General features: G+C 47.7%; 1 protein-coding gene across 1 annotated transcript; it reads left to right on the top strand.

Annotated features, from left to right (window-relative positions):
- The first annotated feature begins 80,917 nt into the window (after positions 1 to 80,917).
- On the top strand, positions 80,918 to 122,692 carry LOC120921832 (aldo-keto reductase family 1 member C3-like). Its single transcript, XM_040334321.1, is given in 8 exon segments — positions 80,918 to 81,022; positions 101,135 to 101,233; positions 101,235 to 101,303; positions 110,509 to 110,625; positions 112,323 to 112,400; positions 115,294 to 115,416; positions 120,539 to 120,648; positions 122,518 to 122,692. Coding segments are annotated over 8 exon segments (858 nt in total). The 5' UTR covers positions 80,918 to 80,935.
- Positions 122,693 to 144,179: the final 21,487 nt, after the last annotated feature.

The raw sequence follows: 144,179 nt of genomic DNA, 5'->3' as shown, positions 1-144,179 counted from the left end.
CCTCTCACCACACCAGGTCTGGAAAGTTGTGAACCTCTGCTCCGGCTGTCTCAGTCCTGCTGCCAGTCAGCACTGTCAAGCTACTCGGCTCCGCAAGCAAACCGGACATCCACTTGTCTCTGTCAAGGGTCCTGGATCTTCAGACCCGATCACACTGCCTCTCCAGCACACTGTGGTAAGGCAGAGTCAATGGATGTTGTTCTGCTCTGCACGATGTAGGCCCTCTCTGAACACTCCTTCACAGATCCTCACAGGCAGACCATGCATCCAGAAGAGACAGAAAATGGCTGCACTCTGCCTTTTATTTCCCACCCAGCATGCAGTTCAGCCATTTAGTGTTCATGGGTAAGTGAGTGAGCATTATGGGTAAGTGAGTCTCTTCACAGTCATAAACATTTTCTGCTCTGCATGTGTAAGTTAATTATCTCTCACATTGGCATTTGGCTCCCTCTAGTGGTATGCAATCTTTAGCATTACATGACAAAAATACTAGTGCTACACATATATGTGCGAATGTTTGCTGTGTTCATTTTATCTACCTGGCACTTTATCTATGTACTTGCAAATGTATACTATTTCACCTCATGTATAATGTACCACACTGTCTTATTATCTACTACTGTATAACTTTAAAATTATTAATAAAAATCTATTGAATTAAGAAAAAAGATCAGCCATGGAGTATATCTGAGGTGTATATCAGGGTGTGCTTCTTCCCCACATGAGAGCTGTGATGTCCAGCAACATTCATATACAAGACATTTCCCGCACTCACTAATAGACCTCGAGGGTTGTGTGGGATCCCTGATGTACAGGAAGACAGGACTTCAGTGAGGAACATTTCCCTCACTCAGGACAGGAATACGGCTTCTCCCCCGTGTGAGATCTCTGATGTCTATAAAGATGGGACTTCCGTGAGAAACATTTCCCGCACTCAGGACAGGAATGCGGCTTCTCCCCGTGTGAGATCTCTGATGTGTGTAAAGATGGGACTTCCGTGAGAAACATTTCCCGCACTCAGGACAGGAATGCGGCTTCTCCCCCGTGTGAGATCTCTGATGTGTGGAAAGAGTGGACCTATCTGAAAACATTTCCCACACTCAGGACAGGAAAACGGCTTCTCCCCCGTGTGTGATCTCTGATGTGTGGAAAGAATAACCTTCTGTGAAAAAACATTTCCCGCACTCAGGACAGCAATACGGCTTCTGCCCCGTGTGAGATCTTTCATGTGTGTAAAGATGGGACTTATCTGAAAAACATTTCCCGCACTCAGGACAGGAATGCGGCTTCTCCCCCGTGTGAGATCTTTGATGTATGGAAAGACTGGACTTCACTGAAAAACATTTACCACACTCAGGACAGGAATACGGCTTCTCCCCCGTGTGAGATCGCTGATGTATGGAAAGATAGGACTTCTGTGAAAAACATTTGCCACACTCAGGACAGGAATATGGCTTCTCCCCAGTGTGAGATCTCTGATGTGTGGAAAGATAGGACTTCTGTGAAAAACATTTCCCGCACTCAGGACAGGAATACGCATTCTGCTCTGTGTGAGATCTCTGATGTCTGTAAAGATGGAACTTCCTTGAGAAACATTTACCGCACTCAGGACAGGAAAACGGCTTCTCCCCTGTGTGAGATCTCTGATGTCTGTAAAGATGGGACTTCTGTGAAAAAAATTTCCCGCACTCAGGACAGGAATACGGCTTCTCTCCTGTGTGAGATATTTTATGCTTATTAAGATTGGATTTAGAAGGGAAACACTTTCCGCACTCAGTACAGAAAAAGCCCTTCTCTGTTGGAAGGACGGCACCGTCCCGCACAGTCTGAGGTTCCTCAGGATAAGGGGAATACGATGGTCCGGCACCGTCCCGCACAGTCTGAGGTTTCTCAGGATTAGATGGTCCGGCACCGTCCCGCACAGTCTGAGGTTCCTCAGGATAAGAGGAATACGATGATCCGGCACCGTCCCGCACAGTCTGAGGTTCCTCAGGATAAGAGGAATACGATGGTCCGGCACCATCCCGCACAGTCTGAGGTTCCTCAGGATAAGAGGAATACGATGGTCCATCTATACTGTGTGGTGCCGGATGGACATTTGAGGTAGTCGGGTTTTCTCCTGGACTATACTGTGTGATGTCCTCATCTTCTACTTTACAGTCTGGAGACAAAGTGAGACAATTCTCTGAGGCCTTGTACTCACGGCAGGACATGTCCGATGAAAACGGTCTGCAGACCGTTTCCATCGGACATGTCTGGCCGGGGACTGCCCGGGGACTTCTGTTCGATGGCTATACACACCATCGAACAGAAGCCCGCGCGTAAACATTACGCGGGGCGTGTCCGCGGTGTCGCCGCGTCGATGACGCGGTGTCGCCGCGACAATGACGCGGCGACGTGGGCGGGCCGCCTTAAATATGCATCCCTCGCATGCGTCGAAGTCATTCGACGCATGCGAGGGATGCGGGCGGCAGGACATGTACGGTAGGTCTGTACAGACGACCGTACATGTCCGGGCGGACAGGTTTCCAGCGGACTGTTTTTAAAACAAGTCCGGGAAACAGTTGTCCGCTGGAAACCTGTCCGATCCGTCCCAAAATGGTCCGCTCGGGCCAACACACGGCCAAACATGTCTGCTGAAACTGGTCTGCGGACCAGTTTCAGCAGACATGTTTGGTCGTGAGTACGGGGCCTCAAGTTTTCCTCATCTCCCGTCCATCTACTAAAATAGAAATAAAAAGATTATTACTAGACATGAGCTGATTGGTTCCCCTAAACCAGGACTCCGCCCACATCAGGCAGCTTTGTCTCTGAGGATCTTACAATTCCTCCCTCAGGTAACTAGTAAATGGTCCTCTGATCTCCTACCAGATCATTTCTTTATTCATGGACCTTAGTCAGAGAGTGAGGAAACAAGGAGAACTGTCTTTTATAGGAGTGACAGTGATGAGGGGATTATAGGATGAGTGTCCCCACCCCCTCTATCACTCATTTCCATCTTCCCAACACAAGAAGTCCTGCACTTCCTTATTTAGTCCACGATTTAGTCATGAATAACAGCGAGGCTGAGCCCCTCCAGAGGTCAGAGAGTGAGGATGGGGGAGAACAACCAAGATGAAGACTGGACTGATCCTGAAGACCTCCATCATTGGGTTATTGACTCCTCCCCCCTATTATCACTTTCTGTTTAAGGTTCCAAAGTCTGAGGATGTTATCACATTATTATCACCATGTAAAAGTCTGTGCTCCAATCTCATCATCAGATATATCATTTTCAGCTGGTAGGAAATGGGTGCAAAAGATTCAGGATTATGTAATGTACAATTTATTATGTAGGATACAACAGTTAGGATTTTATAGTATCAGAATGATGTAATGTACAACATATAGTGTAGGGGTCAAGAGTATGTAATGTACAATATAAATTATATAGTGCAGGGATTAGGACTCATAATATTGGTATTCAGTAATCAGTGGTAGATACATTTTTTACATGAGACAAGTTCCAGAGATCCCACACCGCTGCCTCCATCTCCTGAGACTGCACTCAGTGACTTGGGTCTGAGACTATACAGACATATCCCTCCACCCAGCACAGCCAGCAGACACAGAGCAGGTAACCCCGGGAGAATTGTTCTGTCAGACATCTTGCCATACCCGGGTATGGGGCAGAAGACCTAAAACACATACCCCAGATCGAGTAACGCCTATGGTGAAAATGAACAATTTGCTGCAGCTGAACCCAAGAATCTCCATAAATCCAGTCTAGAGACATAAATTGTGTCTGCAGCACAGAGAAGGAAGATTATCCGAGAGAAATACAGGAATACAGGACGGGGAACACAGCTCAGGAAAGTGACCAGGGGGATTACAGGCTGATATCACCCAGTCCCCGCCCCTACTCTGGACCAATCAGTGAGCAGTATGGGTGGAGGAATGGATTTAGTGTTAATGACCCACCTGTGCTGATCTCTGTAGGAGTGTCCTCCTCTATAAATGTCCCCGTTATTCCATCCTCCTCCATAGACTGCTGATCATCCCTCACATACGTCTCTTCTTCTTCTGATTTCACCTCAAATTCTATATCGATTGGATCTCCACTCTAAACCAAGAGAATGAGAGAGAATATCATCTGTAAGATATAAGCTTTATTATTGTGACATCACATAAAAAATCCAAACATTGTTTCCACAAGTCCATGTTCTAGATGCTCCGTCCTACCAACCTTGCAAAAGGGAGGGATGGTGTGACCTTCCTGTGTGGAATCCCGGGAAAACAGAGGACAGGGACATCTCTCTGGGGGGTTCCTGGTATTAGGTGGCTCCATCATATCCTTGTGTCCTTCTGAAAACTCCTCCATCACTCCATACTTCTCATCCTCCTCTTTATACTCTTCTTTAACATCAATATTATCATCCCTGAGGTTTCCACTCTGAAATATATAATAAAACATTCATTGTAACAAACATGCTGTGTATAGGGGCGTGTCAAGCTGCAGACCAAGATGGCCGCTCGTCTCTAGAACTCCCTGCCACAACCGGGTCTATATCTCGGCTCACAGCGCACTAGACAGCCACTTTTAACATTGGGGAACTACCAGGCTATGTCCCACAGAAGAAATCAGATACCAGGACCGTGCCGCATAACAGATTTCTTCATGCAGACGACCAGCAAGCATGCACAAGATGGCACCCGGGAGAAAGGCCACTCTCCTCTTCTTCCTCACACAGAGCCTTTACCTCCTACAGCCTCAAACGATCTCTCTGACATGGAGGACTCCTCACAGCAGCAATACAACCCCACAGCTTCTAATAGAGGTAAGAAAGCTGTAGAATCACCTGCACACTCTCCACAGAAACTTCCCAAAGCTAAGAAGCATCACTGGGAAGACACCCCTGAGTCAGCAGCAGACACTCCAGCAGAGCACACAGCACCCCCAGCTGCCTTCCCTGCTTAAATGGGTTGTTCCGGGCAAAAATAATTAAAAGCCAGCAGCTAAACATACATTCCTGAAAGTGGGAAAGGATACCTGTCTTTGACATCCTGTCCCCCCTCCCCTGAAAGGTGCCAATTGTGACACCGGAGGGGGGGAGGAATCCGATGAGCGGAAGTTCCACTTTAGGGTGGAGCTTCGCTTTAAGATGCCCCTGCCTCTGAAAACACCATTACAGCTATGTTATTATCCCTCCAGGCTGGTCTGCATTATGAGCTACGCTCCTCAGTGTCCAACCTTACTCACAAAATAGATGGCATTGAAGACCGCACAGATCACCTATAATCAGTTAGGAGTGATCATAAAAAGCACATGATGAAATGGTGGATGCTCATGTGGAACAGACGACGGGCATGAACTACAAATTGAAAGTTGCAGATTTAGAGGATCGCTCCCGCCGCAATAATTTAAAAATAAGAGGGATCCCTGAAGCTGTTAAACCACAAGATTTCATACCTTACTTGCAGCAGATTTTCCTAAAGCTTATCCCAGATCTCACACCTAAAGATTTACTAATGGTGGGCGTGGCCAGGCAGCGGATGTAGCCGGACGTGTCTGAAGTGAGCTCCGCCGAAAATCCTTCTAATCATCCTGCGGAAGAAATCTGTACTCACCCACAGCCACACCGGAGGATTCCTTGTTGCTCGGGGAACACGTACGTACCTTTCCTGGTGTCCTGGTCCCGCGATGTCGTCCGGCAAACGGCAGCTGATGAACAAGCCAGCAGAGCTCATGGTCCAAAATGGCGCGTATGCAGGCCGCACAGCGAGGGAGAAGCACCGCGAGGCAGCCGAAAAGCTGTTCTCTAAGCCACTATTGAAAGAGTCTACAGCTTCCTCCAGCACACCGGAGGACTCACCGAGCGGAGGATCCGAAGCGGATGACACAGTACCCCTGGAAGACTCGGTGCAGGCCGGTTTACTATGGGACACAGTGAGTACTCCAGAGCAGGCCCCAGCTAAGACGCAGGGCCCAGGGAGTCCTACCATAGAGGGAGAACCCACGCTGAGGGACATATTTACTGCAGTCACTTCATGTAATGTATCCCTGGCAGTACTGACCACGGAAGTAAAAGGGATGAAGTCAGAATTTTCATTTCTCAGACAGGATGCCCAAAAAATGAGAGAAAGAACCTCTGCATTAGAGGAAAGGGTGAGCACCATTGAGGATGATATGGGGCCTATGCAGAGGGACCTTGCTTACAATAACCATTTAATAGACCAACACTCTTCTCGTTTGGAGGAATTAGAGAACAGGATGAGAAGAAATAACGTAAGGGCTATAGGCCTGCCTGAGAAAATGGAAGGAAAGAATCCTGTGGAGTTCATTGAGAAGTGGCTGATCGCAACTTTTGGAAGGGAAGCATTCTCCCCTATGTTTTCTGTTGAACGGGCACACAGGGTGCCATCTAGACCCCCACAGCCTGGAGCACCGCCAAGACCATTCCTGTTTAAATTCCTACATTACCGGGACAGGGATGCCACGTTATACAATGCCAGAATTAATCCGACAGCACTGAAGATTGATAATACTAAAGTCTCTCTATTCCCGGACTTTTCTGCTGAGCTACAGAAGAAAAGAAGCAAGTTCCTGGATGTGAAACGCCGCCTAAGGGACCTTGACCTGAAGTACGCCATGTTATATCCGGCCCGCCTTCGGGTAGAGGTTTTTGGAGCTGTCCAATTTTTTGATTCCCCTGCCACTGCAGCACATTGGCTGGATCGTGAAGAGCAATCAATCAAAGAGGCGAGGGGTAGACGACCGGCAGACTGAAAAAGTTTAATCTGATGACCCAGCATATTATATGCTCACTCTCCAAGTTGCCTTTGTAAGGCGGTTCTTGTTCACTTTGGTTACTAAGGCCCAGAGTTTTGCTGTTGAGAAGCTTTAAGACACTGTGGTGCGCTTCCACTGTTGCCCCCAATAGGGTTGTTTCCGGCCCTAACATGCCCCTTGGCAGAAATTCGTTAGCCATGTTGGCTACATTACATATGGTACTAAAGAGTGATGATCCCACCACGCTCTGCTCTCAGGAAACTGTTCTATATACTTTTTTGTTGTTTTTTCTGTTTTTTTTACTATTTTTTTCTATGCTCTCCCTAGCCTATAGCCCACATGATTATGAAACAGGGATCCCTTACTGCAGTAGACATGGGTCCCAGAACGGTGTTATGCTTATTGCCTGTGATATGCCTCTAACCTCCAAGATGGTTAAAAATGATGCTCCAGATAATTTTTACTTATACGTGATAAGATTGTATTCTCCTGCTGATATTAAGATTCCGGTAGTATGTCTAATATAACTAGGTGTCTGTCGTGGAATGTCCGAGGCCTGAATAGCCCGGTGAAGCGCCTTGAGGTACTGCGCACTATTAAGAGACTGGGCGCTGAGGTGATTTGTTTACAGGAGACTCATCTCCCCCCAGGTTCTACCCCAAAACTGGCGACTAGGCAATTTTGCCACCAATACCATTCTACCCACACGGTTTACTCGAGGGGAGTGAGTGTCCTGATCCGTAGTGGCACCCAGTACACACTTATGAATGCTAAGATAGATCCCGAGGGCAGGTATATCTTTTTATATTGCTCCCTTTATGGGGTTAAATGTGTGTATGTGTGTATATCCCCCCACCGTTCTCATCTAACGTATTGAAAATACTGGCTGAATTTGTGTCCTGTCTTCCTGGTATTCCAGTCCTAGCACTAGGGGACTTCAATAACCTAATGGATCACGAGAAGGACAAACTTAAGACTGGTGCGGGACAGGGGGGGCAGGATAGGAAGGGTCCCACACCTTTTGCCCGGTTAATTGAGGAACTGGGCCTGTTTGATGTCTGGAGAATGCATAACCCTGATACTAGAGTTTATTCCTGCAGGTCAGCTTCCGGGGGGGGACTGTCAAGGATAGACATGGGTTTCGGTAATGGCCTATTATTACCATTGGTACGGACCTCTGTATATCACCCGAGACACACCTCCGATCATTCCCCGTTTACGGTAGATCTGGGCCTGGGTGAAAGGAGAGGTAAAACACTGTGGAAACTCAACCCGTTTTGGTTGTCTCTCATTCCAGAACCAGACCCAATCCCGGCGCTACTTAGGGAGTTCTTTGGGGATAACTTAGGTACGGCGGAAATTCAGGTGGTGTGGGATGCGGCTAAAGCCTTTATGAGAGGCCAATTTATCAGAACTATTAACCAAGTCAAATCGGGCACTAAGGAATGGGAGACACGTGTGTTAGAGGAAGCTCGCAGTTCTGAGGCAGCCTATGTGGCAGACCCATCTAATGATAGCATAAAAAAAAAGTGGATGGCCTCCCATACCATGCTTAAAGACCTATTGTTTCAACTTGCAGAAAACAAAAGGTTCTTTTTACAACAGAGACACTTTGAGGAGGGAGAAAATACAGGTCATATGCTGGCGATCCTGGCTAGATCACAGCAGCCCCCTTCTCATATCGCAGTGGTGGCGGACGCAGGGGGGACACTATGCCACTCCACACGTTCCATTATAACTTGCTTTCAAGAATTTTTCCAAAACGTATACTCATCTAAGGTCAGTCCCACTAGCGAACAGTTGCACTCTTTTTTGGATAAATATCAGCTACCAAAACTTCCTGGGTCGGACGTAGCCATGCTTAATGCTCCCTTTACTAGTGAGGAACTTCTGGAGGCACTGGCGCAGGCACATAATGGGCGAGCGCCAGGAGCTGACGGTCTTCCCTCTGAGGTTTATTGCAGATACTCTGAGCAACTCATCCCCATTTTATTAAAAGTTTATAATACAGCTTTCGAAACTGGAGTACTACCCCCATCTATGAATGAGGCCCTGGTTGTGGTTCTGTTGAAGCCTGGTAAGGATCCTCTCTCACCAGACTCCTATAGACCGATCTCTCTCTTGACATTTGACATTAAATTGCTGGCCAGAGTTCTAGCCACCAGACTCTCCAAATGTATTCATCAAGTAATACATAGGGATCAGTCGGGTTTCATCCCTACGAGGTCCACAGCACAAAATCTGCGTAGGCTATTCCTAAACATACAGGTGCCGGTGGACAATCCAGGCAATAGAGCTATATTCTCTCTAGATACGGCCAAGGCATTTGATAGTGTTGAATGGCCGTATCTTTGGGAGACTCTGCATAGATTTGGGGTGGGACCATCCTTCCTAAAATGGGTGCAACTACTGTATAGCTCCCCGACTGCAAGAATGAGAATTAATGGGGAGGTCTCTGACTCTTTCAGGCTCTTCCGGGGTACGCGGCAGGGGTGCCCCTTGTCACCCCTGCTGTTTGCCCTAGCCCTAGAGCCCTTGGCAATACATATGAGAGCTTCACCCGACATTACAGGCTTCATCAGGGGTGCAGGGCGGGATGTCATCTCTCTATTTGCAGATGATACACTGCTGTATTTGGGAGACACCCAGAAGTCGCTGAGGAATGCGATGACCTTGATCGCAGACTTCGGCGAACTATCAGGCTTCAGCATTAACTGGAACAAATCAGTGCTTATGCCCCTAGACCCCCTAACAGACAGTCTGCCTGAATGTGCCAGGGATATAGTGGTAGTAAATGAGTTTAAGTACTTGGGAATTCTGGTTACGCCTGACCCTTCCCAATATCTCTCTTTGAATCTGGCACCATTGCTGCAAAAATTCAGACAGAAATGTGTGTCCTGGAAAAAACTTCCGCTATCAGTTACAGGCAGAGCGAACCTTATTAAAATGGTGTGGGCCCCTCAGCTTCTGTATGTTTTTCATAATACCCCAATTTGGATTCCTCACAGGTGGTTTGCTCAGATAGATGCCCAGTTCAGAGATTTAATTTGGGGTGGCAAGGTGGCACGTATAAAACTTACCACACTACAACTAGCCAAGGACCAAGGTGGTTTAGCTGTCCCTCATGCCCGCTACTACTTCATAGCATCACAAATCCAGCATCTAGGAGACTGGGGGAGGTAGACCTCGGAGACCCAATACGAGCCATACTACTCCCGTCGGGGTCAATGCTTCCGGCGGTGTCTTACTTGGAAGCAGGGCTCACACACTTGGACCAGACTTTACCTACAGTGGTGCTATTGAATACGCTGTGGAAATATGTTCGTTCCAGTCTCAATGTCAGGGGGGTATGCCCCTTTACTCCCATTTGGAAAAACTCCTATTACAGGGAACTTTTTAAACTAGAAGGCTTCAGGTCCTGGGTAAATGCAGGTATACACTATATCACACAATTGTTTAGTGGCCCAACCCTCAAATCTTTTGTTAACCTGCAGGAAGAGTATGGCCTGGACAGAACCCAGTTCTATAAATACTTACAACTAAGACATGCAGTTCAGAGAGAAATCAGGCTATCCCCAATTTCGTTAGTGAGACACCCCCTTCATAATGATGTGCTTTTCAATAAAGACAAAAAGGGCATGATTTCTCTAGTATACTCTAGACTGCTTAATGTCACTCATGATGCATCAGTATTACCATGTAGGAAGGGGTGGGTATCGGACCTAGGTCCCATTGACGGGGATACATGGGAGCTGTGTTTGACCTCTGCCCCACTGGTTTCGGTATCGGCGCAACACAGACTTTCTCATCTATTTCTCCTCCATAGAGTATATAGAACACCCACTCGTCTACATAAATGGGGCGTACGGGACTCCCCAATATGCCCAAAATGTAATGTGCAGGGGGGAGACCTACTGCACATGATGTGGAAGTGTCCAAAACTCTTCCGATACTGGAACTATGTTATTGATACTATATCCCAGGCGTATGGCTTTCCGTTGCCCCATGACCCGGTGGTGTGTCTGCTGGGAGGCCTCGAGATACCCTCGCTGTCTCCCAGTGGTCATACGGCCGTACTTAGACTGCTGTATGTTGCGCGCAAGGCCATCGCCAGATATTGGATCACTCCCCGAGTGCCTTCAGAGAGTCAATGGGTAAAGCTGGTAAATAACCTACTGATAAGGGAAAAAGTCACATACCAACATAGAAATGCTCTTAAGAAATTCTACTCACTATGGCAACCCTGGTTGGATATACCAGGCCTGGGACCAACGCAATTGATCATGGAAAGGCTATTACAGGGATAAAGAGGCAGGAGATGAGTGGAGATGGGCTGGCAAAATGTGGGATGAATACCGTTAAAATAGTTTTTGATTTTTGGAGCAGAGTGTGGGGCGAGTGAATCAGAATCAGGAGGTGGTTTATGAATCAATGTGCTTGTTACAAATGTAAATGTAATTCCTTGTGCTATGGTTGGGTAGGTTAAACAATTAGTGTAATCAGAGCATAGGGTATTACAGGATAGCCGGCCTGGATGCAAATTGAATAATATTATATCCGAAGTATAGGTAGAATTTGGCTTATCTTGGCTGCTGTTCAGGGGGGGTAAGCTCCTCCCATGTTTGATATAGCTCAAGTAATCATAATTGCACGAAGATTACCTATCTTCCCTTAAATCGGCACATGACTATCCTGAATGTAATGATACTGTATGTGTATGTATCCTAAAGTATTGTTTGACTATTTTTGCTTCAATAAACCTTTTTCTTGATTTAAAAAAAAAAAAGATTTACTAATGGATAGAGCACACAGGATCCCCAAACCAACACATCTGCCTGACACAGTCCCTAGAGACATGCTAACGAGGATCCATTTTTATCATATCAAAGAACGCCATACATGGGGATAGCCCTGTACCAGGACCTGTCTGCAGCAACCTCAAAATTGAGAAAAGGATATACCCCCAGCACTGCGATTTTGAGAGACCACAATATAGTTTACCGCTGGGGCTTCCACACCAAATTGCTGGTCACATATCAGAGCCAACAAATCACCATCACGTCCCCTAAAGATGGCTACAAGATGCTCCATAACTGGGGCCAAACAACTTCATCATCTACAAGTCACCCAAGTAACAACGCAATCCATAAATCCTGAGAAATATGCTGCATAGCCATCTAAAACCTACCTGATTCTCTCATGATCACAAAGTCTACCTACCCCCCCTCAGACACAATGTCTAGTTCCTCATTACCCACTTGATCGGAGGCCCAGAATGTGGATGAAAATGTTATAACTTGTTCATCTGTTTAATGTTTTTCTGGTTATCACGCACCCTGGCACGAAGTATGCTACATTCACTGCAATTGTTTCTATTATATTTTGTGCTAATTATGACCGTTTAATCATAACCTACTGCTTATGATAATACTAACCTGAGTCCAGGTAACGTTCCTTACTCTCCCATGCACCTACAACTCGGTGGTACTTCTACCTGTCAATATGTCCATCCGTATTACCACTATCAATGCAAATGGCCATAATAGCCCCTACAAAAAGGTCTAGAATGTGGCGAGAAGCCATTACTCAAAAAACAGACATACTTTGCGTTCGAAAAACGCACAAAAAAACTCCCTCATGTCAACACCACCTCATACTTAGTTTCCACATGCTAACAAAAAAATTAGGGGTGTCATGATTGCTATACATAAATCCCTAGCTTTCCAGCTCCGTCACCTGGAGGCTGATCCCTATGGCAGATACCTAATCCTAGATGCCCTCTTTGACAATATACCATATGTTATAGCCAACATATATGCTTCTACTTCTCATAAAAAACAATAATGCATAATCCCATTACCTCATTACCCAAAGGAACGCATCATTTTATGCATTAAAAAAGTCAGCAGCTCCAGTGTTTGTAGTGGCTGACTTAAAAAAATAAAAAATTCCGGCTGGAGCACCGATTTAAGAAACTACAGGATATCGGCACCTCCCTCCGAACCACCCGGGCTTCCTGGGCTGGGAAGATGGCACTATCCAAAATGTTCCTCTTGCCTCACCTGCTATATATGTTCCGAACTCTCCCAGTACGATACTCTCTTCTCAACAGGACACGCTACAACGCACCATCAACAACTATATCTGGGATGGCAGACGCCCCAGAGTTAAACACTCCACCATATGCACTGCAACAGCCAAAGCAGGAATGGGAGCTCCTAACCTCAAGAACTACGACTAAGCAGTTCTCCAAAACCAAACCCAACATTGGTGGTCACAATCATCTCGCCCTCTGTGGGTGCAAATAGAAGAGTACCCCACCAAATCTCTGCTAGCAGCCATATGGCTACAACATCGACTAACGCCATCTTTCTTAAGCACAGTAAACGCAACCCTCAAAGTCTGGAGTTCAATTCATCGCCAAAATAACGGTCTCTCGGAAAAAGCAATGGAATCTCTCCCTCTGGCTGCGCTGGAAATAATATGCTCCGATGTGTCCCTAGCCTCCTGGATAACAGCGGGCATTACCACAATTGGAAACATTCTACATGAAGGGAAGCTTCCAACACCTACATGAAGATTACAACATTCCCAATAAGGACTTCTTCAAGTACCTAAGAGTGCGACATGCTCTGTCCTCTCTCACAAAATAAGATCAACCCATCATGATGGGTCCATGGTACGTGTCTGGTGGTCCTGCCCTCTGCTCCTTCCCTTCTGGCAATCTGTTCAAACACTCATCACCAACATCACCGGCAACTCTACAGAAATCACACCCAACTGGCATTGCTAGGCTTGGGAATGGGAACATGGGATTCTTCTCATCATGTCATCCTTACTCACATCCTAATTGCAGCTAGACTTTCCATAACAAGTGGAATATCATATTGTCACCTTCTTCTCAACTAGCCTCCCAGCTCCTATCTACAGGAACTTATGTTTGCCAAAGCAAACCCGACCCTACCTGAATTCCAGAGAGAATGGGCCCCACGGCTCATTAACTTCAATATTGACCCCGTCGCCTTACTTTGTTGATTACACAGTACTGCTCTATGTTGTACCTGATGATGTCTATCCTATTTGCTGAACACAACTTTCTCTCTCTGCCTAATTGCCTACTTATAAAGTTGTCCACTACCTCATCATAACACAGCACCCCCCCCCCCATTTACCTGGATCTGAAATCTGGACTCCATAACATATTGTCATAAGAATTCTGCTTTGATATATTTGTATTCACACACGTTTTCTTGATTGTCATATTGTATATTGTATCACCTATGCCTTACGATGCACTCATAAGTGAAAGTTTGTAAAATTTGCAAAATTTGCAAAATAAAAAACATGCTGTGTATAAATCAGATCTACCAATAATTGTCACTCATCTACCTGATGATGGTGGGGGATGGTGTGACCTTCCTGTGTGGAATCCCGGGAATACAGAGGACGGGGAACATCTCTCTGGTGGGTTTCTGTAGCTGGATGACTCCACCATGGTGTCCTGGTACAGATCTTTGTGTTCTTTTAGAGACTCTGACTCCTCCATCACCCCATCCTCATCATCCTCCTCTTTTATCTCTTCTTTAACCTCAACTTTAGAATCTCTCCGGTCTCCACTCTGAATATAGAATAAAAATGACATCAATGGTAACAATGCAGATAATGTACAGATCCTAATGATACTATCAGTGATTGTTCCTCATCTACCTGATGATGGTGGGGGATGGTGTGACCTTCCTGTGTGGAATCCCGGGAATACAGAGGACGGGGACATCTCTCTGGTGGGTTCCTGGTATTAGGTGGCTCCATCATATCCTTGTGTCCTTCTGATAACTCCTCCATCACTCCATACTCCTCATCCTCCTCTTTATACTCTTCTTTAACATCAATATTATCATCCCCGAGGTTTCCACTCTGAATATATAATAAAAATGACATCAATGGTAACAATGCAGATAATGTACAGATCCTAATGATACTATCAGTGATTGTTCCTCATCTACCTGATGATGGTGGGGGATGGTGTGACCTTCCTGTGTGGAATCCCGGGAATACAGAGGACAGGGACATCTCTCTGGTGGGTTCCCATTACTGGATCCATCTGTAGGAAACACACACACACTGACTGAATACATTGTTTCTATGTGTTTATCAGATGATGGGGGATCTAGGTGGAGCCTCCGTACTGCTCTCTCCTTTACAATAAAGTCTCCTCTTACCCGGTGATGTGAGGGGCGGCTGATTCTCCATCATGACGTCCTTGTAGAGATCCTTGTGTCCTTCTAAATACTCCCACTCCTCCATGGAGAAATAGACAGGGACATCCTGACACCTTATAGGAACCTGACACACACAATGATACAGTCACCATCCAGACACACCCCTTGTCTGTTACTGGAAAATGTCCCAGAATTCCCGGCACCGCTCACCTCTCCTCCATCATCTCTCTGGTGACTTCTAGAATCTTCTTTGTATTTCTCTATTCTATCAGGGAGGGAGGTGGAGGCAATGTGATGGTCATATGATCTCCAGTAAATGTGTATATAGACCGCGCTGACAAAAATATAAATAAAGATTATTAAACAGTTTGTCACATGTAAAGAATAAAGAAATGAATGACACCAGAAAACACAACTAATGTTCAATGTATCAAAAAGTCCCCTTCAAATATTAGTTGCTTGAAAAACAAGAGGTAGGTGATCAGGTGCTCTGCCATTAGTAACAGATAAACACGTGACCACTTCCAGGTGACCCCACATGGATGACACTCACCACAATGGATGGACCTTCTATTACTAGATAGGTCTCACTGTGCATTTTGGTTGGACCCGCTGTGTATCTTGTCACCAACTTGTCCATTCACATGTACCTGGATGTGATTTCTTCCAATGCCATACACTGCCGATTCCCCCCACTAATAAAAGTGGTATCATCTGTTTAGTATAGACCAGTGGTCTCCAAACTGTGGCCTGGGGGCCGATGCGGCCCTTTGCTTGCCTTTATCTGGCCCTTGGGGTACTATTCCATCCACTGACACCAACTATGGGGAATTAAATATCCCACTGACATTAACGATAGGGCACCATTCCTTCTATTGATATAAACAATGGGACACTATTCATTTTATTGATATGAACTATGAGGCACAGTTCCTCCTACTGACACCAATGAGGGGACACAGTTCCTCCTACTGACACCAACAATGGGGCATTGTTTACTTCCACTGGACATTTTCTACTCCCACTGGCCCCTCTAAAGTCTAAACTGGCCCTTTGTTTATAAAGTTTGGAGACCCCTGATATAGACTGATGAGGTGAGAAGGTGATTGGTGGGAAAGGTGACACATCTCCAAAATGGAGAGTGTTCGGCCCTGTAAGTGGGGAAATGTTCTGATTCTGACGGGGTTAATGAAGGTCTCCACACTATATATGTGTGTATCATCATCTGCTGGAGATAAAAGACGTCACAGTGACTATGGAGGAAGAGGACGGACATGACGGGGTTACTGGGTGTAAATAGAAAATAAGATCTTATTACCTCCTCTCCTGCGGATTCCAGCAATGTCTTCTCACTACTTCTTCCCGACTCACCTCTCACCCGGAACTTCCTGTGTGTACCTGACATCACTTCCTGTCTGTCTTCCTGATAGAAGTGAGATCACCATCTTGTGGAGCTCAGAGGAACTGCAGTTCTGAGAAATATATTGAAGTGGCCTTGTGCTGTGTGTATATGTACTGTATATCCTTATAGATGGGTCATCTCCACTCCCACCAAGGGGGAGAGAAATATATTACTGCCTAGTCCGGCCTTTCTCAGCCAGGGATCCTCCAAAGGGTTCTAGGGGTTCCCTGTGAATTGATCAATTTCTGTCTTTCAGTAACAACAATTTCACGATAATGTAAAAATGTCCTTCTTTCACTGATCACTGATATGAGGGGATCCTTCTCCCATCGGTCACCAATAAGGGACCAATAAACAGATCACTTGTTTGGTTGTGTTTGGGTTTGGAATGAATTTGCCCTGTTTGGGGTGAGATAACGGCTGCACTGATTGGCTATTCAGCCAAGATGAACCTTCAGTTGCAGTATGACTACCAATGCTAAATGTGGCAGCTTCCCACCTCAGTGAGTGCAGATTTTATTTTTTTATTTTATTAAAAGGCGTTACATGATGTGGGATTCCCCTTTCTCTTCTCCCTGAGTGTGTATGAAGAGGCGGAGCTCCTGAGTGTGTATGAAGAGGTGGAGCTTCTGAGTGTGTATGAAGAGGCGGAGCCCTGAGTGTGTATGAAGAGGTGGAGCTTCTGAGTGTGTATGAAGAGGCGGAGCCCTGAGTGTGTATGAAGAGGCGGAGCCCCTGAGTGTGTATGAAGAGGCAGAGCTCCTGAGTGTGTATGAAGAGGCGGAGCCCTGAGTGTGTATGAAGAGGCGGAGCCCTGAGTGTGTATGAAGAGGGCGGAGCCCTGAGTGTGTATGAAGAGGCGGAGCCCTGAGTGTGTATGAAGAGGCGGAGCTCCTGAGTGTGTATGAAGAGGCGGAGCCCTGAGTGTGTATGAAGAGGCAGAGCTCCTGAGTGTGTATGAAGAGGCGGAGCTCCTGAGTGTGTATGAAGAGGTGGAGCCCTGAGTGTGTATGAAGAGGCAGAGCCCTGAGTGTGTATGAAGAGGCGGAGCTCCTGAGTGTGTATGAAGAGGCGGAGCCTGAGTGTGTATGAAGAGGTGGAGCCCTGAGTGTGTATGAAGAGGCGGAGCTCCTGAGTGTGTATGAAGAGGCGGAGCTCCTGAGTGTGTATGAAGAGGCGGAGCTCCTGAGTGTGTATGAAGAGGCGGAGCTCCTGAGTGTGTATGAAGAGGCGGAGCCCTGAGTGTGTATGAAGAGGTGGAGCTCCTGAGTGTGTATGAAGAGGCGGAGCTCCTGAGTGTGTATGAAGAGGTGGAGCCCTGAGTGTGTATGAAGAGGCGGAGCTCTGAGTGTGTATGAAGAGGCGGAGCTCTGAGTGTGTATGAAGAGTGAAAGGAATGTGAAATGATGGAATATTATGTCTGACATTAGCTACTCCATTTTGAGATCTAGGATTCCATTTTATATAATATAGGTCTCTGTAGAGACATTTCAATATGTACTTTTGTTTTTTGCTTTTAATCTAACATTTAAGTTTTGCGGTTTTCATAAATAGATTATGTGCTAGATGGCTAGTTCCGGAGCAGGCATTCTGTATGCAAGTAACGTGTTCTTCTGTCTTTAAAGTTTAACAATTGTTCCTTAAAATCCTCTGAAATCTGTAAGATTGAAACTGTGAACTTGTTCCCCTTTTTCTACATGTTAGGAGGAGGAGATTTCTTTAACTCTCTGTATGTGTGTATAAATGCTCTGTCGAAAAATATAGCAATTTGCAATTATCGATACAACATAAGTGTATGTGTCATCATTGTCTCGCTAGCGAGGGAATCTCACCTGTCCAAGGTCCAGCCTAGGCAACAGGATCAGAACCGAACCTAACAGAACTGGTACCAGGAAGCGAGGTGCTGATTGACCAGGTAAGGCCACACTTATTCTCAAATTTTACATTTGGGTGTTTTTGTGTTCTTTGCCTGGCTCAGTAGAACCTCGGATAATTTTAAGTTTTTTAGTTTTAAAATTCTGTTGTGCGTATTGCAGAGGTTGCGGTTATAAAGGATAGGGAGAGTCCGGCGGAGTGTCTGACTATAAACTAAGAATATTTCAGGGTAGCAGCAGATTGCTCCCTGAAGAAGGACGGACAGAGTGGAGCCCCAAGTACAAAAGAGCTCATTTCTTGTTTTGTATTGTCTGAAATTGATGTGATTTAATCTGTTGCAACCTTTTGAATAATATAGAACATACTGTATTGTGTAATATAAGATTGATTGTTGTTGTTAAAAAAAGAAAACAGTGATTGCATGTCATACTCTGTGCCAAAGACCTCCTGTATAGAGTGCAAAACAGGTTTAACTTTCTTGGCAGACGGGTCAAAGTTATCCCTAATCTCTGTATGGCCAAGAGAACATAGAAGTCCAACTCAATTAGGCAACAGGAGATTTTACCCGTTTAATCCAAAAAAACAGTCTCCCTGCACTAGAGTGCATCGAGTGAATATACACAATCAGATACCGTTCACCCCACAGGAAGGTCTTAGAGAAGGCCTGTCCCCGGACGAAGTGAAGGAGATTGTACAAAGGACAGGACAAACTTTAGCTGTCTGTCCCTTTTCTTTACCAGTGTCCCAAATATTTTAAGGAGGACTTGAAATACAGAGTATCGACATGGGTAATAAATTTGGGAAGGAAGATTCAGAAGGTAAGCTGAAGCAACCCTCCCCTATAGAGTTTGTTAAGAGTGAAATACCAATTGTATATTGTGATCCTTTTTGGGACTTGATAGTGAAACGAAGCCACCAGTTGCATATGTCAGGATATAGTCCTGTGGGCCCCACTAACCGACAGCAATGGTATGAGGTAGAGAAAATGTGTGGAATAGGAAAGAACATATATCCACCAGGGGACTGGGATACGGAGTATATGAAAAAATGTTGTAAGAAGTGGAGGCCTTTAGTGGAAAAATATGAAAAGAAATATGCGGAGTTGGACCAAGGTGCTGCCCTTACTAGGGAAGTTCCTCCACCTTATACCAGGCGCCCACCCCCAGTGCCAACCGCGCCAACCCCACCGTCTTATGTTTTTGTTAAAGAGGAAGCTCCTCGCAGAAAATTATACCCCGTTCTTTCAAATCCTCAAGTTGCAATCATGGCTTATGGCTCAGCAACTGACCAGCAAAAACAACAATGGGAAGATAGAGCCAAGGAGGAGGCAGATAAAAGGGCATCTGAAGAGGGCAGGAGAATAAGAGAAGCTCAGAGAAGAGCGGATATAAAAAGGGAGTTTGAGGAGTTGCAAAGGGACTTAGACTCAGTTAATACTCAAACGAGAATAGCAGACATGAGAAATAAGAGAGATGAAATAGAAGAAGACGCGAGACGCCTTCGGGAACAGCAGAGGGAAATAAACTTAAGACATGAACAAATGAATGAACATAAACAAAGTCTAGATGCACAGGCCCAAGAGGTGAGGGACTATGGGGAGCAACTTAACAGGGAAAAGGAGGAGATTTTAGCACGAAAAAGTGACCTCGACCAAAGAAAACTTGAGTTGGAGAAAATTGCTAGGGAACAACAGGAGCAGTTGCGTTTAATAGAAGAGCAGCGGGTGCTTACTGCCCCTCGGACTAGGTTAGAAGCCTCTAAGGCTGCCAAGGCTTCAGCTCAACAGGCTGAAACTATACGAGAACAGCAACCTGACAGAGAGAGTGGTGATAAGGAAGAGATTACTGCCCCAAGTTTGGAGGGAGAAATGAAACATATTGCCATTACACAAGTAAAAGTCCAAACAGAACCCCAAGTTTCTCCACAACTTCCAGGGACGGGGGTATTCCCAATGATGACCATAGGCACCATGGAAGTGTATGTCCCCTTTACCATGGGTCAGTTAAAGGATCTTAGAGATACCTGTCCTACTCCAAAAAAGGACCCTAGAGGCGCAGCTACTTTCTTGGGTAGATTCTGTGCTGGTGCGGGAATGACAAAGGAAGACTTACTGTTAATCATACAGATGATCGACCCTGACCCTGGCCAGGATTTTCCTTTTGATAACACCTACAAATCTGCTCTTACAACTGAAGGACCGATAAACCTCCAGGAGTTCTGGAGACTGACTGGCCATCATTGGATGACCATATACAAGGGTACTAGTGCACTCACATCCTTCATAACAAGCTCTCAAAAGACAGGGGAAGAGTATTTTGCATATGTTAAACGTATGCATTTAGCTTGGAAGGATGCGGGTCTAACAGACCATACCCTTTTTGTAACCACCACACTTAACGGGGGAAGCCAGAAGATAGCACAAATGTTAAAAATATTAGACCCTAAAATTATGAACATGACTCCGGAGGCCTTTGTAGAACATGTAAAGGTTAGGCATCAAACAGGTCTCTTTGAAGCGAAATGAGGACTTTTCCCAGCTTTAACGGGAGAGCCCATGCTGGAGGAAACACCCCTGTTGGCGGCGCAAATGCCTTACCAACAACAGAGTCAGTACCCTGTTGGCAATCAGTATCCTCCACGCTCTGTGCCATACCCTCGCCAGGGCCCACAAAATGATCAAGCATGTTTCCATTGTGGTGGCTTTGGCCACTGGAAGGCTAACTGCCCACAAAGGAGAGGAAATTATAGAGGTAAAAAGGGAAACAGGGGAGCTTATAGAGGTCAAAACCCTAACTGGAATGACAATAGACAGATAGCCCAGTACCCACAGTGGAACCAACAGGCACAATCTCAAAACCAACCACAGCAGCTACAAGCTGGTGCCGGGCCTCTTCCCTCTCCCCAAATACCGGTACAATGGCCAAACAGACAAAACCCATAGGGAGGCCCGGAGCGTATCCCGTCCTTAGTTCTTTGCTCTTATTCTGGCACTTGGCAGGCTTTACCTACTATAAACCTTGTTGTAGAGGGGGTAGACACCGCATTCCTGGTAGACTCCGGAGCCACGACCAGTGGTTTAAACAACAGGGCTTTTGCCAGTAGGGCTATTACACAAGGACGCTCTGTGGGAATTAATGGGATACCAACATCACACGACATAACATCAGATTTAGAAATCTGTAACCAAGATGGCAAGTTCCTATGTAAATGTAGTTTTGCTCTGTTATTTACTTGCCCAGTCTCTCTAGCTGGTAGAGACTTACTATCCAAACTACGAATCAAAATAATTTTTGAGCCCAATGGCACCGTGTCAGTTAAATCACCAGACTGTGATGTGTCAGTGCAGAAACGGGTGGACATCAGATCTTTCTTTGTGGCTCTACCCCCACCAGTAGGTCAGCATAAAATATGGGCAGAGTCCAAAGATTCTGTGGGTTTCCTAAATTGCACACCCTACCGGCCGACAATCAGACAGGGATGTCTCCCCATTTTTCAGAAACAATATCCCCTGTCTGAGGAGAAGTTGAATGGTATAGACCCACAGATAGAATTATTTTTACAAAAGGGCATACTGACTCCAGTCATCAGTCCTTGGAACACACCCATTAAGCCCGTAAGAAAGGCAAACGGAACATGGCGCTTGGTACAAGATTTAAGACCCTTGAACAAATGCATTACACCTCTACCTCCCCTCGTTGCAGATATTAGCACCATCTTTGCTCCTCTGACACCAGAACACAAATGGTATACGGTGATAGACCTTGCCAATGCATTTTTTAGTGTGCCCGTTGATGCTGCTAGTCAGCCCCTCTTCAGCTTCTCATGGAAACGTGGCCAGCTAACATGGACCAGGTTACCGCAAGGCTTTGTGGATAGTCCAGCCGCCTTCAGCATGGTGTTAAATCAATCCCTGACTGACTGGGTGCCTGAACATGGTTCAGTTCTGATCCAATACGTGGACGATCTTCTAATAGGAAATGGGACAGAAATTGGCTGTAGTAATGACTCTGTGCATCTGTTAGACCACCTCGCTGACAAGGGTCACTTAGCATCTTTCAAGAAGGTGCAGTGGTGCTCGTCTCGGGTGGAATACTTGGGAGCGGTCATCTCGGAAGGTGCCAGGCTGGTATCCCCTGCCAGAGTAGAGGCCATATCGGCACTGAGCAGACCGAGCGACAAGCGCTCACTGCTGTCTTTCCTAGGCTCAATAGTGTACTGTAGGCAATGGATTCCAGACTGTTCATTTCATGACTCAGTCCTTAGGAAGGCTACACTCGCCACAGCCCCCAAACAAATTACCTGGACCCCTGAGATGGTCACTGCCTATGACATGCTGGTGCGTTCACTTCGTAATGCACCCGCTTTGGGGCTGATACAACATGGTAGGCCTTTTTCACTGTATTGTCTCGTTATGGGGAATACCATGGCTGCTGTTCTGACTCAGGAGCATGGTGGTAAGCAAAGACCTGTAACGTATATTTCAAAAAAACTACCTGTTCAGGTTCAGGGTATGCCCGCTTGTCTTCAGGCACTGGCCGCCTGTGCCTTGGCAGTACAGGCGGCAGAGAAACTTGTTCTAGCATCACCCATGACCCTTTTTACAACTCACACTGTCACACAACTGATGCAAAACATGAACACGCAACATATGACAGCACAGAGGTTAAGTGGGTACGAGATAATTCTCTTAAACACACAAAATTTAGAGATTAAAACTTGTCCATCCACTACTCCTATAGTACGATTTCTGCACTCCCTTCTTAAATTAATGCCTGAATCAGAACCAGTGCCAGAGCATAATTGCGAAGACCTAATTTCCCAAACAACCTCCCCAAGAGCTGATTTAAGGGAGAACCCCCTAGAAGGGGGCATTGACATATATGTGGACGGGAGTTGTACGCGCCCCGATGATAAAACCTACCGTACTGGTTATGCAGTTGTCCAGCTTCCTAACATTATTCATGAAGCAAAACCCTTAGTCGCAAAATCTGCACAGGAGGCTGAACTTACTGCATTAATACGTGCCTGTCAGCTGTTTGCAAACCAAATTGTAAATATATATACCGACAGTCGGTACGCTCATGGAATCGTATTCGATTTTGGGAAGATTTGGCAGAGACGCGGCTATCTAACCGCAGAAGGAAAACCGATAGCACACCAAACCCTTATTGAAACATTACTAGATGCCATACACCTGCCTAAAGCGATTGCAGTGATTAAAGTGAAAGCTCATACTACGAGTAGGACCACGGAAGCACTTGGCAATGCATTTGCTGATAAAGTAGCCAAACAAGCAGCGGATACTATCCCTGCACAAGACACCCCTGTGACCTCTATGTTTTACATGAATGATTTTAGTGCACCAGACTTCAAAACTACGGTTATGCTTTTACAGTCCATGGCTTTGCCCATTGATATCTCTGACTGGATGCAGCATAATTTGGCCAAAGATCCCGCGGGTCTTTGGACAAATAAGGAGGGAATCATGGGTATTCCTAAGTCTGTGGCACCATTGATCATCTCATACATTCATGGTCCAGGTCACATAGGCCGTAAGCCCATCTTAAAACAGTACAGAGACCATTTTCAAACAGAAGGACTCATAAAAATAATACAAGACTTTGTAAGCTCATGCGTTACATGCGCACAAAATAATGTACAGGGAAAGGCAATGGGAAGACACGGAAATTTGCCCCCTCCATTAGGACCTCTTACAGACTTACAAATAGACTTTACGCATATGCCAAAACAGAAAGGAAATGTAAAATATCTTTTGGTAATTGTGGATAAATTTTCCGGGTGGGTAGAAGCAGTGCCCACTACTGGGGAAACGGCAGGAATAGCGGTACGAGCTATTATAAATAATTGGGTGAGTCGATTCGGACTCCCAGTGAATATCTGGTCTGACCAGGGACCAGCTTTTGCCTCTAGACTCACACAGGAATTCTCTAAGATTTTGGGGATACAATGGAAATTGCACATCCCTTATCACCCTCAGAGTGCGGGAATTGTCGAACGGATGAATAGAAATATTAAGGATAAACTGAATAAAGCTAATCAAGGTACTATGAAAAATTGGTCCTTATATCTCCCAGGTGTACTTTACCAGATAAGGGTCACTCCTAATTCTAGAGGGTATTCCCCTTTTGAGGTACTCATGGGACACCCTCCAGCTGAGAATAGTGTAGGAAAGGATAATGATTTGTTTTCTCAACAGGAAACTTGGATGAAACATCTGGTAAGTACTATTCAACATACCCAAGAAGGAGTTGCTGTCACCTTTTCTCCTCTTTCCACAGATCCAACTCACCCTTTTATACCTGGAGATGAGGTATTGGTTAAGCAGTTGGCCGTAAGAAGAAAGACGGGCCCCATTTACCAAGGCCCATATACGGTGGAAAAGGTCTCCCGGACAGCCGTAAAGGTTGAAGGCCTAGGACCATGGATTCATGCGAGCAGATTGAAAAAGGGTCCCTTGAAGATAAAGACCCCAGAAGCCCCGATGGCTCCCCCCTTGGAGCGAGGGCTCAAGAACAAGGAGGACGCAAAGCCAGAGACCCTGATGGCTCCCTCCATAGAGCAAGGGTCCGGGAAAACCAGCACTTAACTGCCAATCAGGTGTACAATAGAATGATAAGAGGAGGGAAATACTGTGGACTATTGCTTATATTGTTTGTGGTGACTGCTACGGGGGTTTGCTACTTCACCCCAGGTTGCCATGGGATACATGGAATGCATGAGGTGGGAAAAGGCCAAGACCCAAAATTAGTCATGGTAGGGAAGAGATTCATTAGATGGCGAGCCAGAGATCAATATTGGGATTCAAAGGGTAATATCTGGAAGCTTTGCTGTGTCAAATTTGACTGGGTGAGGAGGATTCCCAAAGGCCACCTAACGGGTTATACAGAGACGGACCTAGCCTGTAAAATTAAAGCAACCATGTTTTTTTATAATGACACAGTAGGGAAACCGCTTAAGTTCTGTATTCCCAGGGAACATACGGTAACTAAAACACTGGTGTCACGTTTGAAAAAGGTAAAGGAGGTGGTGGATGATCCTCTGTTCTTTCAAAGAATAGATGAATCTCTTAATATCAATCAAAGAGATAACAAACCTATAAAGAACAATGTTGACAAAGCGAAAGTGTATGGAACAAAGGTGTTTAAGTCCATGGGACCTGTGGGGAACCCAAAGAAATATGAGGAGGTCCCCACTGTTCCCCACCACTGGGCATTAATGTATAAATATGGACAATTAACAGGGCAGAAAGAGAACTGCTGGGTATGTTCCAAAATACATTCTAATGAGGGTAAAATCCCGGTTATAGGCTTACCAGTAACATTGCCTCAATTTGTGGCCGCTGCAGGTAAGACCCCCATGAGAAGGGTTACCAGGACTGATAGACCAGTGTACTTTAGAAAATTTTCTAAACACCCCAACCTCTGTTTTTTGAATGGTGTGGTAACACATGAAGGTCAGATAGCAAATGGAGAATGGTGTCGAGAATCTGTGATGAATATGACTATTAGGAATGTTGTGGCATGGGAGGAGGACAAGACCCTAGAAATTGAAGGATTGGGAATTAAACTTACTGAGATGAATGATGGAGATGAGAGAGTGGGAAATATGAGTTTGTATAACATAAGCCATTGTTTTAGGATGAGGAAGCCCAATGACACTGTTAACCAGGTTCTCTCCTCCCTACATAATGTAAGTACTCCGTGGATATCCCCCCAATCTGAGTTTGTGCCTCTTGTAGACTGGATGTGCCTAACGGGTCTACGAACTCCTATGCATGGGGAGGAGGTGGTGGAAGCACCACACCTTCCCCAGGGATTTATGGTCTGTTGTGGACTGGCTTGTCATACCACCATCCCATATCCCACCGATAGAAACACAGGGGGATGGTGTTCCCTTATGTACATGGTTCCTTATATGGGAGTAGCAAGTGGAGAAACCATGATGGAAATGAACAAACTGTCAGGGAGTTTGAAAATAAGATCCAAACGAGATGTAACAAGTCTCTGGGAAAAGTTACTGACTTTGCTCCCAGGAGGAAGTATTAATGCCCTAACCAGAGTAGATGAATTTTCAAGTCTGGTAATGTCTTGGATGAATAAAACTGACAAGGACATTACTGATTTGAATGAGGAAACTTATAAAATAAGACTGTTGCAAGAAATGACAAACCTACAGTTGGAAAAGATGGGAGATATTGTTGTAGGGCTATGTATATTACATGAACAAGCAGATATGTGTTGCACATTCATGAAAAATCTTACTAAGGCCATTGGAGAAATTACTGTTCCTGATTACCATGACCAAATAGAAGCCCACCACAATGAGAGAATGTCCCTGGTGAATCAAATGCAACACATGGGAGATGCTTGGGATCCTTTTTCTGGATCTCTGGGAGGATTGTGGCCTAGTATTGTGGGTTTCTTTAAAAAGGCAGGAATATTCATTATAATGATCTTGCTCCTGGCCTTGTGTGCATTCCTTTCAGTAAAAATGATATTCTGTATAATTGGGAAAACAACAGGATTAAAAATAAAGCAGAATCCCGAATCCAGCCAGGATTCCCAGGAGTCATTCACGCTGAAAAGGCAAAATTGGTATAGTGAGTGATCCCAGGAAAGTAAATATCCTTGGCATCAGAGGAGGGAATTGAAAGGAATGTGAAATGATGGAATATTATGTCTGACATTAGCTACTCCATTTTGAGATCTAGGATTCCATTTTATATAATATAGGTCTCTGTAGAGACATTTCAATATGTACTTTTGTTTTTTGCTTTTAATCTAACATTTAAGTTTTGCGGTTTTCATAAATAGAATATGTGCTAGATGGCTAGTTCCGGAGCAGGCATTCTGTATGCAAGTAACGTGTTCTTCTGTCTTTAAAGTTTAACAATTGTTCCTTAAAATCCTCTGAAATCTGTAAGATTGAAACTTGTGAACTTGTTCCCCTTTTTCTAAACATGTAAGGAGGAGGAGATTTCTTTAACTCTCTGTATGTGTGTATAAATGCTCTGTCGAAAAATATAGCAATTTGCAATTATCGATACAACATAAGTGTATGTGTCATCATTGTCTCGCTAGCGAGGGAATCTCACCTGTCCAAGGTCCAGCCTAGGCAACAGGATCAGAACCGAACCTAACAAAGAGGAGGAGCTCCTGAGTGTGTATGAAGAAGCGGAGCCCTGAGTGTGTATGAAGAGGGGGAGCCCTGAGTGTGTATGAAGAGGCGGAGCTCCTGAGTGTATGAAGAGGCGGAGCTCCTGAGTGTGTATGAAGAGGTGGAGCTCCTGAGTGTGTATGAAGAGGCGGAGCTCTTGAGTATGTATGAAGAGGCGGAGCTCTTGAGTATGTATGAAGAGGCGGAGCTCTGAGTGTGTATGAAGAGGCGGAGCCCTGAGTGTGTATGAAGAGGCGGACCCCTGAGTGTGTATGAAGAGGCGGAGCCCTGAGTGTGTATGAAGAGGGGGAGCCCTGAGTGTCTATGAAGAGGCGGAGCCCCTGAGTGTGTATGAAGAGGCGGAGCTCTGAATGTGTATGAAGAGGCAGAGCCCTGAGTGTGTATGAAGAGGCGGACCCCTGAGTGTGTATGAAGAGGCGGAGCCCTGAGTGTGTATGAAGAGGGGGAGCCCTGAGTGTCTATGAAGAGGCGGAGCTCCTGACTGTGTATGAAGAGGCGGAGCCCTGAATGTGTATGAAGAGGCAGAGCCCTGAGTGTGTATGAAGAGGCGGACCCCTGAGTGTGTATGAAGAGGCGGAGCCCTGAGTGTGTATGAAGAGGGGGAGCCCTGAGTGTCTATGAAGAGGCGGAGCCCCTGAGTGTGTATGAAGAGGTGGAGCTCTGAATGTGTATGAAGAGGCAGAGCCCTGAGTGTGTATGAAGAGGCGGACCCCTGAGTGTGTATGAAGAGGCGGAGCCCTGAGTGTGTATGAAGAGGGGGAGCCCTGAGTGTCTATGAAGAGGCGGAGCCCCTGAGTGTGTATGAAGAGGCGGAGCTCTGAATGTGTATGAAGAGGCAGAGCCCTGAGTGTGTATGAAGAGGCGGACCCCTGAGTGTGTATGAAGAGGCGGAGCCCTGAGTGTGTATGAAGAGGCGGAGCTCTGAGTGTCTATGAAGAGGCGGAGCCCCTGAGTGTGTATGAAGAGGCGGAGCTCCTGAGTGTGTATGAAGAGGGGGAGCCCTGAGTGTGTATGAAGAGGCGGAGCTCCTGAGTGTGTATGAAGAGGCAGAGCCCTGAGTGTGTATGAAGAGGCGGAGCTCTGAGTGTGTATGAAGAGGCGGAGCTCCTGAGTGTATGAAGAGGCGGAGCTCCTGAGTGTGTATGAAGAGGTGGAGCTCCTGAGTGTGTATGAAGAGGCGGAGCTCTTGAGTATGTATGAAGAGGCGGAGCTCTGAGTGTGTATGAAGAGGCGGAGCTCTGAGTGTGTATGAAGAGGCGGAGCTCTGAGTGTGTATGAAGAGGTGGAGCTCTGAGTGTGTATGAAGAGGCGGAGCTCCTGAGTGTGTATGAAGAGGCGGAGCCCTGAGTGTGTATGAAGAGGCGGAGCTCTGAATGTGTATGAAGAGGCAGAGCCCTGAGTGTGTATGAAGAGGCGGACCCCTGAGTGTGTATGAAGAGGCGGAGCCCTGAGTGTGTATGAAGAGGTGGAGCTCCTAAGTGTGTATGAAGAGGCGGAGCCCTGAGTGTCTATGAAGAGGCGGAGCCCCTGAGTGTGTATGAAGAGGCAGAGCCCTGAGTGTGTATGAAGAGGCGGAGCTCATGAGTGTGTATGAAGAGGCAGAGCCCTGAGTGTGTATGAAGAGGCGGAGCTCTGAGTGTGTATGAAGAGGCGGAGCTCCTGAGTGTGTATGAAGAGGCGGAGCTCCTGAGTGTGTATGAAGAGGCGGAGCTCCTGAGTGTGTATGAAGAGGCGGAGCTCTGAGTGTGTATGAAGAGGCGGAGCTCTGAGTGTGTATGAAGAGGCGGAGCTCCTGAGTGTATGAAGAGGCGGAGCTCCTGAGTGTGTATGAAGAGGTGGAGCTCCTGAGTGTGTATGAAGAGGCGGAGCTCTTGAGTATGTATGAAGAGGCGGAGCTCTGAGTGTGTATGAAGAGGCGGAGCTCTGAGTGTGTATGAAGAGGTGGAGCTCTGAGTGTGTATGAAGAGGCGGAGCTCCTGAGTGTGTATGAAGAGGCGGACCTCCTGAGTGTGTATGAAGAGGCGGAGCTCCTGAGTGTGTATGAAGAGGCGGAGCTCCTGAGTGTGTATGAAGAGGCGGAGCTCCTGAGTGTGTATGAAGCGGCGGAGCTCCTGAGTGTGTATGAAGAGGCGGAGCTCCTGAGTGTGTATGAAGAGGCGGAGCCCTGAGTATGTATGAAGAGGCAGAGCTCTGAGTGTGTATGAAGAGGCGGAGCCCTGAATGTGTATGAAGAGGCGGAGCTCTGAGGGTGTATGAAGAGGGGGAGCTCCTGAGTATGTATGAAGAGGCGGAGCCCTGAGTGTGTATGAAGAGGCGGAGCCCTGAGTGTGTATGAAGAGGCGGAGCTCCTGAGTGTGTATGAAGAGGAGGAGCTCCTGAGTGTGTATGAAGAGGCGGAGCTCTGAGTGTGTATGAAGAGGCGGAGCTCTGAGTGTGTATATAGAGGCGGAGTTTCTGAGTGTGTATGAAGAGGCAGAGCTCCTGAGTGTGTATGAAGAGGCGGAGCCCTGAGTGTGTATGAAGAGGCGGAGCCCTGAGTGTGTATGAAGAGGCGGAGCCCTGAGTGTGTATGAAGAGGCGGAGCTCCTGAGTGTGTATAAAGAGGCGGAGCTCCTGAGTGTGTATGAAGAGGCGGAGCTCCTGAGTGTGTATGAAGAGGCGGAGCTCTGAGTGTGTATGAAGAGGCGGAGCTCCTGAGTGTGTATGAAGAGGTGGAGCTCCTGAGTGTGTATGAAGAGGCGGAGCTCCTGAGTGTGTATGAAGAGGCGGAGCTCCTGAGTGTGTATGAAGAGGCGGAGCCCTGAGTATGTATGAAGAGGCGGAGCTCCTGAGTGTGTATGAAAAGGCGGAGCTCTGAGTGTGTATGAAGAGGCGAAGCTCCTGCTGGAACAGCGGTCGGAGGAGGAAGCCGAGTCTAGGAGGGAGACTGACAGAACACACAGCAGACTTGCAGGAGTGAGCGAGGAGGATCCATCGGAGGTGAGGAGAGTGGGAAGGATGTTGGTGACTCTGGTAGATGAAAAGCTGGGAGTCATATTGCTCTGGTGAGTGGGGAAGCACTACTAAGGGGGCGCCCTCACCATCACGTGTGTAAGAGGAGGAAGAAGGCGTGGCTACACTACAGCTGCCACAGATTGGAGCACCGAGAACTTTCACACCTTATCAACTTTTCATTGATTGGTGAATATATTTTTTTATTTAATAAGTTCATTGAAGTAGGTGCAAAGTGGAAGCAGTGGACTTGCAGATAACTCTATATTGAGAACAAAATATTGTATGATTACATGAATTTACACCGATTTATAGTTTATTTATTATAGCAGCAATGCAATAAGAATAAAGAAGTAGGTGTAAAGTGGAAGCAGTGGATCTGCAGAGAACATCATCTTGAGTACAAAGCTCTTTATGTTGTATATGAATTTGCACATGGATCAGATTACTTCATTTATTGATAAACACCATAAGATGAATGAAGTAGGTGTAAAGTGGAGGCAGTAGATCTGCAGAGAATATTATTGGGGCCCCTAGCACTTTATATATGAATGTCTCCACATATTTTAGTGTATGTGTGATAATTGATGGGCGGCACACACAATAGGACAGCGCTGTGACACATAATGCTCTTCTAGGTGATAAAGGGAAGACTTACCTTTGTTACAGCAGCAGTCCGGTAGAAGTTATTTCTGGAGGTATTTGAGTTGTTACACATAGCGCAGGTTTTTTTCTATTTATATTGGTGACATAATTGCCCAAATCTGGGGATCAGGAGCCATTTCCACCCTTTACTCTCGGCTGGGGTTCTTTGTATCCCCATATAACAGATGTTCTACATGACTAAATCTCACATCAATTTTACTGCAAAATCAAAGGGGCCAAAATGTCTCCCCCCCTCCCCCGAGCAGTAATATATTTCTATCCCCCTTGGTGGGAGTGGAGATGACCCATCTGTGACGGTATCGGTATGATATCCCCGTCAACGTTCCCTTCTTCCCATAACGACAATCACCCCAATATTCCACGAGGAGGGATATCCCTGGAATCGCCCAGAAAGCCACACATGAGACCAGCTTACTGCTTGAACAACACAGACTTTAATGTTATATCACACAGCTTATATGTCATTTCCAAAACTGTTACAATGACAAATCTCCGCCCCCCTCACACTGGGGCTTCCATACAGATTATAGGCAGACACGACGGGGCCGATGCTGAAAACACATTTTCTTTAGACAATGACATCAATGACGCTGAGCACTAGCTGTACTGAATACATCAACCAGACCGCTCGACCCCGCATATAGAGACATAATTACCACAATGAAGCAATCAGAATAATTAACACAAGCCACTTAAACCCAGCTCTCCTTCACACAACACAATAGATCAATTAACCTTTAGAAATAGTGAGGGGACATTAGCACGTCAATAACCTGTCAGAGGAATGAATCACATGAAATTCCTTTCTACCTCTACCCATGGCTAGCAGGGAGCAGTAAACTGAGACATATAGGCAAATGTATCACAATGGCCCCCCTTTTGCTCCCTGCTCCGGCAAATCCGGTTGGACCTTCCCTGGTCCAGTAGGGTTGACGGGTTCAGAGCTTTTAGTCCGAGGTTAACTCCGTTTGGCATGACTGACCTCCCTTGGCAACTGCTTCAGACTCAGGTATGTCACCGGGTCGTCAGATCACACGCCGGTCAGTCCCCAAGTCTTTGTGCGATCTGCAAAGTCACCAGAAGTCAGTGTGAAGACAGCGAATGGGTCTGTGCGCCGCCGTCTAGGTGTCCCGCTATGGGAGGGGGCAGGTTATGGCTCTGAAGTGACAATCCCAGGAGATTCGTAAAAAGAAAAAGTTATATTTGTTGAAATGCTGTAGCACTGGTGCTCAGAGTCGGGGGGGGGAGGGGAATCAGAGCCCCATAAGGTCAGCCACCCCCTGCTCCCTCCGCAGCCGCCGGTTCTCCTCTTTGAGCTTCTCCAGCTCCATCTCCAGTTCATGGAGCCTGGGGGGGTCAGCCCGCTGTGACCTCAGGTGGTTGTTCTCCTCCTCCATGCGGCTTATGCACTCCTCCAGCTCTATGTACTCACGGATCAGATCCTGCTTGCTCATGTCCTGCAGGTTCTCCACGTGGTCCTTCATCATCAGGAACTGGGTGGTGGTGTAAGGGGCCACCGGTGGGCCCTTGGCGAATATCTCGGCCCGGAAGAAGAAGAAGAAGAAGAGCGTAGGGGAGTAGACTGGATGAAGATTTTTAATAAACTTTTCAAAACGTCTCCTGTCATTATTTACATACACTGCCTTTTATGGGGTGAATGGGTAGGGGTACAATGTACCCCATACCCATAGGGAGGGGGGTCCGGGATCTGGGGGGCCCCCTTGTTAAAGGGGGCTTCCAGATTCTGATGAGCCCCCTGCCCGCGGATACCCACAACCACCGGCCAGGGTTGTCGGGAAGAGGCCCTTGTCCTCATCAACATGGGGGCAAGGTGCCTTGGGGTGGGGGGGTGCAGAGCCCCCCCCTGCCCCAAAGCACCCACACCCCCCATGTTGAGGGGGTGTGGCCTGTTATGGTCTAGGGGGATGGGGCCGCTCGCTCGTCCCCTCCCTTTTCCTCGCCTGCCGGGCTGCATGCTCGGATAAGGGTTTGGTATGGATTTTGGGGGGAACCCCCACGCCTTTTCACGCCCTCGGCATGGGGCTACCCTCAAATTCCATTCCAGACCCCAAGGGCCTGGGGGGGACCCCCACACCGTTTTTTTTTTCCCATTTTGGCGTGGATCCTGATCCGACTTGCAGTGCGCCTTCTATTCAAATCAATAGGCTCCCATAGCGAACCATTGATTTTGAATGGAGGCAGAAAAAACGCTGCTAAAAGCGACGTGACCAAACATGCAATAATGCAAATGGAAAAAGCTACTAAAAACACTTTTTTACAGCTGCTTTTTCCTGGCATTAGAAGTGGCTCTGCAGCTCATTTTTTCTGACGCCCCGTGTGCATGAGGCCTTACAGGTGGAGGCTATTGACATTTGTTTCCCTACTCATCTTTTCTGACTGTTTGTCACTAGTTTTGCATTTGGCTGGGGTCAGTGTCACTACTGGTAGCATGAGGCCATACCTGGACTCTATAGAGGTTGCACAGGCAGTCCAACTCCTCCAGGATGGCACATCAACACGTCCCATTGACTTGACAGAAGGTTTGCAGTGTCTCTCAGCACAGACTCAAGAGCAAGGAGGAGATTCTAGGAGAGCTGGACAGGGCTGCAGAAAGTCCTTTTGTTCTAGACCTCTACAGGCTAGACAATGGCACCCTGACTGACATTGGGTATCAGTCAGGGTGGGACATTGGGTATCAGGATGAAATCCTTGGACCCATTGTCAGACCCTACGCTGGTGCAGTGGGTCCTGGGTTCCTCCTGATGCATGACAATGCCCGGCCACATGTGGCGAGAGTATGCGGCCAGTTCCTGGAGGATGAAGGAATTGATACCATTGAATGGCCCCCCACACTTGCTTGTCCTAAATCCAATAGAACACCTCTAGGACATTCTTAAATCCTAGATGGTGGTTTACCAGTTAATAAGCTTTGTTTTCCTGTTTATGGGAGGTGGATCCACCAAAACTGTGGACCCTCTCTCTAGTACTTTTGTAGGCGATTCTGCCGTATTTCAATTCTTGGGTAGTATTTCTTGGTGTCAAGAATGCGGGCGCATGTCCAATGGGACATTTGCGCCACCTTTGCCCTTACATGCAATCTCCTTGTCTGGGAGGCAACCAGGGAATTTTTATCAGGTCCGCGTCACGACACAGCATCATACGCAGGGTGGGAGGAATATATCAGGAAGTCGTCCCATTGGCATTTCTGATAGGTGGGGAAGCCGTGTAAGTCATGTTGATGTTGTCTCAATGTAAAAGTACACGGAGCAGTCACACACACAATACCTCCTGCACTTGGGAAAATGGCCCCTCCAGATGGATATGCTTAGCTCTTCATTACTTTTGAAAATGGGTAACCATGCTGTGCGGTGTATACAAGCTGATTATGCCTTGCAGGTTTGAAAAAAAAAAGTTTATGCGGTTTACAACCGCTTTAAATCAATGTGATTGGTTGCTAATCAATTTTTCCCTACAAACAATGGAAATCTGGATGATTATCCTGTGCTCTAATGCACAGCGATGAGACCCATTATCAACCTTAAAAATTATTATTTTTCTGTATATTTGTTACACATGTTACATATATATATTTATTTATTTAAAAAAAATGTTATTGGGTATTTCATACATCTTTATAATTTGTCATTGCTTATTTGGACTGCTTGAAATGATCCTTAATAGTGTATTGTTCATGCTCCATCTATTAACCCCTGAAAAAGCTAAATTTACCAGCGAAACATGTTGAGATTATCACCCCCAAAGTGTTGTAAACCTTGGACTATGTTCATTTTAACATCGTTGTTTGTTTTGTCTTCACGTTTTAAATGAATTAAAATAAAATATGTAATTTTACTTTTTTCTCTCAACACTTTTATTTGCACCTAAAAAATCCCAGCTCCCACGGGAGCATCTCTTCTTGTGTCCTATATCTTCATACAGGGATGTGGTGCAGGTGAATTGGATAGATCCTTTTCCTGTCTATTCCATTATGATTCAGTCCATCCGACACTGCCAGGTTGCTCAGTGATACCCTGGTCCAGATCTGGGAGGAAATACCCCAGGACACCATCCGTCATCTCATTGGGAGCATGCCCTGACGACGTCAGGCATGCATACAAGAACGTGGGGGCCATACACACTACTGAGTACCATTTGGAGTTGCTGCAATAAAACTAGCTCTTTCACTGTGAACCGCCTGGTTCCTATCCCTATCAAGAACCATTCTTGAGCTGGAGGGATAACGGTCCTTTTGAGTGCATAGGAACTAGCTCTCTCACTGAGAAAAATGTCCTTTCGCAGGATAGAAAGTAGCTCCCTCACTGTAAACCATCTAGTTCCTATCCCTGTAAAGGGCTGGAGGGATAAAGGTCCTTTGGCTGGATGGGAACTAGCTACCTCACTGTGAGCTGGCTTGTTCCTATCCTTTAATAGGACCTGACCACTATGGAGAAAAAGGTCCTTTCGCAAGATAGAAACTAGCTCCCTCACTGTGATCCATCTGGTTCCTATCTCTGTAAAGGACCATTCTTGGCTGGAGGTATAAAGGTCCTTTTGAGTGGATGGGAAGTAGCCCTCTCACTGTGAGCTGGCTAGTTTCTATCCTTTGTATGGACCTGACCACTATGGAGAAAAATGTCCTTTCGCAGGATAGAAAGTAGCTCCCTCACTGTGAACCATCTAGTTCCTATCCCTGTAAAGGGCTGAAGGGAAAAAGGTCCTTTGGCTGGATGGGAACTAGCTACCTCACTGCGAGTTGGATAGTTCCTATACTTTAACAGGACCTGACCACTATGGAGAAAAAGGTCCTTTCGCTGGATGGGAACTAGCTCTCTCACTTTGAACCCTCCTAGTTCCTATCCCTATCAGGGACAATTGTTAGCTGAACGGATAAAGGTCCTTTGAGTGGATGAGAATGAGCGCTCTCAGTGTGAGTTGGATAGTTCCTATCCCTATACAGGACCTGACCACTATAGAGAAAAAGGTCCTTTCACAGGATAGAAACTAGCTCCCTCACTGTGAACCGTCTAGTTTCTATCCCTGTAAAGGACCATTCTTGGCTGGAGGGATAAAGGTCCTTTGGCTAGATGGGAACTAGATTTCTCACTGTGAGCTGGCTACTAGTTCCTATCCTTTAAAAAGACCTAAACACTTTGGAGAAAAGGGTCCTTTCACAGGATAGGAACTAGCTCTCTCACTGTGAGTTGGATAGTTTCTATCCCTATACAGGACCTGACCACTAGGGGGCCAAAAGGTCCTTTAGCTGGATAGGAACTAGCTCTTTCACTGTGAGTTGGTTAGTTTCTATCCCTATACAGGACCTGACCACTAGGGGGCTAAAAGGTCCTTTCACTGGATAGGAACTAGCTCTCTCACTGTGAGTTGGTTAGTTTCTATCCCTATACAGGACCTGACAACTAGGGGGCTAAAAGGTCCCTTCGCTGGATAGGAACTAGCTCTCTCAGTGTGAGTTGGATAGTTCCTATCCCTATACAGGACCTGACCACTAGGGGGCTAAAAGGTCCTTTCGCTGGATAGGAACTAGCTCTCTCACTGTGAGTTGGCTAGTTCCTATACCTATACAGGACCTGACCACTATGGAGAAAAATGTCCGCAGGATAGAAAGTAGCTCCCTCAATGTGAACCATCTAGTTCCTATCCCTGTAAAGGGCTGGAGGGATAACGGTCCTTTGGCTGGATGGGAACTAGCTACCTCACTGTGAGCTGGCTTGTTCCTATCCTTTAACAGGACCTGACCACTATGGAGAAAAAGGTCCTTTCGCAGGATAGAAAGTAGCTCCCTCACTGTGAACCATTTGGTTCCTATCCCTGTAAAGGACCATTCTTGGCTGGAGGGATAATAGGCCTTTTGGCTGGATGGGAACTAGCTCTCTCACTTTGAACTCTCTAGTTCCTATCCCTATCAAGGACAATTGTTAGCTGAATGGATAAAGGTCCTTTGAGTGGATGAGAATGAGCGCTCTCAGTGTGAGTTGGATAGTTCCTATCCCTATACAGGACCTGACCACTATGGAGAAAAAGGTCCTTTCACAGGATAGAAACTAGCTCCATCACTGTGAACCGTCTAGTTTCTATCCCTGTAAAGGACCATTCTTGGCTGGTGGGATAAAGGTCCTTTAGCTGAATGGGAACTAGCTCTCTCACTGTGAGTTGGCTAGTTCCTATCCTTTAACAGGACCTGACCACTAGGGGGCTAAAAGGTCCTTTCGCTGGATAGGAACTAGCTCTCTCAATGTGAGTTGGATAGTTCCTATCCCTATACAGGACCTGACCACTATGGATAGGATTCACAGGATAGGAACTAGCTCTTTCACTGTGAACCGTTTAGTTCCTATCCTTGTAAAGGACCATTCTTAGCTGGATGGATAAAGGTCCTTTGGCTGGATGGGAACTAGATTTCTCACTGTGAGTTGGCTAGTTCCTATCCTTTACCAGGACCCGACCACTATGGAGAAAAAGGTCCTTTCGCTGGATAGGAACTAGCTCCCTCACTGTGAGTTGGATAGTTCCTATCCCTATAAAGGACCTGACCACTATGGAGAAAAGGGTCCTTTTGCTGGATAGGAACTAGCTCACTCAGTGTGAGTTGGATAGTTCCTATCCCTATAAAGGACCTGACCACTATGGAGAAAAAGGTCCTTTCACAGGATAGAAACTAGCTCCCTCACTTTGAGCTGTCTAGTTTCTATACCTGTAAAGGACCATTCTTGGCTGGAGGGATAAAGGTCCTTTAGCTGGATGGGAACTAGATTTCTCACTGTGAACCATCTAGTTCCTATCCCTGTAAAGGGCTGGAGGGATAAAGGTCCTTTGGCTGGATGGGAACTAGCTACCTCACTGTGAGCTGGCTTGTTCCTATCCTTTAAAATGACCTAAACACTATGGAGAAAATGGTCCTTTCCCAGGATAGGAACTAGCTCTCTCACTGTGAGTTGGATAGTTTCTATCCCTATACAGGACCTGACCACTAGGGGGCTAAAAGGTCCTTTAGCTGGATGGGAACTAGCTCTCTCACTGTGAGTTGGCTAGTTCCTATCCTTTAACAGGACCTGACCACTATGGAGAAAAAGGTCCTTTAGCTGGATAGGAACTAGAATTCTCACTGTGAGTTGGCTAGTTCCTATCCTTTAACAGGACCTGACCACTATGGAGAAAAAGGTCCTTTAGCTGGATAGGAACTAGAATTCTCACTGTGAGTTGGCTAGTTCCTATCCTTTAACAGGACCTGACCACTATGGAGAAAAAGGTCCTTTAGCTGGATAGGAACTAGCTCTCTCACTGTGAGTTGGATAGTTCCTATACCTATACAGGACCTGACCACTAGGGGGCTAAAAGGTCCTTTAGCTGGATAGGAAATAGCTCATTCACACTGAGCAAGCTATATCCTACCCTGAGAAAGGACAGGGTCCTTCTATGACATCACTCCCTGTCTGCATTCCATAGAATCTTCCTGTCTGGATATGAGTGAGATCACCACCTTGTGGAGATGAGAGGAACTGCAGCCCCAAGAAATGTCTCATAGTAACCACGCCTGTAAAATACCTTACAGAGCTACCACAGAAGATCAAATATAATACAAAAAAAGTAAGAAAAAATAGATACGAAAGTTCTTATATAACCAATTGTTTAACAAAGATATTTTTATTACATATAGAAAAGTCTTAAAGACACAGAACACAAGGTCACAACAAATGTATAGCTAATAAAAGAGATAGAAAATGGGTATGAGCTGTGTATACCTAGAGCTACACCCCGGCATGCCTCCATCCCGGCATATATATGTAAGAAGGAAGGGAGAGGTAGATTGGGACTTTGATGGAGGCATGTGGGTGTATCTGATAATGTGTATGGAATGTAAATAACTTGAATGTCACAATCCCCTGGGGGGGCTTCATGATAGTGATATTAGTAAACATCATTCAATAATATAATAGAAGAACGCATTTATGATGTAAAAATACAATCATAAAAAATCTACATAAGTTGATATAATAATAATAATTAATTTATTAATACAGAGTGGATCACTAAACATGATGTGTGACAGACATTACATTTCATAGCAAAGAACAAATAAATACAGATAAAACATAGAAGAAATATAATATATATATAAGTCACATAATAAATACCGATAGAAAACACGATTGGTTAGAATTATTGGAGCTAGCGTGGCTTGGCATCCCTGGATGAACACTCAACGCGTTTCATGGCCTTTTGCCACTCGTCAGGAGTTGGCTGCATGGGTTAAACTATAAAGTAATGGAATAATGGATACATTTAGTAGCTAGCTATGCATTCTATCCTAGAGATGAAAAAAAGGACAATTCCTTTCCTACTTACAAAGTAGCCCAAAGAATAAGGTCAGCACCAAGGGTGGGATTGAACGGTGGTCTGGCATGAGTGGTCTCCCCCGGGACTGAGGCAGGGAGTAGCCATAAAGAAAACCAAGGCAGAAAGTCAACTGGGCCGGGCCGACGGTCACAAAAAATGATAAAAATGTCATTTGGGTGCAGTGTTGTATGACTGAGTAATTGTCATTCAAAGTGTGGCAGCGCTGAAATCTGAAAATTGGCCTGGGCAGGAAGGGGGTGAAAGTGTCGGGTACTGAGGTGGTTAATAATGCACAAATGTCCATATATAAGGATTTCTACAGGGACCACCGAGACCATCTATACATGGCTTGGATGTCTCCATATTACTAGGAGACCATAAATCAGATGACCATAGAAAGATATAAAAGTCCACTCACTGTCATGGAACTTCAGATTGAAGGAACCTCATTCCAGTCACACCATTCATTTCTTGCACATAAGGACCAAGTTGGTGTTGGTGGATCACTAGGAACCACACAAGCACAGAATGGGTGGGGAGGACCCAAGAGACGGGGGATAGAACAAGATATGTACAGGATGGATAAACAATAGATGGAAGGGACGCCCTCAGATGAAGTCAACCAATGACGAAATGCGTCAGGGCGTGACGCTTATCCATTGACCTGAGACACTGTACAGCCTCCAGGAACAGGGGAGAAATAAAGCACCAGCGGCTTCAATGTTATGGCAAGGAAAGGCATACAGGCACAGTACTAATACCTTTTTTGCTTGAAACTTTTATATTGTGGTACGCACATTTTAAAAGGGGATGTTTGGGGCTCAATAAACATGCATAAAACGATATCACACTATATGAGTTTTTTCTATTATATGTGATTGCGGTTTGATTGAACAAAGCTTACCTGTTGGTGGAGAGTGCATCTTCCAGGATAAACACAGATATACATTCCATACATTAAATGCCCTTTATTTTCATACTTGTGGTGAGTGCATCCCCAAAAGGGGAGTTAATATCCCCCCCCACGTGGTGACCCCCCCCCCCCCCTTGGTGAAAGGAGCACTGATTAAGGATTTCTTCAGTGTATTTTTCCATCTGCACTATCATCGATTTCCTATATTTTGATATATAGAAGTGTTTCAAATGTCAGTTTGGAAGTAGCGCTGCTACAGTTTTGCATTGGACTTTGGGACTTTATGTTTCAATTTTTTGTTTTACTGTTTACTTTAGATGTTTTTTTAAGCAGCTGCTGCAATTTACATTTATCTGACAGTCTGTGGCCAATTCTCTTGATTGTGCAGTCCTAAGCGCTGAGATGTGCTAAATTGAAGGAGGGGCGATACTAGCACTCATTAAAGCTAGTACCTGTGTATTGTCTTGTTGAGTACCTGTGTATTGTCTTGTTGAGTACCTGTGTATTGTCTTGTTGAGTAGTAGTGTCAGGAAGCTAGTTGTTAGGAAATTTGGACAGGGTATAATCTCTAATCCTCATTAAATTAATAGGTAAGATGCCCGGCGGGTGTGGCGAGGCGACTCGGTGTACATCTTGCGGCATGTATGCATTCCTTGATCATCAGATCACACATGGACCTCCACAGAGGCCACGAGACTACAGGTCTGTTGGTCTGCGGGTGCACACAGGTCTGTTGGTCTGCGGGTGCACGTAGGTCTGTTGGTCTGTGGGTGCACGTAGGTCTGCGAGTACCTGTGTATTGTCTTGTTGAGTACCTGTGTATTGTCTTGTTGAGTAGTAGTGTCATGAAGCTAGTTGTTAGGAAATTTGGACAGGGTATAATCTCTAATCCTCATTAAATTAATAGGTACGATGCCCGGCGGGTGTGGCGAGGCGACTCGGTGTACATCTTGCGGCATGTATGCGTTCCTTGATCATCTGATGGAGGGAAATTACTGCTGTGCAAAATGTAAGCACATTGTTTCCCTGGAAGCCCAGGTTCTGAATCTGGGGAAGCAGCTGTCGGCACTGGGAAGACCCTCCACACTAAAGGAGAGCCGGAAATGTACCCAGCAGGTGATGGCTGGGGCCAGCACAGAGGTGGGTGTAGACAAAGAGGTGGAGGTACTAGAAAATAGTAGATGGGTGACAGTCAAGAAGGGTAGAGGGGCAAGGGCCAGGGAAGCCGATCCAGGGCTGGAGCATCCCAATAAGTATGCTCCATTGAGTGACATTGGTGAAACCAGTCAGGGACCGGCACTGCTGGAGCTTAGGGACTCTCCTAGCTGCCAGGGGAAGAACTCCTCCAGTGAGAGTGGGGAGGAAGCGAAGGGAAAGGAAAGGCAGATTCTGGTGGTAGGGGACTCAATTCTTAGAAGGACAAAGACCTGCAGTGCCGAACTGTATGTTGTCTACCGGGCGCTCGGGTTCAGCACATCACGGATCTGGTGGACAGATTGCTGGGAGGGGCTGGGGAAGACCCAGCTGTAATGGTGCATGTTGGAGGCAGATGGAGTGTCCTAAAGAACGATTTTAGGGACTTGGGAGCTAAATTGAGGAGAAGGACCTCGAAGGTAGTATTCTCAGAAATACTACTGGTACATCAAGCCACACCAGAAAGGTAGAGGGAGATTAGGGAAGTAAACAAGTGGCTGAAGAGCTGGTGTAGTAAAGAGGGGTTTGGGTTCCTGGAGGACTGGGCCGACTTCTCAGTTGATAACCAGTACTATAGAAGGGACGGACTGCACCTAAATGAGGAAGGTGCAGATCAGCTGTGAATAAGGATGGCCAAAAAGTTAGAGGGGTTTTTAAACTAGGCGACGGGGGGAGGGTCCAGAGATGGAGATAGTCAGTGTGGAACATTTTCAAGAGGGTAGTATTAGGGGCATTAGAGGTAGGGTAACCAATGCACATAAACCCAAGGTAAGTAGAGTAGCAGGTCCTAGTTGCAATCTCGGAACACCCAAGAGGATAGTATGTGACCGGTCAAAATATATTAATGCAGTAAAGTGTTTGTTCACCAATGCCAGAAGTCTGCCAAGCAAAACAGGTGAGTTGGAAGCTCTGGTGCATGAGGAGAGATATGATGTAATCGGTATTGCTGAAACTTGGCTTCAATCCTCACATGACTGGGCTATTAATATTCCTGGCTAGGCTCTGTTTCGGAAAGACAGGGTAAAAAGGAAAGGTGGAGGGGTCTGTCTCTATGTGAGAAGTGACCTCAAAGCAAGCATGAAAGAGAACCTGGTTGATGGAGAGTGTGATGAGGCTGAAGCATTATGGGTGGAACTGCATACAGATGTGCGTAGTTCAAAGTTAATCATTGGAGTTTGTTATAGACCACCCAATGTTAACAAGGAGGTGGAGACTCGGCTCCTTGCACAGATGCAAAGGCTGGGATGGTGATAATAATGGGGGATTTTAACTACCCAGAAATTGACTGGATCAATGGCACTGCTGGGACAGTTAAAGGGCAACAATTTAAAAACCTATTGCAGGACAATTTTATGGTGCAGTTTATTAAGGCCACAACTAGGAATGATGCCCTGTTGGACCTGGTCATCTCAAACCATGCAGAGCTTATTACTAATGTTCAGATAAAGGAACACCTGGGTAGCAGTGATCATAACATGATTTCATTTGATGTTAGCTGTAAGCAAGAAATACATACAGGAAAGATAAAAACACTTAATTTCAAGAGAGCAAAGTTTCCAAGGATGAGGACTGCTCTCTAGGAGTTATGCCCCCCCCCCCCCCAAAAAAATTTTGAGCACCAGCCGCCACTGGCTGGGACCCTTACTTTTTAATATCTTTATAAATGATATTGGGTCTGAGATCAAAAGTAACATTTCTGTCTTTGCAGATGACACCAAGCTATGCGGTGGAATAACGTCCTTGCAGGATGTCTCCAATTTACAAGCCGACCTCAATGCTCTGTCTGATTGGGCGACTAAGTGGCAGATGAGGTTTAATGTTGATAAATGTAAAGTTATGCACTTGAGGGCTAAGAATATGCATGCATCATACATACTAGGGGGAGTACAACTGGGGGGGGTCTGTAGTGGAGAAGGATCTGGGGGTTTTAGTTGATCATAAGCTCAATAATAACATGCAATGCCAAGCTGCGGTTTCCAAAGCGAGCAAAGTCCTTTCTTGTATAAGAGAGGTATGGACTCCAGAGACAGAGATATAATTTTGCCCCTGTACAAATCATTAGTAAGACCTCATCTGGAATATGCAGTTCAGTTTTGGGCCCCAGTTCTCAAAAAGGATATCGGAGAACTGGAGAAAGTGCAGAGAAGAGCAACCAAATTGATAAGAGGCATGGAGGAGCTCAGCTATGAGGAAAGATTAGAGGAACTAGATTTATTCACTCTTGAGAAGAGGAGAATAAGGGGGGATATGATCAACATGTACAAATATATAAGAGGTCCATACAGTGAACTTGGTGTTGAGTTATTCACTTTACGGTCATCACTGAGGAAAAGAGATTTCACCTCCAAATACGGAAAGGTTTTTTCACAGTAAGAGCTGTGAAAATGTGGAACAGACTCCCTCCAGAGGTGGTTCTGGCCAGCTCAGTAGATTGCTTTAAGAAAGGCCTGGATACTTTCCTAAATGTACAGAATATAACTGAGTACTAAGATTTGTAGGTAAAGTTGATCCGGGGTAAATCCGATGGCCTCTCGAGGGATCAGGACGGAATTTTTTCCCCTGCTGTAGCAAATTGGATCATGCTCTCCTGTTTTTTTTTTGCCTTCCTCTGGATCAACTGTGGGTATGGAGTTGGGTGTATGGGATTGTACTGTGTTTTTTATTTTGTTTGTTTATTTTTTTTGTGGTTGGACTGGATGGACTTGTGTCTTTTTTCAACCTGACTAACTATGTAACTGTTCAATCTTGTCATTCTACATAAAATGGTAGATATATTTCTCTCTTCAGTATCTGTACTCTCACTTTAAATTATTTAAACACTTTATGATCTCTCTGAGGCTTAATCAATAGTTTTACTCGCTCGTTATTGCTGTTTGCCGTTTGATAGCACATTTGAACATTTGCTATAATGTTTGAACGTTTGGTGGAACTACAAGTGAACACATAACTAGTCAGTATACAGTTCTAATCACATTATTAACAATAGGAACATATATAACTGTAGTAAATACCTATTTTAGCCACTTGCTTCCATAAAACAGAACTCTGACTGGTGTGTGTCTGTTCAGATCTTCTCTCTCTGGTGTAATGAGCTCTAGCAGCTCTGCTAGGGAACTTTCCAGACAGAATGGGTGTAAGGCTGGCTGTGATTGGCCAAGACTCCTGCTCAATGTGAGATTAGCCAAGACTCCTGATGAGTCACAAAAGCTTATAGAACAAATCTTAAAAAGGCATATTTTCTCTTCTGCTTCTGTGAACACAATACACAACTGTTACATGACATCCATATATAAAGTCACATAGCCAGATTCAGGTAGCTTTACGCCGGCGTATCCGTAGATACGCCGACGTAACTCTGAATCTACGCTGTCGTAAGTTTAAGTGTATGCTCAAACTGAGATACACTTAAACCTATCTAAGATACGACGGCCTGTAGCTTGCGCTACTATGCCTAATTTTATGCTAGAGGAAAAAAAAAAAAGTTTTTTATTAATAGGGTGAACCCCCGCTTTAAACGCCATCCGGACCATATCTGTTAAGGTCTGAATCAACAAACTCTCCGCCTGAGAGGCAGAAAACGGTTCCTCTATGGTAGATTCCTCAGAATCAGACTCCTTTAGGTTATCCGTTTGGTCTTCTGCAAAATCCAATTCCTCAGGGGAAAGGATCTCTACATCTGAGAATACAAGTTTAGGGGACGGGGACCTAGCCCGTTTCCTAACTGGCAGTGAGGCTGCAATCAATGTTGTCAACCTCTGTTCCAAACCCCCCAGGGTGGAAGCCAGCATCTCCTGTGTGACATAGACAGGAGCTGGTTGGATAGGGCCAGCAGTAACACCTAACAACCCTGATGGCTCACCTAGGGCGATGACCTCTGGTCGTTCCGGTGAGGATGGGACCGCCGAAACCTGGCCAAGATCCTCCGAGCCCGAAGGGGAACCCTTTTGTTTTTAATTTTTTTTTGCATTTTTAGCTGTCCCCGAACCCTTGGGAGCCATGACACAACCTTGAGGTACTCCGCTGCAACAACCAACTGTTACAGCAAGAAGTCACACAAAAAATAAGGCTAGGATATTGCTAGGAATTCCGAGCTTTCCTGCCCAAAAATTAAGGGAAACGCTTATTCCAGGAATACTCCTACTTAATGCCCCCTTAATTTGCTGGACTGGTACTGAGCACTCCGGATAATATGCACAAAAAACTCAGCCTGAGAAAAGAATAAAGCTCAGGCTCGCTGCAAGAGAACTCTGGCTGAATTACACATAGAAAAAAAGGTCAGAGTATGAGCATAAGCTCCAGACACCGGGTGCCACTGTCTTCAGCTAGGAGCCTATGTCCAGGATACATGCCACCATGGTAAAATGAGCTGTTTTTGTCTCCTTTGTTTTGTTCAGACGATCTCATGTTAAAAAAGGGCCTGATGGAGCACACGGGATTACTATAACAACCCCACGCCTACCACAGGAATTTAGTGGTAATCTATATATATAAAACTCAACGTGTGTGTGTATGTATGTATGTATGTATGTATGTTCCAGCATCACGTCCAAACGGCTAAAGATATTTAGATGAAACTTGGCACACAGGTTACTTATATGTCAGCCACAAACATAGGATAGGTGGTTTAACCCTTACCCACCCCCATTTGCCATGGTCGGGGTTTTTCTTTAAAGTCCCATTCAACTCTATGGGAAATACATGTTACTTCATAACAGCTGTAGATATTTCGATAACACTTGGTCACATGTTACTTATACGTCCACTTAAAGTATAGGATCATTAATTTATCCCTTAACTACCCCCATTTGTGAGGGTCGGGGTTTTTGTTTAAAGTCCCATGCAAAGCAATGGGAAAAGTATGTTCCCACATAACTTCTGTGTTCCTGTCTGCTGTCACATGTCTTTTTTCAACAGTACTATGAATACCTTGGCTGGTGGTGATATATGTTACCACAACATGGCGTCTGGGTTAACAACATCTGCCCTTACATTAATTACATATGACCTTACATAACTGTCACCAATAACTTACCTGGATGATATTCATCCCGTATACGTTTGACCTGGTCCATGTGGCGCCTCTTCAGGTCCGACCATTTTTTTAAAATGGCCATGCGGTCGTGTGTGCTGCCATGTTGGTCGAGTAACTCCCGCATTATGGAGCTTACGACTTTTTTTTTTTCCGGCTGCCTCCGCAGCTGATCGTAGCCTTTTTGCAGGAACCTCTGCAAGATGAAGAACAAAGTATATTATAATACTTTTGTTTAAACCCTTATGGATATATGACGTAAATGTATGGTATTCAACAATTGGAAGCATTCTCGCCTTATTAATCAATGACAGGGGTAACATGACAGATTTTATATCTTGCCATTTTGGTCGCCACCTTTTTTGCATAAATATAGCAGCCATTATGATTTGCATAATTATGTATATATGAGTAACAACACAGGATACACGTATAGGGGAGAAATGCGTTGCTATTCATCTGACAGCTATAATTATTTTTGGACACTTATAATGGGCCTGTACAATAGATTATTTTTTTTCATCCCTATCTTTATATAGGAACAATAATATGTTTGTTTCTTTTGACTTTTTGATGAATTAATTTTGAATAAATAATGGAGTTGATGTTATTTAAAAACTACAACTACCAGCATGCTCTGATACACCATGTAGCTCACCGTCACCAGCTGTACAACAATTATACTTTAACTCCCAGCATGCCTGGACAGTTAATGGCTGTCCGGTAATAACGGGGAGTTGTTTTGCAACAGCTGTACTCTCCGTTTAGGAAACAGTGCCATACCAGACGTTTTTTTTTTATTGTGGAGGGGAGGGTGGCTATGTAGGGGTATGTGCCCTCCGCCTCTCTCCCCTGTGCCCTCCGCCTCTCTCCGCCTCTCTCCCCTGTGCCCTCCGCCTCTCTCCCCTGTGCGCTGGGGACACCTGAGATGTAAGAAAGCACTCCACTGGGGACACCTGAGATGTAAGAAAGCACTCCACTGGGGACACCTGAGATGTATGGAAGCACTCCACTGGGGACACCTGAGATGTATGGAAGCACTCCGCTGGCTGGGGGCAGTGACACCTGAGATGTAAGGAAGCACTCCGCTGACTGGGGACTCCTGAGATGTAAGGAAGCACTCCACTGGGGACACCTGAGATGTATGGAAGCACTCCGCTGGCTGGGGACAGTGACACCTGAGATGTAAGGAAGCACTCCGCTGACTGGGGACTCCTGAGATGTAAGGAAGCACTCCACTGGGGACACCTGAGATGTAAGGAAGCACTCCGCTGGGGACTCCTGAGATGTAAGGAAGCACTCCACTGGGGACACCTGAGATGTAAGAAAGCACTCCACTGGGGACACCCGAGATGTATGGAAGCACTCCACTGGGGACACCTGAGATGTAAGGAAGCACTCCGCTGACTGGGGACTCCTGAGATGTAAGGAAGCACTCCACTGGGGACACCTGAGATTTAAGAAAGCACTCCACTGGGGACACCTGAGATGTATGGAAGCACTCCGCTGGCTGGGGGCAGTGACACCTGAGATGTAAGGAAGCACTCCACTGGGGACACCTGAGATGTAAGGAAGCACTCCACTGGGGACACCTGAGATGTATGGAAGCACTCCGCTGGCTGGGGGCAGTGACACCTGAGATGTAAGGAAGCACTCCGCTGACTGGGGACACCTGAGATGTAAGGAAGCACTCCACTGGGGACACCTGAGATGTAAGGAAGCACTCCACTGGGGACACCTGAGATGTAAGAAAGCACTCCGCTGGCTGGGGGCAGTGACACCTGAGAGATGTAAGGAAGCACTCCACTGGGGACACCTGAGATGTATGGAAGCACTCCGCTGGCTGGGGGCAGTGACACCTGAGATGTAAGGAAGCACTCCGCTGGGGACTCCTGAGATGTAAGGAAGCACTCCACTGGGGACACCTGAGATGTAAGAAAGCACTCCGCTGGGGACACCTGAGATGTATGGAAGCACTCCACTGGGGACACCTGAGATGTAAGAAAGCACTCCACTGGGGACACCTGAGATGTATGGAAGCACTCCGCTGGCTGGGGGCAGTGACACCTGAGATGTAAGGAAGCACTCCGCTGGGGACTCCTGAGATGTATGGAAGCACTCCGCTGGCTGGGGGCAGTGACACCTGAGATGTAAGGAAGCACTCCGCTGGCTGGGGACAGTGACACCTGAGATGTAAGGAAGCACTCCGCTGACTGGGGACTCCTGAGATGTAAGGAAACACTCCACTGGGGACACCTGAGATGTAAGAAAGCACTCCACTGGGGACACCTGAGATGTAAGGAAGCACTCCACTGGGGACACCTGAGATGTAAGAAAGCACTCCACTGGGGACACCTGAGATGTAAGGAAGCACTCCACTGGGGACACCTGAGATGTAAGGAAGCACTCCGCTGGCTGGGGACAGTGACACCTGAGATGTATGGAAGCACTCCGCTGACTGGGGACTCCTGAGATGTAAGGAAGCACTCCACTGGGGACACCTGAGATGTAAGAAAGCACTCCACTGGGGACACCTGAGATGTAAGGAAGCACTCCACTGGGGACACCTGAGATGTAAGGAAGCACTCCACTGGGGACACCTGAGATGTATGGAAGCACTCCGCTGGCTGGGGGCAGTGACACCTGAGATGTAAGGAAGCACTCCGCTGACTGGGGACTCCTGAGATGTAAGGAAGCACTCCACTGGGGACACCTGAGATGTAAGGAAGCACTCCGCTGGGGACTCCTGAGATGTAAGAAAGCACTCCACTGGGGACACCTGAGATGTATGGAAGCACTCCACTGGCTGGGGACACCTGAGATGTAAGGAAGCACTCCACTGGGGACACCTGAGATGTATGGAAGCACTCCGCTGGCTGGGGACACCTGAGATGTAAGGAAGCACTCCACTGGGGACACCTGAGATGTATGGAAGCACTCCGCTGGCTGGGGGCAGTGACACCTGAGATGTAAGGAAGCACTCCGCTGACTGGGGACTCCTGAGATGTAAGGAAGCACTCCACTGGGGACACCTGAGATGTATGGAAGCACTCCGCTGGCTGGGGGCAGTGACACCTGAGATGTAAGGAAGCACTCCGCTGGGGACACCTGAGATGTAAGAAAGCACTCCGCTGACTGGGGACTCCTGAGATGTAAGGAAGCACTCCGCTGGGGACACCTGAGATGTAAGGAAGCACTCCGCTGACTGGGGACTCCTGAGATGTAAGGAAGCACTCCACTGGGGACACCTGAGATGTAAGGAAGCACTCCGCTGGGGACTCCTGAGATGTAAGGAAGCACTCCACTGGGGACACCTGAGATGTATGGAAGCACTCCGCTGGCTGGGGACACCTGAGATGTAAGGAAGCACTCCGCTGGGGACTCCTGAGATGTAAGGAAGCACTCCACTGGGGACACCTGAGATGTATGAAGCACTCCGCTGGCTGGGGGCAGTGGACTCCTGAGATGTAAGGAAGCACTCCGCTGGGGACACCTGAGATGTAAGGAAGCACTCCGCTGACTGGGGACTCCTGAGATGTAAGGAAGCACTCCGCTGGGGACACCTGAGATGTAAGGAAGCACTCCACTGGGGACACCTGAGATGTAAGGAAGCACTCCACTGGGGACACCTGAGATGTAAGGAAGCACTCCGCTGGGGACTCCTGAGATGTAAGAAAGCACTCCACTGGGGACACCTGAGATGTAAGGAAGCACTCCACTGGGGACACCTGAGATGTAAGAAAGCACTCCACTGGGGACACCTGAGATGTAAGGAAGCACTCCGCTGGGGACACCTGAGATGTAAGGAAGCACTCCGCTGGGGACTCCTGAGATGTAAGAAAGCACTCCGCTGGCTGGCTCCCGGGAGCCCTCCCCAGGTTTTATGGCCTTACTGGGCCCTGCACCACCAGAGCTTCCACCCCCCCCCCCCCCCACTACACCCAGGCTCTCCTGACTTCCCCGGCTGCTTGAAGGTTTGGGACCCCGACCGCCCGCTGCTCCTCCTTGCCGTCTGACTTCCTGATTGGTTGGCCTGCTGGAGGGTCTTCTGGAGCTCCTCAAGAAAGCTCACCTCTCCAGCCCCACGTTCAAAAAAGCCCCCCAGGTAACCCCAGATTTCATTCACCTCAAGCCTGAGGGTATTGATGGCCCCCCTTATACTCCGACCTCTTACTGCTGGAGCACCCTCAGGCCTGCGAGAGCTGTCATTTTTTCCACGCAGGCCTGGGCTATCCTAACCAGCAGGGACTTGATCTTATCACACCTGGTAGTGTGGTAGTCCAGTCTAAGAGATCCTCCTGGGTGCCCAGGAAGAGGCGGTCATCCCTGCTGATCATTGTCTGGCTGGAGGAGGGTAGGTGCTGCTGGATCCTCTGGAGGCCGGATGCTGGTCCTTCTCCTGGGCTGAGGGAGGCCATCCCTCCCCTCTTCCGGGGCCAGGGGCTGGGGCTGGAGGCTGGTCTTGGGTGGCTGGATCCTCTGGAACTCAGGAGCTCTGGAAGACGGGGTCATCAAACATGGCGGCGAAACATCCCGAGTGAGACCGGGGAGAATAAACTTCCAGTGTCTGTATCATGTCATTCCACTCCATTGGTGATCGGTGACGGAGGAACATCTGACACCAACACTGAGGGTTTATCTTATAATTTAATAATTGTATGGGATAGAAAAATGTAAGGATGCAATGTGTGTTACCAGGGGAGGACTGACCATTGAGTCACTCGGGCACTGTCCGAGGGCCCCATCAGGGTTGCCAGGCTCAGTAAAACCAGGGACAGCATGTAAAAATATGTGTTTTTCTTTTTACATCTGTCCCTGATATGTCCGAAACCGACATGCTTTTGATGTGAAAATCCTGAGATTTTAGCTGCACTGCCTCCTGGGGTGGTGGCCATCTGTAAGCCCAGGGGCCCCATAATCTTCTACTGCCCGGGGGCCCCATGAGTTGTCAGTCCGCCCCTGTCTGTTACCAAAGGGGTGATGTCAGCAAGTGCATTGCACATTATTGGATCTGATGGACATAATATAATGAGAGGATGGTCAGAAGCAGAGGGGGGCAGGGATCTGTGAGCAGCTGGGGGGGCCAATGAGCCCATCCCCCAGCTGATTACTTTACCCATCCTTATATAGGAAGAGTCTGCAGGGTGTATGGGGAGGAGTGTGATGAGGCAGCATGTGACAGAGTTTTAAGAATTGCTGAAGGCATTGGTACATTTTTATTCCAACATAAAAGAGGAGAGCGGAGAAAAATCTTCTATACCTCAACCTCATACATGGTGGAAAGCTTTTTGAGGCTCAACCAATTAACATTTGCATTGCTCTGTCTCTGATATAGAAATCTCCCTGTACTGAGATAAAAGTCATCTCTGTGCTGATAATATCAAGGTCTTTCCTACAAGCAGCTACAATAACATTGTATTTCGGTATTATCCCCCTCTTCCCCAGCACAGCTCCCCTAACAGACAAATGGCTGACTGTGTCTACTCTCCACCCAGATATAGTCAGCACCGACCCCGCCCACTCATCACATGACCAATACCAACCAATGAATGCGTTTCTCTAACACCAGCCTTTCTCATTAGCTAATATTACCCTTTCCCAGATTAACCCTTTTATGTCATTCTCGATTCTTGGATGATTTATAAAAGTTAGATGTAAGAAAACTGACCCCCCCCCCCCCCCCATGTACACCTATCGGATGGAGGAACTCATCTGGTTTTGTCCATAAGCCTAGGTTCACATTGGAGCGATTTGTCATGCAGTTTGAGAGATCAAATCGCATGACAATGAGAATATTTGCCAGCACACCATGGAACGACGTAAATAGCATCCACACGGGTGATTTATTGCATGATCACAACACAAGCAGAGTGCAACGTTTCGAGGCCACGCAGGACCCCTTCGTCATCACATGCCTGACAAAGGGGCAGTGTTGCCAACCTACCAGATTGAAATTTACTGGCACGGCGCCCGAAATTTACTGGCATTTCACAAAAGTTACTAAATTCAATTTTTAGGTGCAAATTTCAGTATTTAGGCCACAAACAAGTACACTAGGCAAATAGCAATGTGATTTAAGGTAACTATTTAGGTAAAACAACATAGTAGTTCCTGCACTACTTTTACCGATTTCAGGCGCGACTTCAATAGACATCTGTGTATGAAGCCACACACAGACATTCTTATCAAGTAGCACCTGAAATTGTGCCGACCTTGCTACTTTGAAATCACGTTACTTCATGTGCGATTTCCAAGTAGCACCAATGTGAAGCGGGGCTTAGAAGAAGAAACCTGGAAACCGGTTCCTACAGACGTCTCCTCACTTTTCCTCCAATCACAGAAGCATTCTGTGTCTGTGGGTGATGTTATATATAGTTAGTCTGGTAGAAAAAAGGCAAAAGTCCATCTGATTCAACTGGTAAAAAGGTAATAAATGTACAATCCTATACACACAGATGATCCAGAGGAAGGCAAAGTCCCATCCAATTCACTCCCACGGGGGGAAAACGTTTTCCTGTCTAATAATCTGCTGACACTTCATTGTATTTCTTGTTTTATCTTTCATAGGATGGGGGTCTTCTTATTGATGAGAACAAATCTCCAATTTTCTACGTTTACATCTTCTAACTCTATCATAGTTTACTCTGTGTGTGTGATATAAATGTAGCGCGCTGCAATCCACACTCATTAGACCCCTTTCACACTGGGGCGTTTTTCGAGCGCTTTGACGTTAAAAAAAAAAGCCCGTAAATCGCCTGAAAGAAGCCTCATCTGCAATCCCAATGTGAAAGCCCAGAGTGCTTTCAGAGCCCTTTCACATTGCCAGCGCCCGAAAAACGCTGGTAAAAGCTCCACTTAGACCCCTTTCACACTGAGGCGTTTTTCAGGCGCTTTGGCGTTAAAAAAAAAGCTCCCTCAATGGGAAGGGGGCTTTAGGAGCGTTGTATTCAATGCTCCTAAAGCCGCTGCAAAAAAACTGCTTGCAGGACTTTTTGACGCCCTGCCAGCGCAGCGCCTCAGTGTGAGAGCACTCGGGGCTTTCACATTGGGATTGCAGATGAGGCTTCTTTCAGGCGCTTTACAGGCATTTCTTTTAACGTGAAGACTACTTTTACCGGGGCATTTTTCAGGCGTTTTAGCGTTAAAAAAAAAAGCGTCTGTAAAGCACCTGAAAGAATCTGCATCTGTATTCATTTCTCATCAAGATTCCTCTCATTCTCCTCAATACACTTCCCCCCTCCGCCTCCCCTCCCCCAGGTCTCCAAATTCGCAGCTAAAACGGAGATGGAATTCGCACCCCACAAGTGTGAATCCAGCCTAAAAGTGATCAATTTTTTTTTATAAAAAACACAATTTTGTATTATAAATAAAATAAATATGATTTGTTCTTAAAAGCGCCCCTGTCCCTGCGAGCTCGCACAGCAAAGAAAACGCATACGGAAGTCGCGCTCGCATATGTAAACGGTGTTAAAATTACACATGTGAGGTATCGCCACGATCGTCAGAGCGAGAGCAATAATTCTAGCACTAGACCTCCTCTGTAACTCTAACCTTGTAACCGCAAACAAAAATTTTTTTTAAAGCGTAGTCTGTGGAGATTTTTAGGTACAGTAGTTTGTCGCCATTCCACGAGGGCGTGCAATTATAAAGCGTGACATGTTTGGTATCTATTTACTCGGCGTAACATCCTCTTTCACATTCTATTAAAAAAATTGGGCTAACTTTTTGAATTCATGAAAGTAAATTTTTCAAAAAAGTTGCTTTTAAAACACTGCTGCACAAATACTGTGTGACATAAAATATTGCAACAATCGCCATTTTATTCTCTGCTAAATATATATATATATAATGTTTGGGGGTTCTAAGTAATTTTCTAGCAAAAAATATGGATTTGAACTTGTAAACACCAAATGTCAGAAATGGGCTTAGTCATGAAAGGGTTAATCCTTATTAGAGTGTAAGCTCTTATGGTCAGGGCCCTTCTAACCCTCTTGTATTGTAAAGTGCTGTGCAAACTGGTAATCCATAAATAGTGTATAATATTATTATTATTTTTTTCTAATGAACTGACATCATTGTTGTGCTGTGAAAAAAAAAAAAAAACATATAGAAAAAATTACTTACTTGTGTTTGTTGAACAAATAAAACTTTTAACCAAATGTTTGTGTTTTTTTTTTTATTGTAATGAAAGTTTTATTATTACCCCTAGAAATCTGTACACCATGTGACACTTTCACCCCATCTGACTTTCATTACACACAATTACAAGTCATATAAAACAGTGGTCATCAACCCCGTGCTCAGGGCCCACTAACAGGCCAGGTTTGCAAGATAACTGAAATACATCACAGGTGATATCATTTGCTGCTCAGTGATTGCAGTATTCTAGTCTGCATCTCCCCCCAAGGTAATACATAAAACCTGGCCTGTTATCCCAATCTGCAATCCCAATGAGAAAGCCCCGAGTGCTATCAGGTGCGACCGCGGGACTCCCGATTTGCGGGACTAAGGTCGTAGGTGCGGCCGCGGGACTCCCGATTTGCGGGACTAAGGTCGTAGGTGCGGCCGCGGGACTCCCGATTTGCGGGACTAAGGTCATAGGCGCGGCCGCGGGACTCCCGATTTGCGGGACTTAGGTCATAGGCGCGGCCGCGGGACTCCCGATTTGCGGGACTAAGGTCATAGGCGCGGCCGCGGGACTCCCGATTTGCGGGACTAAGGTCGTAGGTGCGGCCGCGGGACTCCCGATTTGCGGGACTTAGGTCATAGGCGCGGCCGCGGGACTCCCGATTTGCGGGACTTAGGTCATAGGCGCGGCCGCGGGACTCCCGATTTGCGGGACTAAGGTCATAGGCGCGGCCGCGGGACTCCCGATTTGCGGGACTAAGGTCGTAGGTGCGACCGCGGGACTCCCGATTTGCGGGACTTAGGTCATAGGCGCGGCCGCGGGACTCCCGATTTGCGGGACTTAGGTCATAGGCGCGGCCGCGGGACTCCCGATTTGCGGGACTAAGGTCATAGGCGCGGCCGCGGGACTCCCGATTTGCGGGACTAAGGTCATAGGTGCGACCGCGGGACTCCCGATTTGCGGGACTAAGGTCGTAGGTGCGGCCGCGGGACTCCCGATTTCCGTGACTAAGGTCGTAGGTGCGGCCGCGGGACTCCCGATTTGCGGGACTAAGGTCATAGGCGCGGCCGCGGGACTCCCGATTTGCGGGACTTAGGTCATAGGCGCGGCCGCGGGACTCCCGATTTGCGGGACTAAGGTCATAGGCGCGGCCGCGGGACTCCCGATTTGCGGGACTAAGGTCGTAGGTGCGACCGCGGGACTCCCGATTTGCGGGACTTAGGTCATAGGCGCGGCCGCGGGACTCCCGATTTGCGGGACTAAGGTCATAGGCGCGGCCGCGGGACTCCCGATTTGCGGGACTAAGGTCATAGGTGCGGCCGCGGGACTCCCGATTTGCGGGACTAAGGTCGTAGGTGCGACCGCGGGACTCCCGATTTGCGGGACTTAGGTCATAGGCGCGGCCGCGGGACTCCCGATTTGCGGGACTTAGGTCATAGGCGCGGCCGCGGGACTCCCGATTTGCGGGACTAAGGTCATAGGCGCGGCCGCGGGACTCCCGATTTGCGGGACTAAGGTCATAGGTGCGACCGCGGGACTCCCGATTTGCGGGACTAAGGTCGTAGGCGCGGCCGCGGGACTCCCGATTTGCGGGACTAAGGTCGTAGGCGCGGCCGCGGGACTCCCGATTTGCGGGACTAAGGTCGTAGGCGCGGCCGCGGGACTCCCGATTTGCGGGACTAAGGTCATAGGTGCGGCCGCGGGACTCCTGATTTGCGGGACTAAGGTCGTAGGTGCGGCCGCGGGACTCCCGATTTGCGGGACTAAGGTCATAGGCGCGGCCGCGGGACTCCCGATTTGCGGGACTAAGGTCATAGGCGCGGCCGCGGGACTCCCGATTTGAGGGACTAAGGTCGTAGGCGCGGCCGCGGGACTCCCGATTTGCGGGACTAAGGTCGTAGGCGCGGCCGCGGGACTCCCGATTTGCGGGACTAAGGTCGTAGGTGCGGCCGCGGGACTCCCGATTTGCGGGACTAAGGTCGTAGGTGCGGCCGCGGGACTCCCGATTTGCGGGACTAAGGTCATAGGTGCGGCCGCGGGACTCCCGATTTGCGGGACTAAGGTCGTAGGTGCGGCCGCGGGACTCCCGATTTGCGGGACTAAGGTCATAGGCGCGGCCGCGGGACTCCCGATTTGCGGGACTAAGGTCGTAGGTGCGGCCGCGGGACTCCCGATTTGCGGGACTAAGGTCGTAGGTGCGGCCGCGGGACTCCCGATTTGCGGGACTAAGGTCGTAGGTGCGGCCGCGGGACTCCCGATTTGCGGGACTAAGGTCATAGGCGCGGCCGCGGGACTCCCGATTTGCGGGACTTAGGTCATAGGCGCGGCCGCGGGACTCCCGATTTGCGGGACTAAGGTCATAGGCGCGGCCGCGGGACTCCCGATTTGCGGGACTAAGGTCGTAGGTGCGACCGCGGGACTCCCGATTTGCGGGACTTAGGTCATAGGCGCGGCCGCGGGACTCCCGATTTGCGGGACTAAGGTCATAGGCGCGGCCGCGGGACTCCCGATTTGCGGGACTAAGGTCATAGGCGCGGCCGCGGGACTCCCGATTTGCGGGACTAAGGTCGTAGGTGCGACCGCGGGACTCCCGATTTGCGGGACTTAGGTCATAGGCGCGGCCGCGGGACTCCCGATTTGCGGGACTTAGGTCATAGGCGCGGCCGCGGGACTCCCGATTTGCGGGACTAAGGTCATAGGCGCGGCCGCGGGACTCCCGATTTGCGGGACTAAGGTCATAGGTGCGACCGCGGGACTCCCGATTTGCGGGACTAAGGTCGTAGGCGCGGCCGCGGGACTCCCGATTTGCGGGACTAAGGTCGTAGGCGCGGCCGCGGGACTCCCGATTTGCGGGACTAAGGTCGTAGGCGCGGCCGCGGGACTCCCGATTTGCGGGACTAAGGTCATAGGTGCGGCCGCGGGACTCCTGATTTGCGGGACTAAGGTCGTAGGTGCGGCCGCGGGACTCCCGATTTGCGGGACTAAGGTCATAGGCGCGGCCGCGGGACTCCCGATTTGCGGGACTAAGGTCATAGGCGCGGCCGCGGGACTCCCGATTTGCGGGACTAAGGTCATAGGCGCGGCCGCGGGACTCCCGATTTGCGGGACTAAGGTCATAGGCGCGGCCGCGGGACTCCCGATTTGCGGGACTAAGGTCGTAGGTGCGGCCGCGGGACTCCCGATTTGCGGGACTAAGGTCATAGGCGCGGCCGCGGGACTCCCGATTTGCGGGACTAAGGTCGTAGGTGCGGCCGCGGGACTCCCGATTTGCGGGACTAAGGTCGTAGGTGCGGCCGCGGGACTCCCGATTTGCGGGACTAAGGTCGTAGGTGCGGCCGCGGGACTCCCGATTTGAGGGACTAAGGTCGTAGGCGCGGCCGCGGGACTCCCGATTTGAGGGACTAAGTTTTTAGGATGATGGGGGACTATTCCTCCCACTATTCCTCCCACTGATATCAATGATGGGGCCCTATCCCTCCCAATGATACCAATGATGGGGGCCTATCCCTCCCACTGATACCAAGGATGGGGCCCTATACCTCCCACTGATACCAATGATGGGGGACTATTCCTCCCACTGATACCAATGGCGGGGCCCTATCCCTCCCACTGATACCAATGATGGGGCCCTATCCCTCCCACTGATACCAATGATGGGGCCCTATCCCTCCCACTGATACCAATGATGGGGCCCTATCCCTCCCACTGATACCAATGATGGGGGACTATCCCTCCCACTGATACCAATGATGGGGGCCTATCCCTCCCACTGATACCAATGATGGGGCCCTATCCCTCCCACTGATACCAATGATGGGGCCCTATCCCTCCCACTGATACCAATGATGGGGCCCTATCCCTCCCACTGATACCAAGGATGGGGCCCTATCCCTCCCACTGATACCAATGATGGGGGACTATTCCTCCCACTGATACCAATGGCGGGGCCCTATCCCTCCCACTGATACCAATGATGGGGCCCTATCCCTCCCACTGATACCAATGATGGGGGACTATCCCTCCCACTGATACCAATGATGGGGGACTATTCCTCCCACTGATACCAATGGCGGGGCCCTATCCCTCCCACTGATACCAATGATGGGGGACTATTCCTCCCAAAGATACCAATGATGGGGCCCTATCCCTCCCACTGATACCAAGGATGGGGCCCTATCCCTCCCACTGATACCAATGATGGGGGACTATTCCTCCCACTGATACCAATGGCGGGGCCCTATCCCTCCCACTGATACCAAGGATGGGGCCCTATCCCTCCCACTGATACCAATGATGGGGGACTATTCCTCCCACTGATACCAATGGCGGGGCCCTATCCCTCCCACTGATACCAATGATGGGGCCCTATCCCTCCCACTGATACCAATGATGGGGGACTATCCCTCCCACTGATACCAATGGCGGGGCCCTATCCCTCCCACTGATACCAATGATGGGGGACTATTCCTCCCACTGATACCAATGATGGGGCCCTATCCCTCCCACTGATACCAATGATGGGGGACTATCCCTCTCACTGATACCAATGGCGGGGCCCTATCCCTCCCACTGATACCAATGATGGGGCCCTATCCCTCCCACTGATACCAATGATGGGGCCCTATCCCTCCCACTGATACCAAGGATGGGGCCCTATCCCTCCCACTGATACCAATGATGGGGGACTATTCCTCCCACTGATACCAATGATGGGGGACTATCCCTCCCACTGATACCAATGATGGGGCCCTATCCCTCCCACTGATACCAATGATGGGGGACTATCCCTCCCACTGATACCAATGATGGGGGACTATTCCTCCCACTGATACCAATGGCGGGGCCCTATCCCTCCCACTGATACCAATGATGGGGGACTATTCCTCCCAAAGATACCAATGATGGGGCCCTATCCCTCCCACTGATACCAAGGATGGGGCCCTATCCCTCCCACTGATACCAATGATGGGGCCCTATCTCTCCTACTATTACCAATGACGGGGCAATTTTCCTCCCACTATTATCAATGATGGGGCACTATTCCTCTCACAGGCACCAATGATGGGGCACTATTCCTCCCACTGATACCAATAATGAGGCACTATTCCTCTCACAGACACCGATGAGGGGGCGCTATTCCTATTCCTCCCACTGACACCAACGATGACACCAATGAGGGGGCACTATTCCTATTCCTCCCACTACCAATAACGGGGCACTATTCTCCCCACTGACACCAATGGCGGGGCACTATTCCTCTCACTGACATCTGGGGCACTATTCCCATTCCTCCCACTGACACCAATGGCGGGGCACTATTCCTCCCACTAATACCAGTGACCATTTTCTCCTCCTACAAGCAACAGTCCAGGCCCCCCTAAAGTTTGGCGGACAGAAAACGGGTCCTTTGTTTATAACGTTTGGCGACTCCTGTTCTGTCACCTAGGCAATGGCGGGGCACTATTCCTATTCCTCTCACAGACACCAATGAGGGGGCACTATTCCTATTCCTCTCACAGACACCAATGAGGGGGCACTATTCCTATTCCTCTCACTGACACCAATGAGGGGGCACTATTCCTATTCCTCCCACTGACACCAATGAGGGGGCACTATTCCTATTCCTCTCACTGACACCAATGAGGGGGCACTATTCCTATTCCTCTCACTGACACCAATGAGGGGGCACTATTCCTATTCCTCCCACTGACACCAATGAGGGGGCACTATTCTTATTCCTCCCACTGACACCAATGGCGGGGCACTATTCCTATTCCTCTCACAGACACCAATGGCGGGGCACTATTCCTATTCCTCTCACAGACACCAATGGCGGGGCACTATTCCTATTCCTCTCACTGACACCAATGGCGGGGCACTATTCCTATTCCTCTCACTGACACCAATGAGGGGGCACTATTCCTATTCCTCTCACAGACACCAATGAGGGGGCACTATTCCTATTCCTCCCACTGACACCAATGAGGGGGCACTATTCCTATTCCTCCCACTGACACCAATGAGGGGGCACTATTCCTATTCCTCCCACAGACACCAATGAGGGGGCACTATTCCTATTCCTCTCACTGACACCAATGAGGGGGCACTATTCCTATTCCTCTCACTGACAGCAATGGCGGGGGCACTATTCCTATTCCTCCCACTGACACCAATGAGGGGGCACTATTCCTATTCCTCTCACTGACACCAATGAGGGGGCACTATTCCTATTCCTCTCACAGACACCAATGAGGGGGCACTATTCCTATTCCTCCCACTGACACCAATGAGGGGGCACTATTCCTATTCTCCCCACTGACACCAATGATGGGGCACTATTCCTATTCCTCTCACAGACACCAATGGCGGGGCACTATTCCTATTCCTCTCACTGACACCAATGAGGGGGCACTATTCCTATTCCTCCCACTGACACCAATGAGGGGGCACTATTCTCCCCACTGACACCAATGGTGGGGCACTATTCCTATTCCTCCCACTGACACCAATGAGGGGGCACTATTCCTATTCCTCCCACTGACACCAATGAGGGGGCACTATTCCTATTCCTCCCACTGACACCAATGGCGGGGCACTATTCCTATTCCTCTCACTGACACCAATGAGGGGGCACTATTCCTATTCCTCTCACAGACACCAATGAGGGGGCACTATTCCTATTCCTCCCACTGACACCAATGAGGGGGCACTATTCCTATTCTCCCCACTGACACCAATGGCGGGGCACTATTCCTATTCCTCTCACAGACACCAATGAGGGGGCACTATTCCTATTCCTCCCACTGACACCAATGAGGGGGCACTATTCCTATTCCTCCCACTGACACCAATGAGGGGGCACTATTCCTATTCCTCCCACTGACACCAATGAGGGGGCACTATTCCTATTCCTCTCACAGACACCAATGGCGGGGCACTATTCCTATTCCTCTCACAGACACCAATGAGGGGGCACTATTCCTATTCCTCTCACTGACACCAATGAGGGGGCACTATTCCTATTCCTCCCACTGACACCAATGAGGGGGCACTATTCCTATTCCTCTCACAGACACCAATGAGGGGGCACTATTCCTATTCCTCCCACTGACACCAATGAGGGGGCACTATTCCTATTCCTCTCACAGACACCAATGGCGGGGCACTATTCCTATTCCTCCCACTGACACCAATGGCGGGGCACTATTCCTATTCCTCCCACTGACACCAATGAGGGGGCACTATTCCTATTCCTCCCACTGACACCAATGAGGGGGCACTATTCCTATTCCTCTCACAGACACCAATGAGGGGGCACTATTCCTATTCCTCTCACAGACACCAATGAGGGGGCACTATTCCTATTCCTCTCACTGACACCAATGAGGGGGCACTATTCCTATTCCTCCCACTGACACCAATGGCGGGGCACTATTCCTATTCCTCCCACTGACACCAATGAGGGGGCACTATTCTCCCCACTGACACCAATGGTGGGGCACTATTCCTATTCCTCCCACTGACACCAATGAGGGGGCACTATTCCTATTCCTCCCACTGACACCAATGAGGGGGCACTATTCCTATTCCTCCCACTGACACCAATGAGGGGGCACTATTCCTATTCCTCCCACTGACACCAATGAGGGGGCACTATTCCTATTCCTCTCACTGACACCAATGAGGGGGCACTATTCCTATTCCTCCCACTGACACCAATGGCGGGGCACTATTCCTATTCCTCCCACTGACACCAATGAGGGGGCACTATTCTCCCCACTGACACCAATGGTGGGGCACTATTCCTATTCCTCCCACTGACACCAATGAGGGGGCACTATTCCTATTCCTCCCACTGACACCAATGAGGGGGCACTATTCCTATTCCTCCCACTGACACCAATGAGGGGGCACTATTCCTATTCCTCCCACTGACACCAATGGCGGGGCACTATTCCTATTCCTCCCACTGACACCAATGAGGGGGCACTATTCTCCCCACTGACACCAATGGTGGGGCACTATTCCTATTCCTCCCACTGACACCAATGAGGGGGCACTATTCCTATTCCTCCCACTGACACCAATGAGGGGGCACTATTCCTATTCCTCTCACTGACACCAATGAGGGGGCACTATTCCTATTCCTCTCACTGACACCAATGGCGGGGCACTATTCCTATTCCTCCCACTGACACCAATGAGGGGGCACTATTCCTATTCCTCTCACTGACACCAATGAGGGGGCACTATTCCTATTCCTCTCACAGACACCAATGAGGGGGCACTATTCCTATTCCTCCCACTGACACCAATGAGGGGGCACTATTCCTATTCCTCTCACTGACACCAATGAGGGGGCACTATTCCTATTCCTCTCACAGACACCAATGAGGGGGCACTATTCCTATTCCTCTCACAGACACCGATGAGGGGGCACTATTCCTATTCCTCCCACTGACACCAATGAGGGGGCACTATTCCTATTCTCCCCACTGACACCAATGATGGGGCACTATTCCTATTCCTCTCACAGACACCAATGGCGGGGCACTATTCCTATTCCTCTCACAGACACCAATGAGGGGGCACTATTCCTATTCCTCCCACTGACACCAATGATGGGGCACTATTCCTATTCCTCTCACAGACACCAATGGCGGGGCACTATTCCTATTCCTCTCACTGACACCAATGAGGGAACACTATTCCTATTCCTCCCACTGACACCAATGAGGGGGCACTATTCCTATTCCTCCCACTGACACCAATGGCGGGGCACTATTCCTATTCCTCCCACTGACACCAATGAGGGGGCACTATTCCTATTCCTCTCACAGACACCAATGAGGGGGCACTATTCCTATTCCTCCCACTGACACCAATGAGGGGGCACTATTCCTATTCCTCTCACTGACACCAATGAGGGGGCACTATTCCTATTCCTCCCACTGACACCAATGAGGGGGCACTATTCCTATTCCTCTCACTGACACCAATGGCGGGGCACTATTCCTATTCCTCTCACAGACACCAATGGGGGGGCACTATTCCTATTCCTCTCACTGACAGCAATGAGGGAACACTATTCCTATTCCTCCCACTGACACCAATGAGGGGGCACTATTCCTATTCCTCCCACTGACACCAATGAGGGGGCACTATTCCTATTCCTCCCACTGACACCAATGAGGGGGCACTATTCCTATTCCTCCCACTGACACCAATGAGGGGGCACTATTCCTATTCCTCCCACTGACACCAATGAGGGGGCACTATTCCTATTCCTCCCACTGACACCAATGAGGGGGCACTATTCCTATTCCTCCCACTGACACCAATGGCGGGGGCACTATTCCTATTCCTCTCACAGACACCAATGGTGGGGCACTATTCCTATTCCTCCCACTGACACCAATGAGGGGGCACTATTCCTATTCCTCCCACTGACACCAATGAGGGGGCACTATTCCTATTCCTCCCACTGACACCAATGAGGGGGCACTATTCCTATTCCTCCCACTGACACCAATGAGGGGGCACTATTCCTATTCCTCCCACTGACACCAATGGCGGGGGCACTATTCCTATTCCTCTCACAGACACCAATGGTGGGGCACTATTCCTATTCCTCCCACTGACACCAATGAGGGGGCACTATTCCTATTCCTCTCACTGACACCAATGAGGGGGCGCTATTCCTATTCCTCTCACAGACACCAATGGCGGGGGCACTATTCCTATTCCTCTCACAGACACCAATGAGGGGGCACTATTCCTATTCCTCTCACAGACACCAATGGCGGGGCACTATTCCTATTCCTCTCACAGACACCAATGGCGGGGCACTATTCCTATTCCTCCCACTGACACCAATGATGGGGCACTATTCCTATTCCTCTCACAGACACCAATGGCGGGGCACTATTCCTATTCCTCTCACAGACACCAATGGCGGGGCACTATTCCTATTCCTCCCACTGACACCAATGAGGGGGCACTATTCCTATTCCTCCCACTGACACCAATGAGGGGGCACTATTCCTATTCCTCTCACTGACACCAATGAGGGGGCACTATTCCTATTCCTCCCACTGACACCAATGAGGGGGCACTATTCTCCCCACTGACACCAATGGCGGGGCACTATTCCTATTCCTCCCACTGACACCAATGAGGGGGCACTATTCCTATTCCTCTCACTGACACCAATGAGGGGGCACTATTCCTATTCCTCTCACTGACACCAATGAGGGGGCACTATTCCTATTCCTCTCACAGACACCAATGGCGGGGCACTATTCCTATTCCTCCCACTGACACCAATGGCGGGGCACTATTCCTATTCCTCCCACTGACACCAATGAGGGGGCACTATTCCTATTCCTCCCACTGACACCAATGAGGGGGCACTATTCCTATTCCTCTCACAGACACCAATGAGGGGGCACTATTCCTATTCCTCTCACAGACACCAATGAGGGGGCACTATTCCTATTCCTCCCACTGACACCAATGAGGGGGCACTATTCCTATTCCTCCCACTGACACCAATGAGGGGGCACTATTCCTATTCCTCCCACTGACACCAATGGCGGGGCACTATTCCTATTCCTCCCACTGACACCAATGAGGGGGCACTATTCCTATTCCTCCCACTGACACCAATGAGGGGGCACTATTCCTATTCCTCCCACTGACACCAATGAGGGGGCACTATTCCTATTCCTCCCACTGACACCAATGGCGGGGCACTATTCCTATTCCTCCCACTGACACCAATGAGGGGGCACTATTCCTATTCCTCTCACTGACACCAATGAGGGGGCACTATTCCTATTCCTCCCACTGACACCAATGGCGGGGCACTATTCCTATTCCTCTCACAGACACCAATGAGGGGGCACTATTCCTATTCCTCTCACAGACACCAATGGCGGGGCACTATTCCTATTCCTCCCACTGACACCAATGAGGGGGCACTATTCCTATTCCTCCCACTGACACCAATGAGGGGGCACTATTCCTATTCCTCTCACTGACACCAATGAGGGGGCACTATTCCTATTCCTCTCACTGACACCAATGAGGGGGCACTATTCCTATTCCTCCCACTGACACCAATGAGGGGGCACTATTCCTATTCCTCCCACTGACACCAATGATGGGGCACTATTCCTATTCCTCTCACAGACACCAATGGCGGGGCACTATTCCTATTCCTCTCACAGACACCAATGGCGGGGCACTATTCCTATTCCTCCCACTGACACCAATGAGGGGGCACTATTCCTATTACTCTCACTGACACCAATGAGGGGGCACTATTCCTATTCCTCTCACAGACACCAATGGTGGGGCACTATTCCTATTCCTCCCACTGACACCAATGAGGGGGCACTATTCCTATTCCTCTCACAGACACCAATGGCGGGGCACTATTCCTATTCCTCTCACTGACACCAATGGCGGGGCACTATTCCTATTCCTCTCACAGACACCAATGGCGGGGCACTATTCCTATTCCTCTCACTGACACCAATGAGGGGGCACTATTCCTATTCCTCCCACTGACACCAATGATGGGGCACTATTCCTATTCCTCTCACAGACACCAATGAGGGGGCACTATTCCTATTCCTCTCACAGACACCAATGAGGGGGCACTATTCCTATTCCTCTCACAGACACCAATGAGGGGGCACTATTCCTATTCCTCTCACAGACACCAATGGTGGGGCACTATTCCTATTCCTCCCACTGACACCAATGAGGGGGCACTATTCCTATTCCTCTCACAGACACCAATGAGGGGGCACTATTCCTATTCCTCTCACAGACACCAATGGTGGGGCACTATTCCTATTCCTCCCACTGACACCAATGAGGGGGCACTATTCCTATTCCTCTCACAGACACCAATGGCGGGGCACTATTCCTATTCCTCCCACTGACACCAATGAGGGGGCACTATTCCTATTCCTCTCACAGACACCAATGATGGGGCACTATTCTCCCCACTGACACCAATGGCGGGGCACTATTCCTATTCCTCCCACTGACACCAATGGCGGGGGCACTATTCCTATTCCTCTCACAGACACCAATGGTGGGGCACTATTCCTATTCCTCCCACTGACACCAATGAGGGGGCACTATTCCTATTCCTCTCACAGACACCAATGATGGGGCACTATTCCTATTCCTCCCACTGACAGCAATGGCGGGGCACTATTCCTATTCCTCTCACTGACACCAATGAGGGGGCACTATTCCTATTCCTCTCACTGACACCAATGATGGGGCACTATTCCTATTCCTCCCACTGACACCAATGAGGGGGCACTATTCCTATTCCTCCCACTGACACCAATGGCGGGGCACTATTCCTATTCCTCCCATGTGTCTGTTCATGTGTCTGTGAGCTGCTGGGGCACTACAAGTCAGGCGCGCAGCCCTATGAAAGTATAAAAGTTAAAAGCGCTGCGCGCAGCCCTATGAAAGTATAAAAGTTAAAAGTGCTGCGCGCAGCCCTATGAAGGAATAAAAGTTACAAGTGCTGCGCGCAGCCCTATGAAGGAATAAAAGTTACAAGTGCTGCGCGCAGCCCTAGGAAGGTATACAAGTTACAAGTGCTGCGCGCAGCCCTAGGAAGGTATACAAGTTACAAGTGCTGCGCGCAGCCCTAGGAAGGTATACAAGTTACAAGTGCTGCGCGCAGCCCTAGGAAGGTATACAAGTTACAAGTGCTGCGCGCAGCCCTAGGAAGGAATACAAGTTACAAGTGCTGCGCGCAGCCCTAGGAAGGAATACAAGTTACAAGTGCCTCTATAAGTAGTCCAGAGTATTACCACTGAATTGCTGTATCCTGAGGCTTTGTAGGTAAGGAGAGCCTGGTTCATAGAATGTTCAAGGATATAAATTAATGCAAAATAGAACATTGCAGATAAGACCTAGGATGTCATGTACAATTAACTGTCTTCTTCTATGGGTAAGCAGGTAGATAGAATTTTATCCTGGAATGTTAGGGGTTTGCACGACTCCAGAAAAAGGACGGCTTTATTTACTTTTTTTTGCAACAAAATCCCACAATTATATGCTTGCAGGAATCTCACCTTACTGGTGATACTACCCAACTGCTACGTATGTCTAAATACCCCGTGAAATACCATTCGGTCCACACTAGATATTCAAGGGGGGTTATTATATTGTTCTCTAGAAATACGGCATTTATTAACCTCTTGACCACTGGGCACTTAATCCCCCTTCCTAACCAGACCAATTTTCAGCTTTCGTTGCTCTCACAATTTGAAGGACAATAACTCAGTCATACAACATTGTGCCCATCTGAAATTTTTGTCCTATTTTTCCCACAAATAGAGCTTTCTTTTGGTGGTATTTGATCACCTCTTTTTATTTTTTGCGCTATAAAAGAAAAAACACTGAAAATTCTGTAAAAATAAAAAAAATCTTGTTTCTGTCATATTAGCAGGTATTGCGGAGTATTGGGGTATTGCAGAGTATTGGGGGTATTGCAGAGTATGGGGGGTATTGCAGAGTATTGGTGTTATTGCAGAGTATGGGGGGTATTGCAGAGTATGGGGGGTATTGCAGAGTATGAGTGGTATTGCAGAGTATGGGGGGTATTGCAGAGTATTGGGGGTATTGCAGACTATGGGGGGTATTGCAGAGTATGGGGGGGTATTGCAGAGTATGGGGGGTATTGCAGAGTATGGGGGGTATTGCAGAGTATTGGGGGTATTGCAGACTATGGCGGGTATTGCAGAGTATGGGTGGAATTGCAGAGTATGGGTGGTACTGCAGAGTATTGGGGGTATTGCAGAGTATGGGGGGTATTGCAGAGTATTGGGGGTATTGCAGAGTATGGGGGTATTGCAGAGTATGGGGGGGTATTGCAGAGTATGGGGGGTATTGCAGAGTATTGGGGGTATTGCAGACTATGGGGGGGTATTGCAGAGTATGGGGGGGGGGATGCAGAGTATTGGGGGTATTGCAGAGTATGGGGGGTATTGCAGAGTATTGGGGGTATTGCAGAGTATTGGGGGTATTGCAGAGTATGGGGGTATTGCAGAGTATGGGGGGTATTGCAGAGTATTGGGGGTATTGCAGAGTATGGGGGGTATTGCAGAGTATGGGTGGAATTGCAGAGTATGGGGGGTATTGCAGAGTATGGGGGGTATTGCAGAGTATGGTGGGTATTGCAGAGTATGGGTGGATTTGCAGAGTATGGGGGGTATTGCAGAGTATGGGGGGTATTGCAGAGTATGGGGGGTATTGCAGAGTATGGATGGTATTGCAGAGTATGGGGGGGTATTGCAGAGTATGGGGGGTATTGCAGAGTATGGGGGGTATTGCAGAGTATGGGGGGGTATTGCAGAGTATTGGGGGTATTGCAGAGTATGGGGGGTATTGCAGAGTATTGGTGGAATTGCAGAGTATGGATGGTATTGCAGAGTATGGGGGGTATTGCAGAGTATAGGGGGTATTGCAGAGTATGGGTGGTATTGCAGAGTATGGGGGGTATTACAGAGTATGGGGGGTATTGCAGAGTATGGGTGGTATTGCAGAGTATGGGGGGTATTGCAGAGTATGGGGGGGGGTATTGCAGAGTATGGGGGGTATTGCAGAGTATTGGGGGTATTGCAGAATATGGGGGGGTATTGCAGAGTATTGGGGGTATTGAAGAGTATGGGGGGTATTGCAGAGTATGGGTGGAATTGCAGAGTATGGGGGGGTATTGCAGAGTATGGGGGTATTGCAGAGTATGCGGGGTATTGCAGAGTATGGGGGGGGTATTGCAGAGTATTGGGGGTATTGCAGAGTATGGGGGGTATTGCAGAGTATGGGTGGTATTGCAGAGTATGGGTGGTATTGCAGAGTATGGGGGGGTATTGCAGAGTATGGGGGTATTGCAGAGTATGCGGGGTATTGCAGAGTATGGGGGGGGTATTGCAGAGTATTGGGGGTATTGCAGAGTATGGGGGGTATTGCAGAGTATGGGGGGGGGGGATTGCAGAGTATTGGGGGTATTGCAGAGTATGGGGGGTATTGCAGAGTATGGGTGGAATTGCAACGTATGGGGGGTATTGCAGAGTATGGGGGGTATTGCAGAGTATGGGGGGGGGTATTGCAGAGTATTGGGGGTATTGCAGAGTATGGGGGGTATTGCAGAGTATGGGTGGTATTGCAGAGTATGGGTGGAATTGCAGAGTATGGGGGGTATTGCAAAGTATGGGTGGTATTGCAGAGTATGGGGGGTATTGCAGAGTATGGGGGTTTTTACAGAGTATTGGGGGTATTGCAGAGTATTGGGGGTATTGCAGAGTACGGGGGGTATTGCAGAGTATGGGGGGTATTGCAGAGTATGGGTGGAATTGCAGAGTATGGGGGGGGTATTGCAGAGTATGGGGGGTATTGCAGAGTATTGGTGTTATTGCAGAGTATGGAGGGTATTGCAGAGTATGGGGGGGTATTGCAGAGTATGGGGGGTATTGCAGACTATGGGGGGTATTGCAGAGTATGGGTGGAATTGCAGAGTATGGGGGGGGGGGTATTGCAGAGTATGGGGGGTATTGCAGAGTATGGGGGGTATTGCAGAGTATGGGGGGTATTGCAGAGTATTGGTGTTATTGCAGAGTATGGAGGGTATTGCAGAGTATGGGGGGGTATTGCAGAGTATGGGGGGGTATTGCAGAGTATGGGGGGGGTATTACAGAGTATGGGGGGTATTGCAGAGTATGGGGGGGGTATTGCAGAGTATGGGTGGAATTGCAGAGTATGGGGGGGGTATTGCAGAGTATGGGGGGGTATTGCAGACTATAGGGGGTATTGCAGAGTATGGGTGGAATTGCAGAGTATGGGGGGGTATTGCAGAGTATGGGGGGTATTGCAGACTATGGGGGGTATTGCAGAGTATGGGTGGAATTGCAGAGTATGGGGGGGGGGTATTGCAGAGTATGGGGGGTATTGCAGAGTATGGGGGGTATTGCAGAGTATTGGTGTTATTACAGAGTATGGGGGGTATTGCAGAGTATGGGTGGTATTGCAGAGTATGGGGGGGTATTGCAGAGTATGGGGGGGTATTACAGAGTATGGGGGGTATTGCAGAGTATGGGGGGGTATTGCAGAGTATGGGTGGAATTGCAGAGTATGGGGGGGTATTGCAGAGTATGGGGGGGTATTGCAGAGTATGGGGGGTATTGCAGTGTATTGGTGTTATTGCAGAGTATGGGGGGTATTGCAGAGTATGGGGGGGTATTGCAGAGTATGGGGGGGTATTGCAGAGTATGGGGGGGTATTGCAGAGTATGGGGGGTATTGCAGAGTATGGGGGGGTATTGCAGAGTATGGGGGGTATTGCAGAGTATTGGTGTTATTGCAGAGTATGGAGGGTATTGCAGAGTATGGGGGGGTATTGCAGAGTATGGGGGGGTATTACAGAGTATGGGGGGTATTGCAGAGTATGGGGGGGTATTGCAGAGTATGGGTGGAATTGCAGAGTATGGGGGGGTATTGCAGAGTATGGGGGGGTATTGCAGAGTATGGGGGGTATTGCAGAGTATGGGTGGAATTGCAGAGTATGGGGGGTATTACAGAGTATGGGGGGTATTGCAGAGTATGGGGGGTATTGCAGAGTATGGGGGGGGGTATTGCAGAGTATTGGGGGTATTGCAGAGTATGGGGGGTATTGCAGAGTATGGGTGGTATTGCAGAGTATGGGTGGAATTGCAGAGTATGGGGGGTATTGCAAAGTATGGGTGGTATTGCAGAGTATGGGGGGTATTGCAGAGTATGGGGGTTTTTACAGAGTATTGGGGGTATTGCAGAGTATTGGGGGTATTGCAGAGTACGGGGGGTATTGCAGAGTATGGGGGGTATTGCAGAGTATGGGTGGAATTGCAGAGTATGGGGGGGGTATTGCAGAGTATGGGGGGTATTGCAGAGTATTGGTGTTATTGCAGAGTATGGAGGGTATTGCAGAGTATGGGGGGGTATTGCAGAGTATGGGGGGTATTGCAGACTATGGGGGGTATTGCAGAGTATGGGTGGAATTGCAGAGTATGGGGGGGGGGGATTGCAGAGTATGGGGGGTATTGCAGAGTATGGGGGGGGGGGTATTGCAGAGTATGGGGGGTATTGCAGAGTATTGGTGTTATTGCAGAGTATGGAGGGTATTGCAGAGTATGGGGGGGTATTGCAGAGTATGGGGGGGTATTGCAGAGTATGGGGGGGTATTACAGAGTATGGGGGGTATTGCAGAGTATGGGGGGGTATTGCAGAGTATGGGTGGAATTGCAGAGTATGGGGGGGTATTGCAGAGTATGGGGGGGTATTGCAGACTATAGGGGGTATTGCAGAGTATGGGTGGAATTGCAGAGTATGGGGGGGTATTGCAGAGTATGGGGGGTATTGCAGACTATGGGGGGTATTGCAGAGTATGGGTGGAATTGCAGAGTATGGGGGGGGGGGATTGCAGAGTATGGGGGGTATTGCAGAGTATGGGGGGTATTGCAGAGTATTGGTGTTATTACAGAGTATGGGGGGTATTGCAGAGTATGGGTGGTATTGCAGAGTATGGGGGGGTATTGCAGAGTATGGGGGGGTATTACAGAGTATGGGGGGTATTGCAGAGTATGGGGGGGTATTGCAGAGTATGGGTGGAATTGCAGAGTATGGGGGGGTATTGCAGAGTATGGGGGGGTATTGCAGAGTATGGGGGGTATTGCAGTGTATTGGTGTTATTGCAGAGTATGGGGGGTATTGCAGAGTATGGGGGGGTATTGCAGAGTATGGGGGGGTATTGCAGAGTATGGGGGGGTATTGCAGAGTATGGGGGGTATTGCAGAGTATGGGGGGGTATTGCAGAGTATGGGGGGTATTGCAGAGTATTGGTGTTATTGCAGAGTATGGAGGGTATTGCAGAGTATGGGGGGGTATTGCAGAGTATGGGGGGGTATTACAGAGTATGGGGGGTATTGCAGAGTATGGGGGGGTATTGCAGAGTATGGGTGGAATTGCAGAGTATGGGGGGGTATTGCAGAGTATGGGGGGGTATTGCAGAGTATGGGGGGTATTGCAGAGTATGGGTGGAATTGCAGAGTATGGGGGGTATTACAGAGTATGGGGGGTATTGCAGAGTATGGGGGGGTATTGCAGAGTATGGGGGGTATTGCAGTGTATTGGTGTTATTGCAGAGTATGGGGGGGTATTGCAGAGTATGGGGGGGTATTGCAGAGTATGGGGGGGTATTGCAGAGTATGGGGGGGATTGCAGAGTATGGGGGGTATTGCAGAGTATGGGGGGTATTGCAGAGTATGGGGGGGGGTATTGCAGAGTATTGGTGTTATTGCAGAGTATTGGTGTTATTGCAGAGTATTGCGCAGGGAGGGATGGCTGGATCTGTGACTGCAGTTGTCACAGATCCAGCCCACAGTGCTGCTGCTGCTTCCGCTCTCCCCCCTCTCCTCTCACACTGTACCGATCGGTACAGAGAGGGGAGGGAGGAACCGGCGTCATGACATGACGCTGGTTTGTTTACAAGTGATCGCCCCGTCATTTGACGGAGCGATCACGTGGTAAACGGCCGCTATCATCGGCAAGTTACCGCGATCTGTGATGCGCCGGGTCTTCTAGACCCGGCGCTCACAGATGATTTCGGGAGCGTGTCCCAGGGACGTCCTCCCAGAATAACTCCACCGCGCTGTAGACGTCTTTTGTCTATGGCGCGGTGGGGAAGTGGTTAAACAAGATGCGCTTGTAGATCCCGAGGGCAGGTTTATTTTTTTAATGGGGAAATGGGAATCTTGTTTATGTGTTATCGCCAATATATATGTACCGCCACCCTTTACGTTGACAGTACTGCAATGTCTGGCCAGGTTTCTGGCCAAACATCCGCAGTTACCTGTATATGTCCTTGGAGACCTCAATAGTGCAATGGATACCTCTCTGGATATATACAAAAAGTTTTCTCCACAGGGCCCTAAGGAGTATACCCCACTCGCTAGATTTGTGACTGAGCTGGGATTGGTAGATCTGTGGAGATGTAAATACCCCCTTCACGCCCAGTTTTCTTGTCACTCCCTGACTTATTCCACGCTCTCTCGTATAGACTTTGCCCTGGGTAATGACTTAATGCTTTCTTTTGACCCAGCGGTAACATATTTGGCCAGGGGCCTGTCTGACCACTCCCCGGTGCAGCTTTCTTTGGATCTGCATAAAACATGCCTCCCTATGCATTGGAAATTGAACCCCTTTTGGTTTCAGTTATTTACCGATTTGGGGAGCATGCGGACACAGATCCAATATTTTTTGGAGGATAATAAATTATCAGCTGCGCCTGGAGTGATATGGGACACACTAAAAGTCTTTATTAGGGGGATGTGTATAAAATAAATCAGTCGTATTAAAACAAGGAATAGGCAGTGGGCTTATGAGGCTGAAAAGGCGGTGGGAAAAGCAGAGGAGTTGTATTTGCAGGATCCCACGCCCGAATATGAAGGGAAGTGGAAGGACGCACAAAAGCTTTATCGTACCATTCATCTACAGCAAGCTGATAACAAGAGATTCTTTACCTCCCACACATATTTTGAGGAGGGGGAAAAAACTGGTCATATGTTAGCTATGATAGCTAGGTCCCAGCAGCCATCCCAATTGGTACACAGTATTAGGACATCGATCCAACTGACGGTTACGGACACGCCCTCTATACTGAAGGAGTTTTACTCCTTCTATCAAGATTTATACTCCTCTAAGGTGATATATCCAATGGATGACTTGGTGCGTTTTTTGGATTCCATCACATTCCCCTGTCTTGAGGAGACGGATAGGGAGCGCCTTAACGCACCTTTTTCCCTTGAAGAATTCCAGATTGCGCTGGCCACCTTTTCAAAAGCTCCGGGAAATGATGGACTGACAATTGAACTGTATAAAAAGTTTTGCGGAGTGCTCCTACCGGAGCTACTCCATACGCTTAAAAATGCATTTGACTTGGGTTCCCTACCTAGATCTATGTATGAAGCTGTAGGGGTAGTAATACTGAAACCAGGGAAGGACCCTGAAAAAACTGATTCATACAGGCCTATTTCATTGTTAAATACGGACCTGAAAATCCTCACGAAAGTGATTGCCATGCGACTCTCGGCGGTGGTGACTGCACTGGTGCATCCGGACCATTCCGGTTTCATACCAAACAGATCTACGGCAAATAACTTGCGACGACTTTTTCTTAATATGCAGATTCCCACCGACAATTATGGACATAAAGCGATACTTTCGCTGGATGCCGCTAAGGCTTTTGATAGTGTGGAGTGGGAGTATCTGTGGAAAGTACTGGAGAAGTTTAACCACTTAAGCCCCGGACCAATATGCTGCTAAATGCCCAGAGGCATTTTTACAATTCGGCACTGCGTCGCTTCAACAGACAATTGCGCGGTCGTGCGACGTGGCTCCCAAACAAAATTTGCGTCCTTTTCTTCCCCACAAATAGAGCTTTTTTTATGGTATTTGATTGCCTCTGCGATTTTTATTTTTTGCGCTATAAACAAAAATAGAGCGACATTTTTGAAAAAAAAACAATATTTTTTACTTGTTGTTATAAGAAAAATTGAATAAACTAAATTTTAGTCGAACATTTAGGCCAAAATTTATTCAGCCACATGTCTTTAGTAAAAAAAAAAATCGCAATAAAAAAAAATTAGCTTCCTAGCGGCAACAGTGACACTAATACAGCGATCAGAAAAATGATCGCTTAGTGACACTGGCAATTTTTTACGTCGTTTGCGTAAGTCGTTCGCGAATAGGAATGTGACATCACCGTCGTAAGCATTGGCTTGTTCCAGTTTAATTTTGAGCATGCGCACTGGGATACCCCACGGACGGCGCATGCGCCGTTCAAAAAAACGTTGTTTACGTCGGGTCACGACGTATTTACATAAAACACGCCCCCATCACTCCAATTTGAATTGCGCGCCCTTACGCCGCAATAGATACACTACGCCGCCATAACTTAGCGCGCGGATTCTTTGAGGATTCAAAAGAAAAAAAAAGTAAGTTACTGCGGCGTAGTGTATCTTAGATGCGCAGCTGTACGTGGATCTGCCCCAGAGTCATTACCATATATATGTGTATAAAGTGCACTGACATCTAGTGAGAGTTCTCAGTATTGCAGCCAATAATCCAATCAACCCATCATCCCAATATGCAGTTTAGTACGTCCCCTTTGCGAGGTTACCACAAGGTACTGCACTTTACATATACATATTAAAACAACTCCAGATTAAGCTAAAGGTGTACTATTTTTGTACAGGGCAGTGCTTTTTATATGCGCAAACACTGTCAAAAAAAAATCCAAAAAACAAACTTACTGAAACCCGCCCACGTTCTTAACAGGAAGAAGCAAACTTGTCAGTTTTCATTTTCATTTTACACAGTACATTTAGCATGGTTTTCTATGCTACTAGTTCACATCTATGGGCCAGATTCACATAGAATTTCCCTACGCTGCGGCGGCGTAACGTATCCCATTTACGTTACACCGCCGCAAGTTTTCAGCGTAAGTGCTTGATTCACAAAGCACTTGCCAGTAAACTTGCGGCCGCGTAGCGTAAATCCGCCCAGCGCAAGCCCGCCTAATTCAAATGGGGCGGGGACCATTTAAATTAGGCGCGTTCCCGCGCCGAATGTACTGCGCATGCTCCGTCCCTAAAATTTCCCGACGTGCATTGCGCTAAATGATGTCATTGGTTTTGACGTTAACGTAAATGGCATCCAGCGCCATTCACGGACAACTTACGCAAACAACGTGAAATTTCAAATTTCGCCGCAGGAACGACTGCCATACTTAACATTGGCTAGACCACCTAGAGGGCAGGTTTAGTTTTACGCCGCGTATCTCTACGGAAACTACGTAAATTTACAGCGACGGGCAAAGCGTACGTTCGTGAATCGGCGAAACTAGTCATTTGCATATTCTACGCCGACCGCGATGGAATCGCCACCTAGCGGCCGGCATGGAATTGCAGCCTAAGATCCGACGGTGTAAGTCACTTACACTTGTCAGATCTTAGGGATATCTATGCGTAACCTGGTTCTATGAATCAGGCGCATAGATACGACAATCGTATCTCAGAGATACGACGGCGTATCTCTTTTATGAATCTGGCCCTATGTGCTTTGCGGCCGGTGCATTTTTGGAAAGGGTCAGGGACTTTTTTCCCATGATTTGCGGCTAATCGATTTTAGCGTTTTACGGTTCTTATTTTCCCGTTGAAAGCTGAATGTAAAAGAAAAAATATAATTTGCAGGCAACAAAAAATCACCAAAAAAAGGCGTGGGGTTCCCTCCAGGTCCTTCAGGTCTAGTATGGATCCGGAGGGGACCACCACACCAAAAAAAATCCCATACAAGACCCTTATCTGAGCATGCTGCCCGACAAGTCAAGAAAAGGAGGGGACAAGCATTTTCCTTTCACTTTGTGTTGGTCTATCACATAAAAACCCAATAAAATACATTTATGTTTTTGGTTGTAACATGACAAAATGTGGATCATTTCAAGGGGTATGAATACTTTTTCAAGGCACTGTAGCTGTACAAAACAAGGAATAACAAATAAGTAACAAAAATTACATACAAGTAACTTTTCCAATGACAATTAAAGAGGTGTATACGTTCATTTTTTTATAGTCTACCCTAAACCAGAGGTCTCCAAACTGTGGCCCGGAGCCGGATGCAGCCCTCGGGTTTGCCTTTATCTGGGCCCTTGGAACACTATTGTGACCCAATGACATCAACAATTGGGCACCATTTCTCCTACTTAAATTAACAATGGGGCACTTTTGGGGGCTCCTAATGATACTAACGATGGGATGCTCTTCCTCCCCCTAATACCAAATTTAACGGTTTATTCCGACTGATGACATGAAAATGTCCACTTCCGCTGGTCACAATCTGCCCACCTAAAGGACAATAAACTGGCCCTTTGTCTAGAAAGTTTGGAGACTCCTGCCCTAAACTATTTCATAGAACACTTGTGATTAATATTTTATACTCTACTTTCCTATACTGTATTGTTAACCACTTGGTAACCGCCCTATAGACAATATACGTCTACAGGGCGGGTGGTTAACTCTAGGAGGGCGTCAATGTACGTCCTCCAAGAGTCCGTCTCCCGCGCGTCCCCTGGGACGCGCACACGGGAACATCCGTGACCGCCGGGTCCAGAGGACCCGGCCGATCACGAATCGCGGTAAACGGCCGCTGATAGCGGCCGTTTACCATGTGATCGCTCCGTCCAATGACGGAGCGATCACATGTAAACAAACCGGCGTCTTTTGATGACGCCGGTTCCTCCCTCCTCTCTCTGTACCGAGCGGTACAGTGTGAGAGGGGGGAGCGCGGGTGTCAGCAGCGCTGTGGATGGATCTGTGACTATTGCAGTCACAGATCCATCCATCCCTGCTCAGCCATCCCTGAAACCCCCTGCAATACCGTGCAATACCCCCCCCTACAATACTCTGCAATACTGTGCAATACACTCTGCAATACCCCCCCTACAATACTCTGCATACCCCCTGCAATACTCTGCATACCCCCCTGCGCAATACTCTGCATACCCCCCTGCGCAATACTCTGCATACCCCCCTGCGCAATACTCTGCATACCCCCCTGCGCAATACTCTGCATACCCCCCCTGCGCAATACTCTGCATATCCCCCTGCGCAATACTCTGCATACCCCCCCCTACGAAATACTCTGCATACCCCCCCTGCGCAATACTCTGCATATCCCCCTACGAAATACTCTGCATACCCCCCACCTGCGAAATACTCTGCACACCCCCCCCCCTGCGAAATACTCTGCATACCCCCCCTGCGCAATACTCTGCATACCCCCCTTCGCAATACACCGTAAGAACGATCATGTCGGCTGTTCCGCCTCTTGATTGTTCTTACGGGAGGCGAAAGGGGACGTCTCCCCTCCCTTCTCCCTCTGGTGCCTCTTCTGACTCACCGCTACGATCGAAACCAGGATCGTTTTTTTTTTTTCAGGCTTCCCAGCCTAGAGGTGAGATGTGGGGTCTTATTGACCCCATATCTCACTGTAAAGAGGACCTGTCATGCTATATTCCTATTACAAGGGACGTTTACATTCCTTGTAATAGGAATAAAAGTGATCAAAACATTTATTTTTGGGGAAAAACGTATCAAACTAAAATAAATAAAGTGAAATGAACAATAAAAATATATATTTTTTTTAAAGCGCCCCTGTTCCTGCGTGCTCGTATACAGAAGCGACCGCACACGTAAGTCCCGCCCACATATGAAAACGGTGTTCAAACCACACATGTGAGGTATCGCTGCGAACGTTGGAGCAAGAGCAATACTTTTGGCCCCAGACCTCCTCTGTAACTAAAAAGATGTAAGCAGTAAAAATATTTAAAGCGTCGCCTATGGGGATTTTTAAGTAGCGAAGTTTGGCGCCATTCCACAAGCGTGTGCAATATTGAAGGGTGACATGTTGGGTATCTATTGACTCGGCGTAACTTCATCTTTCATATTATGCAAAAACATTGGGCTAACTTTGATGTTTTTTTTTTTTAAAAGCACAAAACCGTTTTATTTCCAAAAAAAACGCATTCGAACAATTGCTGCGAAAATAACGTGCGCGATAAAAAGTTGCAACGACCGCCATTGTATTCTCTAGGGTTTTTGCTAAAAAAGCATATATAATGTTTTGGGGTTCTATGTAATTTTCTAGCAAATAAATGATGATTTTTCCATGTAGGAGAGGAATGTCAGAATTGGCCTGGGTGCTCCAGAACGCCTGATGGTGCTCCCTGAATGTTGGGCCTCTGTATGTGGCCACGCTGTGTAAAAGTCTCACACATGTGAAGGTGCTCCTTGCATGTTGGGCCTCTGTATGTGGCCACGCTGTGTAAAAGTCTCACACATGTGAAGGTGCTCCCTGCATGTTGGGCCTCTGTATGTGGCCACGCTGTGTAAAAGTCTCACACATGTGAAGGTGCTCCCTGCATGTTGGGCCTCTGTATGTGGCCACGCTGTGTAAAAGTATCACACATGTGAAGGTGCTCCCTGCATGTTGGGCCTCTGTATGTGGCCACGCTGTGTAAAAGTCTCACACATGTGAAGGTGCTCCCTGCATGTCGGGCCTCTGTATGTGGCCACGCTGTGTAAAAGTCTCACACATTTGGTATCGCCATACTCGGGAGGAATAGCAGAATGTGTTTTGGGGTGTAATTAGTGTTATGCATATGCTGTGTGTGAGAAATAACCGGCGAATATGAACATTTTGTGAAAAAAAAAAAAAATAAAAAAAATCTTGATTTTGCAAAGAATTGTGGGAAAAAATTACAACTTCTAAAAACTCACCATGCCTCTTTCTAAATACCTTGGAATGTCTTCTTTCCAAAAAGGGGTCATTTGGGGGGTATTTGTACTTTTCTGGCATGTTAGGGTCTCAAGAAATGAGAGAGGCTGTCAGTACATCAGGTGTGATCAAATTGATCAATTTTCAGTAATTGGTACCATAGCTTGTAGACCTTATAATTTTCACCCAGACTAAATAATAACCCAATTTTTTTTTTTTTTTTACCAAAGATATGTAGCAGTATACATTTTAGGCCAAATTTATGAAGAAAAATTCATTTTTTGCAAAATTTTATAATAGAAATGAAAAAAAATTCATTTTTTTTACAAAAATTTTCGTTCTTTTTTCATTATTAGCGAAAAAATAAAAACCGCAGAGGTGATAAAATACCACCAAAAGAAAGCTCTATTTGTGGGAAAAAAAGGACAAAAATTTCATTTGGTTACAGTGTTGTATGACTGAGTTATTGTCATTCAAATTGTGAGAGCACCGAAAGCTGAAAATTGGTCTGGTTATTAAGGGTGTTTAAGTGCCCAGTTGTCAAGTGGTTAAATGTTTTTTGTTAGGGAAAATGTTTTTTTGTTAAAAATGTCCAAGGTTCATCATGAGATTAAAATATGACACAGATGGCATTGAACAGAAAATAATACAATTCTGATTTCCTTTTTTTTTTTGCTTTCTGATTGCCTGAATCAGCATGGTACAGTATAAGATTGGAACTCAATGAGAAGGGAGGGATTTTTCCTAGAGGGACATAATACATGCACATTGCCAAAACACCTGCTCAGAAGAGGACATGGACATTTTCTCAAAATCTGTTGTTATCCTGAACAATGGACATAAAATGCCAGTGATTGGGTTTGGCACCTATGCCCCGCAAAAAGTAAGTAATTATTATTATTTCGTTTTTTTACATCAAATTAATTAGAATAAAATTCTTGATGGCCAGTCATAATCAGACTTATGCAAGAAGGTGAATTCACCCCTGTAGGCCCCATACACACGAGAGAATTTATCCGCGGATACGGTCCAGCGGACCGTTTCCACGGATAAATCCTCTCAAAGATTTCCGCAGATTTCTATGCGATGGAGTGTACACACCATCGCATTGAAATCCGCGCGGAAATCCTCTGGCGATGACGTGTCGCGCCGTCGCCGCGATTATGACGCAGCGACGGGCGCGACGCTGTCATATAAGGAATTCCACGCATGCGTCAAATCATTACGACGCGTGCGGGGAATCCCTTTGGACGGATGGATCCGGTAAGTCTGTACAGACGAGCGGATCCATCCGTTGGAATGGATTCCAGCAGATAGATTTGTTGTGCATGTCAGCAAATATCCGATCTGCTGGAATCCATCCCAGGGGAGAAATATCCGCGGAAACAGATCCGCTGGCGTGTACACACCATAGGATCTATCCGCAGAAACCCATTTGCTGGGATTTATCTGCGGATGGATTCTATCGTGTGTACGGGGCCTTAGAAGAATCTCCAGCTCTCAGATACAACAAAGGATGCAACAAGGTGGAAACAGATTTTTCCTTTTTTTATTAAAAAGATAATACACCGTCAAGCTATATGGCATTCAGTTGGAGTTTATGGGCCAGATTCAGAAAGAAGATACGACGGCGTATCTCTGAGTCCGGCCGTCGTATCTATGCGCCTGATTCATAGAATCAGGTTACGCATAGATATGTCTAAGATCCGACAGGTGTAAGTGACTTACACCGTCGGATCTTAGGCTGCAATTCCAGGCCGGCCGCTAGGTGGCGCTTCCATATTTTTTACCCCTGTCGAATATGCAAATGAGCATTTACGCCGATTCAGAAACGAACGACCGCCCGGCGTTTTTTTTTTTTTACGTCGTTTGCGTTCAGCTTTTTCCGGCGGAAAGTTACCCCTGCTATAGGAGGGGTAAGTGCGGCATATCCTATGTTAAGTATGGCCGTCGTTCCCGCGCCAAGTTTTGAATTGTTTACATCGTTTGCGTAAGTCGTTCGCGAATACGGCCGGACGTAATTTACGTTAACGTCGAAACCAATGACGTCCTTGCGATGTCATTTGGAGCAATGCACGCTGGGAAAATTTGCAGACGGCGCATGCGCTGTTCGATCGGCGCTGAGACGCGCCTGATTTAAATTGTAAACGCCCCCCAGCCGCAGAATTTGAATTCCGCCGGGGGATTTACGATACGCCGCCGCAACTTTAGAGGCAAGTGCTTTCTGAATAAAGCACTTGCCTCAAAAAATTCCAGCAGCGGCGTAATGTAAATCAGATCTAAAGATCCGCTAACCTATCGGAATCTAGCCCTATGTCTTTAACTGGCACCTGAAGCTTCAGCACCAAGATCCAACTTTACAGCAGCAAAATAACAATGTTGACCACTTCAGTTCTCACACCCTATGGACCAGACCATATTTTCACACTTCCCCTATGTGTCTATTCATGAGTCTATAACTTTGTAGCTACTTATGATACAGAAATAATACATCAATTTTTTAGGGGGGTCGCAAACAGGGCTTTTTTTGATCCTAAGGTCCTCTGAGAATTTTTTTTAGTTATTTGCATTTTTTAGGGGGGGGGGGGGGAATAACATTTAAAAAAGTTTTTATTTTTTTCAAGTTTTATCAGTAACATTTTGAACACAAGTAGCCTTAAAGAGGAGTTCCACCCAAATTTGGAACTTCCTCTTATCCCACTCCTCTCCCCCCTTACATGCCCACATTTGGCATGTAATTTTTTTTGGGGGGGGGAGTGGGGGCTTCAGCACGAGTGGGACTTCCTGTCCCACTTCCTCCTTCCTGTAGGCGACTAAGCTTAGTCGCCTTCAGGAAGTGGCTGCTGTAGGCGATCGCCTAGGACACGTCACAGTCCTAGGCGATCTCCTGGCCAATTACAGGGCGCGGCGCCGGGCCGCGCCGCTCGCGCATGCGCAGTGCCGCGCTGCTCGCGCTCGCGCATGCGCAGTGGGTGCCCGGCCGTGAAGCCGAAAGCTGTCACGGCCGGGTGCCCACACTGAAGATGAAGACGCCGGCCGGGGAGGGGGGTGAGAGGAGCGGAGCCCCGGCCGGCGCGTCGCTGGAGCGCTGGAGCAGGTAAGTGCCTGTTTATTAAAAGCCAGCAGCAAACACTTTTGGTTGCTGCTGACTTTTAATAAACATACAAATGGCTGGAACTCCCCTTTAAGCCCTGTACACACGATCGGTCCATCCGATGAGAACGGTCTGATGGACCATTGTCGTCGGTTTAACCGATGAAGCTGACTGATGGTCAGTCGCGCCTACACACCATTGGTTAAAAAAACGATCGTGTCAGAACGCGGGTGACGTAAAACACGACGACGTGCTGAAAAAAAACGAAGTTCAATGCTTCCAAGCATGCGTCAACTTGATTCTGAGCAGGCGCGGATTTTTAACCAATGGCCTTCCTACTAACGATCGGTTTGTAACTATCAGTTAGGAATCGGTTAAATTTAAAACAAGATTGCTTTTTGTTAACCGGTGGATAAATACCGATGGCGCCCACACACGATCGCTTTGGACCGATGAAAACTTTCCATCAGACCGTTCTCATCGGTTTAACCGATCGTGTGTAGGGGAAAACATATACATTTTATTCTGCTGCTTGTTCTACTTACTACAGGCCAGATCCACAGACGAAGTACGCCGGCGTATCTACTGATATCTACTGATACGCCGGCGTACTTTCAAATTTCCCGCGTCGTATCTTTATTTTGAATCCTCAAACCAAGATACGACGGCATCTGGGTAAGATCCAACAGGCATACGGCTTCGTACGCCTTCGGATCTTAGATGCAATACTTTGGCGCCCGCTGGGTGGAGTTCTCGGTCGTTTTCCGCGTCGGGTATGCAAATTAGCGATTTACGACGATCACGAACGTACGTGCGTCCGTCGCATTTTCTACGTCGTCTCTAGTCGGCTTTTTCCGGCGTATAGTTAAAGCTGGTATTTTGTGGCGTATAGATAGACTTGCCATGTTAAGTATGGCCGTCGTTCCCGCGTCGAAATTTGATTTTTTTTAGATTTTTGCGTAAGTCGTCCGTGAATAGGGATGGACGTAACTCACGTCTAAGTTAAAAAAAATACGTCCTAGCGAAGTCATTTAGCGCAATGCACGGCTGGAAATTTCGGGACGACGCATGCGCAGTTCATTCGGCGCGGGGACGCGCTTCATTTAAATGAAACCCACCCTCAACCCACCCAATTTGAAATCCGCCGCCACAAATACACTATGCCGCCGTAACTTACGGCGCGAACTTGCTGAGGATTCGAATATACGCAGGTAAGGTACGGCGGTGTAGTGTATCTCTGATACGCTGCGCCTAACTAAATGTATGTGGATCTGGCCCTTCAACATTAAAATTAGATTTTTGGTAAAAAGCATGTTAAAGTTATTTTCATATATTTCATATATTTAATTTTCTCATAATGCAGCAGTAATTTAAAGTTCCTACTGATTTAAAATAAGATAAATATACCCTAAACCAGGGCTCGACAAATCCCGGTCGCCAGGTCGCCATGGCGACTAGAAATAGGGTCCTGGCGACTTGGCTTTTTTTTTGTGAGCTGGCGCCATCTGGTGGTAAACCGTTGGTATTACAAGTTATTACCACCAGATGTGTGAGCTGGCGCCATCTGGTGGTGGCCGTTGGTATTACAAGTTAAGCATTACAAGTTAAACAGCAATTCTAATGTCATTTTTCACTGCCATCTTCTTCCCTCTAATTAGAACCCCCAAACATTATATATATATTTTATCCTAACACCCTAGAGAATAAAATGGCGATTGTTGCAATACTTTCTGTCACGCCGTATTTTCGCAGCGATCTTACAAGCGCACTTTTTTGGGAAACAATTACACTTTTTTTAATTAAAAATAAGACAACAGTAAAGTTATCCCATTTTTTTTTATATTATGAAAGATAATGTTACGCCGAGTAAATTGATACCAACATGTCACGCTTCAAAATTGCGTCCGCTCGTGGAATGGCGACAAACTTTTACCCTTTAAAATCTCCATAGGCGACGTTTTAAAAAATTCTACAGGTTGCATGTTTTGAGTTACAGAGGAGGTCTAGGGCTAGAATTATTGCTCTCGCTCTACCAATCGCGGCGATACCTCACATGTGTGGTTTGAACGTTTACATATGCGGGGCGGTCGGGACAGGGTGCGTTTTCTGGCTCCTAACTCTTTTATCTGGCTCCTAGATTCCAAGCAAATTTGTCAAACCCTGCCCTAAACCACATAATTTTTTCCTTTCAATAGGTTTTTATTCAAAAGTTTAACAAAGTACAGACAGACCAAACCACATAACAGTAAAACCCTTAAAGTTAGCAATATATATATGTGCTGTATAATGTTTTTTTTCCAAGAAAAATGTAAAATAGAAACATGGAACGGGGAGATGAAACTGTTAACCACTAGCCGACCGCGCACCGCCGTTCTACGTCGGCTCGGCTGGGCGAGAGCACGTAGTATAACGTCCTCTCTCTCAGCCGCCACTAGGGGCGCGCCCCCGACTCCCGTGCCTGTGCCCGGCGGGCGCGATCACCGCCGGGCACACGCGATCGCTCGGTACAGAGCGGGGACCGGGAGCTGTGGGTGTAAACACACAGCTCCCGGTCCTGTCAGCAGGGGAAATGCTGATCTTCTGTTCATACAATGTATGAACAGAGGATCAGTGTTTCCCCTAGTGAGGCCACCCCCCCCCCACAGTAAGAACACGCCCAGCGACATACTTAACCCCTTCCCCGCCCCCTAGTGTTAACCCCTTCACTTCATTTTTATAGTAATCCAATGCATTTTTATAGCACTGATCGCTATAAAAATGCCAATGGTCCCAAAAATGTGTCAAAAGTGTCCGAAGTGTCCGCCATAATGTCGCAATACCGAAAAAAAATCGCTGATCGCCGCCATTACTAGTAAAAAAAAAATATAATAAAAATGACATAAAAATACCCCCTATTTTGTAAACGCTATAACTTTTGCGCAAACCAATCAATAAACGCTTATTGCGATTTTTTTTTACGAAAAATAGGTAGAAGAATACGTATCGGCCTAAACTGAGGAAAAAAAAGTTTTTTTATATATGTTTTTGGGGGATATTTATTACAGCAAAATGTAAAAAATATTCATTTTTTTCAGAATTGTCGCTCCTATTTTTGTTTATAGCGCAAAAAATAAAAATCGCAGAGGTGATCAAATACCACCAAAAGAAATCTCTATTTGTGGGAAAAAAAGGACGCCAATTTTGTTTGGGAGCCACGTCACACGACCGCGCAATTGTCTGTTAAAGCGATGCAGTCCGAATCGCAAAAGTACTCTGGTCTTTGGGCAGCAATATGGTCCGGGGGGTAAGTGCTTAAAAGAGGAAGTAAACCCTGGTGGAAACTTGTCCGCTGGAACCATGTCCGTCGGGACATGTCCGCTGGTTATGACATATAACCAGCGGCCCGAAATCCCGCGCAAGCGTCAAATTGATTCGACGCATGCGTGGAAGCATTGACCTTCCGTGTTAGGCCTCGTACACACGACCGAACATGTTGGTGAAACAGGGAGGCCCGGAACGGAAAAAAGACAAAGGAAAAAATAGTGAAGGGCCGGGCATGACAAGGTGAAAGGAGAGTCAACAAAAGGGTTAAGTTGGTAAGAATGGAAGGGGAGGATTCAGGAGTAAAGTGCTGGAGAGGGGGAGGAGCTGTATATAAGGTGGAGGCTGGGAACCTCCGGGAACAGTTGGTGAGGGAGACAGAAGGAAGCAGTTTTACATGCTGCTCCTCTGTCATGGCTGCCAGGGACATTTATCCTTCTTGCTATTCCAGCGTCGGCTCCGAGGGGGACTCTCTGGGGTAGGTTTCAGTTAGTTATACTGCAGGGTCCGGAGGAGGGGGGTCTATCTCGCAGGCCTCTGCCTCCGCTGCGTTTTACGCTTAGCCCTGTTTGGGACCGCTTCTGCCACGGCTATATGCAGGGGGGCACTCCACCCCCCCCCAGCAGAGCAAGCTCATTCATTCAAAAAAACGGGGGTATCGGCGGGGGCGGGGCTAGGCATCAGGGGGCGGAGCTACGCGGCGGGGGGGCGGAGCTATGCACCGTAATGGCGCCCGCCTTCCCCACGTGCAGGACAATTTTATTGCATGGCCCCTCACCTGTCCTGGCAAGATGGGGAGCAGTGGTGGGTGGGTGCAGCGGTTGGCTGTCGGGCCGTTTCCACGCAGCTGGGGGGGTGCCCCATGTAGCATGGCGGGGGATATGGGGGGGTTGTTAGCGCGGCCTACCTAGTGATTAGGGGCGGGTGGCAGGGTCACGCAAGAGACGGCGGTCTGCAGAGCTGCAGAGACCTATGGCCTCCAGGCCGGCTTGGCCTGGGGGGCTGCTTACACCGGGGATGGCGGAGGACTGCAAGCGTTGTCCTGTCAGGAGATCATCATGGCTCATCGGTTCGGCTGGGGGCAGGGTCACGCACGAGACGGCTGTCCACTGAGATGCAGGGATTCCACGAGTACTGATGCCGAGGCTACGGCTCCTGCGGCGCAGTCGGCACGAGGAGGCTTGTTCCAGCGGAAGAACGCCAGGCTCAGGCGCCATCGGTGGATGTAGAGGCGACAGCTGTGGGGGACATGAACGGTCAGCCCGGTACGTCTGTCTCTGTTACACACGTTTTCATTTTAAATGAGGCACTGTGTATCTTTATGAGGGGTGTGGGGGGTCCGCGGTGACAAGGGTAGCATTGTGTATGGAGTAACGATTAAGGGGGGCCCACACGGCTCTGGCGGATATCTGCACCGCTACGTCAGAAGTGGTGATGGTGAGTATGGCGGCAGGTGACGAAGGGGGGCTGTGGCATGTGTTGCGGATGCTTATAAGGGGGATGTGGGCGTTTGAGGCATTTGTTTTCAGGGACCGTTGGTGCACCGATAGCGGTACAGTGGGTGCGAGTTTGGCAAGGGTGAGTGGGTTAGAGGTTTCTCGTCACGAGTTCATTGGGTGGGGACAGCCCGATGTAACATGGATGAAGGATACAGTTTTATCCCGTGGACATTCGTGTTTTGGATGCCGGTGGTCGCTAGCATGCCCGGTGTCATAGGTGAGTACAACCGGAGCGTTGATTGACTTTGTTCTTTTATGCTATTCACTGGGGGGGGTGGTTCTGGTGGGATGGTAACGGACCTCTGACTTGGGATTCGCTGGTAGGTCTTCTACGCGGGGCTTCGAAGCAGTTTCTGCAGGGGGGGGGGGGGCATCCGCCCCTGGATTGCCAACAAGAGCGTGGTGGGGGTTGTGCAGGACATTTTGCCAGGGGGGCTGCTGTAGGTTTGGGGGGTTTGACAGGTTTCAGCACTGGGGTGATGGGCACACCCCCCCCCCCCCCGTCCAGCTGTTTCACAGGGAGGCGTGCTGGGGGGAGTTTGCTAGCAAGTGGTACCAATTCGGTGGGGGGGATTCTGCCTTTTTCCTAGGTAGGGATAAGTAGGGGGCGGCGGCGGCTATTATGCTGGGCTTCAGGGTTTGGGACAATGGATGGGTTCCTTGACTGTGGTTACGCTTATTGTGGGGATTTTAGGTCTGTTTCTACAGTATCCAGGGGTGGTTGCGGTCACGTTTGTACTGGACGTATCGCAGGGGGTGGGGGGCAGTACGGTTATGCAGTAAGGGATAACTCACGGCTGGGGGGTGGTACCTGATGAGGAATTCCTTTAACTTGCTCACCACCTCGCAATTTGTAATGGGGGGGTCTGTTATTGTTTTCATAGACACAGGGTTTGTACGGTGTCTTATGCTTCTGACATTGCTGGGGGGTGGGTTAGGCGGTATGTACACGGGGCGCACGTTTTGTCACTCGGACTGCTTTAAGCTGTCGGGGTACGTGGTAGGATGGGTTTAGGGCGTGGGGTCTGCCCTTTGGTCGCTCCATTACCTGCGCCATGTTACAAAGGTTGTTCAGGACGTGGCTGGCTGGGAGTCCGGCATCCCCTAGTTTTATTTCCCGGGGGGGGGGGGGGGCCCCCTTCCTATAAGGTGTGTACTATTGCTGTCATCGTTGGCGTGCATGGGGGGTAAGTTTTAGGGTCGGTTGCCTGCTGGCAAGCCTGGGGGGCCCATCTACGGTACTTGGTTTTCTAGCACCGTTGACATGGGGGGCTGGGAGGGCTACTGCTGAGAGCCATGGTAGAGAGTTTCGGGCATGGGATTATTGGGAATAGGGCGCAGCTTGTCGTGTGATGCAGGTTACGGGATTGGTGGGTAAGTCCATTTGCATGTTCAATTGATTTCATGGGTGGGGTCTTTATGCCGGTGGCTACCGGTGAGTTCTTTCCCCGATATGTCAGCATATTGCACAAGGAGCTTAGGGGGATTTTTGCCACTTGTCTGGGGATGTAAAATGGGCCATTGCCTGGGGTGGCTGGATCAGGGTGTAATGTTGTTTTAAAGTTCGTCACGTGGGCGGCAGGGTCTGCGTGTATGGGGCGTTCTGGCGAGGGTTAGGGGGTTCGGAATCTTTATCTGGTGACTGGATATAGGTACTGTGGGGATTGTTCCAGTGGTCCTGGCAATGGAGCTGGGGGAGGCCATGTTGGGACTTGAGGATTGGGGGGGGGGGGGTACTGTGACAACAAGGGGGTGGTTCAAGTTATAGAACCAGTTTTAGTGTCGTTACAGACGGTGGTATGGTTGCGGTGCCAGTTAGTTGGCATTGTTTACAGTTGGGTCAATTCTTTCCGCAGGCCGCGCAGCTCTGGGCTCTGAAGTCACGAGGGCGGATGCTCGGCCTAGTTTTAAAGGGACAAGTTTGGGGAGCTGGTGCAGTCGGTAGGGGGAAAAGTACCAGGAGATGGGAAAATCTAAGTATAGAGTGAGCTGTTTGTTGTCACACGGCTGGCAGGTGCTGAGATGGGGGGTCCGTGGCAAGGTTGTTGATGGTACATTACGAAAAGGGGGCATGGATGAATAGGGTCAGTGTCTGGGAGGCAAATAAAGACAAACATGAATTTGGGTAAACAAGCAATATACAGGTATCGCACGTGCAACTACTACAGACGTTGGGAGGCAGGCCTCTTTTCTTTTTTCAATTTTTGGGTAATTTGTTAAACCTTGGGGTCAGTATGTTGCATGGGTTTACGAGGTAATTTGTTTTACAGCTGTTTTGCATGTAGTTTTGGAGCATTTCGAGTGGGGTAGATGGATTTATCCAGGCGAGTGGAGAAGGGGGTTGCTGGCCCAAGATGTGTGTGGGCTTTGGGAGATCGGGTGGGGCTGCGTTAGTACAGGTTATATAAAAAAAAAAAAAAGGGGTGTGAGTGTTTCGGCGGCTTTTACAGCCCGGGCAAAGGGTATGGGGACTTTTCTGGGGTTTGTTTGGTTGAGAGTGGGCCGTTCTCTTGGCAAGGGGGGACAGGGCCTGGTTTGCACATTTTCTTCTTAGTGGCGGTTTTTCAGGGAGTACCTGCAAGCGAGGGGACAATGGGCCTCACACTCCTTCCGCATCATGGTGGCCACAGGGGCGGCAGGTGTGGTTAGGATGAGGTGGCGGTTGAACGAGTTCTTGGGTGGTGGGAATACAGGATATTTTTGTTTCCGGGGGACCACACTGGTTAACAGATCGAGTTTATGTGCACTGCGGGGAAAAGGGGTGTCTCCGAGCTGGAGTCGGCTGGAGGCCGGGTATGGTAATGGTACCGCAGTGTAACGGTGAAAAGAAAGACTAAGTGGGGGTTGCTGTCAGAGACCAATTGGACGGGTGTTAATAAAAGTTGTTTGGTTAAAAATGTTAATGAATAATGTTTTGGATTATTTGGAATTATTTAATTTTATTTAAATATTTAATTATACATCAGACAGGAGGCTCATATCTTATGCATTAATCCTTCTTTATTAATGCTCACAGCAGAAGTGTAAAACCTTTAACGAATGTAATAAAAGAAAAAACTGGTAGAACCACACCTCCCAGCAGTCCCATGGCCTAAACCACTCCCATTCTAGTCTCTATAAATGGACTGCTCTCACTAGAATCTTCCTCTTTCTTTCTGCTCACGGCGGAGCATAGATAAGTATACACGGATTATTAGATATTGATATTATTTTTATATATATTATATATATTTCTATGTCTTTTGTGGTGCGATTTGAAGAAAATCCCATATCTCCTTGATACCTAAGCTTTTTTCCAAGCTCTTTTTACCTTTAGTGTACTGTACCTTACACCTCTTTATCCTTAGCACTTTTCTGTGCCTCTCTATATTTTTCCTTACCCTCCGTTCCGCTGACACCGCTGATATTGTCAGATCTGTCAGCGATCTACGCACCCCTCCCTCCCTCTTCCTTCTCCTATGCGGCGCGCCATCTTGGGCAATCTCCCCCTTCTCTCCCCTCCATAGGACGAACGCGCGTCGCCAAGTAGGCGGAGCCTCCCCTCGCTCTACTCCTGCAGAGCCGCCCCCCGCCGTCCTATCGCTTCGCGCGCTGGACCCGGGAGACATGCTCTCTCACACCTTCCAACCAATAGACGCCTGGGGGCCGTAGTCTCGCGAGACTTCGCCCCCAGAGCGCACTCGCTCACAGGCTCTCCTCCCGTCGCGTGCCAGTCGGCGCTGGTGACCGGAGGGAGAGCCTGGTATAGTCTGTTCACCGCATTTTCTCCTGGGAATTTAATTCCCATCCTTACCCTGTGCCCACATTCTACTACCCCCAAAATTCTCACAGAACCTTTAGGTGCTGCCTGCCATATATATATATTATTTTCAGATATCTGCAAAACTTCTGTGCACTATTAACCCTTGCACCGCTGCCTCTCTCTTTCATTACTATGACTGAAGAGGGCTCCCCCTCCCCCACAGGGCAGGAATTGGTCCTAGAAACCTACTCACCTTCTCAGTACTTCCCAATTACAGGACCTTATTAACCAGTCTGTCCAAGCAGCACTAGCAGTAACTGCCGCTTCTGGAGCTTCCCAATCCAACTATCCCCCTGTGCCCGTACCACTCGGCACAGAACCCGGCCACAAAGAAGGGAAAATCCTCCTTTAAAAGGAAGAACGTGGTAACGGTTTATGGACTCCCCGGCAGGGGAAGCTAACAAATATGCTGCGAGCAGATCCTTCCACGGACTGCCACCCCACGCATCCTACAGACCCTTTTCAACCTCTGAGCCTCAGAGAGTCAACAAAAAAGGCATGGTTCCGCTAAGAGAGCCAAACCAGACTCTTACATCATAGAGTCTGTGACGACGATTCATCCGCCGAGTCGGATAAATCAGAGGTCTCAGGGTCTGATTGGTATGAGGAAGAGGATGCGGGGGCTTCGGCAATCCTCCCGGATGCCAACCCTGACAACCAGGGCAAAGACGTATTAGACGCCATGGGGGAACCCCTTTTCAACCCTGACACAATCTCACATCCCGCTCGGGGGGACTGGTCTCCCCTGCCCCATGTGTCCCAATATGTAGAGCTCTGGGCACGGAGACCATTGGATAAATCCAATCGCAACAAACTTAGAGCGGAGTGCCCCGCCCGCATATCCCTATGAAAGCGGTTGTCCACACCTACAGTGGACCCTATACTAATGAAATACCTGCTTAAAACAGGAAAGATGCCTAAGAAAGGGATCGATCGGTCCTTCAATAATATCCAGGATCGTATCCTGGACCTGTTCGGGCCTCTGACAAAAATTCTGAATCTGGCGGAACAATCCGCAACAACTGGCCAAGGGGTTGACCTAACTCAACTGCGCGGTTGGGCCCAGAGAGCCATATGCCTTACGGGCAACGCCAACACCGCCTGTTCAGTCGAGCGCAGACGCTCAATTCTCATGCGCCTCGACCCGCAACTAGCCCATTTAGCAGAGTCCGAGCCAGGCCCCTCAGCAGAGGGCATGCTTTTTGGCGAGTCCTTAATAAAGGACATTAATAAATTTGTTGGCATGTTCAACAGCCTGGCAAGGCACAAACATCCCTGAAGAAAACCAACAATGCCAGAGTTTTTTCCCGGGCCGGCAGAAACAGGGGCCGTTCTGCCGGCCGATACAACACGGGCAGGACCCTTTCAGAGGTCTTCTGCCCAAACCACACTATAACCAGGCTACCGCCCACTATACCACCACCGCGCAACCGGCACCATTCTTCCCCCCCCGTGGAAGACCCCTGGAGAGGACGCGGCCAAAGAGGATACCCTCGTTCACGCCCGTATTCCGGTGAGTACCACTCTCATTCCCTTTCCCCTCATACCGGTGGGAGGCCGCCTAATGTTTTTTACGCACGCCTGGTCTGCGATTACGGCAGATCCCTGGGTTCTGAACACGGTAACGGGTTTCCAAATAGACCTGGTTTCCCCACCGACTCTGGGGATAATACCACCCCCTATCCATTTTTCAGAACAAAAATGTGACCCTTATAGACACCGAACTTCGGGAATTGTTAGCCAAAACATGCGGTCACCGAAGTCGTCACCCCATCCCCGGGCTTCCTCAGCAACCTCTTCCTGGTCAAGAAGAAGGGGGGGGGGTTATCGCCCGGTCATAAATCTCCGGGACTTGAACCAACATGTCGCCTATCGGCATTTCAAGATGGAAGCATTCACTGCCTCCGGGACCTACTCACCCCAGGGGACTGGTTAGTGAAGGTAGACCTAAAGGACGCCTACCTCACGGTTCCCATGCATCCAGAGTCTCAACACCTCCTCCGCTTCAGATGGTGGGGTCGCATCTGGCAATTTACGTGCCTACCGTTCGGCCCTGTCCTCAGCCCCGTGGTGCTTTACCAAGCTCCTGAAACCGGTCGTGGCAGCGCTGAGGAGCAGGGGAGTTCGTCTGATCATTTACCTGGACGATCTCCTCATAATGACTTACTCCAGGAATCTGGCGTATCGTCACATGAACTGGACCATCGACCTGTTACAAAGCCTGGGCTTCGTAATCAACCGAGAAAAATCGGTTCTCGTCCCTGCACAGGAGATGGAATTTCTGGGTTTCTCAATAGACACCCAACTCGCTATCCTGCGACTTCCCCAGCGAGAAATTGGCTCTAATCCGAAAAGAGATCAGGGCGGTTCTGCGCAAGGGTTTCCTATCCCTACGCATTCTAGCACGCATAGTCGGCCTACTAGCTGCATCCATCCAGGCCATCTTCCCGGCTCCCTTACATTACAGGGCCCCTCCAGAGGTTAAAAATCTTACACCTGCGACGGGGTCTCCGCTACGCGGACGAAGTGTCCATATCCCCAGAAGCTCAGGTCGAGTTACGCTGGTGGCTCCGCCACGCCACCGAGTGGAACGGCCGGACAATTTTCAATGCACAACCAGATGTTGTCATCGAGTCGGACGCGAGCCGACATGGCTGGGGCGGCCCGCTTGGGGCTACTGTCCACAGGAGGGATCTGGTCCAGGGAGGAATCCCTGTTACATATCAACGCTTTGGAACTCCTCAGCGGCTCTCTTCGCCATTCAGAGTTTCCTGGCAACACGGACCAACTGTTGCGTATTATTACGCATGGACAATATTTCAGCGGTTCAATACATCAACCGCCTGGGAGGTTCCAGATCCAAGATTCTAGCGGACATCTCCGCGGAGATCTGGCATTTCTGTCTGTCTCGAGACATCTCTCTGCTAGCAGAATACATCCCGGGGGTCTCCAACACAGTAGCAGACTGGAACTCTCGATATCTGGTAGACTCCAGCGACTGGGGCTTGGACCGTTCGGTTTTCACCCAGATAAATTTACTTTGGGGACCTTTGGGCATAGACCTTTTCGCCTCTCGCCTCAACCACCAACTGCCCCACTTCTTCAGTTGGAGACCGGACCCAGGGTCCTCGGCAGTGGACGCTTTCCGCCACTCCTGGACAGGGGGCACACATTATGCGTTTCCCCCGTTCTCAATGATCCCCAGGGTCCTTCGGCAAGTCGCCAATCAGGGAGCAACGGTGGTTCTGATCACACCGTGGTGGCCAGCTCAACCTTGGTTCCCTCTGCTGCTGGACTCGATCAATCGACCACCCCAGAGTCCTTCCCCAGTTCCCTCGTATCCTGTTACACCCGACCAAGGGCATTCACCCCTTAGTGGAAGAAGGCAGTCTGATGCTCCTAGCATGGCTGGTCTCTGGATGCCAGACCCGGGTGACAGCCTTTCAAGCTCGCTAGAGACCTCCTCACCATGGCCTGGGCCCCGGGGACTCGGTCGGCATACCGATCAGCCCTGGCTACTTTGGGTACGTTGGAGTGACCAACGGCAAGCTGATCCCTTGCACGCCCCTGTAACCATCATTGCGAACTACTTGGCGGAGTCTTTCTCCTCTGGCAAGGCTTACAGTTCCATCAATGTTTACAGGTCGGCCATATCGGCCTATCACTATCCAGTGGATTCCAGGCCTGTCGGCAAACACCCCCTGATCTGCAGACTCCTGCGAGGTATCAGGTTCAAACGACCCCGCGGCCTAAGTATCAGTCCCACTTGGGACGTTTCCAGGGTCCTTGCCATGCCTCTCGAGCTGGGAAGACAACGAGTCGTCTGTCTCTTAAGATTGCTGTCATTCAAACTTACTATCCGGCTTTGTCTGATTTCTATAAAGCGCGTTTCCGACGTTAGAGCCTTGGACATCTCTAGGCGACAATTTTCACCTCAAGGCGTCAAGTTCACGATAGTCCGCAGGACGAAGACCGGCCCTGCATTCGGTTTTTTATCCCTTTTTCCCTACACACCCACGACTCTGTGTGGTTAGATGCCCTACAAGCATACGAAGCTAGCACGTGGATCTACGTAGTCCGGACTCCTCCCAACTATTAGTTTCTTACATCAGACCTCATCATCCGGTCACAACCGCCACTCTAGCGCGCTGGGTTAGGTCCACCATGGCGTTGGCAGGTATAGACATCACGCTGTTTGGAGCACACTCGGCCAGAGGGGCCATGGCTACCAAGGTGATGGCGACCGGAGGCTCACTCTCTGAGCTATTAATGGCGGCTGATTGGTCTTCTGAATCAGTCTTCCGTTTTTTCTATTTCAGACCGGAGGATCATGTTGCCATGTCTGTTTTATGATGTTTGATTGCTATGTGATGTTTTGACCTTTTCTTGGTATATACATTTATGCTGTGTTAGCTTTGAACTTGCATAAGATATGAGCCTCCTGTCTGATGTATAATTCGAGATTTTCCTAGCTTGTGACGAAAATATTGATTATATGAAGACAGGAGGCGAGTATCTTCCCTCCCTTCCCTACCCTTTCATGTTTTGGGTCTTCTATTTCAGGCTACTGATTTTTCGTTTACCTGGAGTCGTTCGTTCGGTTGACCTATGGTTAGGGTGATGTTCCCCTGTTCGGTTCAATCAACAAGTGCTGTGGGTCGACAGTCGGGGCCTACGACATTCCTCCTTTGAAAGTCTTCGGTTACAAATCGTGGGCCGGCTGGCCGAAGAGTCGGTAATCGGAGATTAGGAAACGACACCTCGTACTCACGCAAAGAAAAGAGGAAGATTCTAGTGAGAGCAGTCCATTTTATAGAGACTAGAATGGGAGTGGTTTAGGCCATGGGGACTGCTGGGAGGTGTGGTTTCTACCAGTTTTTTCTTTTATTACTTCGTTAAAGGTTTTACACTTCTGCTGTGAGCATTAATAAAGAAGGATTAATGCATAAGATACTCGCCTCCTGTCTTCATATAATCAATATTTTCCGTCACAAGCTAGGAAAATCTCGAATTTTGAGTTTAAAATAAAATAGGCTGTTGTGGCCATTTTACTAGTTAACAGATCAAGTTTTGGTGGGTGGTTAGTTCTACTGCAGTTATGTTATGGGTATTGTGTTGGTACTGGTGCTTTCCCTAATTGTTTGTCTGTTTGTTTTGGGGGGGGGGGGCTAGAGTACCGAGGCTAGACCTTTAATAGTCAGTTGGGGCATCCCTCAGGTGGGTGGTGGGTAATTGGTGGCTAGACATTACAGAGATGGTGTGTTGTAGGATGAGGTGAGGATTATTAGGACCTTGAAGTGAACGAAGTGGTGGGTGGATTTGTTTCACGTATGGGGGTTGGGTTATCAGACAGACAGAGTTGGAGTTTAATGTGGAATTGTACCTGCGGCTTTATAGAGTAACTCTAGGTTGGGGATTAGAGCCAGGGGCGCTGGGTCTCCTGGATGAGAGTCAGCGGGCCCTGCGGGTGTGGAGGGGCCCTTAAGGGTAAGGTGTTATCCTTTCGGGCTGTGGCGGTGTCTTTGGTCTTTGATGGTGGCAGAAAACAGATGTGATGGAAGTGGGGGTGGGCTCATCCGTGGTATGGGCCCCCTCTGGGGTATTCCAGTGGAACGGTGTCTGCTGGAATACGGTATTGGTTGCACTGCGGAAAAGGGGTTGTCTCTGAGCTGGGTCGGCTGGAGGCCTGGTATGGTTAAAAGGTCCCGCAGTGTGGTGGTGAAAATGTGAAGTTCATGGTGCCGTCAAAGACCAACAGGCTGTGTGTTTAAAAGTGTTGTTACAAAGGTTATTTGGAAATTATTAAAATATTTGGGTTAATAATAAAAGGCTGTTCTGGCCATTTATACTCCAAACTCTTGTCTGGTCTCATCATTGAATGGGGGTATGGTAATGTGAGTGTGGGGTTCAAGGGGTGGTAAGAAATTGGAGATGGCTTGACTACATTGGTCATGGTCCGCGGACCAGTTTCCGCGGACATGTTCGGTCATCTGTACGGCCGAGCGGACAGGTTTCCAGTGGACAAATGTTTCTTAGCATGCTAAGAAAAATGTCCGCTGGAAGCCTGTCCGTCGGACATGTTCGGTCGTCTGTACGACTCACCGGACATGTCCGCTCGGCCAAAAGCCCTCGCATGTGTCAAAGCGATTTGACGCATGCGTGGAAGCATTGACCTTCCAGGGTCGCGCACGTCGCTGCGTCATCGTCGCGGCCACGTCACCACATATCCTGTCCGCGGGAAATTTGGTCTGATGCTGTGTACAGCCATCAGACCAAATGATCCCAGCGGACATGTCCGATGAAAACGGTCCGGACCGCTTTCATCGGACAGGTCCCGTCGTGTGTACAAGGCCTCAGAGAACGTCGGTGCCGTCTACGTCACCGCGTTCTCTGTCCGCGGGGATTTTGGTCTGATGGTGTGTACACACATCAGACCAAAACCTCCCAGCAGACATGTCCGATGATGTCTGCTCGTCTGTACGAGGCCTTAGGGGCTCCACAAACTCTATTGTTTTCACAGCCAGTGTTGGAAGGGCCTTAGATTTTCTGAAATCGCCCTGTGCTTTAGGGCCAGTAGAGATGGGCTTTGTTTATGTCAGACAGGTTTTGCATTCCCATATAAGTGTATGAAAGGGCAGAACCTACTTGAAGCAGGTCAAATGCAGGTCAGAATGAGGTCTACTTAAAGGAGTTGTAAAGGAAAACATTTTTTTTGCTGAAATGACTGTTTACAGGGTATAGAGACATAATATTTATCGGGCTATATAACGCGCCCCGGCGTATAGTGCGCACCCTCAAATTTGAAGGAAGATCCCTGCAAAAAAAATACTTAGTTTGGATGCCCTCGTCAGTGTCTTGCCCGTCGTCCATCGCGTCCTGCCCATCGTCCAGCGCGTCCTGCCATGTCCGGGTCCGGTCCGGCGTCCTTCTGCAGCCATCCCTGCTCGATCCCCGCTTCCCGCGCTGTGTTCGAAACCACTGCGCCGACATATACCGAGCGGATTACACTCGGGTATAGTCGGGCGGGCTCGGCTCCTCTCGCGTAAACGACGTACAGGACGCACACGACGTGACCGCGAGAGGAGCTGAGCCTGCTCGACTATACCCGAGTTGTACATAGTGTACTCGGTATAAGCGGGTATTGGCGTATATCGCGCACCCACGATTTTGCCCAGGGCAAAAAATTGCGTGGTATACGCCGATAAATACGGTAGTTAAAAATAGATAAAAGTCAATCGTATAATGTACCTGTAGTTTCTAGTTTCGTTTTTGCATGTTATTTCCTGCCTCTGTGCTATACAGAGCCATAGAGCAGTGATGGTTTGGAAAACGAAAGCTAGAAACTAGACACACAGTAATCACCTCCTGGATTAGTGACCACAGAGAGAAAGCTCCCAGTACTGTGGTCATCAGGAAACAGACAACCAGGAAGTGTGGAGATCAGAGAAGAATTACAGCAACTTGAAACTCACTACCAACAATGAGGACATGAAAAACAGCACTGCATTAAGGTAAAGGAAGCTATTAAAGGAGTTCTCTGACCTAAAACTTTTAACCCCCGCTGTGCCCGGGCTGTAAAAACTATACAAAAATAAACTTTCACTTACCTGCCTACGATCCCCCGTTGTTCCGATATCGCCGTCCCGGTCTCTTCCGCTTCCTGTGTGTCGGTGACTCATAGTGCGCTCAGCTATCAGCGGGCCGCAGCAATGTCCCGTCGCGGCCGCTGATAGGCTGAGCGCACTGTGAGTCACCGACACACAGGGAAGCGGAAGAGACGGGACCAGAGAAATGGGACGGTGATATCGAAACAACGGGGGATCGTAGGCAGGTAAGTGAAAGTTTATTTTGTATAGTTTTACAGCCCGGGCACAGCGGAGGGTTAAAGTTTTTGGTCAGAACTCCTTTAAGATAAAAAAAAATCATTTACAAACCCTTTAAGGTACAATACACCTGTCAATGAATTCTGAATGATCTCAGAAGAAAGTCAAATGAATGTTAAACTGACTGCCAGTATTGTCAGGTTATACATACAGGGGTGTTCCTGTCATTCCCCATCCATTACCTTCCTTCTATCCTACCCTCCCTACTCCCTTATACTGTGGATTTATTCTTGTACCTTTTCATACCTGGTTGAAATTCAAGTTATTGATGGGAACTGTCCTGTACCTGGTCCCCTCGCGGCTCACGGTTATGTTTTCCTATCTTCTGATAATGAATATGATCCTTTTTTTTGTCAGAATATTTACCTGAGAACATTTTATTGCAAACCTTTTATTTATTTGACAATGGTCTATTTTATTTTTGTTTGTTCTTCTTTACAGCCATATGCTTTTGCTATAATGACATTGACAACCTATGAATAGGCAATTGCTTATGTGATATACTTGTTACTTATAAGATCTTTTTCAATAAAAATATTTAAATATAAACTGATGTCATCAACACAGGTCAGTTTAGGTACATATAGGTAGATTCAGTAAGAGTTGGGCCGGCTTATCAGTAGATAAGCCGACCTAACTCAGAATCTGCGCCGACCTATGTTTAAGTGTATGCTCAAACAGAGAAACGCTTAAACATATCCAAGATACGACGGCTTGCGCCGTCCTATCTTAGATTGCAATATTTTGGATGGCCGCTAGGTGGCGCTTCCATTGCGGTCGGCATAGAATATGTAAATGAGTAGATACGCCGATTCACGAACGTACGCCCGGCCGACGCAGTACTTTTACGCCGTTTACGTAAGAGATAGGCCGCATAAAGTTAGAGCTAGGCCCTATTGGAATAGTAATGTCAAGTATGGCCGCCGTTCCCACATCGAAATTCATTTTTTTTTACGTCGTTTGCGCAAGTTGTCCGTGAATCGGGATTTACGTCGTTTACGTCCACGTCAAAATCAATAGGCCCGTGCGGCGTACTTAGCCGCAATGCACACTGGGAAATGTAGGCGCCTGGCGCTGCGCAGTTCGCAAAAAAACGGAAGGTCAAGCCCATTAACATACAACTCGCCCCCCTCAAACACATTTGAATTAGGCGCCCTTACGCCCGCGATTTAGGCTAGGCCGACGTAACTTGGCAGGTAAGTACATTGTGAATCATGTACTTGCCTAGCTAACTTGCGGCGGCGTAGCTTAAATGCCTTAAGCTACGCCGCCGCAAAGTTAGGCATAGGTACCTGAATCTACCTAAAAATTGTGCATAGCAGAGTTACCCTTTAAATCTTTTATTTTTTTATAGAGATAAATAGCAAACTATTGACTATTGCTCACAATAGAAAAATGTTATGTGTTTTTTGTTCAGTTTCCTAAGAGCCAGTCAGAGGAAGCCACCAAGGTTGCCATTGAGGTTGGGTATCGCCATATCGATAACGCCTATATTTTGGAAATGAAGGTGGAAGTTTGGTCAGGCAATCTGGGAAAAGATTGCAGATGGAACCATAAGGAGAGAAGATGTTTTCTATACTGGGAAGGTAAGAAGAATGCATACATAGGATATATTTATGGGCTGTCCATGCTTGAGTATTAATGTGATGCAATAGGAACATAGGCCCAGATTCACAAAGGAGATACGACAGAGTATCTCAGATACGCCGTCGTATCTCTCAGAGTATCTATGCGACTGATTCATAGAATCAGTTACGTATAGATAGGCAGAAGATCCGACAGGTGTAATTGTTTTACACTGTCGGATCTTAGGATGCAATACCGCGGCCGCCGCTGGGGGAGTTTGCGTCGTAAACCAGCGTCGGGTATGCAAATTAGGAGTTGGGGGCGATCCACAACGTTTTTTCGTGTTCGCTACGTCGCTGCTAGTCTAGTTTCCCGTCGCAAATTTAGTCGTAGTTTTGGGTGCCCTAACTTTACACAGCACACGTATGTGCTGTATAAAGGAGGCCCCCAAACCCCAGAAACCCCCCCCCCCGCCCGCACGCAAAGCCTACAGGTACCACAGCATAGCGATACAGTTTACGTTCACCCACACGTTGTATAAATAAAAAATGTTTACAGTGCAAATACTGCTGTTGCATATAATGTGCCGCAGCAAACGCATGTATCTGAATTGCGAGTGTTCTGCATGGAATGCCAGGGGACAGATATGTCCTGGGGAGAGGGCTAGTGCTAGAGAGCGGGACGAGATAGATATGTGCTGGGTGCAGAGGCGGTCGGTGCTCAAATTTGTTTGGGGGGGGGCGCAAACTGATTCTAAAAAAGAAACATCAAATGCAGCCACGTGCACCATCGTATGCAGCCACCGTGCCCCATCGTATGCAGCCACCGTGCCCCATCGTATGCAGGCCACCGTGCCCCATCGTATGCAGCACACCGTGCCCATCGTATGCAGCCACAGCTGCCCCATCGTATGCAGCCACCGTGCCCAATCGTATGCAGCCACCGTGCCCATCGTACTGCAGCCACCGTGCCCCATCGTATGCAGCACCGTTGCCACCATCGTATGCAGCCACCGTGCCCCATCGTATGCAGCCACCGTGCCCCATCGTATGCAGCCACCGTGCCCCATCGTATGCAGCCACTGTGTCCATCATATACAACCTCTGTGCCCACATGTGCTTGGGGGGTCAGGTATGTGCTGGGGGGAGCTTTGTGAGAGAAAAGATACAGTACAAGGGGGATGGGTAGGATATGTGCTGGAGGGGTGTTTTGGGAAGGAAGAGAGGGGTTGTCAAATTTAAAATCTAATCCACACTTCTAGCATTCCCTCCCAGCACATGTCCTCCTAACCTACTGTAACCCCTCGATCACTCAAATGACATCTACCTTGTCCTCCTTTCCAGACAGACACTCTCCCCCCCCTCCCTCCTCCATCTACAGTAGTACAGAGCATAATAAAAACTTAGTGCAGACCTGATCAGAGCGTCCCATCTCCTCCTCCTCGTGTGTGTGTTTACAGAAGGGAGGAGGGGAGGAGCTTTGATACACTGACTGCTCTGCTCAATTAACCAGAGGGGGAGACTCGTCTCTGCCGGAAAAAAAAAAAAATGTTAAAGTAACAGACATCGCTGCCACCGTAAATTGCTGGGATTAAATATCCCGGCCTGCCACACACAGCCCAGTCCCGCCCCTGCTTCTCTCCCTCAAACGAAAGCCCCATTCCCGCAGTGGAACAAACAGGCACCTGCTTGGGGGCCCCTGGGGCCAGCTCGGGGCCCTAAGCAGTTGCCTCCTTTGCCTGTCTTGTTCCGACGGGCCTGAATAGGAAAGGGGTTGTCAAACAAAGGTTTATAGTGGCTTAGCAGTGCTCTGCAGGAAATGTACAAAAGCAACTTTTAAAAAATGTATTTGGTGGGGAGCAGCGATTTTTATAATGATTAAAGGGCTTCCAAACCAGCCACAGTATATTACTGCAGGCAGGTGGCACAGCCAGGCTAGATGATGTAAACACAGGGCTGGACTGGGACAAAAATTTGGCCCTGGACTTCATCCAGACTGGCCCACTTTGACAGGTCTCTCCCATGACGCCTGGACAACTGGACCACCCCCCCGGCCACCCAAGCCCCCTCTCCCCCTTTACTAGCCGTTCTACTTTATTAGAGTAGAACGCTGGTACTCTTTTATAGTCCAGTACCAGTGGTGAAGCTAGACATTATTTCACCCGGGGCAAGGAATCAGTTCGGTGGCCCCCCCCCTTATGGGACAAGATTAGGCAGAAGTGAGAAACTCCCAGGCCATAGCTGTTGAGTCTACTGTCTGTCCCCTCCCCCCCCATGCTCCTCTGTCATCTCCCCTGCTCCTCTGGTCCTCCCCTGCTTCTATGTTCCCCCCCAGGTGAGCGCTGCGCGGAGGGAGAGACAGAGGCGCGGAGGGGGGCAGCGGTCCGCTGTCACTGAAGCTGGCCCACTGAGCCATCGGCCCACCGGGAAACTCCCTGTAGTCCCAATGGCCAGTCCATCCCTGTGTAAACATAAAGAAAATTGAAGGCACGTGGCCTAGCGCATTATCCTCAGTAAAATATTTTTATTGTACAATTGAGTCCAATTGAAACTGTCACGCTAAGGCATAGGCTGATGCATTTCGAGGAGTTCCTTTTATGCCACGTACACACGATCGGTTTCATCCGATGAAAACGGACCGATGGATTTTTTTATCAGATATCCGATGAAGCTGACTCTCATCAGTCTTGCCTACACACCATCCGTTAAAAATCCGATCGTGTCCAACGCGGTGACGTAAAACACAACGACGTGCAGAGAAAAATGAAGTTCAATTTTCTATCGTTTTTTTAACCATCAGAAAATTTTAAAACCGGTTCTATTTTTTTTCACCGTTGGGGAAAAAAAAACGATGGGGGCCCACACACGATCGGTTCGTCCGATGAAAACGGTCCATCAGACCGATCGTGTGTACAGGGCATTATTCAGGGCCTACCAGAACAAGTTGAGCAGAACAAGCCCTTTGCCTTTGCGAGACAGTTTCAATAGGACTCCTATGGAGGAATCATATAATGTACTTTTATTCAAATCTCTACTTGTTAGTACAATACCTATTTCTGTGTACAATAAAAATCTTTTACTGAGGATAATGAGCTATTCTATTTTCTTTATGTTCCAATACTTTGGATCTCCCAGTCTGTGATAGGCAGCAAGGCGTGCATTATCCATTTAGAAGCACCATTATAGGAACTTTGGGGCAGATTCACAGAGCAAGTACGCCGGCGTATCTACTGATACGCCGGCGTACTTTCAAATTTTCCGCGTTGTATCTTTAGTTTGAATCCTCAAACCAAGATACGACTGCATCTTTGTACGCCTTCGGTTTGCAGATGCAATACTTCGGCGTCCGCTGGGTGGAGTTTGCATCGTTTTCCGCGTCGGGTATGCAAATGAGTTTTTTCCGACGATCCACGAACGTACGCGCGGTCGTCGCATTCTCTTACGTCGTCTGTAGTCGGCTTTTTCCGGCGTATAGTTAAAGCTGCTATTTTGTGGCGTATAGATAGACTTGCCATGTTAAAGTATGGCTGTCGTTCCCACGTCGAAATTTGAATTTTTTTTTTCGCGTAAGTCGTCCGTGAATAGGGATGGACGTAACTCATGTCTAAGTTAAAAAAATTACGTTGTTTAGCGCAATGCACGGAGGGAAATTTAGGAACGACGCATGCGCATTTCATTCGGCACGGGGACGCGCTTCATTTAAATGAAACCCGCCTAATTTCAAATACGCCGCCAGAAAAACACTACGCCGCCGTAACTTACGGCGCAAATTCTTTCTGGATTCGAATTTAAGCCAGGTAAGATATGGCGGTGTAGCGTATGTGAATCTGCCCCTTTCATTCATAACAAGGCCCACAGCACAGGAGATTTATTTGTGTTAGGCTGGATTAAGGATGAGCCGAACACCCCCCTGTTCGGTTCGCACCAGAACTTGCGAACACACCAAACGTTTGTGTGAACTTTAGAACCCTGTTAAAGTCTATGGGACTCGAACGTTTGAAATCTAATGTGCTAATTTTAAAGGCTAATATGCAATTTATTGTCCTAAAAAGGTTTTGGGGACCCGGGTCCTGCCCCAGAAAAAATGTATCAACGCAAAAAAAAGTTTTAAAAACGGACGTTTTTTCAGAGCAGTGAATTTAATAATGCTAAAAGTGAAACAATAAAAGTGTAATATTACTTTAAATTTCGTACCTATAGTGGGGGTGTAAAGTCAGCATGTGAAAAAGCGCATGTTTCCCGTACATAGAACTGTCCGTGCACAAAGTGTCATTTTCTGAACGAAAAAAATACATTTAAAACCGGCTTTGCGGCTCTAATGAATTGTCGGCTCTGGCAATTCAGAGATGATTCATTCATTAAAAAAAAAAGCGTGGGGGTCCCCCCGAATTCAATTACCAGGCCCTTCAGGTCTAGAATGGATTTAAATTTGAATTAAAAAAAAATGACGTTGGGTTCCCCCCAAATATCCATTCCAGACCCTTCAGGTCTGGTGTGGATTTTAAGGGGAACTCCACCCCAAATTAAAAAAAAAATGGCGCAGAGTTCCCCCAAAAATCCACACCAGACCCCTTATCCAAGCATGTTTACCTGGCCGCTCGCAGCAAAGAGGTGGGGACAGAGTGCAGCCCCCCCTCTCCTGAACTATACCAGGCCCTCAACATGGGGGAGGATGTCCCCATGTTGATGGGGACAAGGGCCTCATCCCCACAACCATCCCCACAACCCTTGCCCGGTGGTTGTGGGGGTCTGCAGGCGGGGGGCTTATCAGAATCTGTAAGACCCCTTTAACAAAGGGGACCCTCAGATCCTGCCCCCCCTATGTGAATTGGTAATGGGGTACATTGTACCCCTACCATTTCACGAAGGAAGTGTAAATAGTTGGAAAAAACGTAGAAAAAAGTCCTTTTTATTAATAAAAAAAAATAAAAAAAAATCCAGCGGTGGTAATCCACTCGGTCCCCGGCTTCCTGCTCCAACGTTGTCTGTATCCAGCGACGGGTGATCTCCTCTCCTGTCCGGAATCCAGAGCACAGCATCGGAGGCCGCCTCTCTCCGCCGGACACAGCCCAGTGGAATGACGCGGCTGGAGCTTTGACATTTCTTATATAGGGGAGGCGGGGCCACCCGTCATGTGACGCCGCACCCTCTGACGCATCCTCTGCTACGTCACTGGGGAAGCCCAGTCTTCCCCCTTGTGTCAGAGGGGGGCGGGGTCACGTGATGAGTGACCCCACCTCCCCTATATAAGAAATGTCAAGCTCCAGCCGCGTCATTCCGCTGGGCTGTGTCCGGCGGAGAGAGGCGGCCTCCGATGCTGTGCTCTGGAGCTTTGGATGCTGGATGATCTTCTCATCGCTGGACCGGAGAGGAGATCACCCGTCGCTGGATACAGACAATGTTGGAGCAGGAAGCCGGGACCGAGTGGATACCACCGCTGGATTTTTTTTTATTTTTTTTTTATTAATAAAGGACTTTTTTTCTACGGTGTGTGTGTGTGTGTGTGTGTGTGTGTTTTTTCCAACTATTTACACTTCCTTCATGAAATGGTAGGGGTACAATGTACCCCATTACCAATTCACATAGGGGGGGGCAGGATCTGGGGGTCCCCTTTGTTAAAGGGGTCTTCCATATTCTCATAAGCCCCCCGCCCGCAGACCCCCACAACCACCGGGCAAGGGTTGTGGGGATAAGGCCCTTGTCCCCATCAACATGGGGACATCCTTCCCATGTTGAGGGCATGTGCCCCGGTACGGTTCAGGAGAGGGGGGGCCGCACTCTGTCCCCCCCTTTTCTGCGGCCGGCCAGGTTAACGTGCTCAGATAAGGGTTCTGGTGTGGATTTTTGGGGGAACTCCACGCCATTTTTTTTTAAATTTGGGGTGGAGTTCCCCTTAAAATCCCCACCAGACCTGAAGGGTCTGGGATGGATATTTTTTTTAATTGACGGCTGGGTTCCCCTTAATATCCATTCCAGACCTTAAGGGCCTGGTAATTGAATTTGGGGGGACCCCCACGCTTTTTTTTTTATTTTTTTATTAATTCTCTCTGAATTGCCAGAGCCGACAATTCATTAGAGCCGCAAGTCCGGTTTTAAATGCCTTTTTTTTTCTTCAGAAATTACACTTTGTGCAGGGATAGTTCTATGTACGGGAAACTGCGCTTTTTCACATGCTGACATTACACCCCCCCATAGGTACGAAATTTAAAGTAATATACACTTTTATTGTTTCACTTTTAGCATTATTAAAATCACTGCTCCTGAAAAACAGCCGTTTTTAAACCTTTTTTTAGCATTGATACATGTTTCCTGGGGCAGGACCCGGGTCCCCAAACACTTTTTAGGACAATAACTTGCATATTGGCCTTTAAAATTAACACTTTAGGTTTCACAGGGTGTTTCTGTGGCTTTTCGAATCTGCCGCGAACATCCCAAATTGTTTGTTGTTCGCCAAACAGGCAATGTCTGAGTCGAACATGAGTTTGACTCGAACTCGAAGCTCACCCCAGGCTGGATGCCTGTTTATATTTATATATTTATACATACATACATACATACATACATACATACATACATACATACATACATACATACATACATACATACATACATACATGTTTTAGCCTTGTGGTGCACGGCCTAACACAATAGACTGCACACACCTATGATCCCTCTAGATGCTTATTGAGCTACTTTGAGGATTCCGACCTTCTTATACTAAAGACTGTACTCCAGTACACTTGTCTACACTTATTACACAAGTACCTGAATTTTACTTAAAACCAACTTCCTGCAGTCTCTATACAGCAGAGCTCAGGCTGGGAGAAGGAAGGGCAGCACAAGGAGCCAATCAGTTTTGTGTGCTGTCAAGGAGCATGCTGATAGTAGGAGATAGAAGATTGATGAGTGATGATTTTATCAGTGTGCTGCCCATTTTTTACTATCCTATCACAGGCCGGGGAAGGAAAATGACAGCCTGGGAATAATTTGATAAAAAGGCTCAGTACTTTGGATTCCTTGTTTAATAAACAGAAGCATTGCATGCCAAGTACCATGGTGCCCCCATATACACATGGTTGGTCATGTGACCTCATTTCACATAATCACTGGCTCTGCACCTAGGGAAAGTGTCACTGCCCTGTAACTTCCTTGCAAAGCTTTGCAAGGGGTGGATGGGCACAATAAGTTCATAAAGATGCTGAATGCAAGATACATTCTCAAAACTTCCTCCTGACCACCAATCAGAGGGAATACACTCTAAAAAGGGGGTCCATTTCAAAATTGTAAGTTCTTCTAACTAGGGATGTCCCGATACCGATACTAGTATCGGTACTGATACCGAGCATTTCCTGAGTACTTGTACTCAGCTGGAATGCTCAGATGCTTCACCCGATACCTGGACAGTCAGGTATCGGGTGGTGGGGGGAGTTACAAGTCTTCTCCATGCCGCTCTCCCCCCTTGCTGTCTTCTCCCTCTCATTGCCGCTCATCCCCCCGTGCGTTCTTGTCCCCCTCTGTGCCGCTCTCCCCGTGCGTTCTTGTCCCCCTCCGTGCCACTCTCCCCCTGTGCGTTCTTGTCCCCCTCCGTGCCGCTCTCCCCCCGTGCGTTCTTGTGCCGCTCTCCCCCTGTGCGTTCTTGTCCCCCTCCGTGCCGCTCTCCCCCCGTGCGTTCTTGTCCCCCTCCGTGCCGCTCTCCCCCCGTGCGTTCTTGTCCCCCTCCGTGCCGCTCTCCCCCCCCGTGCGTTCTTGTGCCGCTCTCCCCCCGTGCGTTCTTGTCCCCCTCCGTGCCGCTCTCCCCCCGTGCGTTCTTGTCCCCCTCCGTGCCGCTCTCCCCCCGTGCGTTCTTGTGCCGCTCTCCCCCCGTGCGTTCTTGTCCCCCTCTGTGCCGCTCTCCCCCCCCGTGCGTTCTTGTCCCCCTCTGTGCCGCTCTCCCCCCGTGTGTTCTTGTCCCCCCTCTGTGCCGCTCTTCCCCCGTGTGTTCTTGTCCCCCTCCGTGCCGCTCTTCCCCTGTGCGTTCTTGTCCCCCTCCGTGCCCCTTCCCCTTGTGCGTTCTTGTCCCCCTCCGTGCCGCTCTCCCCCCGTGCGTTCTTGTCCCCTCCGTGCCGCTCTCCCCCGTGCGTTCTTGTGCCGCTCTCCCCCCCGTGCGTTCTTGTCCCCCTCTGTGCCGCTCTCCCCCCGTGCGTTCTTGTCCCCCTCTGTGCCGCTCTCCCCCCGTGCGTTCTGTCCCCCTCTGTGCCGCTCTCCCCCGTGTGTTCTTGTCCCCCTCTGTGCCGCTCTTCCCCCGTGTGTTCTTGTCCCCCTCCGTGCCGCTCTTCCCCTGTGCGTTCTTGTCCCCCTCCGTGCCCCTTCCCTTGTGCGTTCTTGTCCCCCTCCGTGCCGCTCTCCCCCCGTGCGTTCTTGTCCCCCTCCGTGCCGCTCTCCCCCCGTGCGTTCTTGTGCCGCTCTCCCCCCGTGCGTTCTTGTCCCCCTCTGTGCCGCTCTCCCCCCGTGCGTTCTTGTCCCCCTCTGTGCCGCTCTCCCCCCGTGTGTTCTTGTCCCCCTCTGTGCCGCTCTTCCCGTGTGTTCTTGTCCCCCTCCGTGCCGCTCTTCCCCTGTGCGTTCTTGTCCCCCTCCGTGCCCCTTCCCCTTGTGCGTTCTTGTCCCCCTCCGTGCCGCTCTCCCCCTCAATTTGTCAGGATTGAGAGCGGAGTTAGGAGCTGCTAAACCCGGCTCCTACCTTTTCCGAATGGACAGTGTCAGTGTCCATTCACATGACTGTGCATCGTAACCTGTGTTTACAATGCTTCAGTTTATGAATGGAGAGAAGCTTCTCTTTATTCATTTCAGTTGAGGCTGCAGAGAAAGGGACTAGGAATCTGTGTCCTTAGTCCCTTTCTCTGTCTTAAAGTGGAGATCTCAGAGATCTGTTAAGACCCCTAATATCTCACCAAAGCCCCCCCAACAGGGCTGTAAAAAAATGTAAAAAAAAAAAAACATTTGTGTAAAAAAAAAAAAAAACACCACTGTCACATGACATTAAAAAAAGTATCGGTATTCGGTATCGGCGAGTACTTGAAAAAAAGTATCGGTACTCGTACTTGGTCTCAAAAAAGTGGTATCGGGACAACCCTAGTTCTAACCCTTCCTACCCCAACTAAAAAAAATCATTTTTTTTTGTCTGAAGTTCCAATTGAATCATGTTATTTTGTATACATCTTGAGGACAATTATGATTTTTATCCTAACAGCTCTGGAGTACATTTCATACCCCAGAACTTGTCCAGCCTGCTCTAGAGAGGTCACTAAAGCAACTTCAGCTGGATTACATGGACCTGTTTATTATCCACATGCCTCTGGAGATGAAGGTAAGTTCTCTAAAGCTTCATGTGTTAGGCGGACCATCGAGTGATAGGATACGCTAAATGCATTTAACATCCAGCGTGAGATCATTTCATGAAAACAAAATGAACTAACATTTTTGAGGATACGTAAGATATGTTTGTAAAAAGCATGTTCAATATTGTTTTTGATTCTAAAGTCTTGTTTAAAAAAACACATACAAACATGTTATACAGAGAAGCCCAGATCCTCCTCTTCTCGGGTTCCTCTTCCCTGATCCTGGCCCCTCCCTCCTGCCGAGTGCCCCCACAGAAAGTAGCTTGCTATGGGGCCACCCAAGCCGACTCACAGCTCCCTGTGTCCATTAAGACACCGAGCTGGGGCCCGGCCATGCCCCCTCTCTCTCCTGATTGACTGACTGTGACTTTGATTGACAGCAGCAGGAGCCAATGGCACCACTGCTGTGTCTCAGCCAATCTAGAGGGAGAGTGTCGGATGGCTGAGACACTGTGGAAATCATTGGACAGAGATGGGGCTCAGGTAAGTATTAGGGGGGCTGAGGGGGGCTTCTGCGGACAGAAGCCTTTTAACTTGGCGCATAGAATGCATTAGGATAAAAAGCCTTCTGACTTTACAACTCCCTTAAATCTCCAAATGTTTAATGTGATTTTAAAGCGGAGTTCCAACCACATTTTTTTAAATGTATGTCCTTTCATCCTGTGTTTTTATAATATAAATCCGGTCACTTATTATTTTACAATCCGCCGCCGATCCGCATAGATATTCAAAAAAGATAGTTTATAAAACTATGCCCACACCGTTGTCATTTTGCTTGTGGGCATTGTGAAGCCTACAGGCACTTACTTCCTGGAAGTCTTGGATGGGGAGTCTTGGACAGCGCACTGCATCCTGGGAAATGATGACACACATTTCCCAGGAGCATTAGAGGGAGATGTCAGGATCCTAGGTGGATTCAAAGGCAGATTTCGTGGGACTGCATAGCAACAGGCATTTCCAGATGAGTAAAAAACATTTTCTTGTTCTTTTTTTAGGTCTAATGAGCACAATAATGAGAAAAAAAAATTGGGATGGAAACTCCACTTTAAATTGTTACTAAACCCAGGAGCCTGCATTCATGATATCTGGACTCCCACAGTACACAAAACATGGAAAATGCAATTATTTTAGTAAAACTGCTGAATAAATTTTCTCATCAGCAGTATATAGCAGTCTTGTTACTTATATCAGTGTCTGGCTAAAGCTTGTAGGATGAGTTTTCACTCTTCTCTGACTGTCTAATAAGGCTGCAGGACCCCTATCCCTCTGCCTGGACAGTGCTGATTGGCCCTGTGCTGATCACATACACCAAGAGTAAAAAAAACTCCCTAGCAATATACACCAAACAGAGCATGTGCATAGTGATTACAAAGGCTCTGTACTATCAGATGATAGATTGGGGACAGTGGAAGAAAGAGAGGATAAGAGAAGACAGGATCAAACGGCCTTTTTACACAACAGAGGATTAACCCCTTAGCTTCCACAGTGAGTATAAAAAGCATCCTTTACTGCATATTCAGGCTGATTTTACTTTTGTGAGTTTAGGTAACATGTTTCTTATGGTAATAAAAATATCTTATTTATACAACTACATCTGTTTGTATTTTCCCTGGGTTTTTGTCTCGATTTACATTTACTGTTTCTGTCTGTGTTTTATCTCTTGTAGCCAGGTAATGATCCTTTCCCTGTAGATGAAAATGGACAAATCATTTTCCACAATACAGATTTACGAGATACATGGGAGGTACATTTTAGATGACAATGTATATGTATGTAATACTGTAATTGACACAATGGCTAGTAGACATGTGCACAGCAAAAATTTTCATTTATTTTGGTTTCGTTTCTGTTCGTTTATCGTGATTGGTAACGAGTCGTAATTTCGTAAGACGTTAGTTATCGTATTCGTACTCTTTAGTATTTTCGTAACACTCTTTTTTCCGTTTCCGTTTTTTTTCTGTTAGGTTTTTTTTTCGTTGAATCGAGATTCGTATTTTCGTTATATTTTGTATTCTGCCGCATTCGTATTTTTAAAATGATTTTATTCGTTCCTTCGTTTTTACGTTAGTTTAATTTTCGTTTTGCTATTCGTATTTACATTATATTTTCCATCATGCCGCATTCGTATATTCGTAAAATTTTCGTTGCTTTATGATCATTCGTATTTTCAAGTCTAATTTCCTTTGATTGTAAAAACGTACTTTTGTAGATTTTTATTGCGTTCGTAATTCTGTTAGAATACATTTTACGTTTATTCGACACACTACTCGTCGTAATTTTGTAATTCGTACTTTACTGTGATTGACTTGACTGTCTTAGTTACACCCTGTCTAGAATGAAGTCTGACGTAGAAGAAAACTAAAATATGTCAGATATTACAAATACAAATCTAGAAATGAGATGCACTGCAGTCTAACACAGAAAAAGACACAAGGAGCCAGGAGGTAATGAGAAAGAAGCTCATTGGGGGAAGGAACAAACCTCTTCAGAGGAAAGGGACAGCGCTCAGTGGCTATTGGTCAATGTCCAGAAATATTTCAGTACTAACGAAAGCTAATTTACATTATTTTGTATTTTCGTTGTTTTCATTTCAGTTTTCCGAAGATTCATAATTTATTTTTCGTTAGTTTTGATTTTCGTTTTTTATTCTTTGTTCGGCATTTCGTTGTTTCTTTTCGGTCTTCGAATATTAGTAAGTTTGCATTTTCCTTCATTTTTCGTAATTATTTTTTTTGGGTTCGGTATTTTCGTTGCTTCTATGTTTTCGTTTCTTTCTTCTTTCGTATCTTCGTTGTTTTTCATATTCGTTATTTTGAAAATATCGTTATTAATTGCGCTAAACCGTTCGTTCATTCGTATGTTACGGAATCAACTAAAATAACGAAAATTGATTGGAAAACGTATTCGTAACTTAAAAAATTGCACATGCCTAATGGCTAGAATACTGCCCTTCTTCTTTTCCTCATCTTCTCCTCCTGTTCTGATCTCCCAGCTCCTCATCCCTTTCTTCTCTATTTCTCTCTTCCTCTATCCTTTTTTTATATTTTAGCCTCTTCCTCTTCCACCTTTCCTATCATCTTTCCTCCCCTCCCCTCTTCTTTCTCTCAACGTTTGCTTTCCTCTTCCCAATCTTTCCTTTCCTCTCCAGCTGTGGGTGGGGACACTCGCCCTGCATGCGGGGGTACATTTTGCCACGTGCACACTTACTAATGCTGGGATCAGGTCGGGACCACCTTCACGTGGAAGTGAAACATTAGAGTGGTACCCCGACTTAGATAAAAGCTGTACACTGTGTGCAGTAGTTGATTACACAGCGTCCTATTAAAATGCAGTCCCGTGTCACTACATATTTTACTTGTTGATGCTGCATTTAGTAGGGACACTGCTGAGCCCGTGCCCACCCAGCCATCAGAAATTTTGGGGCCCCTTACACAGCTTTAGACATGGGCCCTCTGCCGCGAATTGAGAACCAAGGGGGTACTGCTGCCGTGAATTGAGAACCGGGGGGTGGTCGCGAATTGAGAAGGGGGGGAGCCAGGCCCCTTACAGGTGTAATGCCGGTAACCCCCTGATGGCGGCCCTGCCCACTCCACCAGTCCAGTGTACCTCCCAGCCACCTCACTCCCAGTGACAGAATAGGGCAACCACATGCAAGTAGTGTGGACCTCATATGTGCACTTAATTAACTCCTTCCGCTCTCCCGTACAATGCAACTAAGCTGTGGGTTTTTGTAATGTGGGTTCAGTCCAAATACTTTAGGAAACCAACCGCTGGGGAGGAAATCAGATCACTGACCCTCTCACTACTGGTTGACCCTCTGCCAAGCCAGGTAGCACGCTTCATGACCGGTTGCTTTGCACCTTTCACTAGTGCTGGTTACCCATAGTAACTGCATTCCTCCTCCACTTGCTGAGTTGACCCTTTTGTAGTGGCTTTGTTTCATACCCCACATGTGCTTTACTGACCCTGTTCTTTCACATGCAAGAGACCATCATTCACCCCTTTGGAATGACTTCAGACCAGGCCTGAAACAGTTTGATAACTTTACAGCAACTTTTCATGGCAAAACAGACAACAGGCATAAACTAATTAATGGTGGTGGCTGCCCAGGCATACCTTTGCAGTTACTAATCAACAGCTGGTGATCTCCAATGACTGGTAGTTTCCAGCCGAACACCAGCATCTTGTGCTGATTATGTGCTGATTCCTGGGCTCCATGTACTGGTGTGTTCTCTCATTCTCAAGCTCCCGCAGCCACCTCGAGGACCCACTGAATTTATATTTATGTATGACACAGGATGGAAGGCTGGCCCAAGAAAAAACGCCTGGGAAATGAGGTACTGAAAATTAACCCTTTCCCCGCCTGGGCGAGCCAACTACCTTTCTAGTGCAGTGCACTGTAGGCAACCTTTCATCTACCCACCCCATTGCTCTCCTTTTCTCTCCTGTCATTTCCCCTTGTTTCCTCCATTCTCCTAGATCTTTTCCTTTCTTTACTTTTCCTCTCCTCTATCCTCCTGTTCTCTCTTCGCCTTCCCTCCCCCCTCTCTTTTCCTCTCCTCTATCCTCCCTTCTTTTCTTTCCTCTCCTCGTTTCTGCTATGCCACCACTCCTTTCTCCACTTTATATTTTTCTAGGCTATGGAGAAATGTGTGGATGCAGGTCTAGTGAGGTCTATCGGAGTCTCCAATTTTAACCGAAGACAGCTTGAACTGATTCTTAACAAAGCAGGACTCAAGTACAAGCCAGTGTGTAACCAGGTATCATGTCTTAAATTCAAACTGAACATTTCTTTTAAAAATATATCCAAAACAAAAAGGTATGCAAAGTCCTACAGTTCATTTTCTTTAGAAAGTAGTCACAGCCTGAGTAGAAAAGCCTGTCCACTGCCAGTATGGTGCAGAGAAGGACCCTTGCTCTGTTTGAAGTGGCCTTTTTGCAAAAGTCTGACACGCCCTTGCTGAGTCCGAGCTAGATGTCTCCAATCAGCAATGCTGGAGACTAGGGTTGTCCCGATACCACTTTTTTAGGACCGAGTACAAGTACCGATACTTTTTTTCAAGTACTCGCCGATACCGAATACCGATACTTTTTTTTAAATGTGTCCCCAAATGCAGCCATGTCCCCCCACAAATCCAGCCATGTCCCCCCACAAATCCAGCCATGTCCCCCCACAAATCCAGCCATGTCCCCCCACAAATCCAGCCATGTCCCCCCGTATCCAGCCATGTCCCCCCGTATCCAGCCATGTCCCCCCGTATCCAGCCATGTCCCCCCGTATCCAGCCATGTCCCCCCGTATCCAGCCATGTCCCCCGTATCCAGCAATGTCCCCCGTATCCAGCAATGTCTCCCCATATGCAGCCATGTCCTGTCCCCCTTACCTGCATAGCGCCGCATCCCCGCTGCCGCCGGCTGCTTAATACGGGCGGGGAACATCGCAGCTTTGAATAGCTGTAATGATTGGCGCTGCGTATACACTCCCCCTTGCTCGGGATTGGACAGTTCACCCGAGCAAGGGGGAGTGTATACGCGGCGGGGCGGGAAAGACTACAGCTATTCAAATGAATGCTGTAATGTTCCCCGCCCGTATTAACCAAGCGGGGATGCGGGGGGGGGGGGGGGGGGAGTATTCTATTTCAGTATCTGGGGTATTTGCGGGAGTACGAGTACTCCCGCAAATACTCGGAATCGTTCCCGATACCGATACTAGTATCTGTATCGGGACAACCCTACTGGAGACATTTCCTTATCGGTTTCAGAGTATGTGCATAATTAATAATATTCTATATTTTGTGCAGGGCAATGATCCTGAACAACCTCCTTTAAGCTGCACCGTGCCCTGTTCTTTACTGTCAATGCTAGCTGTGGGTTTAGATACGTGGTAGTATTGACAGACACACGCACAACCTTCTAAAGTAGTAATGGCAGGACACCATGGAACAGCAAGACGTGCCTGCAGTCCAGTCATCTGACTGCTACTGTCCTGTCACCAGCTTAAGAAAAATTGCAGGTAGAAGCGTAGAAAAATGTAGTATTTGAAATCCAAACTTGCAGTATTTTCCTTCCCCATAAGAATATTTATTTACTTACACTGCGTCTCTGAATTTGATCGGGAAATGCCAATCCAGGAAGTGTTGCATATCTAAAGCTCAGCACACACATTATAATCTGATTGTTCAATCTCCTTTAGATCTACCAACAAGTATGTCGTGCCGGGCCTGCCTGCCTGGTGGGATACAGATTAATTGGAACGTTTAGGTATTTCTTCCTATTGCATAGATTTATTAAATCTAAAGGTGATTATACAAAGATTGTACAGTCAGATTTTAATATGTATGGTGAGCTATAGCCCTTTCCACCTCTAAGAGTGTTTAATTACTGTCTGTGCTGACCCAGCTACTCCAACTCACACTTCACCTACTTGGTGCCTACAAAACTTAAAGTAACGTATTTGCCGGCGTATAAGACGACCCCCTAATTTTCCAGCCAAAATGTTGGTTTTGGGATATACTCGCCATATAAGACTACCCCCTTCCTACTAGTCATGCCTTGCCTCACGGTGCCACCACTACATGCCAGACTTTGCCCCACTACATGCCCCATTACCTTATCCCAAGACATGCAGAATCGCGGCCGTACGATTTTTCAAAAGCCGCGCCTTCTACATCTTCTGTTCCGTGATAGGTGGAAACACTCAGCTTCCCAGGAGGCACTGTGTTCAGTGTTCGCCTATCATGGAGGCCCTCTCGTCCGAGGCGGACACTAAACACAGGACGAGAGGGCCTCCATGATAGGAGGACACTGAACACAGTGCCTTCTGGGAAGCTGAGTGTTTCCGCCTATCACGGAACAGAAGACGTAGGAGGCGCGGCTTTTGAAAAATCGTACGGCCGCGATTCTGGGATAAGGTAAGGTTAGATTACCGGCGTATAAGACGACCCCCGACTTTAAGAAGATTTTAAGGGGTTAGAAAGTCGTCTTATACGCCGGAAAATACGGTACCAGTTCTGAGTCTGTTGGGGCAGCTGACATCATATGCAAGATGGCAGCCCATAGCAGCAGTCTCAAGGCTTTCGGATGTCTACACAGGGAAGGATTTTACAGGTTAATAACATGACTAAAATACATTAAAAGCACATATAATCTTATAGGAAAATTGTTCTTGAAATTAATGATCTGGTGACAGGTTCTCTTTAAATATAATTTCCTAGGAATACAGGGGTAATAAAATAATCCCTTTTGACATATTTGTAATTCTGAAATGAAAGGCAGAGTGGCCTTTTTCTAATTGAAATAATCTGGTGTCTCGACAGATTTGGCAAGCCGTTAGATTTTGTAATGGAAGTGGCGTTCCGTCGCCACCATCTTGGTACACCCCCGCACTCAGGGCCGATCCTAGGCAGGGTGGGCAGGGTGCTCCGCACCCAAGTGCTGCAGAGGTGAGGGCGCCGAAGCTCCAGAGTGCTCCCCTCCTTCTTGTCTGTGTCCAGAGGAGGAGCGCATGTAGCGGGTGCTGCGGTTCCCCATTCTGCTTGCTCTCTCCGCTGGCAACTGACAAGAGCGCATGCCTCCCGCTGTCCCCGGAATTCGTACGTTCCGGCACTAGGCTCCACTAATTATTCTGTCCGCTGCGCGTGGAGCAGTCTGTCTGCCCCGCCCCCTCTGCGTGTTTCGGCTCTTCTCCCATAGGCGGTGTGATGAGAGGCTTCAGGGTTGGCCGGAGCTGCTGCCAATCATCCAGTGCAGTCCCAGAAATGCTCTCCGAGTGCCACCCTCCTAGTAATGTCTGGGGGGCTCTTTCTAACAGAAGCCCTCTCTGTGTGCATTAGAGAGACCCCCCTCCAGGTCCCATTAGTGTACTAATTTTCTTTATTGTTAAAAGACCATGGGAGGATCCCAGGGTAATGAAGACTTCTTAGGCCTCGTACAGACAACACCCAACATGTCTGATGAAAACGCTCCGCTGGGATCATTTGGTCTGATGGCTGTACACACCATCAGACCAAATTGCGCGCGCACAGAATACGCGGTGACGACGTGACGGCGACGCGGCGACATGTGCGCTAACCCGGAAGTTCAATGCTTCGACGCGATGCGCGGGTTCTCGGGCCAGCGGACATGTCCGATGAGTCGTACTGACCATCGGACATGTCCGGCGGACAGGCTTCCAGCGGACATGTTTCTTAGCATGCTAAGAAACATTTGTCCGCTGGAAACCTGTCCGGTTGGCCGGAAAATTGTCCGGTCGGCCCTACACACGACCGAACATGTCTGCTGAAACTGGTCCGACGGACCAGTTTCAGCGGACATGTTTGGTCGTGTGTACGAGGCCTTAGGGGAGCATCTCTGTGTTTGAGAGGAGTTAGTAAGATGATTACGCCCATGTGGGGGGGGGCGCCAGAAATATTTCTGCACCCAGGTGTCTGTGACCCTAGGATTGGCCCTGCCCGCACTCGTCCACAGTAAGGATATGGTGAGAATGCAGCAAGAGGACATCTTGTTACACCCACCAGAGTCTTGCATTTCACACTTATTTTTAATGGTAAACTCAGTTTACATCGTGAAATTCTGTATTTTGAATGTTTTGATGTTGATTTTTCGAAGCAATGTTCCGTCAGATTAGCAAACCTGTGATATCAGCAGGTTTGCCGCTGCTTTTAAAATTCAACATCTGAACAGTAAGACAGATTTTTAAATGCTGTGGGGCAGATCCAGAGAGAGTATGCCGGCGTATTTACTGATACGCCGGCGTACTTTCAAATTACCCGCGTCGTATCTTTAGTTTGAATCCTCAAACCAAGATACGACGGCATCTGGGTTCGATCCGACAGGCGTACGGCTTCGTACGCCTTCGGATCTTGGATGCAATACTTCGGCGTCCGGTGGGTGGAGTTCACGTCGTTTTCTGCGTCGGGTATGCAAATGAGCTTTTTCCGACGATCCACGAACGTACGCGCCACCGTTGCATTCTCTTACCTCGTCTCTAGTCGGATTTTCCCGGCGTATAGTTAAAGCTGCTGTTTTGCGGCGTATAGATAGACTTGCCATGTTAAGTATGGCCGTCGTTCCTGCGTCGAAATTTGAATTTTTTTTTTTTTTTTTTTTGCGTAAGTCGTCCGTGAATAGGGATGGACGTAAGTCACGTCTAAGTTCAAAAATGACGCGCTTCATTTAAATGAATCACTCCCCCTGATCGCCGATTTGAATTCCGCCGCCAGAAATACACTACGTCGCCGTAACTTTCAGCGCAAAATCTTCCTGGATTCGGCTTAAAGCCAGGTAAGATACGGCGGCGTAGCGTATCTCTGATACGCTGCGCCGATCCATTTCTATGTGAATCTGGCCCTGTATTTCACTATATACGCTCTGTTTACTGTTCAAATAAGTGTGGAATGCAAGACTCTGGTGGGTGTAACAAGATGTCTGCTTGCCACCTTCTCACTGTAGCCTTAGGCCCTGTACACATGACCGAGTTTCTCGGCAGAATTCAGCCAGAAACTCGATGGGAGCCGTATTCTGCCGAGAAACCCGGTCGTCTGTACACTTTCGCCCGAGGAAACCGACGAGGATCTATGTTCTCTATTTCCTCGTTAGTCAATGAGGAAACTTGGCTCGCCAAGACCCTCGGCAGGCTTCACAAGGAACTCGACGAGCAAAACGATGTGTTTTGCCCGTCGAGTTTCTCGGACGTGTGTACGGGGGCCTCACTGTGGATGAGTGTGTAGCAAGATGGTGGCGACGGAACGTCACTTTCGTTACAAATTCTGACGGGTCGCCTAATATGACGAAACGAAGTGTCCCTGAGAAATGTGTAGAAAATATTTTTTCTGTGTACAAATAAACTATTTATTTTTTTTGGTTACTGGTGCCCCCTCTACAGGTGGAATGTCACATCTACCTGAACCAGAGAAAGCTTCTGGAATTCTGCAAATCTCAGGACATTGTTCTGGTTGGGTACAGCGTGCTTGGATCTAGCAGAGATGAGAGATGGTGAGGAGGCCCATAAATATGGCTGTCCACTAATAAAGCGTTATCTCATGTTGTAGAATTATTTTATATATATAAGCAGGGCTGGACTGGGACAGACATTTGGCCCTGGACTTCATTCAGACTGGCCCACTTTGACAGGTCTCTCCCATGGCGGCTGGGCAACTCCCACACAATAATAAATAATAAAAAAAAATAAAAAAAATATATATATATTTTTATAAAAAAAAAATGGGGGGTTGCCATCTGGGGCCCTGTGGGCCTCTGAGCCCCTGGGAACCTCCGGACCCCTAAAGGGGGCTGCCATCTGGGGACCTCCGGGCCCCTTACAGGTGTGCTGCCTGTACCCCCCTGATGGCGGCCCTGGAGAGGAAGCTCTGCTGGTTTCTATCATCCAATCATGTACAAGCAAGCATGTTTTTTTTTTCCTTGCATGTGATTGAGTATTCTTTGCCAAGTGAAGATTCATCTCATTTACTAAGCTTCGGAGGAAGTGCACTTGCAGTGCCAGTATATTTCCCTTTAGTAAATCAGCCCTGTATAGAGGTTGATTTACTAAAGGTAAATAGTCTGTGCGATGCATGTTCAGTTGCTCTAGATCTGATAGGAAGCTCTGAAATGAGGGGAAGCTCTGCTGATTTCTTTCATTCAATCATGTGCAAGCAAAAAATGTTCCCCTCAGAACTAGAGCAACATACTATTTACCTTTAGTAAATCAACCCCATAGTGTTGTAATTTTAATGTGAATTCAGTAAAAAACAGTAATTACATTACCAAAAAGAGAGAGCTCAAGTGAATAAACCATCAATTCAAGGCACTTACAGTGCGTTACTTTTCTCACTGTGTCAGGACATCGGGATTGGGCAATTTTCAAATATACCATAGTTTGTAGACTTGGGTACAGTCAGGGCCGGATTTGCTCTCCCTGCCGCCCCAAGGCCAGGTTCCACAATGCACCCCCTCTCCGCCAACCAAACCCCCCCCCCCAAATCAATGGAGACTGTGCGGCAAGGTTAGTTCAAATGTTTTTTTTTTTTTTTTACTTTTCTATCACTTTTTTTATTTATTTGTAGCTTGTCGCTTACTTTTTTGAATTTTTGTATAATTTTCTTATTTTTGTTATTCTTTACTTTTTTATTTTATTAATTTAATTATTTATTTATTATCAAATTTTTTTCACTTAGTTTTCTCCTGTATGATAGCAATTGGAGGTGACATGTTCTCTTTATTGACCATGTCACCTCCAAAAACAGGAGTCCTAGCACTGTGCTAGAACTCCTGTCACAGCTGAGAAGGGAAGAGCACAACTCTCCCCTCTCACTGTGTACATCAGCAGCAGGGACAGGAGACAGACTCGGTGGCCGGGGGGAGGATGGAGTCCCGAAGACAGAGACAGCAGAGAGAGGTATGTGGGGTGGGGGGGGAGAGGGGAGGACGGACGGGAGCACATATTTTACACGCATTTCGGCGACATCGCCGCAATCACTTGTTAACGAGCGAGCAGATTCCCCCATAACTTACCGCCCTTAACTGTATGTTCCGGGCGTCAGGGGACTCCATGCCACTGCCGCCTGTTGGAGCCCTGCCGCCCCAAGCCTGGCCTCAGTGGCCTTGTGGGAAATCCGGGCCTGGGTACAGTCTTGCATGACCGAACAATCGGCAGGTAAAGTAGCATAGTGCTGAATAGTAAAAAATGCCCTGGTCATGAAGGGGGTAAAACCTTCTGGAGGTCAAGTGGTTAAGAACCAAAATATTTAACCCCTTATAGGATGTATTCTTTGTACTGAATAGGTTGTTACTCCATTGTATAGGATCTGCTAACAGGGATGAAGAAATGAGGCTCATGTTATTATAAATATAATTTTTCTTTAGGATTGATCAGAACGCTCCGGTTGTCCTGGCGGATCCGGTTTTAGCGACCATAGCCAAGAAACACAACAAGTCACCGGCTCAGGTGGCTCTAAGGTTCCATCTTCAGCTTGGAGTTGTTGTCCTGGCAAAAAGCTTTAACCCCGCAAGGATCAAGGAAAACTTTCAGGTTAGTTGAGGAATAAAGCAAGTGTGTTTAGTGTAAAAACTCAGCATTTACCACCCCTTCATATGGATATGAGCAGGAGAAAAAATAACCTGTTTTTGGTGGGAGTAGCAATATACCCCTTTCATCCATGTGAATGTGAGAAAGAATGCCCCTTGGTGTCAATGAGAGGAAGAATGCCCCTTACATTGGTGTCAGTGAGAGGAAGAATGCCCCTTACATTGGTGTCAGTGAGAGGAAGAATGCCCCTTACATTGGTGTCAGTGAGAGGAAGAATGCCCCTTACATTGGTGTTAGTGAGAGGAAGAATGCCCCTTACATTGGTGTCAGTGAGGAAGAATGCCCCTTACATTGGTGTCAGTGAGGAAGAATGCCCCTTAGATTTGTGTCAGTGAGAGGAAGAATGCCCCTTACATTGGTGTCAGTGAGAGGAAGAATGCCCCTTACATTGGTGTCAGTGAGAGGAAGAATGCCCCTTACATTGGTGTTAGTGAGAGGAAGAATGCCCCTTACATTGGTGTCAGTGAGAGGAAGAATGCCCCTTACATTGGTGTCAGTGAGAGGAAGAATGCCCCTTACATTGGTGTCAGTGAGAGGAAGAATGCCCCTTACATTGGTGTCAGTGAGAGGAAGAATGCCCCTTACATTGGTGTCAGTGAGAGGAAGAATGCCCCTTACATTGGTGTCAGTGAGGAAGAATGCCCCTTACATTGGTGTCAGTGAGAGGAAGAATGCCCCTTAGATTGGTGTCAGTGAGAGGAAGAATGCCCCTTAGATTGGTGTCAGTGAGAGGAAGAATGCCCCTTACATTGGTGTCAGTGAGAGGAAGAATGCCCCTTACATTGGTGTTAGTGAGAGGAAGAATGCCCCTTACATTGGTGTCAGTGAGAGGAAGAATGCCCCTTACATTGGTGTCAGTGAGAGGAAGAATGCCCCTTACATTGGTGTCAGTGAGAGGAAGAATGCCCCTTACATTGGTGTCAGTGAGAGGAAGAATGCCCCTTACATTGGTGTCAGTGAGAGGAAGAATGCCCCTTACATTGGTGTCAGTGAGAGGAAGAATGCCCCTTACATTGGTGTCAGTGAGAGGAAGAATGCCCCTTAGATTGGTGTCAGTGAGAGGAAGAATGCCCCTTAGATTGGTGTCAGTGAGAGGAAGAATGCCCCTTAGATTGGTGTAGTGAGAGGAAGAATGCCCTTACATTGGTGTCAGTGAGAGGAAGAATGCCCCTTACATTGGTGTCAGTGAGGAAGAATGCCCCTTACATTGGTGTCAGTGATAGGAAGAATGCCCCTTACATTGGTGTCAGTGATAGGAAGAATGCCCCTTACATTGGTGTCAGTGAGAGGAAGAATGCCCCTTAGATTGGTGTCAGTGAGAGGAAGAATGCCCCTTACATTGGTGTCAGTGATAGGAAGAATGCCCCTTACATTGGTGTCAGTGAGAGGAAGAATGCCCCTTAGATTGGTGTCAGTGAGAGGAAGAATGCCCCTTACATTGGTGTCAGTGAGAGGAAGAATGCCCCTTACATTGGTGTCAGTGAGAGGAAGAATGCCCCTTACATTGGTGTCAGTGAGAGGAAGAATGCCCCTTAGATTGGTGTCAGTGAGGAAGAATGCCCCTTACATTGGTGTCAGTGAGAGGAAGAATGCCCCTTACATTGGTGTCAGTGAGAGGAAGAATGCCCCTTACATTGGTGTCAGTGAGAGGAAGAATGCCCCTTACATTGGTGTCAGTGAGAGGAAGAATGCCCCTTACATTGGTGTCAGTGAGAGGAAGAATGCCCCTTACATTGGTGTCGGTGAGAGGAAGAATGCCCCTTACATTGGTGTCGGTGAGAGGAAGAATGCCCCTTACATTGGTGTCAGTGAGAGGAAGAATGCCCCTTACATTGGTGTCAGTGAGAGGAAGAATGCCCCTTACATTGGTGTCAGTGAGAGGAAGAATGCCCCTTACATTGGTGTCGGTGAGAGGAAGAATGCCCCTTACATTGGTGTCGGTGAGAGGAAGAATGCCCCTTAGATTGGTGTCAGTGAGAGGAAGAATGCCCCTTACATTGGTGTTGGTGAGAGGAAGAATGCCCCTTAGATTGGTGTCAGTGAGAGGAAGAATGCCCCTTACATTGGTGTTGGTGAGAGGAAGAATGCCCCTTAGATTGGTGTCAGTGAGAGGAAGAATGCCCCTTACATTGGTGTCAGTGAGAGGAAGAATGCCCCTTACATTGGTGTCAGTGAGAGGAAGAATGCCCCTTAGATTGGTGTTAGTGAGAGGAAGAATGCCCCTTACATTGGTGTCAGTGAGAGGAAGAATGCCCCTTACATTGGTGTCAGTGAGAGGAAGAATGCCCCTTACATTGGTGTCAGTGAGAGGAAGAATGCCCCTTACATTGGTGTCAGTGAGAGGAAGAATGCCCCTTACATTGGTGTCAGTGAGAGGAAGAATGCCCCTTACATTGGTGTCAGTGAGAGGAAGAATGCCCCTTACATTGGTGTCAGTGAGAGGAAGAATGCCCCTTACATTGGTGTTAGTGAGAGGAAGAATGCCCCTTACATTGGTGTCAGTGAGAGGAAGAATGCCCCTTAGATTGGTGTCAGTGAGAGGAAGAATGTTCCTTACATTGGTGTCAGTGAGAGGAAGAATGCCCCTTAGATTGGTGTCGGTGAGAGGAAGAATGCCCCTTACATTGGTGTTAGTGAGAGGAAGAATGCCCCTTAGATTGGTGTCGGTGAGAGGAAGAATGCCCCTTACATTGGTGTCAGTGAGAGGAAGAATGCCCCTTAGATTGGTGTCGGTGAGAGGAAGAATGCCCCTTAGATTGGTGTCGGTGAGAGGAAGAATGCCCCTTACATTGGTGTTAGTGAGAGGAAGAATGCCCCTTACATTGGTGTCAGTGAGAGGAAGAATGCCCCTTACATTGGTGTCAGTGAGAGGAAGAATGCCCCTTACATTGGTGTCAGTGAGAGGAAGAATGCCCCTTACATTGGTGTCGGTGAGAGGAAGAATGCCCCTTACATTGGTGTCGGTGAGAGGAAGAATGCCCCTTACATTGGTGTCGGTGAGAGGAAGAATGCCCCTTACATTGGTGTCGGTGAGAGGAAGAATGCCCCTTAGATTGGTGTCAGTGAGAGGAAGAATTCCCCTTACATTGGTGTCAGTGAGGAAGAATGCCCCTTACATTGGTGTCAGTGATAGGAAGAATGCCCCTTACATTGGTGTCAGTGATAGGAAGAATGCCCCTTACATTGGTGGTCAGTGAGAGGAAGAATGCCCCTTACATTGGTGTCAGTGATAGGAAGAATGCCCCTTACATTGGTGTCAGTGATAGGAAGAATGCCCCTTACATTGGTGTCAGTGATAGGAAGAATGCCCCTTACATTGGTGTCAGTGAGAGGAAGAATGCCCCTTAGATTGGTGTCAGTGATAGGAAGAATGCCCCTTACATTGGTGTCAGTGAGAGGAAGAATGCCCCTTACATTGGTGGTCAGTGAGAGGAAGAATGCCCCTTACATTGGTGTCAGTGAGAGGAAGAATGCCCCTTAGATTGGTGTCAGTGAGGAAGAATGCCCCTTACATTGGTGTTAGTGAGAGGAAGAATGCCCCTTACATTGGTGTCAGTGATAGGAAGAATGCCCCTTACATTGGTGTCAGTGAGAGGAAGAATGCCCCTTACATTGGTGTCAGTGAGAGGAAGAATGCCCCTTACATTGGTGTCAGTGAGAGGAAGAATGCCCCTTACATTGGTGTCGGTGAGAGGAAGAATGCCCCTTACATTGGTGTCGGTGAGAGGAAGAATGCCCCTTACATTGGTGTCAGTGAGAGGAAGAATGCCCCTTACATTGGTGTCAGTGAGAGGAAGAATGCCCCTTAGATTGGTGTCAGTGAGAGGAAGAATGCCCCTTACATTGGTGTTGGTGAGAGGAAGAATGCCCCTTAGATTGGTGTCAGTGAGAGGAAGAATGCCCCTTACATTGGTGTTGGTGAGAGGAAGAATGCCCCTTAGATTGGTGTCAGTGAGAGGAAGAATGCCCCTTACATTGGTGTCAGTGAGAGGAAGAATGCCCCTTACATTGGTGTCAGTGAGAGGAAGAATGCCCCTTAGATTGGTGTTAGTGAGAGGAAGAATGCCCCTTACATTGGTGTCAGTGAGAGGAAGAATGCCCCTTACATTGGTGTCAGTGAGAGGAAGAATGCCCCTTACATTGGTGTCAGTGAGAGGAAGAATGCCCCTTACATTGGTGTCAGTGAGAGGAAGAATGCCCCTTACATTGGTGTCAGTGAGAGGAAGAATGCCCCTTACATTGGTGTCAGTGAGAGGAAGAATGCCCCTTACATTGGTGTTAGTGAGAGGAAGAATGCCCCTTACATTGGTGTCAGTGAGAGGAAGAATGCCCCTTAGATTGGTGTCAGTGAGAGGAAGAATGTTCCTTACATTGGTGTCAGTGAGAGGAAGAATGCCCCTTAGATTGGTGTCGGTGAGAGGAAGAATGCCCCTTACATTGGTGTTAGTGAGAGGAAGAATGCCCCTTAGATTGGTGTCGGTGAGAGGAAGAATGCCCCTTACATTGGTGTCAGTGAGAGGAAGAATGCCCCTTAGATTGGTGTCGGTGAGAGGAAGAATGCCCCTTAGATTGGTGTCGGTGAGAGGAAGAATGCCCCTTACATTGGTGTTAGTGAGAGGAAGAATGCCCCTTACATTGGTGTCAGTGATAGGAAGAATGCCCCTTACATTGGTGTCAGTGAGAGGAAGAATGCCCCTTACATTGGTGTCAGTGAGAGGAAGAATGCCCCTTACATTGGTGTCGGTGAGAGGAAGAATGCCCCTTACATTGGTGTCGGTGAGAGGAAGAATGCCCCTTACATTGGTGTCGGTGAGAGGAAGAATGCCCCTTACATTGGTGTCGGTGAGAGGAAGAATGCCCCTTACATTGGTGTCAGTGAGAGGAAGAATGCCCCTTACATTGGTGTCAGTGAGAGGAAGAATGCCCCTTAGATTGGTGTCAGTGAGAGGAAGAATGCCCCTTACATTGGTGTTGGTGAGAGGAAGAATGCCCCTTAGATTGGTGTCAGTGAGAGGAAGAATGCCCCTTACATTGGTGTCAGTGAGAGGAAGAATGCCCCTTACATTGGTGTCAGTGAGAGGAAGAATGCCCCTTAGATTGGTGTTAGTGAGAGGAAGAATGCCCCTTAGATTGGTGTCAGTGAGGAAGAATGCCCCTTAGATTGGTGTCAGTGAGAGGAAGAATGCCCCTTACATTGGTGTCAGTGAGAGGAAGAATTCCCCTTACATTGGTGTTAGTGAGAGGAAGAATGCCCCTTAGATTGGTGTCAGTGAGGAAGAATGCCCCTTACATTGGTGTCGGTGAGAGGAAGAATGCCCCTTACATTGGTGTCGGTGAGAGGAAGAATGCCCCTTACATTGGTGTCGGTGAGAGGAAGAATGCCCCTTACATTGGTGTCGGTGAGAGGAAGAATGCCCCTTACATTGGTGTCAGTGAGAGGAAGAATGCCCCTTACATTGGTGTCGGTGAGAGGAAGAATGCCCCTTACATTGGTGTCAGTGAGAGGAAGAATGCCCCTTACATTGGTGTCAGTGAGAGGAAGAATGCCCCTTACATTGGTGTCAGTGAGAGGAAGAATGCCCCTTACATTGGTGTCAGTGAGAGGAAGAATGCCCCTTACATTGGTGTCAGTGAGAGGAAGAATGCCCCTTACATTGGTGTCAGTGAGAGGAAGAATGCCCCTTACATTGGTGTCAGTGAGAGGAAGAATGCCCCTTACATTGGTGTTAGTGAGAGGAAGAATGCCCCTTACATTGGTGTCAGTGAGAGGAAGAATGCCCCTTACATTGGTGTCAGTGAGAGGAAGAATGCCCCTTAGATTGGTGTCGGTGAGAGGAAGAATGCCCCTTAGATTGGTGTCAGTGAGAGGAAGAATGCCCCTTACATTGGTGTCGGTGAGAGGAAGAATGCCCCTTGCATTGGTGTCAGTGAGAGGAAGAATGCCCCTTACATTGGTGTCGGTGAGAGGAAGAATGCCCCTTGCATTGGTGTCGGTGAGAGGAAGAATGCCCCTTGCATTGGTGTCAGTGAGAGGAAGAATGCCCCTTGCATTGGTGTCAGTGAGAGGAAGAATGCCCCTTAGATTGGTGTCAGTGAGGAAGAATGCCCCTTACATTGGTGTCGGTGAGAGGAAGAATGCCCCTTACATTGGTGTCGGTGAGAGGAAGAATGCCCCTTACATTGGTGTCAGTGAGAGGAAGAATGCCCCTTACATTGGTGTCAGTGAGAGGAAGAATGCCCCTTACATTGGTGTCAGTGAGAGGAAGAATGCCCCTTACATTGGTGTCAGTGAGAGGAAGAATGCCCCTTACATTGGTGTCAGTGAGAGGAAGAATGCCCCTTACATTGGTGTCAGTGAGAGGAAGAATGCCCCTTACATTGGTGTCAGTGAGAGGAAGAATGCCCCTTACATTGGTGTCAGTGAGAGGAAGAATGCCCCTTACATTGGTGTCAGTGAGAGGAAGAATGCCCCTTACATTGGTGTTAGTGAGAGGAAGAATGCCCCTTACATTGGTGTCAGTGAGAGGAAGAATGCCCCTTACATTGGTGTCAGTGAGAGGAAGAATGCCCCTTAGATTGGTGTCGGTGAGAGGAAGAATGCCCCTTAGATTGGTGTCAGTGAGAGGAAGAATGCCCCTTACATTGGTGTCGGTGAGAGGAAGAATGCCCCTTGCATTGGTGTCAGTGAGAGGAAGAATGCCCCTTACATTGGTGTCGGTGAGAGGAAGAATGCCCCTTGCATTGGTGTCGGTGAGAGGAAGAATGCCCCTTGCATTGGTGTCAGTGAGAGGAAGAATGCCCCTTGCATTGGTGTCAGTGAGAGGAAGAATGCCCCTTAGATTGGTGTCGGTGAGAGGAAGAATGCCCCTTAGATTGGTGTCGGTGAGAGGAAGAATGCCCCTTGCATTGGTGTCAGTGAGAGGAAGAATGCCCCTTGCATTGGTGTCAGTGAGAGGAAGAATGCCCCTTACATTGGTGTCAGTGAGAGGAAGAATGCCCCTTAGATTTGTGTCAATGGATGAATGTCCCTTACATTGGTGGTCAGTAGCAGGAAAATGCCCCTTACGTTAGTGGTCTGTAGGATGACGAATGCCTCTAAAATTGGTAGTCATTGGCAGGAAAAATGTCCTTTACATTGATGGCGAGTGGGAGTAATAATGCCCTTTAAAATGGTGTCAGTTGGAGGAATGCCCTTTATATTGGTGGCCATTGGAGTGAAGATGTCCCTTACATTGGTGTCAATGAGAAAAGAATGGCCTTTATATTGGTGGCCATTGGAGTGAAGATGTCCCTTACATTGGTGTCAATGAGGAAAGAATGTCCCTTATATTGGTGGCCATTGGAATGAAGATGTCCCTTACATTGGTGTCAATGAGGAAAGAATGTCCCTTATATTGGTGGCCATTGGAATGAAGATGTCCCTTACATTGGTGTCAATGAGGAAAGAATGTCCCTTATATTGGTGGCCATTGGAATGAAGATGTCCCTTACATTGGTGTCAATGAGGAAAGAATGTCCCTTATATTGGTGGACAGTGAGAAGAATGACTCTTGTCTTGGTGGAAAGTGGGAGGGAAAAGGCCCAATATATTGGTGACCAGTGGAAGGATGAATTTCCCATTAAATTGGTGGTCAGTGGGAGGAAGACTGCCTCTTACAATAGTGTCAGATTGAGGAATGTCCCTTTGGTGGTTGGTGGCAAGAAGAATGTCCCTTATGTAGCGCTACCCCCGAAGGAGCCGCTGGTTGATTTGGGATCGGCTTATTAAGTTACCCTGGCGGTGTCTAGGGGTGCAATTGTAGAGACAAACAGTGAGCGAAGGTCCAGACAGTGAATAAAGGTTTTTCCAATGCTTTATTTTCCTGGCCAACACGGCCAACATCAACATCAATTGGGAAGGGCAAAGTTGATGAAGAGAGAGGAAGAACCTTGCAGTATCAGGCCTGGATATTAGATGGAGCAGTCAGTACTGCTCTGCGTAGTACCAATTTGTAACTCATCGCCACTCCTGGTGGGTAAAGTGCCCCCTGACAGACCCCTCTTTACAGGCCTGGCAGCCGAGACGTCACTTAGGATTTCTGGGAGGAACAGGCCTCTCTCTCAGACCCGGCTCGGGCCTCTGCCTAGGCCAATTACAATAACTGAGCTAGATAGATGGAGCGAATCCTCCCAGTAGATTTCTGCGTTGGTCATCAGATGACAGCAACATACCTGTCAGTACTCTGGTCACCGGATCCCCAATTGGTTTGTTCAGGCTCCGCTGGACGACCTGCCTCCGGGTCCTCCTCAAACCGACTCCCCAATCGCACGGCACCCAGCCTGGGATCCTTTCAATAGAATCGGGAACCCAGCAAGTCACTGGGGTCCCCTTGTACCCCCGGATGAGGTTCCAAGTGGACTGCAACTATGGTCAGGTGGGCCACCCCGGCGGGGTCCATGGATGCGCGCACCCGGAAGGTGGATGCCGCACCTGGAACGGGGACCCTGCAAAGATTTTAGAACACATGACACCTGTCACAGATATACTCCTCTCCAGCACGCCCCGCGAGGCAAAAACTCCTCCGATTGGCTGCTGGAGAAACTTACTCTGCCAGAACCCCTCTGGCGCCAACTGCTGGCCAGGGGTGACATTGCATCCCTGGACCACAGACTGACCCAGTGGACATTTCTGAAATGACAGAAGTCCCAGAAATGTAAACAATTAGTGAATGGGAGCAAGGTAACTCTCCCATCCCCCACTAACTTTAGCGTAGTGCCCATACTGAAAGTAAGGGGGCGCTACACTTATGTTGGTGGTTAGTTAGTGGAAGGATGTCACCTGTCCCTGATGTCATTGGTGGCTTTAAGGAAAGAATTCCTGTTAGATTGTTGGTCAGTGGGAGGAAGAATGTCCCATTATATAGGTGGTTAGTGGGACAAAGAATGCCCCTTACATTGGTGTCAGTTTGGATGCCCTTACATTGGTGTCAGTTTGGATGCCCTTACATTGGTGGTCAGTGATAGGAAGAATGCCCCTTACAATGGTATCAGTGAGAGGAAGAATGCCCCTTACATTGGTGGTCAGTGAGAGGAAGAATGTCCCTTACATTGGTGGTCAGTGGGAGGAAGAATGTCCCTTACATTGGTGATCAGTGGGAAGAATGTTCCTTACATTGGTGATCAGTGGGAAGAATGTTCCTTACATTGGTGATCAGTGGGAAGAATGTCCTTACATTGGTGATCAGTGGGAAGAATGTCCCTTACATTGGTGATCAGTGAGAAGAATGTCCCTTACATTGGTGATCAGTGAGAAGAATGTCCCTTACATTGGTGATCAGTGGGAAGAATGTTCCTTACATTGGTGATCAGTGAGAAGAATGTCCCTTACATTGGTGATCAGTGGGAAGAATGTTCCTTACATTGGTGATCAGTGGGAAGAATGCCCCTTACATTGGTGATCAGTGGGAAGAATGTCCCTTACATTGGTGATCAGTGGGAAGAATGTTCCTTACATTGGTGATCATTCGGAAGAATGTTCCTTACATTGGTGATCAGTGGGAAGAATGTCCCTTACATTGGTGATCAGTGAGAAGAATGTCCCTTACATTGGTGATCAGTGGGAAGAATGTTCCTTACATTGGTGGTCAGTGGGAAGAATGTTCCTTACATTGGTGATCAGTGAGAAGAATGTCCCTTACATTGGTGATCAGTGAGAAGAATGTCCCTTACATTGGTGATCAGTGGGAAGAATGTTCCTTACATTGGTGATCATTCGGAAGAATGTTCCTTACATTGGTGATCAGTGGGAAGAATGTTCCTTACATTGGTGATCAGTGGGAAGAATGTCCCTTACATTGGTGATCAGTGGGAAGAATGTTCCTTACATTGGTGATCAGTGGGAAGAATGTTCCTTACATTGGTGATCAGTGGGAAGAATGTCCCTTACATTGGTGATCAGTGGGAAGAATGTCCCTTACATTGGTGATCAGTGAGAAGAATGTCCCTTACATTGGTGATCAGTGAGAAGAATGTCCCTTACATTGGTGATCAGTGGGAAGAATGTTCCTTACATTGGTGATCAGTGAGAAGAATGTCCCTTACATTGGTGATCAGTGAGAAGAATGTCCCTTACATTGGTGATCAGTGGGAAGAATGTTCCTTACATTGGTGATCATTCGGAAGAATGTTCCTTACATTGGTGATCAGTGGGAAGAATGTCCCTTACATTGGTGATCAGTGAGAAGAATGTCCCTTACATTGGTGATCAGTGGGAAGAATGTTCCTTACATTGGTGGTCAGTGGGAAGAATGTTCCTTACATTGGTGATCAGTGAGAAGAATGTCCCTTACATTGGTGATCAGTGAGAAGAATGTCCCTTACATTGGTGATCAGTGGGAAGAATGTTCCTTACATTGGTGATCATTCGGAAGAATGTTCCTTACATTGGTGATCAGTGGGAAGAATGTCCCTTACATTGGTGATCAGTGAGAAGAATGTCCCTTACATTGGTGATCAGTGGGAAGAATGTCCCTTACATTGGTGATCAGTGGGAAGAATGTTCCTTACATTGGTGATCAGTGAGAAGAATGTTCCTTACATTGGTGGTCAGTGGGAGGAAGAATGTCCCTTACATTGGTGGTCAGTGGGAGGAAGAATGTCCCTTACAATGGTATCAGTGAGAGGAAGAATGTCCCTTAAATTGATAGTGGGAGGAAGAATGTCCCTTACATTGGTGGTCAGTGGGAGAAAGAATGTCCCTTACAATGGTATCAGTGAGAGGAGCATGTTCCTTAAATTGATAGTGGGAGGAATGCTTCAGCATTAGTGGTCAGGGGAGGAGGCATGCCCCTTGTATTAGTGGTCAGTGAAAGTAAGTGTGCCCTGGTATTGGTCAGTCGAATGCTACACTGGTAGGTACCCAGTTACTGCTGACCATCTAAATAAAACCTTAAAGTGGGCCTTCACTCAAAAGTGAAAGTGACACTATTTTTCCTCCCCCACCCCTTACGAAGGACAGTTTCTTTTTTTGATACATACCCTCTCCCACTTCCTCAATTCTCACCTATGCAGGAATGACATGTGCTTATGTCACTCAACTTCTTTCTAGTTTTTTTTATTCCATTAACAAATTATAATAATCTGTGATTTTTACAGGTGTTTGACTTCAATTTGCCTTCAGAAGACATGAAGGAACTTGAAGCTCTCAACAGAAATTATCGCTATGTGGAAGCTAGACAGTAAGTATTACTGAGTATTCCTTGTTCAGCCATTGCCTGTTAAATAGGAGAGGAATGGGGTTCTGGTGTCAAAATATTGTTTTTCCTGTCCTGATACAGAAAAGTGAGCATTGTCATCCTAGGACAGGAAGTGTGCTTCTCATGAATAGGGTAAATCCATTGAAACGCGTTAGAGAACTTGCCTTGTGCAGTATATTTTTGCAAAGGTCTTCTATATTGGTTATTCAGGCCTTGGAGGTGACACCAGACTCAGTTCTCTGATTCATGTATGCTAGTTAATATACAGTTTTTGTGAATATATATATTATATATATATATATATATATATATATATATATATATATATATATATATATATATAAGTATTTTCCTTTTTTTTTTTTTTTTTTTTATAACCCCTTCGTGCCGACATAACACATATATGCGGCCTTACGGAAGTGGACTTTCTCCCTTTATGCTGTTTCTCACCGAGAGTCCCGGCCCCATATTTACGATCGGGACCCGGATCTCCCGATTCAGGGTCACCTGATTCCTGTGGTAGTCTCTGATCGGCCTTGCAGAAAGAAAAAAAAACGTTTGTAAAAAAAATGAAACATAAATAATTAATAAATAAAAATACCTAGATCAAGGTTTGATCTAGGGTTAGTGTTTGGGTCAGTTAGCGTGAAAGGTCAAGGTCAGTATATTTTGGATCTCACTTAAATTACTTAGTCCTGGATCTTCTTTTCTTCGCTAGCTAAAGTAACTCCTTGAGATTTGTAATCCACAGTTTTGATGAGTCAAATTGAAGTGAAAATGCTCCTGGTGTAACTGCAACAACTATTTTAAAATCGATTGAAACGTCGAAGTAGATAGGCCTCAAGCCTTCTCAGTGTCAGTTTCTCTGCTCCTCTGTGGAACTATAAATCCCAGTGAGGCCTGTATATGAGTCTAACTGCGTGTGGAACTTGGCAAACTGTGGGTCGTGACCCGCTCACCCACTGGATCGGAGCTCCGGGTAGTAACTTTTGTCCTGTGACTGCAACTTGCTTCTCCGTCAGCTCCGTTCAGCTCCGCTGGATGGATCCGGTCCTCCAATGCTCGGATGAGTGTCTCTCGGTCTCTGCAATCCGGCCACCGTCCCTCGGGCACCCTCAGATCACTTGCCCCAACCTCCGGGATTGTTTTCCCCTCTGTGCCCTCGTCTCCAAGGAAACCAAAAATCTAAACAAAACATCTCTCTGCATTACCAGTATTTGGTCACTAGATGGCTCCAAATACTTAAACATACCAATGTCCATAGACGTTGTATTAAAGTATGCAAACACACATCAATATACAAGAATGTCAGCGCTACATACATTTACAGCTCAATTAAAAAAAAAAAAAATGTTACTTTTTTGGGGCAGTTTTCCATTGGTAATACAAATAAAAATCAGGAGATATCCATAACTATTTACTACTAAATGAAAGCCCCCTGCAAAAAACAAGGTATAATACACTTGGATGCACAAAGTAGTTGTGATGATATATAAGGTTTTACTAACACATGCCAAATATGCAAAATTGTGCTTAGGCATTTAGATTTGTTTAACCCTTAGGTGTGAAAAAATGGTGTTTATGGAGATCATCTTAGAATCAAAGATTTCCCCTACCTGAAGAGGGCTGCAAAGCCACAAGCAGATCCCTGGCACCATATACAATGACAAACTAAGAAGCTTCTAATGCCACGTACACACGATCGGTTCATCCGATGAAAACGGACCAATGGATTTTTTTATCAGATATCCGATGAAGCCGACTCATCAGTCTTGCCTATACACCATCAGCTAAAAATCTGTGTCCAACGCGGTGACGTAAAACACTACGACGTGCAGAGAAAAATGAAGTTCAATGCTTCTGAGCATGCGTTGACTTGATTCTGAGCATGCATGGATTTTTGACCGATGGATTTCCCCACAGACGATAATTTTTCTTCTATCGGTTTTTTAACCATCAGAACATTTTAAAACCAGGTTCTATTGTTTTTCACCGATGGGGAAAAAAAACGATGGGGCCCACACACAATCGGTTCGTCCGATGAAAACGGTCCATCGAACTGTTTTCATCAGACGAACCGATCGTGTGTACAGGGCTTTAGCCTCTAAGCCTCCCAGCTAGAGTTGAGCGGACACCTGGATGTTCAGGTTTAAGAAAAAAGTTCGGGTTTGGGAACCCGAATCCGAACCCCATTGTAGTCAATGGGACACGGACTTTTAGAAAAAATAAAATGCGCGGAGGTCCCCGCAAATTCAATAACCAGACCCTTCAGGTCTGGTATGGATATTAAGGGGAACCCCGCCGACAATTTAAAAAAAAAATTGCGTGCGGTTCCCCCTAAATATCCATAACCAGACCCTTATCCGAGCACGTTGACCTGGCCGGCCGCAGAAAAGAGGGGGGAACAAAGTGCGGCCCCCCCTCTCCTGAACCGCACCAGGCCACATGCGCCCAACATGGGGAGGATGTCCCCATGTTGATGGGGACAAGGGTCTCATCCCCACAACCCTTGCCCGGTGGTTGTGGGGGTATGCGGGCGGGAGGCTTATCAGAATCTGGAAGACCACTTTAACAAAGGGGACCCCCAGATCCTGACCCCCCCCCCTGTGTGAAATGGTAATGGGGTACAGTGTACCCCTACCATTTCACGAAGGAAGTGTAAAGTCTTGTAAAAAAAGCACACACACTGTAGAATAAAGTCCTTTATTAATAAAAAAAGAAAAAAACTCCAGCGGTGATAATCCACTCGTTCCCGGCTTCCTGCTTCAACGTTGTCCTAATCCTGCGACGGCTGCGGGTGATCTCCAGCGATGAGACGATCCTGCGATGGCCGGGTGATCTCCGCTCCAGCGATGAGAAGATCCATCCATCCGGAGCGCAGCATCCCCGACCGCCTCTCACCGCTGGACACAGCCCAGCGAATGAGCGGCTGGAGCTGTGACATTACTTATATAGAGGCAGGGCCACCCGTCACGTGACCCCGCACCCTCTGACGTACCCTCTGCTACGATCCCGTACCCAAACTTTTTGCAATTCGGGTTCGGGAAAAACCCAAAGTCCGTACCGAACCCGAACTTTACAGTTTGGTTTCGCTCAACCCTAGTCCCAGCTTCCAGTCAAAGCCCTTCACTATGCCATCTACATCACCACGTTCTCTGTCCGGTGGGATTTTGGTCTGATGGTGTGTACACACATCAGACCAAAAGCTCCCAGGAGACATGTCCGATGAAAACAGTCAGCGGACCGTTTTCATCGGACATGTCTCCTCGTGTGTACGGGGCCTTCCCCTCTGTATTATGTGATTAGCCCTATCAGCTCATAAAAATATACAACCAAAGTTCAGTAGGAGAGAAAAGGAGAACAAAAAAACAAAAGCGAAAGTCCCATGTGCGTGCAATTAAAGTGGAGATTCACCCTAAAAACAAATTTTTAACATTAGACTAAGCATAGTAAGGGCATTTACTTGCGGCAGGTCTTTTTTTTTTTCGTACATACCTTTTTATATTCTGACTTGGTCCAGGGCTTCCGCGTTCTGATGACTCCGGGACTGGGCGTTCCTATCCCTGCCGCAGGGTTCTGATGACTGCGGGACTGGGCGTTCCTATCCCTGCCTCAGGGTTCTGATGACTGCGGGACTGGGCGTTCCTATCCCTGCCTCAGGGTTCTGATGACTGCGGGACTGGGCGTTCCTATCCCTGCCTCAGGGTTCTGATGACTGCGGGACTGGGCGTTCCTATCCCCTGCCTCAGGGTTCTGATGACTGCGGGACTGGGCGTTCCTATCCTGCCTCAGGGTTCTGATGACTGCGGGACTGGGCGTTCCTATCCCTGCCTCAGGGTTCTGATGACTGCGGGACTGGGCGTTCCTATCCCTGCCTCAGGGTTCTGATGACTGCGGGACTGGGCGTTCCTATCCCTGCCTCAGGGTTCTGATGACTGCGGGACTGGGCGTTCCTATCGTTGCCTCAGGGTTCTGATGACTGCGGGACTGGGCGTTCCTATCGTTGCCTCAGGGTTCTGATGACTCCGGGACTGGGCGTTCCTATCCCTGCCTCAGGGTTCTGATGACTCCGGGACTGGGCGTTCCTATCCCTGCCTCAGGGTTCTGATGACTGCGGACTGGGCGTTCCTATCCCTAGCCTCAGGGTTCTGATGACTGCGGACTGGGCGTTCCTATCCCTGCCCATCCATGACCCTGCGTCCTTCCCATTGATGACTGCGGGACTGGGCGTTCCTATCCCTGCCTCAGGGTTCTGATGACTGCGGGACTGGGCGTTCCTATCCCTGCCTCAGGGTTCTGATGACTGCGGGACTGGGCGTTCCTATCCCAGCCTCAGGGTTCTGATGACTCCGGGACTGGGCGTTCCTATCCCTGCCTCAGGGTTCCGATGACTCCGGGACTGGGCGTTCCTATCCCTGCCTCAGGGTTCCGATGACTCCGGGACTGGGCGTTCCTATCCTTCGGTTCGATGATTGACGGCTTGTGAAACAGGTGACCTGTCGCACAACGCGCGTCACCAGATTTCCGGAAATAGCCGAGCTGCGAGTCGGCACTATACGGCGCCTGCGCCCGCCGTGTAGAGCTGACTGCGCAGGAGCCGTATAGCGCCGACTCGCAGCTCGGCTATTTCCGGAAATCTAGTGACGCGCGTTGTGCAACAGGCCACCTGATTCACAAGCCGTCAATCATCGAACCGAAGGATAGGAACGCCCAGTCCCGCAGTCATCGGAACCCGGAAGCCCTGGACAAAATCAGAATATAAAGGTATGTACGGAGAAAAAATAAAATAATTACCTGCCTAAAGTAAATGTCCTTGGTATGCGGGCTCTGCTAGATGTAAAGTAAAAAAAAAAATGTTGGGGTGAACCCCCGCTTTAAGGAGAGACACACACTGCAGGGACCACCTTTGGTTGGTATATCTCTCAACATCTTCATTTATCTCAAGTCCAGCTGTCTGTTACAAGCCTATATAATATATTTTTTCAAGGTTTTTTTCAGATGTCACAGACCGCTTTATCCACAATTGATCTCAGTTCCAGCTATATATATTTATTTCAGACCTATAGTTTACAATTTGTGTAGTGTTTATCTTCAATAACACTTCTATACCACCAAAACTTATTATTATTATTATTATTATTATTTTCCAGAATTTCAGGCAACGCAGATCTCCTTATAGACAATCTATGTACAATTCATTTCAGCAGAGTCACTTGTTAATAAAAGTTGTTGGATGCGTTTTTTCAGATCTTTATCAGAGCCGGGGGGGGGTACTCAACTAATCTTTGTTTTCTAACAATATATATATATATATATATACACACCTATCTTATTGCAGAGTTATTACAGCCATAGATATATAGATATATACACAGAAGTGATTACCATAATTAATAACGTTACAACTTTTACTACATTTCTTGTAAATCGGTAACTCCTAAAAACCGATATGACATGACTCCTATGCAACTGTACAGGAATGAAGGGAAAGCTGGAGCTCAGCTTTAATATTTTGTGCTAAACTGTCTTTTCCTTTAGGTGGATCAATCATCCCGAGTTTCCCTTCCATGATGAATATTGAAGCGTCCAGACCTTTGCATTGACCAAAGAATTCAGACATTTGTCTTTCTATTTAAATAGCAAAAATGTTCCAGTGGACAGAGGATAATGTGAATAGTCAATCCTGCTACCTATTATGAAAAATAAAATACTAATAATTATCTTATGACTGTCATTTTATTTTACCCCTAAACATTTAAATCTGTTAAATATACATATTGGGGCAGATTCACAAAGATTTAGAAAGGCGCAGCGTATCAGAGATACGCTACGCCGCTGTATCTTACCTGGCTTTAAGTCGAATCCAGGAAGATTTTGCGCCGTAAGTTACGGCGGCGTAGTGTATCTCTCGGCGCGTAATTCAAATCGGCGGGTAGGGGGCGTGATTCATTTAAATGAAGCGCGTCCTTGCGCCGATTGAACTGCGCATGCTCCGTTTCGAAATTTCCTGCCGTGCTTTGCGTGAAATGACATCGCAACTACGTCATTTTTTGAACTTCGACGTGACTTGCGTCCATCCCTGGATCGTCGGGAAAAAGCTCATTATGCAAATGAGCTTTTTCCGCGTCGGTATGCAACCCGACGCGGAAAACGACGCGAAGTCCACCCAGCGGGCGCCGAAGTATTGCATCTAAGATCTGAAGGCGTACAAAGCCGTACGCCTGTCGGATCTTACCCAGATGCCGTCGTATCTTGGTTTGAGGATTCAAACTAAAGATACGACGCGGGTAGTTTGAAAGTACGCCGGTGTATCAGTAGATACGCGGGCGTACTTGCTCTGAGAATCTGGCCCATTGTATCTAATAACTCCACCCTCCTGATTGGCCAAAAGGGATGATGCAGTTCCCAAAATTGCTCACAGGAGTGCCTCATCTTGACAGTGCCTTGAATGTATGATTGCTGAGCTGAACATTCACAGCTCCGTGTATATTCATTATAAGATTGGGAACAGGCAGGTCATTTTATATTATTGCTGAAGAGACGTCTCTTCTTCTGCAATTAAAAACTACCCACTCACATTTATTTTTAGTGGAACTATCTTTCAATAAATATTTACACGGTAAAGCAGGGTTTGACAAATTTGCTTGGAATCTCGGAGCCAGCTAAAAAAGTTAGGAGCCAGAAAACGCGCCCCGTCCCGCCGAGCTTGCGCGCAGAAGCGAACACTTACGTGAGCAGCGCCCGCATATGTAAACGGTGTTCAAACCACACACGTGAGGTATCGCCGCGATTGGTAGAGCGAGAGCAATAATTCTAGCCCTAGACCTCCTCTGTAACTCAAAACATGCAACCTGTAGAATTTTTTAAAAGTCGCCTATGAAGATTTTAAAGGGTAAAAGTTTGTCGCCATTCCACGAGCGGACGTAAATTTGAAGCGTGACATGTTGGGTATCAATTTACTCGGCGTAACATTATCTTTCATAATAAAAAATGGGGATAACTTTACTGCTGTCTTATTTTTTAATTAAAGTGTAATTTTTTCCCCAAAAAAGTGCGCTTGTAAGACCGCTGCGTAAATACAGCGTGACAAAGTATTGCAACAATCGCCATTTTATTCTCTAGGGTGTTAGGATAAAAAATATATATAATGTTTGGGGGTATTAATTAGAGGGAAGATGGCAGTGAAAATAGTGAAAAATAGTGAAAAATTACATTAGAATTGCTGTTTAACTTGTAATGCTTAACTTGTAATACCAACGGCCACCACCAGATGGCGCCAGCTCACACATCTGGTGGTAATAACTTGTAATACCAATGGCTCACCACCAGATGGCACCAGCTCAAAAAAAAAAAAAATATTTTTTTTTTTTGCCCACCTTCCAAGCCAAGTCGCCAGGACACAATTTCTAGTCGCAATGGCGACCTGGCGACCGGGATTTGTCGAGCCCTGCGGTAAAGGATAGCTTAACTCCTTTACAAAAATGTAATAAATTGCGGTTTATCCATTTATCGTTTGTGGGGACTGCATTTGATTTCATTTGTCAGACTAAGAACGTTTTCATTAAGTACAGAAAAAAAAAACTGCCCTTGCCACTTCCTGTGAGCTGAAATAAATGATTAAACAATGTTATCTTTCTTCGGGAATCTACTATCGCCCATGCCTCCTGGGTAATATAGATGAAAGGAAGATGACATATTTGAATTCAAGCGTGTGATGGCCATGGTCCCCTCCATAGACATGGGGTTCTGAGTAAGATTATTCACAGATGAGCATAGCGTTTTCAGGTAGAAAGTCGTGCAATTTTACCGCAATTTTTGCAGTGTTTTTTACTGCGTTTTTTTTACCGCATTTTTTGCCGCGATTTTGTACAGGTCAAAAGGTCACCAATGTAAAAAGCAGAAAAACGCCAAAATCTGCCCAAAAAAAGTCCCAGAACTTGTTTGAGCTTCAGGCGTTTTAGCGCTTCTGGCTTCAGGAGTTTTAGGCTCCATTCACATCTAGGCGTTTTCACGCCCGACGCTCGTGCCGCTGGAGGGGAGATTTCACATTGGTGTCTATGGAGATGGTTCACATCAAACGCCGTACGCCTACCGCCTGCAAAAAAGTCCCGGACCCTTTTTTTCAGGCGGCATTGGCGTTCGGCCATAGACAACAATGTGTCTATTATTGTTTTGTCGCGGCAAATCGCGGGTTAAATACGCCGCAATTTGTCGCGGCAAAATACGCCGAAATACGCCACGTTACAGTGTGAATGCGGTGTTAGGCTCCATTCACACCTTGGTGACAAAACGCCCGACACCGGACGCTCGTGCCGCTGGAGGGGAGAATTCCCATTGCTGTCTATGAGATGGTTGACATCTCATAGACGCCGTACGCCTGCCGCCTGAAAACAAGTCCCGGACCCTTTTTTTCAGGCGGCATTGGCGTTCGGCCATAGAAAGCAATTGGAAAGATTTGTAAAAAGAAAAAAAAAAGTTACACGAATCGCGGCAAAATATGCCGCGTACGCGGCGTTACTTGTCGAGGAGGTGTGAATGCAGCCTTAGAGCTTCTGGCTTCAGGCATTTTAGAGCTTCTGGCTTCAGGCATTTTAGAGCTTCTGGCTTCAGGCATTTTAGAGCTTCTGGCTTCAGGCATTTTAGAGCTTCTGGCTTCAGGCGTTTTAGAGCTTCTGGCTTCAGGCGTTTTAGAGCTTCTGGCTTCAGGCATTTTAGAGCTTCTGGCTTCAGGCGTTTTAGAGCTTCTGGCTTCAGGTGTTTTAGAGCTTCTGGCTTCAGGCGTTTTAGAGCTTCTGGCTTCAGGCGTTTTAGAGCTTCTGGCTTCAGGCGTTTTAGAGCTTCTGGCTTCAAGTGTTTTAGAGCTTCTGGCTTCAGGTGTTTTAGAGCTTCTGGCTTCAGGCGTTTTAGAGCTTCTGGCTTCAGGCGTTTTAGAGCTTCTGGCTTCAGGTGTTTTAGAGCTTCTGGCTTCAGGTGTTTTAGAGCTTCTGGCTTCAGGTGTTTTAGAGCTTCTGGCTTCAGGCGTTTTAGAGCTTCTGGCTTCAGGCGTTTTAGAGCTTCTGGCTTCAGGCGTTTTAGAGCTTCTGGCTTCAGGCGTTTTAGAGCTTCTGGCTTCAGGTGTTTTAGAGATTCTGGCTTCAGGTGTTTAAGAGCTTCTGGCTTCAGGCGTTTTAGAGCTTCTGGCTTCAGGTGTTTTAGAGCTTCTGGCTTCAGGTGTTTTAGAGCTTCTGGCTTCAGGTGTTTTAGAGATTCTGGCTTCAGGTGTTTAAGAGCTTCTGGCTTCAGGCGTTTTAGAGTGTGAACTATCTCCATAGAGAATAATGGATTTTTTCCCCTCCAGATTTTTTTAGCTTCAGGCTTCAAGCTACAAAACGCTCAGGTACAAATGGGGTCTTAGGCTGCATTCACACCTCCGCGACAAGATACGCCGCGTACGCGGCGTATTTTGCCGCGAGTGTGTAACTTTTTTTTTTTTTTAACAAAGTCTTCCCATTGCTTTGTATGGCCGAACGCCAATGCTGCCTGAAAAAAAGGGTCCGGGACTTTTTTGCAGGCGTCTATGAGATGTGAACCATCTCATAGACAGCAATGGGAATTCTCCCCTCCAGCGGCACGAGCGTCCGGCGTCGGGCGTTTTGTCGCGGAGGTGTCAATGGGGTCTAAGAAAGGAAGTGTGTTATTCACAAGATTACCAGGTGAAAATAAAAGGGCAAACGCCTTAAAAGAACACTAATGCAGCTACATCTGTGAACTGGTATAAACTTAAAGGGTTTGTAAAGGAATTGTTTTTTTATCTTAATAGCTTCCTTAATGCAGTGCTGTTTTCATGTCCTCATTGTTCATTTTTTGCTCTCAAGTTGCTGTAATTCTTCTCTGATCTCCACACTTCCTGGTTGTCTGTTTCTCCTGATAACCACAGTACTGGGAGCTTTCTCTCTGTGGTCACTAATCCAGGAGGTGTGATTTCTGTGTGTCTAAAACCCCTCAGCACCAATCAGTTTCGTTTTCCAAACCATCACTGCCCTTTATTGGCTCTGTGGCTCTGGACAGCAGAGGCAGGAAACAACATGCAAAAACGAAACTAGAAACTACAGGTACATTATATGATTGGTTTTATCTATTTTTATTGGTTTTTAAAAGGAATCAGTTAACTATGTCGCTATACCCTGTAAATAGTCATTTCAACAAAAAAAAAAATTGTTTACAAC

Source organism: Rana temporaria, assembly GCF_905171775.1.
Source record: "Rana temporaria chromosome 4 unlocalized genomic scaffold, aRanTem1.1 chr4y, whole genome shotgun sequence".
Classification (NCBI taxonomy): domain Eukaryota; kingdom Metazoa; phylum Chordata; class Amphibia; order Anura; family Ranidae; genus Rana; species Rana temporaria.
This window is presented reverse-complemented; position numbering and strand designations above follow the sequence as displayed.